Source organism: Glycine soja, chromosome 12 (genome assembly GCF_004193775.1).
Source record: "Glycine soja cultivar W05 chromosome 12, ASM419377v2, whole genome shotgun sequence".
NCBI lineage: Eukaryota > Viridiplantae > Streptophyta > Magnoliopsida > Fabales > Fabaceae > Glycine > Glycine soja.
In genome coordinates, this window is record NC_041013.1 from 43808858 (window position 1) to 43950971 (window position 142114).

The 142114-nt window shown below is 31.2% G+C and overlaps 17 protein-coding genes across 28 annotated transcripts; 14 read left to right on the forward strand and 3 right to left on the reverse strand.

Moving 5' to 3' along the window:
* The first annotated feature begins 4845 nt into the window (after positions 1 to 4845).
* LOC114380362 (alpha,alpha-trehalose-phosphate synthase [UDP-forming] 1-like) lies at positions 4846 to 26932 on the forward strand. Of its 5 annotated transcripts, XM_028339366.1 has the most exons (19): positions 4847 to 5089; positions 14852 to 14970; positions 15363 to 15813; positions 16016 to 16113; positions 16226 to 16614; positions 17619 to 17733; positions 17924 to 18025; positions 19840 to 19990; positions 20376 to 20464; positions 21087 to 21135; positions 22152 to 22252; positions 23020 to 23207; positions 23655 to 23772; positions 24967 to 25134; positions 25208 to 25330; positions 25412 to 25499; positions 25581 to 25711; positions 25813 to 25911; positions 26423 to 26932. In XM_028339366.1, the coding sequence occupies exons 3-19, from the start codon at positions 15408 to 15410 to the stop codon at positions 26753 to 26755; spliced, it is 2748 nt and encodes a 915-aa protein (XP_028195167.1). In that variant the 5' UTR covers positions 4847 to 5089; positions 14852 to 14970; positions 15363 to 15407; the 3' UTR covers positions 26756 to 26932. The 5 variants fall into 5 exon arrangements, with proteins under 5 accessions (XP_028195170.1, XP_028195167.1, XP_028195166.1 ...); XM_028339369.1 differs by lacking the exon at positions 14852 to 14970 and having other exon boundaries at positions 4846 to 5089; positions 22152 to 22192; XM_028339365.1 differs by lacking the exon at positions 14852 to 14970.
* A 1448-nt stretch (positions 26933 to 28380) lies between these two features.
* Positions 28381 to 32019, reverse strand: LOC114378000 (trifunctional UDP-glucose 4,6-dehydratase/UDP-4-keto-6-deoxy-D-glucose 3,5-epimerase/UDP-4-keto-L-rhamnose-reductase RHM1-like). Of its 2 annotated transcripts, none has more exons than XM_028336498.1 (3): positions 31867 to 32019; positions 29384 to 30958; positions 28381 to 29292 (listed from the first exon to the last, which is right to left on the reverse strand). In XM_028336498.1, the coding sequence occupies exons 2-3, from the start codon at positions 30944 to 30946 to the stop codon at positions 28846 to 28848; spliced, it is 2010 nt and encodes a 669-aa protein (XP_028192299.1). In that variant the 5' UTR covers positions 30947 to 30958; positions 31867 to 32019; the 3' UTR covers positions 28381 to 28845. The 2 variants fall into 2 exon arrangements, with proteins under 2 accessions (XP_028192299.1, XP_028192300.1); XM_028336499.1 differs by having other exon boundaries at positions 29384 to 30955; positions 31867 to 31994.
* An 11467-nt stretch (positions 32020 to 43486) lies between these two features.
* Positions 43487 to 46897, forward strand: LOC114380580 (bidirectional sugar transporter SWEET2-like). Of its 2 annotated transcripts, XR_003659766.1 has the most exons (8): positions 43525 to 43780; positions 43885 to 43921; positions 44003 to 44219; positions 44328 to 44486; positions 44582 to 44701; positions 44824 to 44961; positions 45232 to 45446; positions 46236 to 46897. XR_003659766.1 is itself a non-coding variant. In XM_028339703.1 (7 exons), the coding sequence occupies exons 1-6, from the start codon at positions 43720 to 43722 to the stop codon at positions 44935 to 44937; spliced, it is 708 nt and encodes a 235-aa protein (XP_028195504.1). In that variant the 5' UTR covers positions 43487 to 43719; the 3' UTR covers positions 44938 to 44961; positions 46236 to 46897. The 2 variants fall into 2 exon arrangements, 1 of the variants encoding a protein (XP_028195504.1); XM_028339703.1 differs by lacking the exon at positions 45232 to 45446 and having other exon boundaries at positions 43487 to 43780.
* Positions 46898 to 50041: 3144 nt separating this feature from the next.
* Positions 50042 to 55457, forward strand: LOC114377995 (probable sodium/metabolite cotransporter BASS1, chloroplastic). Its single transcript, XM_028336488.1, has 7 exons — positions 50042 to 50598; positions 52109 to 52202; positions 52287 to 52320; positions 52417 to 52471; positions 53966 to 54049; positions 54139 to 54426; positions 54997 to 55457. Exons 1-7 carry the CDS (start codon positions 50086 to 50088, stop codon positions 55141 to 55143), a joined length of 1215 nt encoding a protein of 404 aa, XP_028192289.1. The 5' UTR covers positions 50042 to 50085; the 3' UTR covers positions 55144 to 55457.
* Positions 55458 to 59138: 3681 nt separating this feature from the next.
* Positions 59139 to 60048, forward strand: LOC114378632 (miraculin-like). Its single transcript, XM_028337280.1, has one exon. The coding sequence runs from the start codon at positions 59273 to 59275 to the stop codon at positions 59861 to 59863; it is 591 nt and encodes a 196-aa protein (XP_028193081.1). The 5' UTR covers positions 59139 to 59272; the 3' UTR covers positions 59864 to 60048.
* Positions 60049 to 63794: 3746 nt separating this feature from the next.
* Positions 63795 to 64696, forward strand: LOC114378636 (alpha-amylase/subtilisin inhibitor-like). The gene has a single exon (XM_028337281.1). The coding sequence runs from the start codon at positions 63884 to 63886 to the stop codon at positions 64478 to 64480; it is 597 nt and encodes a 198-aa protein (XP_028193082.1). The 5' UTR covers positions 63795 to 63883; the 3' UTR covers positions 64481 to 64696.
* A 2055-nt stretch (positions 64697 to 66751) lies between these two features.
* On the forward strand, positions 66752 to 67677 carry LOC114379053. Its single transcript, XM_028337606.1, has 3 exons — positions 66752 to 66983; positions 67184 to 67253; positions 67349 to 67677. The coding sequence occupies exons 1-3, from the start codon at positions 66752 to 66754 to the stop codon at positions 67434 to 67436; spliced, it is 390 nt and encodes a 129-aa protein (XP_028193407.1). The 3' UTR covers positions 67437 to 67677.
* Positions 67678 to 70583: 2906 nt separating this feature from the next.
* LOC114378229 (nuclear pore complex protein NUP98A-like) lies at positions 70584 to 78328 on the forward strand. The gene is made up of 11 exons (XM_028336784.1): positions 70584 to 70960; positions 71167 to 71448; positions 71710 to 72348; positions 72463 to 72687; positions 72797 to 73395; positions 74407 to 74494; positions 74600 to 74660; positions 75810 to 75951; positions 76078 to 76194; positions 76300 to 76474; positions 77316 to 78328. Exons 1-11 carry the CDS (start codon positions 70945 to 70947, stop codon positions 77993 to 77995), a joined length of 3024 nt encoding a protein of 1007 aa, XP_028192585.1. The 5' UTR covers positions 70584 to 70944; the 3' UTR covers positions 77996 to 78328.
* A 2680-nt stretch (positions 78329 to 81008) lies between these two features.
* On the forward strand, positions 81009 to 84743 carry LOC114378231 (protein SRG1-like). The gene is made up of 4 exons (XM_028336786.1): positions 81009 to 81459; positions 81999 to 82246; positions 82592 to 82916; positions 84313 to 84743. Exons 1-4 carry the CDS (start codon positions 81199 to 81201, stop codon positions 84553 to 84555), a joined length of 1077 nt encoding a protein of 358 aa, XP_028192587.1. The 5' UTR covers positions 81009 to 81198; the 3' UTR covers positions 84556 to 84743.
* A 4459-nt stretch (positions 84744 to 89202) lies between these two features.
* Positions 89203 to 92941, forward strand: LOC114379534 (protein SRG1-like). The gene is made up of 4 exons (XM_028338216.1): positions 89203 to 89584; positions 90059 to 90306; positions 90411 to 90735; positions 92481 to 92941. Exons 1-4 carry the CDS (start codon positions 89321 to 89323, stop codon positions 92721 to 92723), a joined length of 1080 nt encoding a protein of 359 aa, XP_028194017.1. The 5' UTR covers positions 89203 to 89320; the 3' UTR covers positions 92724 to 92941.
* A 3315-nt stretch (positions 92942 to 96256) lies between these two features.
* Positions 96257 to 97591, forward strand: LOC114379054 (aspartic proteinase CDR1-like). Its single transcript, XM_028337607.1, has one exon. The coding sequence runs from the start codon at positions 96257 to 96259 to the stop codon at positions 97589 to 97591; it is 1335 nt and encodes a 444-aa protein (XP_028193408.1).
* A 2899-nt stretch (positions 97592 to 100490) lies between these two features.
* LOC114380528 (chaperone protein dnaJ 10-like) lies at positions 100491 to 107372 on the reverse strand. Its single transcript, XM_028339629.1, has 10 exons — positions 107202 to 107372; positions 106948 to 107066; positions 106321 to 106380; positions 106010 to 106092; positions 104385 to 104550; positions 104150 to 104279; positions 102426 to 102584; positions 102150 to 102322; positions 100935 to 101015; positions 100491 to 100780 (listed from the first exon to the last, which is right to left on the reverse strand). Exons 2-10 carry the CDS (start codon positions 107032 to 107034, stop codon positions 100700 to 100702), a joined length of 1020 nt encoding a protein of 339 aa, XP_028195430.1. The 5' UTR covers positions 107035 to 107066; positions 107202 to 107372; the 3' UTR covers positions 100491 to 100699.
* A 4503-nt stretch (positions 107373 to 111875) lies between these two features.
* LOC114379419 (protein CASPARIAN STRIP INTEGRITY FACTOR 1-like) lies at positions 111876 to 113847 on the forward strand. 2 transcript variants are annotated; one of them, XM_028338069.1, is made up of 3 exons: positions 111876 to 112117; positions 112583 to 112650; positions 113434 to 113847. In XM_028338069.1, the coding sequence occupies exons 1-3, from the start codon at positions 112036 to 112038 to the stop codon at positions 113572 to 113574; spliced, it is 291 nt and encodes a 96-aa protein (XP_028193870.1). In that variant the 5' UTR covers positions 111876 to 112035; the 3' UTR covers positions 113575 to 113847. The 2 variants fall into 2 exon arrangements, with proteins under 2 accessions (XP_028193870.1, XP_028193871.1); XM_028338070.1 differs by having other exon boundaries at positions 111880 to 112117; positions 112592 to 112650.
* A 2772-nt stretch (positions 113848 to 116619) lies between these two features.
* On the forward strand, positions 116620 to 122024 carry LOC114380075. Of its 4 annotated transcripts, none has more exons than XM_028338998.1 (5): positions 116620 to 116823; positions 117972 to 118386; positions 119779 to 119825; positions 119929 to 120880; positions 121550 to 122024. In XM_028338998.1, the coding sequence occupies exons 2-4, from the start codon at positions 118065 to 118067 to the stop codon at positions 120856 to 120858; spliced, it is 1299 nt and encodes a 432-aa protein (XP_028194799.1). In that variant the 5' UTR covers positions 116620 to 116823; positions 117972 to 118064; the 3' UTR covers positions 120859 to 120880; positions 121550 to 122024. The 4 variants fall into 4 exon arrangements, with proteins under 4 accessions (XP_028194799.1, XP_028194800.1, XP_028194797.1 ...); XM_028338999.1 differs by having other exon boundaries at positions 119779 to 119810; positions 121553 to 122011; XM_028338996.1 differs by having other exon boundaries at positions 116621 to 116823; positions 121553 to 122011.
* A 3386-nt stretch (positions 122025 to 125410) lies between these two features.
* LOC114377913 (late embryogenesis abundant protein-like) lies at positions 125411 to 126977 on the forward strand. Its single transcript, XM_028336389.1, has 2 exons — positions 125411 to 125637; positions 126540 to 126977. The coding sequence occupies exons 1-2, from the start codon at positions 125446 to 125448 to the stop codon at positions 126753 to 126755; spliced, it is 408 nt and encodes a 135-aa protein (XP_028192190.1). The 5' UTR covers positions 125411 to 125445; the 3' UTR covers positions 126756 to 126977.
* Positions 126978 to 128781: 1804 nt separating this feature from the next.
* On the forward strand, positions 128782 to 132014 carry LOC114379213 (probable receptor-like protein kinase At4g39110). The gene has a single exon (XM_028337818.1). The coding sequence runs from the start codon at positions 128919 to 128921 to the stop codon at positions 131568 to 131570; it is 2652 nt and encodes an 883-aa protein (XP_028193619.1). The 5' UTR covers positions 128782 to 128918; the 3' UTR covers positions 131571 to 132014.
* A 2482-nt stretch (positions 132015 to 134496) lies between these two features.
* LOC114379941 (SUMO-activating enzyme subunit 2-like) lies at positions 134497 to 140723 on the reverse strand. 2 transcript variants are annotated; one of them, XM_028338783.1, is made up of 11 exons: positions 140405 to 140723; positions 140226 to 140315; positions 138904 to 138987; positions 138605 to 138823; positions 137825 to 137926; positions 137093 to 137548; positions 136729 to 136958; positions 135799 to 135892; positions 135528 to 135707; positions 135360 to 135457; positions 134497 to 135152 (listed from the first exon to the last, which is right to left on the reverse strand). In XM_028338783.1, the coding sequence occupies exons 1-11, from the start codon at positions 140432 to 140434 to the stop codon at positions 134825 to 134827; spliced, it is 1911 nt and encodes a 636-aa protein (XP_028194584.1). In that variant the 5' UTR covers positions 140435 to 140723; the 3' UTR covers positions 134497 to 134824. The 2 variants fall into 2 exon arrangements, with proteins under 2 accessions (XP_028194584.1, XP_028194585.1); XM_028338784.1 differs by lacking the exons at positions 140226 to 140315; positions 140405 to 140723 and adding an exon at positions 139236 to 139609.
* Positions 140724 to 142114: the final 1391 nt, after the last annotated feature.

The following is a 142114-nucleotide window of genomic DNA, read 5'->3' on the forward strand; positions in this document are numbered from 1 at the left end:
TGTTTTTATCATTCTCTCACAGTCACAACGATGTTTCATCTAATTGCCTCATTATTTATTGTTGCTAAACTATTTTGAAAGCAATACATCGTTAATTTCTTGAGTAGGATTTACCAAAATTATCAATTCTCATTTCTTTGTAATGTAAAATTGTCAAAAATAATAGCTAATCAAATTTATCTATAAAAAACAATAGTTATATACTCAAATATACATATTAAAAAAAACAAGGGGCAAAACTCCCCAGTTCTTCATGTGTATCCATCCGTTACATATGCATTTCCATATAAGAGTAATAATCAAGTGATTCAATATATATAAGCTGATGCTGCTGTAATGCTGTTGAAGTTAAAGTTGAATTTTTTAGATAATATTGAAATTCGATTCTTAATAAAAAAAAATAATTATCAGTTAGATTTTATTTATTTTTTGATGGATTTTTTTTCTTAGGATGAACTGAATGATTAGAAAAAAAAGAAAACATCGTTGGATAGTTCCTAAAATAGCGGCAAGAATGTAAGAGCTTTTGGAACCGCGTCTTGCGCTATTGACATGTGTTACAGCATAAACAACTTATACATCTAATGCATCCACAATGTGGGTTTTAAGATGAGATTTATTAGGACCTATTTTAATTGTGATTTGTCTGATTGTGCAGCATTCGTAAATTGAGTTATTAATAATCAGTTAGTTGTTAGTTATTGACTTTCAAAAAGTTGCATTTGTGCCAAAATTTTCATATTTATTAGACCTCAATTGGGCTAATGAAAATAACTGAGATGTTGATCCAGAAGAGGAAAATTTTAATTACAGAGAATGAAACGGTGGTTGTAAACCAACTTTATTTTATCACATTAATTTTCATTCTCTATACACATACAAATTTGGTGCTTATTAATATCTCACCCCCTCTGGTAAGTGGAATCTTTATAAAAAACACATAACTCAAGATCCATTCCCATTCTTCCATCTAGAGCAATGCCCTACGAGGCTACGAGGCATCCCAAGGCACACCATAAAGGATGCTGAAGTTGTAAAGCAAAAGAATATGTCCTAAACAAATTGTACATAGCTCCATCTTAGGAATTTCCAATGGATGAGTTCTGGTATTTTTTGTTTTTTTGCCGTTCTTTAACACACTAAACAAACTAGTAGCTAGTCAGCAGACTAGAGAGAAAGAGAATAAATTGAGTGGAGGAAAGTGCTTTTTTGAAAGAATAGTAAGTAATACGCGACATCCTATGCTTTAAATGTTTTATTAGCACATTAATATTTTTTCTTTTTCTTTTTTGGACACTTTATAAAAAAAAATTCTACAAGTAGGTTTAGATAAGTTATTCAAAACATGGTTAGACACTAAATGTAGATACCTTTGGTGGATAGAAATTAAAATTTCATAACATTTTTATAAAGGTGTTTGAATCATAAAAGTCACATAAAAATACCAATAGAAAAAATATAAACTAAACCTAATAGCATTTGCGAAGAGGTAGAAAGTGTAGTATCTCATTTTTCATAAAATAAATTAAAAGTGTTTTATTTAAAAATAAATAAAGTTTTAGAAAAATAATGAGATTTTTATAATTAAATAAATATGGAGAAATAATTTTATTAATTAAAATAATATTTTTAAGGTAAATAAAATAAATGTAATTTTAGAAAATAAAATTTTTTTATATTTATTCATTTGATAGGAAGAAAATAAAATCCATTTTTATAAAATAATAAAAAAATAAAGTAAATAATAGGTTCAGATTACCATAACTATAAATATAAACATATTAGGTCAGTTCTTATATTAAGATATGTTTATATGCTGTCTCTTTCTCTCAAATTCGTTTTTCCTTATTTTTCTCCCAAAATCCTCACTTTTTCTCGTATACACTCAAATCTGTCTCAACAAAATTATGATCTCAAACTCATTAACCATTGGATCATCATGAAATTTGGACACCACTTTCAAAACTCATTTTCGCACAGTCTCGGTGTTGGGATTTGAAAATAATATTTGCAAAGAGAAAAAACCCTCACACAAATAGTGAAATTGAAACTCCAATCCTTTTTTCTTCTCTCTAATGCTTAGAAACCCTAACTAGAGGAAAAACTTGAGAAATCTTTGGAAACCGCTAGAGATGTCATTATCACTTCTGGACTACACATGTGACCCGCTTAGAAGTAAGGAATAAATTATTCACAGTTAGGAAGTAGTGAAAACATGTGTAAGGGTCCTTCGAGAATCAATTGAGATGGGTTTTTGGGTGTTTCTGAAATTTTGATTCTGTCTTTACAACTATAATTGTGAATTATATATGTTTGGCGGACCAATTGATGTTTTGATGTGAAATTATTATGAAATTGATGTGTTCTTATGTTGAGTGTGAACCATAGAAATTGGGTCTTTTTTTAATTAGTATGAATTGATTAAATTAAGTAAAGAAAGATTTACCCTAAGAGGGACTCAGATATTGATTTTGTATTTTTCCCCTTTTCGTGCTTTTTAGGGGCTTTTTTATATATAGTTTGGAATTAATATTATAATTTGGAATTAGAATAGGCTAATAGAATAACATTCTCAATTATTGTTTTAGTTTTAATATTTAGTATGACTTTATATATTATTTCATATTGTTATTCTTTAAAATTGGTCAAAGTCTATTTAACTATAAAGTTCTTTAAAAGTTTTAGTATAATTTTGTTTGATTATATTTCACTTGGTAAATTCATGATTAGAATATTTGTGTGTTTAGCTATTTATATATTGGGTGTTTATATATGTAATACTATTTGTATATTATGAATTGAGATTGAGTATAAGTAACAAGTTAAGCATGTGTTAATTTGTGAGATACACATGAACATGTGATTTTGAATTGTGTCATTGGGAGGTGTTAAATTATGGACATGAAATATGATTATGAATAAGTGTGTGATTAATACTTGATGTAATATTACTTGTGTTTTGAGTTGTGAATTATACGATAATCCTACTGATGTTTATCTTGAGAAAAGTGTTTATGCACGAGGTGTTAAAAGGAAAGGGTAGGATTCCAAGTTAAGAACCTGAGGTGTTAAAAGGAAAGTATACGGTTCCAAGTTAAGAATCTGAAGTGTTAAATTGTAGCATATTGTGTTAAACATGTTTTGAAAATAAATGTGATGTCATGGGTATTCTATAATTCATAAGCAGTATTTGGATGCAAAAGTTATTTTAGGGGTTGGATCTGAATTATAAAGGTGAAGTCTTAACGAATTCTTTGGAGTCTAGATCTTGGGGGTAAATACACTCGGTTTGAGCGCTCCTTTAAACCTATGTTGATCTCATATGGTTAGAGCATTATCGCAAAACAGAGTGACCCTGACTGACCACCTTATGTTTCACTTAGTGAGAGTAGCCTGACATATCCATTGTGTGGTGTGTCTTGTTATGTACTCCTAGGCATCCCAACATTTTTTTCACTAACATGGTACCACATTGCATATAATATTGAATCTTAATGTATCTGTTACATAATGTCTATGTAATTATCATTGTAGCTTGTTACGTGATGGTAGATAATGAATTGTGTGAGTGTGAGATGTTGTGTTGTACTAGAGATGTGTTGTTCTGAACACGTGATTAATGTGAAAGTGTGAAATGTGATTTGTAAAATTGTAATTAAATCCTTGGGGACAAGTGATGTTATGCAATGAGTGATAAAATGATGTGAATTGTGCGAAGTTGAGCTTGTTATACTTATATTATATGTATATATGTATTTTCGTTTATTTCTACTTGTTTAAGAAAGTGATAACCCACTTTCTATGTGTTGTTTATGTTTCGATCCTATGATAATTTCGAGCCTTGTGTTCATGGGAGCAAATGGCTAGGTAGATTGCTTTAAGAAACCTTATACTAGAGGACATTAAGACACAATGCTCTCATAGGATGTGACATTAGGACATGTGTTTCTATTTTAATTACATGATATTCCGAACATGTTACTTTACTTTATTTTATTTTGGTGTTTAACTTGAGTTCTTTTGTAAACTTGAACGAACTTGTTTTGAGTCGAAAATGTTTTTGATTGATTTTAGTTGATAACAATGAAAGGAATGTGAATCTTTTATCTGCGTAAACTCTTTTATGCTTAGAAAATAAAATTTCATTTTATGTAATTTCGTATTTTCATATATTTTATTATATAAATATGTATATTAGAATAGAAGATGTCACAGAAATAAATTTCAATCTATATATCATTTGTTAGGTCATTTTTTCAATTTATCGCATCACATTATCCACGTGTTTAAATACACACATCAACCAAATTTCAATCCACATCATCTATAAGTTCATTTTTACATATTTTGAAAATTGAGACACAAAAGTTTAAGAAGTCAATGCATTAAAAATATACATGACAAGAAGATTATATTACTTATTATATTTATACTTTTCTCTTGTCTTTCTATCAACCATTTTATTTTAAACCACAAATCACAACCATAGATTTATGTTAAATAATTTATAACTATTATAATGACAATTACCCATTTAATATACACATTTATTATTTTCAATTTACCCTCAATTGTTTTTTTCATTACTACCTATTCAAAACAAAGCAAAAAAAAAAAATCACTCTCAAATGTAAACAATATATTTAACTGTTCAACTATCATAAGAAACTCCATTACTTTGTAAAAAGTGAGACACGAAGCGACTCATTTGCCCCTTGTAATAATAATATTATTATTGTTATGATTAAGAAAAAGGAAATTTAAACTTTTAAAAAACAAAAAAAAGCAGAACAAATTCCCTCCAAGTGATTGGGCAGGAACAAAGCAGGGGTTACTCTACTCCCCCCAACCCATCTCTGCCCCCGTCAAAAGGAATGCGTTCGTGACGATGCATAAATGTCTGCTACTAAATGTGCACTCTCTCTCTCCTTTTCTATATAAGTCCTTCCGTTTCTCTCTTCCTCTTTTAGAAGAAACCTCAAAACACAAACCTCTCATCTTTCTCTCTCTACCCGCAAATTGCTGAACCTCTCCCGTCCTCACTCCAACGCACAAGCATTCGTACTTTCTAGAACTTCGCGTCATTCAGGTCAGATTTCTCGCACACTCCCTCTCTCGCAGTATATATATCTCTGTTTGTGTAATATTATTGCTCGGTCTTTGAATCGGAGAGTAAGATCCGTCCAAGAGCTAGACATTGTTTCGTTTCTTAATTTTATGGCTCTAGTTTTTTTGTGATGATTTTGTTTTGGTTTTCTGTTTGACTTGAATGAATTATGAACGGGCTATAGAAGTTTCTGTTCGGTTGCTGTGAAAATTTGAGGAAAATCGAAAACGAAAACGACCTCGTTTGTTTGCTGTATCTCTGTTTTTTTTTTTTTTTTTTTGCATGCGTTATTCAGTTTGATTTTCTCGGTTCATTGAAACGCAATTTTCATGCTCTGAGCTAGAAAATTCTAGGTTTCCTTTTTAATTCCGTGAATTTAACTTCTCCCCTGCGTCAGTATCAGTTCCAGAAACGCAATATATTCGAATGGAAACGTGAATTCTGCGATTAGAAACATCGTTGACGCGTTATTTAAGCTTCTGCGAAGTGAAGGATGAAAAATCCAGAACTCAGTTAATTGTGAAATTTCGTCGAAATTGTGTCAACACGAGCTTCTCCAGGTAGATATTTTGGTAGATATTGGAAGGAGTACCAAAAAATGACGTCATGTAGCGGGTTCGTGGTCCCCTAGGGTGTTTGTGAGTTTGCTTCTTTGGCCTCAGAGCGTTCGTATCCGGGAAAATTCGGCCACTTAATCCTCAAAATGCCCTTTGCTACCTTTTCTCAGTTTACTCTGTGAAGCTTGTTTCCAAAGCGTGTTTTGGCTGTCCTGTGGAGGATGGAATGGGAACTTGGAAAGAGAAAAAAAGAAAGCAAACACCGTATTATTATGATGCTGAGGATATTAAGTTAAAAAAGATGATGGCTCTTGTAATTTCTTCTGTAGATCGAGCAGCACATGTGACTCACTCAGGGCACCCATGTGGTGGAGTTTGTGGATGCCAGGAATGATGGACCCTGAAAAAGTTCTAGTAGGTTTCTTCCGTTTTCTATTTAAGATATATACATTAGTTAGAAGTAGTTTCTCTCGAGGTTCAATTCCCTGCCTGGTCAAATCATATGTGACCATGCATAATCTGCCAGTCTATTGTTTGTTTGGATTTCCGTAGAAATGTTTCAAAAGTATGTTTAAAAAAACTAAAATCAGTTTCCAGTGAATGTTTAATTATCTTCAAATATATGTTTGAGAATAATTTTTTGTCTGAAAATTATGCTTTGAAGAACTAAGATTTAGAATACTTTTGCAAATTTAAGTTTAACTCAAATTTAAGCTTGCAAACTTGAATTTAAACATGCACTTAGCAGTAGTAAGATTTTAAGTTGTGATAGCAGTTTCCTCTCTAAGATATTTACGAAAAATTGCAAACAAATGCTCTTGATACAGTAACAATTGTTGTGGTTGCGTGAAAAACCCTTGACATTACGGTCAAAATTACAGCTGCGGCCCCTTTTAAAACCCTGGTTAGTAGCTTAATGGTTTTAATACAGTAATTCAGCTTCATCCTAGTCATTTGAGGCTAAAGTCTAGTAATATAAGAATTATGATTCAACTTAGATGATTACGGTTAGGATGAGATCAGTCATGCCAGTGTAAATGGTCACACTTAGATATGGATTAATTCTGCAAGGCCTCTGGATTTTAGTTCAATCCGCTTCAGGTTAAATTACTATAGGGGAGATGGTACGTAGAGATGAACTGTTCCGTTTTATTTTGCCTTCCACCGGGCTAAGTTTTCGTTATTATGCTCTGTTGACCTTTCTTTGCCAACGGTACCAAAAAGGCTGTTCCGTTTTGAATTCTTATTCGCTTTGATAGGACATGATGGTGAACCATACTGCTGGAGAGAATAAAAATCTTGAGTCAATTATCTATGGATCTTTTAGATCTGTGCTGAGAGCAGAGACACGAGCAAGTTGACTGCCACTGGGTCAGAAGAAAAAAGTATAACTGATGAATTAATGTACTAGTATGAATTATCTCTTGGTTCAGGAGCTACAGGGTGAGGGATAGCACTATAGCCTGTAGACTCATGAAAAGGACATGAGCTGGGTGTAACAATCAAGAGTATTTTCATACAACTTTTTTTAGGCTAGTAGTATTTTTGTTCTCCTCACTTTTTTCATTTTTGTCCTCCAATTTATTTTTTTCTCATTATTTTCTTCTCCTGTTAACTAATATTTAATGAAATACTAACGTGATATTCTCTCCACTGTCACATTAGTATTTCTATTAAATATTGAATGTAAATTTAACCAATGACAAAAAAAATTAAATATTAAATAGTGAAAGGATTAAATTTGAGGGAAAAAAAAAGAAAGAAAGAGACGAACTTTGTAAAATTGAGAAAATAGGGCAAAATACGAACTTAAGTTTTTTTAATATAAATAAGAGAAATAAAAGTAAAAGAAAAACGTGAAATAAAATGTGCCATTTGATAGAAAACCATAAAGAAAAAAAATTAAATTGTATAATTTTATCATATGAATAATCTTTATGTACAATTGTGCACCAGACGTATGTTTTTACATACACGTATTTAAAACTATTTTTCAAATATATTTTACATATTTCATACCGGGTATGATTCTCCCAATATTATCTATTTATTTATTAATATTTAAAACGATTTTTCATATTTTTTCTCATCAAAAGGTCACGCTTAGTTTTTTTTTGTTTATTTTAATTACTAATTATATTTTTGTTTATTATTTAGTATTTTAAGAGTTTAATACAGAAATCTTTTGGTAAAACATTTTATAAAAAATGAAAAGCATTAAGGAATCAAATAGAAAATTTATGAATTTTAAGGGATAAAATTTATGAATTTTAAGAGATAAAACTTAAACTTATTAGTAATAATTTCATTTCTGCATTTGAGTTTACAAAGTTTTATTCTATAAATACCTTTCTCACAAAAGACATAAAAAGGATGATTTATATGATTTTTATTACTTTATTTTAAATAATAAATGAGAAAAGTATATATTTTAACATTCATTATCTGCGTCTTATTAAAACTGGGACAGAGTTAAAGTGTGATATTTTTATGTATAATGATAGCACTAGCTAGTAGTATTAATAGTAAAATTAATAAATAAATAATTTTTTAAAAGAGAATGCCAATTTCTCTTTTATTATCATTGTATTCATGTGAATCATTTGAGCATTGAATGCTAAAGAAAATAACTGAAAGACATGATAATATAATAAGTGATATGTTCTTGTAATGAGTTAAATGTGTTATTTGTTGGGTTATTATTATCTTGTTATCCTTAGTTAGCTTCCTTATTTACTGTACATCTTATATAAATAAAGTTGAAAAAATATAAATAAACAAACTTCCACTTACTCTTTCATCTTGAGGTATTTATCCTCCCCGGTATTAAACAATTCCAGTAAGATAGATACATAAAAGAGTGAAGTCTGTTAAAAAAAAATTAATCATTTCACTCATCTGCATGCATCTCTCTCTCATTTGAACTCTCCTGTATCGGAAAGGATCTATTTTCTTCATCTCATCTCTACACATTTTTTTTTTTATTTCTCTTACTTTTTTCCATTGCATTACTTATCACTTCTAACTTCTCTTTTAGTTTTATTTCTCTCTTCTTTCCATTTCAATCCACGCTAAATATGACAGACATTTATCACAATTCATGACTCAGTGAGGTTACAAGATAAAGGAATTTTTAACTAGAGTTTTGACTTTGGAATACCCTGAATGATATAAACAACCCATTGACATTTTCTTCCTCTCTCTTCTTCTATTGAGATAGTGCCTTTTTTTTAGTGTACCTCTATTGTGAGTTGTCTGCTAACCATGAATATTTTTCTTTTTCTTTTCAAAAAATAGGAAAGGAAGAACTTTCCCTTTCTTGGTCATCATACGTGCAACTTTCTGCGTTCCACAGTTGCGCTAAAAACTGTCATTTAAACTCAGATGCTTCGATTAATTATTGTCAGCATGTTCTTAAGGAAGTCAAGTAAACTTTTCCCGAGGATGCAGTCGCATAACTCTTTCGTCAGCTCATTCTTTCTCATTCATTGACCGAGGGAAGCTTAGTTCCTGAAATTCTCTTGAAAAACAGCTGTACCTTAGCTTAGTTGGGTTATTATCCAGAATATATTTACGGAATTAAAACGGTTTTTCCATCCTGAAATGTCCTTTCCAGTTTCCACGACAAAAGTGTACTTGTGTTCAGCTTGTTAAAGTTCTTTTACGGTTCCTAGCAAAAAAAAGGGTTTTTCATTTTTACTAGAAAGATATACCCTATTGTTCGGGTCATCACACATCCTTTCTATAATTGGGATACATATAAACATATTAGTAGTTATGCTTTTGTTATTTTGTTTGAAAGTGAGAATGTTACAGTTGCTAGAGGGTATTTATACAAGGATATATACTGATTTTAATTTATGTGTAGGCGGGTTAGAGGTCTATTCAACATTGTGTTTTACACATTCTGATTCGAAGCCTGTATATCACTTTGGAAAAATCTAATAAAGGTTCACCCTATTTTGAGGTGAATCGAAGTTCATGGGAAAGAGAGTAAATAGGAAGAAAAAAGAAAAAATAAAGAGAGATGAAATGATAGATATAATAAATAATGTGACAAAAAAGATAATAAAAATAAGATGGATGAGAGGAAAACATCCTCTCTGAAATTGTCATTGGATGAAATTCTAACCCTTTAATAAATTTTAGTAGTATAATATATTTTTATTATAAAGTAGAGATTTAAAAGAATTGACAGATTTTAACACTTGAGAATCTCAAATTAATTTGTTTTTCCACTTTAGAGAATTTTTATAGCAAGGGTACTTTAATTGTTTGGTTGATCATCATTCAATGAGAGGTGCATCCAAACACACTTATATCCGACCATCAAACTTGTCGTCCCAGGAATTACTAGTAACCTAGTATGTGTTGCCCATTAGCCCCATATTAGATTGTCAAGATAATGATTTCACTGGGTACGTGATGAGATCTTCGGCCATGCTGTCTACAGGTCTTTTTTGTATGCGGCCATAAAATTTGTGGTGCCTACCCTGCCTGCATATATCTATGACAAATCTATGGTTTATTGGAATTCCCTGGTCACCATGTATAGCTTTTACGGGTGGCCATTCCTTTTAAAAGTTGGATTTCACGTATCTGGCTAGGGCAATATAATAATGCGAACTCTCATTGCCTTCATCAAGGAGAGAAAAAAAAAATAGAAACGCTGCAAATCTTTCTGTTAATTATTCTACTTTTGTAGTTTTTCCCTGGACCAGTGGACCTTTTCGTCCATTTAGTCACATGCAATATGTCTTTGTGTTTTTTGGTTACATGATATTATCGTGGTTTTTTTGCTATAACATATTATCAGGGTTGTGCTTTGATATTTTTTGGTTGTGTGGTATACTCGGGATAGTTGATATACGCGGGGGGTGGGGGGGGATATATATGTTTTGCACTTTTTTGACTTCTTATAGTTTCTGTACAGCTTGTACAGATAAGTTGTAAATTTTTTCCTTTATGATTAATGTAAGTTCTACTTTGCCTTTTAAAGAAAATTATCGTGGTTTTCGTGTTCCTTATTATTATCTTATAGAATTCTAATTTATTTCTCTTGGTGTAGTATAGTTCTAATATTTTCACTGGCTCGGTATAAGAAAAGGTTGCATTAAGTATAAAAACTAATCAAATTATCATTTCGCGGTCGGTTTCACTATATTATGATGAATAGTGGTTGAGTCTTCCCCTGGAAAAAGAAAATACAAGTTACTGGAGGTTCTTCCTTTCTGGAACATGCCCACTTTTTGTTATATATCCATGCATTTTTAATAATAATATATCTGATTTGATATGACTATATATAATTCACTTTTTATTTATCTGAATACAATTAATTCATACTTTTATAATAAAAACTACAAACTTAAAATTAAAAGTGCATGCTGGTAACTATTTATTGGTCGTTGAAGTCCCCGTTATGCTTGTCACATCTTCCTGATCTTATCGTGTGTCTACCCTCAGATAATTCTTGTTGGTGTTGGATTTAAATCATCAACACTTCATATCGCAATTTCTACCCATCAATAAAAAGCTGACATGTGTGCAATGATGACATGAATTTTTACTTCAATTCACAGACTATCCCTAGTAAATCCCTAATGCAAATTGCATGAGAAAAAAAAAAAAACAGAAACTGACAGTGCACTCACTATCTTTCGGTTATGTTAATCTTCATCGTCTTCTTCACTCTCTGTCGCGCGGCTTCTGGGGGCTTCTTCTCCGACAACACCACGGCAGCAAAAGAAATTGACGGCACACGTCTTCCTCGTCTTGTTCACTCTACCGCGTGCTTCTTCTCCGGCAACACCACGGTGGCATGGTGAGGGTTCTTCTCTGGAACGTCCCCTTCTCCAGCGAGTGGTTGTTGTGTTTCTTGGTTTTCTTTCTTCGAAAAGAACTCCAACCTTCCCCTGCGTCCTTCTCTGCTGGCAACCCCACAGCGGCACGACACTCCTCCGATCTTCTTAGGAGCATCCCATTTCTTCGACTGCCGCTCTGCAGAGATGTCATGCCAGACAACGTCATATGCTTCACTAATTCAAAGACCCTTCTCTGAAGATCAATTATTGGAAGCTTTTTAGCTTTAGGTTCATGTTGTTGTGAATTAATGAAGTTAATGGAACTTGGGTGATTGTTTGTTTTACTGTTAGTGTGATAAGATGCATAATAATACTATGAAATAACCTTAGTGTAGGGAAGGCTACCACTGTAGGAGCTGAAACTGGAGATTGCTGTGTGAATATTAGTAACATTAGTAATTTTGCAAGGTGATGGTTTGGTAGTCGCACTGGGTTCATTTTGGGTGTGTTTAATAAGAACAAAAAAATAGGTAACAAATAGAGGGAATGTGAATAGGAAAGATAAAAATAGGTGAATAATAATAGGTAAAAAATAAAATGAATTTTGATGAGTTTGGTTTAAGAAAAATAGAAAAGAAATATGAAAGATAGAAATACAAAAGAGAAAAAAAAATCCTTTGTTAATAGATTTTTTAAAGTAATGATCTAATGTGAAAATCGATTATGCTTTTTTAAAATTGATTTTTATATGTGTGTGGCAATTTTAAATCACTTGTAAATCTACTATTTCAAACAACAAAGAACGTCATAAATATGCAATTTATGCCGGTTTTGATCCCAAAGAAAATAATAAAATTTGCTATGTGTCATCCATTGTCCATTATTATGCAGTTGAATAATCAGTACACCTTTTTATATTTCTCTCCACCTATTTTCATACAACCAATCTCACTTTTTTAATTTTACTTTTTTCTTCTCTCTCTTCCCTATTTTCTCACAATTTTTACTTTACCAAACAAAACATTTATAAAATATACCAACATAAAGTGAACATTGATTTTTTTTCTTTCTAGAATTTTTCTGGTATATAATAATTACATTGAAGTTTGTATCTTATGCATGCTATACCCCAATCCTCACCATTAGGCCTACCTAGTGGATATCTTTAATTTAATTTATATGTTTTTAAAAGTGTAAATTTTTTAAACAATTATTTTATAATACATGTATTTTGCGTAACAAATTTATTAATTTTTATAATAATTATTTTAAAGGCATCTTAAATATGATTTTTAATTAGTTAATAATATAAAAATATTTATATAATAATAAATGTCAATTAAGCTTTTTTTCCTACTTAATGGAGAGCAAGTTTGTTTAATAGGCCAATCAAATTTTATTGCACCGTCACAGTGTAAATAAAAAAAATTATTAATATTTTAACGAAGAATTATTACCGAATTTTCTTTTTCATTTCATTCTCATCTCATTTTCTCTATTTTTTTTTTCTTTTTCTGTGACATCATTTATTACATTGACACTTTCTCTCTTTACCGTTTTTTCTTTTCTTCGTGTCTCTCTTCCCACTACCTCAATCAATCCCAAATATCCCATTTTGGGGTAGATGATAATCAATACCCTATCTTAATCATCATCTATAGCTAAGAAAAATCATGCTATTTTCTTTTACAGATAAGGAAAATGATTTTACTCTTCTGAAAATGAAGATACTGTATTTTAAAAAATAAAGTGTAATAATAATTAACTACCAAAAAAGGTACAATAAAATTATTAATTAAAAAATTAATACTTAAAATTGTCATTAATATTACTTCCAATTGTGGGTGTATTTTTTTTCTTTTGAGTGCATCTCTAACTTAAAAAAGGATATGAAAAAGGCCAGCATTTTTTCACGCGAAGTAATCTATCCATTCTTTTTAGAGGGAATAGGCAATTTAGTCCCTAAAATTATACCCATTTTGCATATTACTCCCTAACTTAATATTAAATTCAAAATAGTCTCTATCTTTACATAAGTGTTACAAAATAGTCTTTCTGTTAAATTTTAAAATAACGCCATTAGTAAGGTCAATTTTAGTGTCATGTGGACTATCCAATGTGGCACTAAAGGATGACGTGACATGACACATGGATGTGTCTCTTAAAAGATGTCACGTCATTTGATGATAACAAAACAAATAAATAGACAATTTAGTCCCCGACTTTGTACCCCTATTGCATATTAGTCCCTAACTTAATGAAAAATTTAAAATAATCCTTATCTTTTGCATAAATGTTGCAAAATAATCCCTAACTTAAAATATGTCAGAAATCATGCTTAAAGTGTCTATACATTGCAAAGGTTGTGCCTAACACAATTTCTGACAGTGCAGATTTCTCTTTGGATTTCTTGTCATCTTTTGATTCCTCTGATTTTTTCTCTTCTTCTTTCTTTTCTTCTTCATTTGCTTTTTTCTCCTCCACTTTGTTTTCCTCTGGTTTTTTCTCTTCCTATTCAAAACACAAAAAAAAAAAATCAGAACCCGAAATGATACATTGAAGAAAAAAAAAAGAGGAAAAGAGAATGGTTATGCAGACCTCGTCCATTGGTGTTGACGACTACAAAGATAAGGTTATTGTTATGGATTTTTGGTTCTTTTTATTTGTGCAAGTGTGTATGGGTTCTTTTTGGTATATATGCCTCAATTGGTTCAGAACCATCAAATTTGAAGAAGCCACTCATTCTATCATCATCAAATGACGTGACACTAAAATTGACCTCACTAACAACATTACTTTAAAATTTAACGGAAGGACTATTTTGCAATACTTATGCAAAAGATATGGACTATTTTGAATTTTTCATTAAGTTAGGGACTAATATGCAACAGGGGTACAAAGTTAGGGACTAAATTGCCTATTTACTCGTTTTGTTATCATCAAATGACGTTGCATCTTTTAAGGGACACGTCCGCGTGTCGTACCACGTCATCCTTTAGTACCACGTTGAATAGTTCACGTGGCACTAAAATTAACCTCACTAACGACGTTACTTTAAAATTTAATGGAAGGACTATTTTGCAACACTTATACAAAGATAGAGACTATCTTGAATTTAATATTAAGTTAGGAACTAATATGTAAAATGAGACTAAATTGTCTATTCACTCTTTTTTTAAGGGAAATATTTTCTTTCTGTTTGGTGAGTAATTTATTTACTACTTTTCTGAGTAAAATATTTTTTTCTGTTTTCAACACAATCTTGGGTGTCACCTGCATGGCAGTGAGGCTATATGTGCCTTATAAAGCTTACACGAGGATTCTACCACCTTCTCTTTATTTCTTCTCTCACTTTGTTATTTCTTTACTATTTGATTCTGCAGATTGCCCACTTACTGCGTGCCCACATTGTCTGACTTATAAGCCCTTTGCCCCTAACCCAGCTGGAAATTGACAAACTAAGTCAGAAGCGTCCTTAGCTGGCCCTTTTGAACTTGCTCCTGTAATTTTCACTATTCTATTAAGTCTTCGCATCAGATGAACAGCCCTTACTTCTCGAGTTTTTCTATATACTACCTTTGCTCTGCTTTGTTTGTATTCAATTTCCATTAATGTAACAACCTCAGACACGCTGGTAATTCCCATTTGCATATATAAACTAATGAATGTGAAAATGATTTCCTACTCAACTGCCCACCCTGTTGACCCCTTCTTGTTGCCTTCTGTAATTTCGTGGATTCTGTTTTCTCCTTTGTTGTCTATATTTCATTTTAATTTTCAGTAATTAGAAAATTTTCTTTCTGGCAACGACACACTTGTTTTGCTGTCTTTCACTGATGTTATACTTTTATTAGAGGTTGAATAGGGGATGATTTGTGATTTTGATATTTGCAGGGGAGGAAGTTTGGCTACTTACTACGATATTGATTCTCAACACCAATGGTTGGATTCCAGAGTGACCATATGCCTGGGAACAAGTGCAATGGTAATTCTAATAGTTTTCCGGTTCCGGATCGTCATGAACGACTTATGAGAGGAAGAGAGCTAAGAAAAAGCAGCAGGGCATCTCCTGATAGTAATAGTATTAGTAATGTGGGTAGTGAAATTTTTGAGCATGACCTGCGCTTAAGAGAAGATAATAACTCTGCTGCTCCCATTGTTGAACGATACCTGGAAGGAGTGGCAGCAGCTGCAGCAGCAGCTCGGGGAGAAAGGAAAGATGGGAGACCTTTCAGACAACGGCTTTTGGTGGTGGCCAACAGGCTGCCAGTCTCAGCAATTAGGAAAGGCGAGGATTCGTGGTCTTTGGAGATAAGTGCTGGTGGCCTGGTCAGCGCTCTCTTAGGTATGTGGCCATATAGTACTTATTCTGTGTCTTTACCGTTTTAGTTTTATCATTTTCAGGGTAAACTGTATCTGCTCCGAAATTTACATATGATTTAAACTGTAATTGGATTTTGAAAGTATACAATTGTTACATTTTTGGGATGAACTTGGCCCACTAATTTACAAAGAATTATCTAACACCACAAGTTCTTTAAACAAAGGTGTGAAGGAGTTTGAGGCGAGATGGATAGGTTGGGCTGGTGTCAATGTGCCAGATGAGATTGGACAAAAGGCACTTACAAAAGCTTTGGCTGAAAAGGTACTTTAGTTTTTCCATTTCAATGTTAGAAGTAACTTTTGCATTTACCTTTGTGCTGTTTCATCACTAGATTTTACTTTTTTTTTTCTCTTGCTTGTTACCTGTGTTGCAGAGGTGTATCCCAGTATTTCTTGATGAAGAGATTGTGCATCAATATTACAATGGCTATTGCAATAACATTCTGTGGCCCCTTTTTCATTACCTTGGACTTCCACAAGAAGACCGCCTTGCTACCACACGGAGTTTCCAATCTCAGTTTGAAGCATATCAGAAAGCAAATCAAATGTTTGCTGATGTTGTAAATAAGCACTATGAAGAGGGTGATGTTGTTTGGTGCCATGATTACCATCTTATGTTTCTTCCACAATGCTTAAAGAATTATAACCACAAAATGAAAGTTGGCTGGTTTCTGCATACCCCATTTCCATCTTCTGAAATTCACAGGACATTGCCATCTCGCTCAGAACTCTTGCATGCTGTTCTTGCAGCTGATTTGGTTGGGTAAATTGCAGTTTGCTCCTTTATTTAAGAATATATTTTTTTATTCCTCTAATTTTGTTACTTAAAAGAATGAGTTTGATATGGCCATGCAGCATGCTTTTGCAGTAAGATTGTTTCATGTAGCCCCTTGATGATTTTGGCATGGGGAATTGTGCATAAAACTCCTAGAGTGTATGGCTATATGCTTATTTGGCAATAAGTAAGAATTTTTACCTATGCTGAATTCGCTGTTGGGACAAGATAAACCCCTAGTTATGCATATGAGGTGGCAGTCAACCACCTAACTCTAGCATTTATTTAGGAGACCAAACTACAATTGATAGAAAATCAAGTTCCTCTGAACCGAAGAGATGCTAACGCTAGGACCACACTACGTCTTGTTCATCCTATATATTTTTCAAGAAGGGAGATTTACTCTTCTTTTGACTGCTTTTCGCATGCATCTTCAGTAACCTTCCCGAGTAATGAGTATACTTCATATAATAGAATTTCATGTAAGCTAACTTTTTAAAACAGTTTATGCTTACTCAATCATCTCCAGTCAGTTTTTATAAAAATTGAAACATGAACTTCCATGAGCCATGGAGATATTATGAAGTCGTACAGCATTGGTTCATTATTAATTTCCTTTCTGACTAATCAATGGGGGGATAAACCTAATAACTGCAGTTGAAATGTTGGTAGGTTCCTTTTTGAGGTCAAACCGGTGGTTAGAGGTATGCAAAACATGTGATTTGAAACAGTTTGATGGGGTCTGGTTTGATTTTAAACTAGTTGATGTGAAAGTATACTGCCTCAATAACCGTGTTGAAATGACAGTATACTGCCTCTATGACTCTGCAGATTCTAATATTTTCAGTTTAGTTTGACACTCCTCTCATTTCTTAGGCTCTAAACTTTGTGATTCCTTTTATGCTAGATGTTGTATTTTCCAGTTTAATCATTTTCTTTTTCTTATGTTGCCATTGCTGCTGACTTGGATAAGTGTAATTTTTGTTGAGTAGTTTTCACACGTACGATTATGCACGGCATTTTGTCAGTGCATGTACACGCATTCTTGGACTTGAGGGCACACCTGAAGGGGTTGAGAATCAGGGGAAGCTGACTCGAGTTGCAGCAGTATGTCCTAAAGAAATTAATCTTTAATGCTCATGCTTCATATGTAAATTCAAAATTAGTTATTGAAATTTTTACAACAAACTTTCATATAACAGTCTGATTGGAACTATTCTTCTCTATATTTAACCAATTAACATGATGAGCTTAAAATTACAACTATTTATTTACTTCTTTTACCCCTGTATGTCAGTTTCCAATAGGTATAGACTCAGAACGATTCATACGTGCACTTGACCTTCCTCAAGTCAAGGATCACATCAAAAAATTACAAGAGAGATTTAATGGAAGAAAGGTGCATCTTTTGCTTTGCATTAACTGCTTCTTTTGGTTATACTTATATCTTATATTGTATTCTACATCTAGGTCCTATTAATTGAGATTGTCTCTTAATTTATAATTTTTCTTTTATAAATTACAGATTATACGTAGTAATGAAAACTTGGGAGAAATTACATACTATAAAGAATTATAGATATGGAATTAGATGATTTTCACCGGAGTAAATTGTTATCATTTGAAACAAATTAGATAGAAAGGAGACAGAGAAAGCACTCTAGGGGGTAACTATTGCCAGCCAGTGGCCACAAAGAACCATCATCCTTATAATTTATTTTTATAGAATCATGGGAAATGCAACATGACCTCAGTCCTTTTGCTATACACATAATTATTCATCATTAGTTACCCCCATTATTCAACTTATGGGTCCCTCTAGATAGATTTTGCTTAATTAGTTTTGGGGTCTAATTTCTGAAATATCTACAGTTTTAATTTATTGGTTGTTATAGCCAATTTTTACCTGTTAGAATCTCCATTTGCTAGATTTGCAATGACTTGTGTTTTCCTCATGTTAATATAACTAAAACCCAGCCTTATTTCAATCAATAGGGGAGGTTGGATACAATGATGGATTCAAGGGAGGGCAATCATTGGCCCTAGCCTCCACTTACTCCATTGGGTTTATATAAAATTACTTAAGATATATGAGTTTGAAATAAGAACAACTATGCTGAGAGAAATTTTTTTTATATAGGCTTTGTATATACAAGTTTGAGTTCACATACACAATGAAAGGGCATATTTAATTGCTTCTCACACTTCCAACAAAGATGTATTACATACTCCCACTTTTCTTTTTAACATTGTCATTCAAACAAATTTAGTATAAAATAAACAAATACACTTTACTATTTGTATTATCATCATTTTCTACAGATTATCTTACTAATTTAAAGGGAAAAAATATACAAATTCTTTAATTTTTTATTTTTTAAACATTAATTAATGTTGTAATAAAAATTTAAATTATTTGTGTTGTATTAAAAAAAACTTAATAAAGATATTTGTATGTGTGTGTGTGTGTATTGTTTTGCATAATTGGTCCTTCCCTTCAACATCTCTTGGATCCATCCCTGGTTGGATACATGCATCAATGATGCCATCATTCTTTATCATGAACCAAAATTTTAGAAAAAACAAAGCATTCACATCAAGGTCTTGTTTAATGGTTTCTTGTAAAGTTCTCTTCAGTCTCACTCTACCCTTTTCAGTCAGACTATCTTCCATTCCAATTTTCTCATAGGACCCTCTATATCTGTTGGTCTTCTCAATCTTCAGATGACCAAATCACTTGCATTCTTTTAACAGAAATGATTTAGGAGCAAACAGTTAGGCGTAACAAACTTATGCTTCTTGTGTCTTTCCTCTTTGTTAAAAACAAAATCTCATTTCTTATTACCAAATGAAGAGGGCTAAAATTATTGGGAGGTACCCTATCGTTTCTTAATCATATCCTTCTGCCATTTGTTTCTGTAGAAAGCTATCAGCATCAATCTGTGGCAACTATTTTCCATGCTATCACGTGTGGTATTAATAAGGATGCATGTTCTTTTTTTCTTTATTATTTTAAAAATTTTATTTATAAAAAATATGTTGCATTCTTCCAGTAATTGGGCATTAATATAGGAGTGACTTTGTTATAAGATTGTATCTGTTTGGCATGACATGTCATGACATTCCCTTTTGGCCCGCCCTAAGAGCCAAGTGTTACTTTAATTTGGTTCTATACAATTTGACTAGCACTTAACCTTTTTCCTGGTTTGACAGGTAATGTTAGGTGTTGATCGCCTTGATATGATTAAAGGAATCCCTCAAAAAATTCTAGCATTTGAAAAATTTTTGGAAGAAAATCCTGGTTGGCATGATAAAGTTGTTCTGCTTCAAATTGCCGTGCCGACAAGAACAGATGTTCCTGAGTGTATGCTACTTATATTCTTTCTTTTTTTTCTTGTTCCATCTTTAGGATAGTAAGGAAAATAGGCTCTATATATATATATATATATATATATATATATATATATATATATATATATATATATTCCTGTTGTTTCAAGAATTGGAAGATCAATTTTCTGTTTATATGAAAGGAAAATCTATTAGGTAGAGATGCAACAGTGGTTTTATATTCCTGACAGTTTGGGACAGTTTTCCGGTGGGAATATGCTTAACTGGTGCTGTGACCAACTTTACAAAAAATATTAAGCAGTTTATAAGGATGCCCAACATCCGAAGAATAATTTTATATCTTCAGCAGCCATCACTTGCCCATAATTTTTTCTTTTTTATTTCTTGCATATTTACAGATCAAAAGCTTACTAGCCAGGTCCATGAAATTGTTGGTCGCATCAATGGCAGATTTGGAACACTGACTGCTGTTCCCATACATCACCTGGTGCGTTCTTAAGACCGTGATCATCTGATGATCGATTATATCATTGCTGATACGCTGCCACATACAATTCAATATTTATCTTTTCTGTGTATAGAAAAGGTCCCCGGTGAGACCCGATTTTTGTGATACCTCACCCAAGAATAAGAATAATCTGCGTTGATACCATACAGAGTTTGTATAGAAACTATGTCTTGGATGATCACACAAAGTCTTTATATACAATGAGCAAATAGGATCAGTATTGATTACATAGGATCAATTTAATAATGAGAGTAATAAGGAATAAATCCCTAATTGATATCTAATGATAAATAAGATAATATTATGTAAAATTACAGTAACACAATACTATAGTTAGATAAGTAGTAGATAGTAATAAATAAAATTACAATACTTAGATAGAAATACAATTTACTGAGTAACACAATAAATAACTTATCTAAAATTACAGTTTTTGTTGTTGTATATATATATATATATATATATATATATATATATATATATATAGAGAGAGAGAGAGAGAGAGAGAGAGAGAGAAATTTTAATGTTAACCATGAACTTGACTTGTTAATTATTAATCACATTACAATGCTACAGCTTAATGAATTTGCTATGATTGCAGGATCGCTCTCTTGATTTTCATGCACTGTGTGCTTTGTATGCTATTACCGGTACACTTTTATTGCTTTTATATTTCTTTACCCCTTTAACAAAGTCCAGTGAGTAGCTTTTGATGTCAATTTGCCATTAATCAATAGTTAGCATGTGTGGAGATAGCTTCATACATGTGTGAATAGTCTTCATGTGCTCTGTACAATTTGTTAATGCATACTTATTCATCTAAAATGGAATGTTCTTGTTTCAGTGTTCTTTTGGACATGATTATTAATGTGATATGTAGGATATCACCTTTCCTCTTAAGCACTTCGTTGCAAATGTTATTTACATTTCTTTGCCTTTTTCCCCCTACATGTATGAAGTGTTAGAAACTGCTTTATGATGCTTCATTTGTGAATGGTTGCACTAGCACCTATATCATGGCTTGTACATATGTCTTCTAAAATTTTATTGCCTATGTGAAGCATCTCTAATATTCTACTTGCTTGATCACAGCCTGAATGCATTTTTTAATTAATTATGTTCTTTTCTGAGTTGTGTTGTTTTCTCTTCACTTATTGACATATAGTTTTGCTCATTTCGTTATGTAAATTTTATAAAATTTTAGTAATTTCTGGTGTTTTATGCCCTTTTTGCTAACTGAAAAAGTGGTTTATGGAAACAACCATCAAAGAGAAATATAACAAAATGGAAGCTATCTTCCTTACAAACTCAAGTCCCACATACACCACATTTACAACCAAAAATATGCTTCAACTGTTTCACTGGCCACTAGTAATTTTTTATTTGTGTATACACCCTGTAGATAAATATAAGAACTTTTTTAACATTGTGTGAAATGTAGCTAGGTTTAAAATATTATATTTTAGGACAATATATTGAGAAAAGATGAACGTATGCCAAATATGTCTAGAGCACTGCCCTAAGATTATTAAACCCTAATTAATTACAAATTTCCCTGAATTCTCAATTGTTGTTGAAGGATTAAGTTTGTTTGTTGATGATATTCATTTATTTTATTGTAAGTTTTCTGCTAATGACGTGTACATTCTCCCTGTTTCTTACCCAGATGTAGCACTTGTCACATCTTTGAGGGATGGAATGAATCTTGTAAGTTACGAATTTGTGGCCTGTCAAGATAAAAAGAAAGGGGTTCTCATTCTCAGTGAAGTAATTACTGAAACTTTATAGTGTATTTGTCTACTTTTAATTTCTCAAATCAGGCTATGCTAATGTTGAATAATTAAGAAAGAAAAGATTCAAAAGCTAGTAGTTGGAACTTTCCTCCTACAGTCTGTCTTTCTGTCGTCATCGTACCTGTGATAAATTGAGTAATTGACCAAAAGTTCATGAATTCGGTGCCCGAAACAACCCTCCCTTCTTATAAACATATGCCCTGTTGTTTCTGAGGCAGTGGTGGTTTTACATACCAGTAGTTGTTTTATTGGACTCTGGTGATTAGTTTGGTTATGAAGTATTTACTTAGGAGGCTACTTAGTTAATACTTTCTAACCCAACATAAATTGATTGGAGTGTGTAAGCACATGTAATATTGTTCAAAATGGGACGGTACTGCTTATAACTGAACCTGTTAATATAATTCTCTTGGCTGAACAAAAAAAAATAACCCTTCTTATAGTCATATTAGTATTCTCAAAATCTTGTACGTATTAGTATCTCTGAACTTATCTTAAACTTTTAACCATTTAAAGTAATATGTACAAATTATATACAATGTTTCATCTCTTTATTCCTGTCAATGTTATAGAGCTCTATTTGTAGAAGGCTCTCTCAATGCCTCTAATCTATGGTTTATTCAACGTAGCTTTTGCATATTTCTTCCTTTTAACTAGATATCTATATTCAGCTGGATGATTCTCAATTGCTTTAAATAGACAAGTATCCTCTTGATCTAACATTTGGGATTCTTCTTGTAGTTTGCTGGTGCTGCACAGTCACTTGGTGCTGGGGCTATTCTTGTTAACCCTTGGAACATCACAGAAGTTGCTACTGCAATTTCCAAGGCTCTGAATATGCCATCGGCAGAACGCGAGAAGAGACATAAGCATAACTATGAACATGTAAAAACTCACACTGCTCAGGAATGGGCAGAAACTTTTGTAAGGTATACATTTACATAGTAGTATTCCTGATATCTGGTCTTATACATCAGAACTTTTTGATTTATAATGAGGGTGATGTATCTTATTACATCCCGTTTATTTCATATATAATGATTCAAAATTTTGTCTTCCCTGTCTTTGAACCATCCTGGAGTTGTTTTTTTTTATAAAAAAAAACATTACTGGAAGTTATTTGCTTGATTTGCCTAATTAATTATATTTATCACTTTGATTGTATCTTAAGACTTCTGCTGGTTGGGGAAAATCTATAAAACAATGTAGATAGAATTATACTAAAATATGATGGTTATTTACTTGTGATGCTGTAATTTTAGGAATAGTAGAAAGACGTGCAGATACCTGATTATGATTATGAACAAAAATGTTATTAAGAAGTAGATATCCTGCTTGTATTTTTAAGATAGATCCTTATCTTTTCATATTTGCAGTGAACTAAATGATACTGTTGTCGAGGCACAGATAAGGACAAATCAAGTTCCACCACGGCTCCCAACAGAGACTGCAGTTGAATGTTATTTGCAGTCAAATAATCGGTTGCTTATTTTGGTATGCTGTCTTATCATGAAGCTTATGACTTCTTTGAATACTGATCTTTAAGGAACCCTTTTAAACCTTTATGTTTTCTCCAAGTATTTTAGTACTTGTCTGAATGTTCCCTACTAGCTACTTTAGAAAGACAGAAAAACACTAATTTGTTTTATAGATGGTCTCAGATGACAGATCTGTTGAAAGTGAAACAGACTCAGTTCTTATATGAAAACTAAGAAGGTTGTAATGGAGGCTAGATCAGAAGTGTATTACTGGAATGAGTCATCCGTTGAAAGGGGGAAAAATTATACGTAAATTAAGCCATTTTCTCCTGAAATCCAACAAACTGCATGTTCTTCCTCTGTCTTTTGAACCAAAGCAACTCAAAGTATTGAATAAAATGACCAAATATTATAAAAAAAAAAAAAAAACATGTTAAATGACGCAGTCATGGCGGAATGGTGTGGCAGATTTTTTTTTACAATTGCCATAGGCTATTTGTGAAAGGAGGCTCGCTTTGGTGGCACCATAGGCTGCAATGGCATGTTATATGGCAGAATTTTGGCCTTCTGCCATATTCTTACATCCACCATTGATAACACTGATAAAAAATAACTCCATTGTAAAATGTGGATAAATTTAACTTGAAGATGACAAGTTATCAGACATGGAACAGTTCTATCTCCTCAGGAAAATCTAATGGGGAAATTTGCAAGAACCTGACAAGTTTTTTTTCTTGACCTTCCCGATTCTTATTGTCTGAAAATTCTTAATAGACTTGGCACAATGTGTGGTTGTTTGTATAAGACGAAACAAGATGCCTAATGAGTGAAGATAACGGTTGTAGAATCTCAGTACAAGAAGTTGTGAACAAATGCAACTCCATTCTAAGATGTAAAAGTACTTGTGAATGAATCTCATATTAAGTGTTTCTGAAAGACTGGTGGACCATGGGATCTATATTATCAAAATATTGTGTCATGTTAAGTGTGTGTTTATGCAGATATTTTTAGACTTCATCAGAGTAATGAATCTAATTCCAAAGTTGTTTCCATTATTTTGCAAACCCCTGAATAAAAACTTTTCCATTCAAATACTTCAATATATTTATTATTTATAATTTTTCAATGTTTCACTAATATTAAATCATGAACTGTATCATTTGTCATAATTTTTAACATTTCCCCTTCACATTTGTGATACACACTGCAGGGTTTCAATGGAACCTTAACTGAGCCAATTGAGAGAGAAGGTGATCGGTTTAAAGAAAGGGAACTCACAGTGCATCCAGAGCTGAAACAGCCCTTGGCCGAACTTTGCAGTGACCCAAAGACCACAGTTGTTGTGCTTAGTGGAAGTTGTAGAACAGTTCTAGATGAAGTAATTCTTAGTACATTTATTACTTCCTTCTTTTTGAACTACTTGATCCTATTTTAACCTATCCCTATTACAGAACTTTAAAGAATATGACATCTGGCTGGCAGCAGAGAATGGGATGTTTCTAAACCCTTCAAAGGGAGAATGGATGACAACAATGCCTGAGCAACTGAATATGGAATGGGTTGACAGTGTGAAGGTGCTTATTTGATGTTTCAATTGTTTTTATTGCCTTTCTCCTTCACAATATTGACTTACATCGATGATCCTATGCTTGCAGCATGTTTTTGATTACTTCACGGACAGAACACCTCGATCGTATTTTGAAGAAAGGGAAGCTTCACTTGTTTGGAGTTACAGACATGCAGGTGCTTGGGTTGTGTTTAGGGAGACTATTTTTTGTTTTGCCTGCAGTCTTTCCAGTTACTGATCCTGTCACCATGATATAGATGTTGAGTTCGGAAGACTGCAAGCAAGGGACATGCTGCAGCATCTCTGGACAGGTCCAATTTCTAATGCATCTGTTGAAGTTGTTCAAGGGAGCCGATCTGTTGAGGTGCGAGCTGCTAATGTTACAAAGGTAATTGTCTTTTTAATAATTGATTTTTCTCAGTTCTGTTTTCACCTGCAAAATTTTCATAAGTGATTTAAAATATATACACTTATCTTTTATTTAATCAGGGAGCAGCTATTGACCGCATTCTAGGTGAGATAGTCCACAGTAAATCCATGACAACACCAATTGATTACGTTCTGTGTATAGGACATTTTCTGACAAAGGTGAATTAAATTTCATTTTGAGATTTGTTGCTGTATTGTGACTTTCTTCTATTATCTTGTTTGTCTGTTGAGAAGTTGTGTTTGTTTTAATGGTCTTTCGAGCATGCTTTCAAGTGCGACAATTGTTAATTGTAATTTGTTTCCGTAGCAAGCAAGACTGACTAGCATATGATTTAACTTCTACCTCAGTAAGCCTTAATAATTGCCTTATACTGCACAAACTAGTGATAAAATGGAAAAAGTGGAAGCTTTAAAATTTGGTGAAGACTTAATGTTAAAATTCAAACAACCTTTCCTAAAGTACGAAAGCAGAGAGTATTAAAAACTTGCCACCAATTTGCTAATTAGGCTTCACTTGAGATTGTAACGTATGAAATAACAGCAAGATCCTAGAGACGTAAAGCAAAGTGGTTAAGTCAAATTTATACTTTTGATGCTTATAGTCCAGATGTTTTTCAAGGAGTATTATTGATCAATGTTTGGTTCTGGAATTTAACACTATATGTTGCAGCAGGATGAAGATATATACGCGTTTTTTGAGCCAGAGCTACCACGAAGCAAGGTAACAGAAGGAGTCAAGTTTCCTGTTGAGAGGGTATCGTCATCCCAAAATAAGGGACAACGGCCTGTGTCAAACTCTGAGAAGAAAACAAATAATCATGTCTGCCGCCTGCCACGGCGGCCGGCTCCTGAAAAGATCTCTTGGAATGTGCTTGACCTCAAGAAGGAGAATTACTTCTCGTGCGCTGTTGGACGAACACAGACCAATGCTCGGTATACGCTTGCTTCACCAGATGAAGTTGTTGCATTTCTCAAGGAACTCCATACTTTGTCTCAGAGCTAAGATTACGTGCTTTTGCACCTTAGGATACTTACCCAGCTTCAGAATTCGGTATATACTAGCAATCATACTTCATAATTCATATGCCAACATTGCAAGTTAAAGAAAGTTGGTAATTTTAGTCTTCACGATATTTCTTGTACAAGATGGCGCCTCATTTAGCTAAATTTGCTTTTATTCTACCGGGCTTATTATTGTCACTAGGGGTGTAAGTGTCTCCTGTGTTGAGTTGAGTTAATCTAGTGTATTTTTTAATCTAATCTAATTAAACTTAATTAGATTAAATGGTTTGTTATCTAGTTGAACCATTAAAATAATGTTACATCTTTAAATCTTAAGAAAAAAAATTAAAAAAATCTTCAAACTTAAAAATAGTAAAAATATTTTTTTATAGAATAATAAAGATATTTTTAAATTAGTATTCATAAAATATTGTATATTTATTTTATAAATAGAAAAAAATATATGCTTATAATATCTTTCATAAAATAATATTATTATCTTGAAATAAATAAATTCAAATAATGTATAATCTTAAAATAAATAATTTATTATATTGAGAATAAATTGTGCTTCGTTTAAGGTTTTTATATTAGTAATTTAATTATATGTGAATTAAATTGGAACTTGATCGGATTTATAATTTTAAATTTGTCATCCAATTCGATTTGACTTTAATCAAGTCTATCAAATTAAAATCAATTTAATCTGAATTATAAAAATCTAATTATATTGAATTGGACGAATTTGAATGTTGTGTCTAATTTTCTTAGGCTCCTAATTCTCACACCGATAATGTTAAGTTAGCATCCTAACCTTCTTAGAATTTTTTCTTTGACTATACCTTTGACGGTTACGGAGGAAAAAACACAAAGAAAAAAAAGGTTTTTTTAATTATTTTTAACACTAATTAAATTATTATATAAATTATTATTTTAAAATTTAAATTACATAAATTATGATATAATTTATTCTTTTTAATAGTAATAAAGTTAATTATGATACAATTTATATTTTTAATAGAAATTAAATCAATTATGATATAAATTATTTTTTATAGCATAATAATTAATTATTAAAAACATAATTAGTATTATAATTAACTCAATTACCATTAAAAAAGATAACTTGTATTGATATTAATTCAATTTCAATTAAAAATAATAAAGTTTATGATTAATCGATTACTATTAATAAAAAACTATCATATATTTAAGAAAACCATAAAAAAATATGCATAATGAGGTATACTATTCATGTTTTAAAGTTAAATCTCTAAAATAATAACTGCATTAAAGTTGTTGTTTTTTCAAATCCTCCATCTTATTGTTATCCAATAATATCTATTAAAAAATACCCCATCACATCTTCTGATAATGCGATTGTTAAGATAATTACACTTGTTAAATGATAATAATGTACCACCTCAGATTTTCACATGTCACGTAACTAGGCACAAAGTCCTTAATCATGACATTATCCCCCTAGCTCATGTCTCTGTCTATTTCTCTTCACAAGACCTTGTCGTGTATTAATTTTACTTGGTTCATTCCCAATCTAATTTCTTTCTGTAACGTCATACTTTGTATTTTCCTCCAACACTAATTTTTTACTCAAACAGGAGGAAGTTAAATGAATATCTCAGTAGCACCATCCATTTCACTGCATATTGTACAATGCAAATACGATAAAAGTATAACTGAATACCCCACAAAAAGGATATAATATATGAGCAATAAAAAGAATACATGCCTTCCAGGATGCAAAAGCTTTTAGGTAACAAGACCCTATTTTCTAAGGCTGCTCTTAACAGAGGACGCTACAAACTAGAATAAAGCTACAGAAATGTTAACTTAGGAACCATATCTGGCCCAATTATTATACTTGTCACCCTCTAAACACAGTAACATGATGGAACTATGCTGAAACTGGAATCACTTGTAGCTATGAGAACAAGAACTACATGGCTAGCTTTTCTAGTAAGGTTCTTATCAAAACCCAACGAAATAACAATGAAATAAAGAGTGATCTATGTAGCCCGCAACAAAAATGCATAATCTTTGATTTCTAAAACATGAAACCGCTCAATACTTTTAAGCAGTTTTCTTGTTTGGCTCAAAGACATACTTGATCAGTGATTCCTTGATGGAAAGAAGCTCAGGGAACTCGTTCTTCAGTTTGGATGCATCCATCTCATTGTTGCTCCGTGGAGCAATTATCACCTTGGCTTGCTCTTCAAGATTGAAGTTAGTCCACTTGAAGCTTGGATCAATGTAATCCCTGTACATCTCGAGAATCTCATTGTGGCTCACGGCCCCAGGATTTGTGAAGTTCCAGATGCCCCTCAAGTTTCGCTTTGCCATCTCAATTGAAATCGGCAGAAGTTCATCCAAAATGGTCATGCTGTTTGGAATGTTGACTACTTTGTTATAACGAGAAATCTTGGTGATGAAATTGCGCGGATTGCTCAAGTCAGATGAAATTGGCATGCGAACCCTGAGGGTGCACACATTGTCATATTCTTTCAAGAGCTCTTCGACCTGAAAAAAAAAAATAACATCCAAATTATAAGATATAATTATAATCATAATGGAAAGGGAATAAAGTAAAATAACATGTAAGTAAGCTTACCATAGCCTTAGTTTTGGAATAGAAAGAACCAATGAAGTTGGGCTTGTCTTCCTCCTTAAAGCCAATGCCAGAACCCTCTGGATGAGCTTCGTCATACTCAAATATGCACCCAGTAGCATAATTTATCATCAAGATTCCATGCTCTCTGCTGACATCAGCCAATGTTAAAGTCCCAGCAACGTTGGTGCGAATGGTTTCTGTCTTGTGAGATTCACACCAATCGACATTGGGTCTGCCAGTTACTCCTGCTGCATTAAAAATGTGTGTTGGCTTCACATTCTGAATATCAGCCACAAGTGATGATCGGTCCTCTAGGCGTCCTTTTCCATATTCGTAGGGAATTTCTTGTTTTTCACACAACTTCCCCAGCAAACCCCCAATCCAACCTGTTCTGCCGTAGAGCAAGAACTTGAGAGCAGGTTTCTGTGAGGAGTTAACATTCTTGGATGTCGGAACCACCATTCGAGTATTAGTTGAGACATATGATGGAGGTTTTTCTTCGTCAGATCCATCAAAATGTCTCTCCAGTCCACCGGGCATCATCAGCATCCTTGGATGGGGAAGCAATGCACCACTGACATCACCCCACCAATCAGGATTGTTGATATACCAGTCCATGGTTTTCTTCAAGCCCTCTTCCCAAGTGGTCCTCTCAGACCAACCCAAGATTTTCAGCTTTTCATCATCAAGAAAGTATCTCTGGTCATTAAATGGTCTGTTCTCCACAAATTTTATACTAGTCTCTGGGTCCATCTTAAAAAGCCTGCATATATCTTTGGCAACATCAATAACCCTCCTTTCCTTCTTAGTACCAATATTGTAAACATGCCCGACCTCTCCCTTGTGAAGGATAACTTCAAAAGCCTCTGCAACATCTTCACAATACAAATAACTCCTCACATTAGAACCATCCCCGTGGATTGGAAGAGGCTTGCCTTGCATGGCCAGGAGAATGAACTTTGGAATTAACTTCTCAGGAAACTGATTGGGCCCATAAACATTGTTTCCTCGTGTTGTGATCACAGGTAACCCATATGACCTTCCATATGCCATCACAAGCATTTCTGCCCCAGCTTTTGTTGCAGAGTATGGATTTGTTGGGAGTAACTGAGAAGCCTCGTGGTTTCCAACAACAGCATCCTCATCTGTCTCTCCATAGACCTCATCAGTGCTCACATGGATGAACCTCTTGATCTGGCCAGTTACCTTGCAGGCTTCTAATAGGACATGAGTACCATATATGTTGTTCTTGGTGAACTCAAAGCTGTTACCAAACGAGTTGTCAACATGGGTTTGAGCAGCAAAGTGCATTATTGTGTCAATGGACTCGGTGATGAGAAGGTAGTTGACAAGGTCAGCACTTCCAATATCCCCCTTCACAAACTTGAAGTTGGGAGATGATTTTGAAGGAATGAGATTCTTCAGATTCGAGCAATAATCAAGTTTGTCAAGAACAACAATTTTGTACTGGGGATAATTCCGGATAAGACGGTTCGCAACATGAGATGCGATGAATCCAGCAGCTCCAGTAATGAGGATATTTTTGGGCGTATGCGTAGCCATGTCAAGCAACTTCTACAATAAAATAAAGGAAAGCCCCAATATTGTCACAATCACCCAAAAATAAATAAAAAATCCATTTTTTACCAAATAATTGCATCCAAATAAAATAAAACAACACAGCATACCACAACAATTGTTCATCTTATCATAAACAGAAAAGGCCATTTCTATATTAAAGGTAAGCCAACTTCCGCATAAGACAGTATAACATGAGGAAATCAAGCAACTATGACAGAGGCTTGGGATAGGATGCAGCATTGCAGGAGGTGATAATTTGAAACCTCCCTGCTTTGTGTGCACGATTAAATAAATCATGAGGAAATTCTCCATCTGCATGTAAATGATCCACAAACTATAGCTATATATTTTCTTGATCCAGTTAGTTAAGATGAAAAATGTAAAAAAGAAAAAAAAAACAATCCATTATACATCATTCTGCAGTGATTACATCAACATCCAGGAAAAACAAACAAGGGCATATCTATCTACATTAGTTAGAAAACACAAGCAAACAAACAAATAAATAAATAATGTCTTAAAAGAGATAAATGAAAAAAATAAAAACAATGACTCAGATTCCACAAAAACAATACGAATTGCAATGAATTTTGTACAGAACCAATTACCCTAGCTTCAGAATCACAAATCCAGAACAGATCTGATTATGTCACAAGCTTCGGCAGAAACGATCACGTGGATCAAGGCACAATACAATCACCAAACAAAAATATTCACACAATCATCACAGATCCAACAGAAAGGAGCAACACCCAGATCACAAAAACCACCCATTAGTCCAAATTTCAAAACTTTCCACAACAAAATTAAGAAACACCAAATGGGGTAGCACCCAGATCATCATCCACAAACAGATATAGAAACGGAGAAAAACAGAGGAATGAGAGTAGAAAATAACTTACGAATTGGCAAGCGATGAAGCGAAGAAGAAGGAGAAAACACGAAGACAAGAAAGAGAAATTTTTCAGACACAGAAGAAATGGAAAATGGTAGTTCTCAGATTTAGATTTGGACTCTACACACTTTCTCTGTATATATATAGACGCGGTTTTTATGCATGAATTATTTGATCAACTCTGAGTTCGAGAAAGCTAAGGGGAGCCACAGGATCATATCAAGTGACGAAAATACCCTCCCAAATTTACGTGGGGCCCATTCTTCATTTAATTTTTTAATTAAATTTCCATGTTTCTCACGTGATTGTGACACACCGTAATTTCTTTTTGTTTGGAGAAAGAAAAAGTTGAACAATTTATTGGTTATTAATTGAAAATAGTTCTCCATCGATTTCAATTTTAAGGAATTAGCTGACGGTCTCCCTCTGACTACTTGACTGGTGGTTGGAATAAGTTAAGGAATATAAATATGTCTAATTTTTAAAAGTAAATGGTAACTAATATTTTAGTACATTATTTAAGAAATTAAAAAAAATTATTGGAATGTATAAAATTATATTATTTATGATTTTTTTATATTTTCTCATGATTTTAACAATAAATATTAGAATTAATTATAAATTTGGTCCCTAAATTATTTTAAATAGTTTAATTTAGTCTCTAAATTTTGAAAATATTTAATTTGATCCTTAATCTTTTAGAAATGAATAAATTTGATTCACAAATTTTTAAAAGTTTCAATTTGATCCTTTAAGTTTTTAAAAATAAATCAATTTGATCTCTAAATTATTTTAAATGATTTAATTTAGTTCTCAAGTTCTTGTAATTTTGAGAACCAAATTTGATTCATTCTAAAAAACTTGAATACCAAATAATTTTTTAAAAAAATTTCATGACCAAATTGATTTATTTATAAGAACATAAGGATTAAATTAAACATTTTAAAAATTTAAAGACTAAATTGAACCATTTAAAATAATTTGAGAATCAAATTGATAATTAAATCTAAATATTTTTTCCTTTTAATTTCTTAACCAATATCTTAAAAGCACCCATTAGTCCGATCCATTTTTTAAATTCAAGATTTTTCGTAACATTTAAATTTGCATTGTTTATATGATATATATGTCCTTTTCAAGGTTTGAGTTAATTATTTTACATTTTTTAATTTATTTTTCTACAATATTATTTTTTAGTTATTGAAAAAGGTTTATTTAAATAAATTGACAAATTTATTTTTAAAAAAATTGCTAGATATGAATCTTTATTATAAGTTAATAAAATTAAAACCTTAAATAGAAAATATATAATTTTAAAAAATCATATTGATTTTCTTAATTGTTTATCCATTTTAATGTATCTACTTTTATCTATACTTCTAAATTAAAATTCTATATTTTTAGAAGAAATTTTAAATAATTAAAAATAATTTTATATCATAATTTAAATTATTCATTTGTAACTAATAATTATTATTATTATATCATTTGTTGTGCATATTTCATTGGACAATTTTACTCTTAAATCACTTTTTAAATTTTAAAATTTTCTTGTAACTTAGATTAACTTTCCACTACTTTTATATTATTTGTTTCTTTATTCTGTTATTTTCTATTAACTATCTTTAATTTTTATTATTATTATTTAAAAACTTTAGAGAGGCAAAGAGTTCCTCTTTTCCCCTAGTTATAAATAAATAAAATATAATCTATATATTCAAAGTTACTTATTTATTATGATTTTTAATCATAATATAACATATGTTAAAAACTATTTATTTATTTATTATGAATTTCAATTGTATAAAATACGAACTTATCATAAATACTAAGTTTTTTTATAAAATATTTAAAAATTATTATAAGAAATGCAGCATTACTCATATTTAAATATCTTAAATAATTAACAAAAATGATAGGCTGGTCTTCTTAAAATGTAGCATTATCTTAACTAAAATATTTTTATATTTTATCTTTTCTCTTTTGAAGTTGCATTTAGCATATTATTTCCACAATTACATCAAAAAATTGCCTTTCAACTATCACTAATGCTCTTTTTGGTTGTAAGGAAAGAAATAGAAGGGATGAAAATAGAAGAAAATAGAAATAGAATAAAAATAAAATAGGATATTGGGTTACTTAATTTAAGAGAAATATATGAGAAATAAAATAATAAAATTATAAAACCCTATATACCCTTATCAATATGTATGTCTTTTAATCATATTTGAGTCAATTTTTTTTATTAAAAAAAAGATAAAATAGAAAGACATAAATGTAAATGCACATTTTCACCTTTATCAATGATAATCTTTTTGAATAGTGGACTCACCTCTCTCTATATATATCCTTATTAATATGTGTGTATTTTTATCAAATATAGGTTAATTTTATTGATAAAAAAGATAAAAGAAGAATATAAATATAGATTTTCTCCTTTATCAAAGATAATCTTTTCAAATGTGAGATTCACCTTCACTCAAATTAAATCTCCCATAAATAAATTCCACCAAACTACTTAACAAAAAGTGATCGTTACTTGCACTCCAAACCCCAAAATTGACCCTGAGAAATACAATGTAAATTAAATTTCAATAGGTTTATCAAAAAGCTTATTAATAGTTTAAAAAATTATTACAATTTAAATTGTTTATTATAAATATAAAATATAATTTAAATATTATAAATATTTATTTATTACAAATTTTGATTAAATAAAAAAAATACTTATCCTATGAAATGCACATGCTAAAATTTTTAACAATATATTAGAGAACACTTCTTTTTTTATCTCCATATTCTGTCTAGACTTTTTACCCGCTAATTATTCTCGAAAGTCGAAACTACTACTAAAACTATCCATTACTTTCTCTCATTTTTCTGTCTGACCTCTATTTTCTCGTTTTTATTTTATGAAAAATATAGAGATCTACGATTTTCTTTGTTACTAAATACTTTAGCATGTTTATGGTTAAGAAATAAAAATATCAAATACATACATAGATAAAAATATAAAACAAAAATAAATTGAGATGATTTAGAAACAAATGTCTTAGACTTAGTTAGTTGTGAGGTAACGTGGCACCAAAGGAGAGAAGAGACAACATTGAAATTGTAAATTAGAGTGTGAAAAAAAAGTAAGAATCTCACTTTCAAATATGTAGATCAAGATTTTTAATAGTATAAAATTCTCTTAAAAATAGTATAAAATTAGATTTCAAATAGTAATTTATAGTATTGGAGTGTGATAGAATGAGATGAAGACCATGTGAAACGTTGCTGTGGCAGCATCTCATTGGTCCACCGACAGATTGAATGAATTGTACAATAACTGGATTTCGTGCTTGCATACTCCATCAGATGTTATTTATGTTTCAACTTCTTTTTATCGAAAACAAAAACACTTTTTTTATCCTTATTCTTTTTGTCTGATTTTTGAATTAGCATTTCGCAATGACAATGTTAATTCAATTAGTTAATTCATGAGAATGTGAGATATAATTATAAATTATGAATATAAAATTTTGATGTTAATTTCATAATTATATTTTCAAGACACATTGTCAATGTTAAAAGTATTTATTAACTTTTTAGCATCAATAGTTTGAAGCATTTTAGATGAATGTTTAAATAAATAAAAGTAAAAAAGGTTTTTCTGGTTAATGTTAATCTTTAAGACTATTTTTAAATAGCTAAAATAAAAATATTTTATTAAAAGCGTATATTCCAATATTTAATATTTTTTAGGATTAATTAAATTTTTTCTCTCAACTTTTTTTCAAATTCTAATATTTAGTCCTAAAAAATTTGATATTTTTAGTTTTTCATTCATTTTTCGTCAACATTTTAAATTTTTAAATTTTTTTTACCCATTTTTAATTCCATATTTATGCTCAAAATTTGTCTTTGATATGAAATAAATGAAAAACTAAAAATGAATAATTTTTTTATAAAGACTACAAATTATAATATAAAATTAATGAAATACTAAAAATTGTTAAAAAAATTAAGAGATTAAAAATTGAAATCTAAAAATGTTGATGGATTAAAAGCTCAATTAGCCTTTTTAAAATTATTTAACATTAATCTTAAGTCTTGATGTTAACAAAATTATAAAAAATATTTAATTTTCATTTGATGCTTATTAACCAATACTTTTATCCCATAATTCGACACGGACTACTGAGTGCTGTTTAGTTTAGTATTTTACCTTCTCCAAAGTTTTTTTTTTTTTTTCAGAAGTTACCTTCTCCAAATTGAATCTTATAAATTTACATCAAGTTGATGAGGTTATGTTATGTAATCATCATATATTTTTTTTTTGGAAAATGTTAGTTCTTTAAATAAATTTTAATATTTTAAAGGATTAGTCTTTTATTTGCGTATGAAAATATCTTAGATTTTTTAAAAAACAAACACAATGAGTTGTAAGCTGGCTATGAGTCTGTGACTAATTCTGTAATTCATGTTAACGTGAGTGATAAGAATTCTCATGCACCTCTTAAAAATAAGTTAGAATTGAAATGGAAGAAACCTAGTTGAGAGATATTTAGATAATTAGAAGAGATTAGATCCTACACTCAATAAGGAGACGCTCTTAACAAAAACAAACAAAAGTGTGCAAGCTGTGGGTCTGTAGTAGCATTAATTAAGACTGATGCAAAATTTATTTTGCCCTAAAATAGAGTTACTTCCTTAACTGAATTTGGAAACGGACCCATCATCTATGGAAAGACAACTTCCCAGTACGAAATTAGGTACAATTTGTGGTTCAAATTCGCCCAACTTGTTCGATTTTGTTCAACATTTATAATTTGCACAGTTTTTTTTTTATATATAAAAATATTTCCAAACTGAGTGGTCTGTTTAAATAAGAAATGAAATTGAAACAAAACAAATAAGATAGATGAAAATATTTTGTTTGAATATGAATTTTTAAGTTACCATAGCATTGATTTACTGATTTGTTGGTAGTTTGAATGTAAATAGAAATAGAAAGAAAAAAAAATGTAAACATATTTTTTCGCTTTAAAAAAGTAAATTTAACTCTAAAAAATCAAAACTTTTTACCTCACTACTTTTTAACAAAATTATTATTATTAATGTATTTCTTTATGTTATAAAAAATATTTGATTTTTAATTACTTAAAATAAATATGAAAAAAAAAAACACCACAAACCACCATTTCTCTCCCTCCATTTCAAGTCTCTTGGACTGGAAAATCATTTTGGTGAGAACTACAAATTATTATTTCATTCCTATCATCACTTCTTCCAATCCATCCAAATAGCTAGGGAAAATACATTATTTCTTTTTCATTTCTCTCTTAATTGCATCCTATTTCATCACAGCCAAGTTAGAAGAGTATTTTCATTTGAAAAAAAAGATTATTAAAATGTTTTAATGAGTTAAGTATTGGTCACAGATTAAAAATGGAGTCTCAATTAAGATATTTAAGAAACTTAATTATCCGTTAAGTATGTCAGGTTTTAGTTCAATTGCACACTTTTGCTAGTTTAAGACTTTAACGTCGTATGCAACTTTAATTTTACTTATAAACAATATATTTAATTCAATTATTGATAAATTGTATTTGAATATATTTTAGACCTATAACCGAGTAGAAGTGAAACTAAAAGGAATATTCAATTGATTTAATTATGTTTTATAAACAATAATTCTATTATATATTTAAAAAATTAATTAAGGGGCACTAGCTAGTAAAGTATATATTAAGGCCCTAATAAATAATTGTATTACTAACACACACGTGTGTATGTGTGTCAATATAATAAGATTAGGATCTCTTCCTCTTCTTCTTTTTCATAGAAATTAAGCAATTGTCTCTAAGGTTTGCAATCATGTGTATCAAGACACATATTTATAAAGTGAAGAGATTATGAAGAAAGTGAAGAGAAAACTAACTCTCTTTATTTTTTTTATTTTTTTTACAGGAAGAACTCACATCATTTCATTATTTATACTTTATCCAAACATAAACATTATAATGATTTCATTCATCATGATTCCAATTATAAGTTATACTACTATTCAACTACATTTTACAACAAAATAAATATTTTAGAGTCTGTCAAATTATTATACTCAACCAATATTCTATTAAACTTAGAAATATAAATTATAGAAAAGAAAATATTCAACTCAAAGTGACATTTAAACTAGAGCATAAAGAAGACATATTAAAATCTCACAAAGTATTGATAGATAACTTGGAGAATTCCTTTGAACTAAGTTTGAGTTGCGTAAATCATATAATGAATTTTTCCAAGTTTTGGTTTATCTGTTGAAATGGATGCTTTCCCTTTGACTAACATTAGGTAGATTTATCTATTGATGGTAACAAAATTTTTTTGGGTCTAAATATATTTTCTACATTAATTCTAGCAATAAATATAATTTTTATTTGTAGAAAACTTATAATTAAATATTAGTTGTGGATTCTTTTCTAGTAAACCAACAATGTTCTACTTTCAACATGAAGATACGAACTAAGTTAAAATTTCAATTCAATTACCTTCAATCAAGACTTTAATTAATGAAAAGATTCAATATTTAATTTTTGTCTAACTGCCCTTGAGCTTATTGAGTTATATGTTATGCTGATCAAATCTAATGACGAGATCATGACTTGTTAGCGTCAACCAAAGCCACAACATAGCACCGATGACCTATCTATAGCCTTTTTGCTTGTCGGATAGTCATTGATATGGTTGTTTCGTGAAGTAGATAAAGCAACAATCTAGATTCGTCATAAAATATCAACGATCCATATAACATCGATCTAGTTCACATGTCAATCAATAATTACAGTATCAAACATCAAACATTTATTTATTTTTATCAAATATCTTTTAAGAATCAAATTTTAAAAAAGAACCTAAAAGAATCATATTTTTATTATGTATAACATGACGAAATCATAATTTTGTTTTGAATAACATAACATAATCATAATTTTATTGTTTATTGTTTGGGTGAAAAAAATAGTCTAGCAAACTCATGGTTCCCTTGTATATGTTGCAATTGTGAGGGTGAGAATAACAACTCCTAAAATACAAAGACAAAACTCGTTTTTATTGATTTAGTAAAGAGAAAACCATTAACAAACTTGGTGGCCCAATGTGCACTTATTCATCCTACTTTAATTCAAATATTTTACCTTTTTTCATCTTCTTTTACTTTCACACATCTTTCATTCCTTTAAACTAAACACAAGCTTAGTATTTTGGTTCTGAAGTGTGCGTGACATACTCTTCTTGTACCCACAGCAAGGTCACACTATCTCTGGCCGCTCCTGTATTAGTGAATTTTTTTGTCCGTGTAACGATGACCTACTTTGACAGCTTCTTTTCAAAGAATTCAAAATTTGGTTAGCAGAATCTCTTTGACTAAGAAATTTTCAAAATAGTTCATGGCTACTTATGGAACAATAGTTGATAATTCCTTAAAATGAAGTTATCGATAGTCCAAAGGGTAAAATGCAGTTAAATTTCACATTTCCCTGCATGTTCAATTTCAATATTCTCTCTCTTTTTTTTTACACTGTTCAATCATACTATTAGCCTGTGAAAACAAAGACGAATTTCTCTTGGAACCAAGATAGATGAAGATGATTTGTCTAAAATACATTGATATTGTTCATGGCTTGTTTGCCACATACTACATTATTTCATCATGCATACAATGCAAATAGGATTTAGCCTCGACATTAGTATAGTGGTCTTGAATAGAGGTTGAGTAAGCATGTTATTTCTCTTCTGAATATAAATGGATTTTTATCCTTTCTATATGTCAGAGAACTATGAAGTCGACATATGAAAAGTCTATATAAGCCAGAGAAATTGATTCCAATTGGTTTGAATATTTTGGACCATACACCTCTCATGCTTGATATAGATTTTACCCAGTCCACACTTTCCTATTGGGCCATGCTTCAACAATCAACAGTTTATGCCTGCAATACATGTAATTGGTCATCATCTTGCAACGAATTTTTTGAATGGCTTATTTTCAAAGAATTCAAGCAGGAAATGTAATTTATAATGAAAGGATCTAAACGATCAGCGGAAACTAAAAGAGACATGATCAACCTCCAGCCATTGCTATTGTTGTTATGAACGTTCATGGGGGTGACGGTTTTACTCCACGGCAACTTGCGGTTTTACTCCACAACAATTTCATAATTGATTGTAGTTTCAAACTCTTACTCACTCGTATTTGATGGTGTTAGTATATAAAATGAGGAATGAATTCGGTGACCTATCAGGTCAGCAGCACAGGCCTTATATAGAGGAGCTCTGACCATCATCAACAAACTCAAGTGTGCAGATATGGGAGATAATTGTGAGATAATGGTTACAGTAGCTTTTAGATATTAGAGTTAAACCTGGATCACAAAAACATTTTTTTCCACATGATAACAAAATATCCTAACTAAATATTCAGATAACAAACCACATATGCTTTTCCCGAAGACATGGGATACTCACAAATCGTGAAAAAACTAACAGTAAAGTCTCTTTTGTTAAACATTGTGCTGGCAAAAGAAACGTTTATTACTGGATATAAACCTTTTTAAATAAATTGAAATTATGGGAGTTGCTCGCCTCATACTCCAATTAATAGCAGAAGTTTTAATTTAATTTAGAGAGGTTATTAAAGCCTACTTTTGATTATGTTTTATTACTATTTTTTTAGAGGGTGTTTTATTACTATTTGTGCTTATATATATTGCTCCTTAATCGTGACATTATGTGTATGGTTTTGGTGATTATTGGTTTGTCCTGTTTCTTGTAGGAAAAGATGCCTCTGGGGCTCATTTTAGGAATAGGAGGGGATCCTCTGCATCATTTCCTTGTCCAATGAGCAAATGACATTGATCCATATCATTTGTCACTACTCACTGTCAAGCATTAGAGCATGTTCCCAAGTTCCTTAGAATTAGTATTCATTTCGTTCAGGGTAGTTTGATGTATTGAGGATAGTAGTAGTGATATGACATTTATTGTTGTTTTGTGCTTCTTTACTCTTTCTTTCCTTGTCCTTTCATTTGGTCACCTTAATACTGTAACATTTATCATATTGTGACAATGATGCTGTTTAAAGTCCATAGGATACAATTTTACAAATGTAATGTTTTCATGAATTGAGGGTAAAAATGTCTCTGTTGTAAGTACAGAGGACTACCTGGTGTATGTTATTTCAATAGTTTTGATAGGTATTTTAATGCCCATGGTATTCTTGTGCTTGAAGATTCTAGGAGAGATACAACTGGTGAACATGTATCCTATTTATTGCAGCAACATAGAATGAAACATTGACTAGCCTATGATAATGGTTAGACTGGAATCATTTTTAAAGGTAAAAGCATTTTCCCTCATATATTATCACATGTAAGTTCTTTTGTTTAAACTTTAGGTAATTGAATTCCAAATTCAATGTCCACTTGGGAGATTGTTATTGCAAAAAACATCTGGCCAAGCATGATTTCCAAGTTTAATGTACACGTTTGTGCTTCATTAAAGATTGATCCTTGTGTATTTTATAGTATTACCTAACTGCACACTTAATGGTTATGTAGTTCAAGTGCGCTTGATAGTATAGGGTGATTTTAAATTTGCCTTTTTATTTGGTTCATTATGCACAGGCAAAACCAAATACACAGAAAATAGGTAAAACTAAAGCAGGGCAACTTTATAACATTAATATCTGAAAATATCTTTTCTTTATGGATTAGCATGGACTTTCTTTTTGTGCTATCTTATTTCTTTGAAGTTAAATGAGGAATGAATTCTAAATTTTCATGCAGGTTTAATTAAATATTTATCATGCAGGTTCATGTTCAAGGATACACGATACTCATAACTAATGAGAAACGTGATATAAACTCAAAAGTTGCGTGGCATCTTGAACTCCAATCCCTTATTTAATTTTGAAAATTAGTGGTGTGCCATATTGAATAAAGTCGGTGACAATTATAAAATTAACATTTTTTGTCTTTTTTTTTTTTTTTCAAGTTCCATCCGGTCACAACACACAATGTTGCGACAAGCATGTTCTTAATTGGAAAAGAAAGAACTAATAATATTTAATTAGAAGAACAGGGGCTTTACTGTGAAACAGAAACACGACCTTGCTTAAGTCTTTTGTATTTAATTTAAAATACTATGACCAGTTTTTTATTTAGTACTTCAAGATATTAATTTTTAACTTTCAGCAGGATTTTTCAAAATAAAAAAAAAATTCAGCAGAAGATATCTTAGATTCATCCAAAGAATAAATAATAAAAAGATAATGATAAGTTTCAGAGTTTTTGCCTAAAAAAGATAAGTTTGAGAGTTTTGGATTAACTGAACTTTTAAAATTAAATGAAAAAAAATATGAAGCTATGCTGTACGTCTATCCTCTCGAGAAATTTAGTGGTGGAAGCAACCATCCCGAAATTACGTGTTAACTCTTGAAATGAATTTTATGAAAAAGCGTAAACACAACACTTTGGTCCGCGCTTAGAGTAATTTAGAATTTTCTTTAAATTAATGTCACCTTTTACCATGTCAAAGAATACCTTTAGAATCAACAATTTTTGGAAACTTGCTCCGAAATAACAGTTTTTTTTAATGAAAAATAAATATTTTATATGTTATCATTATTCCTTTTACATGTTATCAAGCATATGAATCAATTGTTGAAAGTTATTTTAGTTTAATTAAAGATTTTGACCTCTCAAATTTAAATTTTGGATATACCTATATTAAATGCTTAAAGAATTTTTTTTCTAATTTATAGTAATCATATTTAATTCGAATAAAATCTCATGTTAGAGATTGAATTGTCTCTTGGTTGAGTGCATGATCTCTCTAAGTCTCCTATGAAATCTAAAACTTAATGACAACCTTCCTCAATTTGATAACTACTCCAATTAAATAAATTTGTTTGTAATTTAGGTTTTATAGATTAATCTTTTGGATAGGTCTCTAATGACAAACTGTAGCATATGATAATATTAGGCTATTTCTCCATGGGAGTCCATTCTACCACTTTTTTTATATAACAAAGTATTTTTTGTATTTTTTAAAATAAAAAATTACATTGACATCACCTATAATGTTTTGAAATTGTACACATATTTTTTGTCTTCTTTGTTAACAAATGTAAAAAAAAAAAACACATAAAAGAAGTATAAGTACAAAGAAGGAAAACACATAAAAAGAAAATAATGTAAAAAGAAGTAAAAGAAAGAAAAAGGGAGGGAAAAAATTGCTAAATAAATGATACGTGACACAGGAGGGGATTTCTTTTCCTATAGTAGATAGATAGATTATAAGTTTTAAATTCATAAAAACACTAAAATTAAATAAAATATAGTTATAAAAATAAATAAAAAAAACATTCATATTTTCAAGAGAAATATGTTAATTCAGTTGGAAAGTGAGTAGATTGACGAGGGTGCCCTTCGTCCTAATCCTAACAGCTCAGCTCTGTTCCAAACACACGCCGCTCTCATAAAATTCAACAACTTCCACTCTAACGTGTGGACGTACTCAAATTCCAAATGCAAATTGGTTTCTTTTTCGTGGCTCCAAAGTCATTTTATTTTATTTGTGAACTCCTTTGCTACAACCCCTTATAAACATATACATACATTATATATAATATATGAGGTTAGCATAAATCATATTTTGATTTTAAAGGGAGAGAAAAAAGGGGAACTTGGTGGGAGAGAGCACAGACCACAGGGGCATGTCTCAAAATTTGTTGCAAAGTGTATAGTTGAGGGTTTGGTACTTTGGTTTCATTTAGTTAAATTTGTTTGTGTCTGGAATTGCCGCTTGTTTGAAAATGTCTCTCTTTGCTGCATTTTCCATTTGTAAAGTTGCCAAGGATGCAGCTGGAGTTGCAGGTATTTTCTCTTTGATAATTTTGGTAAACCAAAAAAGAAAATGACCCACTTTTCTTCGTTGATTAATTAATCACATTTCACTGTGTTAATTTACTTATTTTCAGGAAATGTGTTTGCTTTTGGGTTGTTTGTGTCTCCCATGTAAGTTTCATTAAGGATTTTTGAAGATTTTGTTGTTTATTTGTGTTCATTGTGTAACTCTTTTTCTGTTTTGAATTCTAGACCCACATTTAGGAGGATTATCAGAAATGGGTCAACAGAGATGTTCTCAGGGTTGCCATATATTTATTCCCTTCTGAACTGCTTGATCTGCATGTGGTATGGCACACCTCTGATATCTGCTGATAATTTGTTGGTTACAACTGTTAATTCAATTGGAGCAGTCTTTCAGTTTGTGTACACAATCATCTTCCTGATGTATGCTGAGAAAGCAAAGAAGGTTAAATTTCTGATACTAATGGAATTTAGAAGGTTATTTTTGTTATATGATAAAGGCCAAAGTTCAGTGATTAGTCCCTAACATGTATTTTAAACTGCCATTGGATAGGTGAGAATGGTTGGATTATTGCTGGCAGTTCTTGGCATGTTTGCAATCGTATTGGTTGGGAGCTTGCAGATAGATGACGTTATAATGCGTCGGTTCTTTGTGGGGTTCTTGAGCTGCGCGTCTCTCATTTCAATGTTTGCCTCTCCATTGTTTATAATTGTGAGTGTTATTTCCTTCATATCCATCTATAATGTGATTGTGAGCATTACCTTTTAGGGGTGAATTTACTTACATTACCCACTATATTTTTTCAGAAATTGGTCATTCAGACAAAGAGTGTTGAATTCATGCCGTTTTATCTCTCACTTTCCACCTTCCTAATGAGCACCTCTTTCTTACTTTATGGATTATTCAACGATGATGCTTTTATTTATGTAAGGTTCCTTCCAACTCCTTTATGTATTTATCTTGAAATGCCCATTTTAGTTTGAAATGTTCATTTTGGTGGCTTATATTTGCATTATAACATGTACCTACATCTTTGCTTGATTTGTAGGTGCCAAATGGGATAGGAACCATTTTGGGAATGATACAGTTGATATTATACTTCTACTTCGAGAGTAAATCTAGAGAGAGCTCCAGAGAACCTCTGATAGTATCATATGCATGATGAGTTCTGCTGAAAAGGCTGAAGGTAAAAGCAAATATGTAATATCTCTGAAGATTTCTGGTCTTTTCCATAGGCATTCTTCTATGAGAATCCATGCTCAATGTATGAGATAATTTTCTTACTGAATCAATTTATGGATTTTATAAATAAAGTGTTTCAATTCCAAATAAGAAAAGCAATGATGCAGCATATTTCTTTTGGTGTTCAGTAAATCAGAGTTTATGATTGGTTCCCTCCCATGGATGATCTTTTTAGTTTCATTTATGTGGTTGCCTTTTGTCTACTTGTTACTAGGTAAGAAAAGACGCTTTTCAGTGGATAAAATCCTTGCAACCAGAGCGTGATGTTAATTTCTTCCTTGATCCCAAATAGCTGAAACCATGCTCCTAGTGCCATCAAAATTATTTTAACTTCATATTGCAGATATTCAGTCTCTTCTGGTACCAATGCACTCAATATTTTGCCCACCAACATCGGTTTTCTGAACAATAGATCATTTAAGCATAATAGTAAGTTTAGTCTCAATTGAGAAAAACTAAAACAGTCGTTTTCTTTCCATTTTAAACCATTAATTAAAACCTACCTCAGGTATAAGGAGAGGTTAATAATCACATATAGTTAAAACCTTTTCCATTGTGCATATGTGGGGACGGGTTCAGTAGTTGGTCGTAAGTCTGACAGGCAACCCCTGAAGATGTTGGCCTTCTGGCCATCTGTTCTACAGCAGCCTGATTGTGACTTGTTAAGTAAAGAGTATTGTTGAGCTTGGTATCTACTATCTAAGTTGATGATCTATAATTTATAGTTGAATTGCATGTGAGCTAGAATTATCCAGTTAAAATTATGTGACTGAAGGGAGCCCACATAGAATAATAGTTTTAATTTGTATGGATATGCTAGTTGACTTGAAGCAAAATCCATGTTGTATGTGTTTCCATATTTTCGAGCTGGCCTAAAAACTTGTATGTTCTTTACTTTTCTCTTTGCTGCTTAACTTTTTCTGGTTTTGACGCCATCTGTAAGCTGTATTTACTATTTTGTAATAAAATGTCATTTAATGTAATAGAAAAAGAGAAGGAAAGGTTCATCCAGTGTAGAATTATTACCATTGAACTGGAAATATGTTGTCATAGAGCAAGGACAAACCTGCAATTTTGTAAATCAACATTGCATGTAACATCTCAATGTCTATCTGTTAATGCTAATAACAAAAGGCAAACTTCATTAACATAAGTACTAGAGTAAATCTGAGAGTAGTAGTTCTTACAGTGACATCTTCTTGTTTCTGCACAAAACAGAATCAGAGTCAGGAACGACCTTTTGCTGCTGGTTGCTGGCTGAGACTGGAGTTGGCAACATCTGTCAATTTATAGGAGGAATTACTGTTGCATCCTTGAGAGTGACCAGAAGTTGTGATAGTGAATAACTTGAAATTGTTTATATCATAGTTACCAGATATATGGTACGAGTACTGGTATGCGGTACTTGTAGGTACAGATGGTCAATTTTTACATTATTATTACAAGACTTTCTTTAAAGAGAACCCGGTATGCAGTTCTTAGTACGGTGAATTCAGTACACAATATGCAGGGTTAACTATGATCTGTATATGAATGAAAGCCTTGAGGAGGTGAACCATGCTTCGAAATGGGACTATTTCAAGAAAGGCAGGCACATTGCACATTGCTTCTCTTGCAGTGAAGTCATTTCCAAGTTATTAGATGTTGAGAGACAAATATGTACACATTATTTGAGTGATATATATTATTTGTTATAGTCTGATGTTCCGTCTTAAATTCTTGATCCTCATTTCTCTATGTTGATCACCAAATAGATACTGAGTCATTGTCTCCCTTTGTCATTAGCTGCTTTATTTAATGCCGTAGATAGGAAGAGTCAATTTATATGCAAAAATGAATTTCGCTATACTATTTGAGTGCCAAGGTGGTTCTTGATTACTTATTTCATGTCATCTCCAACCCAATCCTTTTTTTTTACACATTAAATGACTCTTATCATTTCATCATACTTGTTATTACTTTTTATAATTTAATCAACTTTTCTTTTCAACTCTACAACTTTTTTTTTTATAAAAAAAATACTAAATAAGTCTCACAAGTGACTCCACATCCCTAAATTTAATGAACATTATTTTTTATTATATCATATTTATCTTAATTATGTAACAATAAAATTATAAAAAAATTAAGAAATTCAGTTGTACTTTTATATATAAAAGAAAATTAAATTAACACAATACATAGAGGGTTTTTTTATCAATTAATTATTACACGACTAAGGCTGATTATAATCTGAGATGTTATTATTATTATTATTATTATTATTATTATGTCTCCAAGTTTAACGTAATATAAATAAGTAAAAATAAATATTTATTATAAATTTAACAAAAAAAATAATGTTACTTTTTATGATAAATTATTGCTTTTATGTACTCTTCCTAACACGTGTACAATAATTAATACATAATTAAAAAAAATGAAAATAGAACATTTAAGAATGAAATATTTAAAATGCCTCAGTTACAACAATAAATGTAAATGAACTATTTAAAAACTTAATACATATTAAATTATAAAATACCCATCAAAAGCTACATATTCTTATCAGTTCTTAAATATTCTATTTTTATCATATTTAACACTATTAAATTATATTTATTTCTTTTTTTATTTTTTATCCTTTTCTTGATACACATAGTAAAAACGTTTAAAAAAAAGTAAAGGATAAAAAAAATTAAATAACTTAAACGATAAAAAAATAAAAAACATTTTCATTTCCAGTTTGCATTGCTGTCTGTTGTCTTCTTTCTCTGTGGGTTGTAGAAAAAACAGAGATTGGAGAAAATGAAAACATCAATTGCGTTCTCTCCTCGTATGTACGTATATGGAGGAGTTGTCAACTTGTCATAGTGCATTCACACTCACACACTAACTTTATTCCGACAACCAACTCTGTTCCAAAAACCATTACCCTCAAACTCAACCATTTTACTTTAACTCTAACTCTAACCAAATCAACTTCTAGGATCACACTCAGATGCAATTCTCAACCTCAACCACTCCTAAGCCTTTGCCCATCAAAATCACCAAGAATCCGCGGTTCCAATGTCGCAACAATAACCAAAATAATCCATACATAAAATAAATTCATTCAAACTAGACCCATAACATTAGAGCAATAAAGTTACAACCCATCCTCACTCAAAAGAGATTCTTCCCAATCCTTCACCCTTGGAATCAAAGGATGAGAGGAAATCAACAAACACTATTGCATTCTGGTCATGAGAGAGAGGTTCCACCGAAGGTATGATGACTCACCTCCTAAGTGGAGGTGTAGAAGAAGAGTGTTAAGAGTAGTATTAGATGGTTAGAGAATAGCTGTTTGGATACAAGGTTAATTAGAAGTCTTTTTGAGAATTTTTCTGCTGAAAAAGCTTTATATTTCAAGTAGAAAAACTATCAAAAACACTTCTGACTTGTATCTAACCAGTTCTTAAGAGATAAGCTCTTTATAAAGAGCACTCACCTACTTTCATTGTATCTTTTATCATTTCAATGTTTTATATGGATCACCTCTCTCTTATTCTTTGAGTTGTATATATGATGTGTGGCCACATACCCATCAGGATAAAGAGAAAGACACTAGTGTTGATGGTGGTATAGACTCATAAGTTATGATAAACAAACAATAGGGAATCTAAACCTTGGGTTTGCTCTAATGAGTTCGAAATTCCAAAAGTCACCTCACACCTTTTAGTTGTTGAGTTTGAATGCGCCTACCCACTACAGTCTTTGATAGTATATATATCCAGATCGAGGTAGTGAGCGTCCATATAAAGGGTACACTACATGCATAGATACATAACAACACGTAAACAAAGGAGTAGGACAATAATTCATACAAGAAAACACATCCTTTTACCTACAAAACTGATTTTTGACTATGAATGTAAGAGGACGTAAATACTCACAATGTTCCTAAATGAGTGTAGTTGAATGAGGGCTACAGGTCAAACGAAATTTGGTGAGGAGGGGATTGCCATGGGTTGGTAGCATACAACATGCAACTTACGTACAAAATGAGAGATTTTTTAGGCAGGGAGGCCACTTGTACTAGTCCTGTGCGATGGAGAGAGAGTGATTTTTCTAAGTAGAGTTCTTTGGAGGTGTGGTGTTGGTCTCGACTGCTTATGGTGGTGCCATGTATGTAATTTTTCATTTCAATTCTTGGATTTTTTTTTTTATCTCATTCTGTCTCTTTCTCACGAAAAATTATTAGATGATTGAAGATTAATACATCAATTGCGATTCCAACCAACAATCATATAACTCATGACCTAAGAAATATGTTTTCTAACTAGAGGTTAGCAGGCCACATATGACATGATTATTGGTGAGGATCACGACTGATATACTAATCCTAGATCACCTAATAATTTATCTTTCTCACTATTAATATATGTTATCTCAAGTTACTTGTTTCTCCCTCTCGCTTTGCAACTAAAATTTCCGATTTGTCATTTTCTCTTTCTTGCTGGCTACTGCGTTTCATTGTGTACTAAGAGGGACACACTATCAAAACACCAAATTATTTTTTGGGGCAAACAATCAGTTTGGTTCTGTAATTTATTGTCACTTAGGTTACTAAAAATATTAAAAAGATTTTTAAAAGTATAGTTTATCTATCACTTTAGTTTTAGCATTAAAAGACTTTAGTTTTAGCATTAAAAGACTTTAGTTTAAGTTAATTTTTGTGTGTTTCGATAACAATTGACGATGCACATACACATGAAAAACACATGACAATTCAGTCAATACACGACAGCTAATAATATATAGGTGAATGATAAATGATAATTCAGTTACTCATTTTGTTTTTGACTATTAAATTGTATTTATGTCATTTTATTTTTATTTTTTATACACATGCCTTAAAAATACTTAAAAGAAAAGTCAAAAGAGAGAACAAACATTATATCTCTTTAAATTATAAAAGAAAAACATTTTAATTTTCCTATATATATATATTCATAGTTGGTCTGTAGTATGTAGTGTTTCTTTCTTTGTGGATTGTGGAACAATATATATATAGAGAGAGAGAGAGAGAGAGAGAAAGATAGAGAGAATGCAGTTATCAATTGCATGCAGTCATCATGTACATGGACTTGCCCCAGTGCACTCACACACCAACCTTGCCCAAACAACCATTCCACTCAAACGTGCCTTCTCTGTTTTGACTCAAACCAAATCAAATTCTAGGATCACACTCACATGCAATTCCCAACCTCAACCACTGCTAAACCTTTGCACACCAAAACCACCAACAAGAATCTTCAGTTCCAACGTTCGGTGTGGCATTTCTTCCAACATGTATGGTGGAAACGAGGTTAGGAGTGTCCGAGAGTGGCTTGTGCTGGCTGGTGAGTTTCTCTCAATGGCATTTCCATTGTGGGTCTCAATTGGGTGCGTATTGGGGTTGATGAAACCAAATTGCTTCAATTGGGTCACTCCCAAAGTGACAATTAGGGGCCTCAACATCATCATGCTTGGAATGGGTATGACCTTAACTCTTGATGATCTTCGTGGGGCTCTTGCCATGCCTAAGCAAGTTCTCTATGGTTTTGTACTTCAGTATTCGGTTAGTATTTTTAACACTGGTGGTAATTTTCAATTTCTACCGTTTATTTTATTGTCCCTTTGAGTCCTTGACTTGTTTGGAAATTTTATTTTCAAAGAAGCAACACATGAAGATTTTTTACATGGTCTGCATGAAATTCATGCACAGCCACATCATATGAAATCGTTTGATGCAATCATTTTATTTTATTTCTTATTTTGATTTTAAAATCTAATTCAATTTATTAAAAAATGAAAAAAGAAATATCTAATATCAAATTACATTATATTTTATAAGATGAATGCTCACCCGTTTAGATCCAAAATAAAAGAAAAAATATTTTTATAGAGATTAGTATTAGTGCATTTCCAAAATACTCATTTTGTATCAAATAATTTTCAATAATTTTTTTTTATTTAAATTCCTTAACAATACTCATTTTATATATACTTCTTTCGGATTCAATTATAAGGAAGAACAAAATAAAAAAAATTATAAATTTAAATATAAACAAAATTTAACTATTATTACTCTATTTAATGTTATATATTTTCAAAAATATCCTTCAATTAATTAATTGAGATTCCATCTTTAATAAATCTTTATATTTTTTATTTCAAGTTTTAATGGATGATACTTAAGATTATTTTAAATGTGATTAGTAAAATCAATTGATATTATTTAAATTACTTAATTAACGTAACAATTAGTTCATTTTATTTATATGTGTGTTGGGATAAAGTAATTCACAAAATATTTTAAATATAAATTCAAATTGTAAGTTGGAAATAATTTTAAAAAATTCTCAAAGAACAAAAGCATTAAATAGATTATAAATTCATACTTCATATAAAGTCTCAGGCAGATAACTATGTAACTAATTATTTAAATATCTTGAATACACAATATAATTTTTTTGATTTGAATTAAATGGTTTTTTTAATATAGAAACCAAAATTAGATTCAATTCAATAAAATACATCAAAATAGTTTAATTCAATTGATTGAGAATGATGTGTAAGTTATTGTAAAATTTTAATATTGTTTCCGATTCCTATGAATTAAAAAAATTAATAAAAATATGTATTTTTTTCAATTATGAATTTTTGGCTTCAATTATTTCCGTTTGCATTAAATTGAATTGGTTCATGAACCGCCTAAATTGAATTGCTTGTTGAATCGCCTAAATTGACTCTAAATTCGTCCTCAAATTAAAGTACATATTATATACTGTAACTAAGAACATTGTTTATAAATCTTAATATTATTAACTTTTTCAGTCAAAAATAAATAAATCATAATATTACTAAAAAATTAATCAAAATAATATTGAAAAGAAAGTATCATTATATCTACAATACAAGCTATATAAAAAATCTAGTTATTTGTAAGAAAAAAAACATAATGAAACCAAAAAGTATTTACTCGTATACCAAATAGGTATTTAGTTAGCCTTTTTAGTTCCAGACAGTTTGTCTTGATGAGGTATCCTTGTTTTGTTTGTGTTGTGTAAATTGCTGACAAATTTCAGGTGATGCCACTGTCTGGATTTCTCATAAGCACACTCTTAAATATTGCACCACATTTTGCAGCAGGTTTAATATTAATTGGGTGCAGTCCAGGAGGTATGAATTTTAATTTTGTGGTTCTTAGTTTTCTTATAATTCTATCCATCATATTCAAAATGGTCGATCTTTGTTTGGTTGCAGGCACAGCTAGTAACATTATAACATATCTTTCACGGTATACTCTCAGTTATATATAATTCCAATTAATTAATGTTTTACTTTGTTTGATCATTGATGACCAAGTGATCTAATGACCCTTTTGTTTTGCTAGTGGAAATGTGGCGCTATCTGTAATAATGACAACTGCAAGTACCCTAACTGCCACGGTTGGTATAGCTATAATTTGAGTCTTAATCTTTGGTTTCCATTTTTGACGAGCAATTAATTAATTCATGACAAGATCGACGTGGGTAGGCAATAGTACAATGATACAATCAATTAGTAATGGTTTCAGTTCCATGCATCTGCCCACGTTTGAACTTGGGCAGGCAAATTAATTATCTCCATCGCAGCCCTTTTGGCCATCCCTCTCTGGTTTTGAAGACTAGCATAAGACATGTCTTGTTTGATTTATTACAAACAGTACAGAGTGTATTAATGATTCTTAGTTTAATTGTATACTTTTGTCTCTAAAAGTAAAAATATGAAAATCTTTTAGTATTGGTTCTTAATTATAAAAACTTTATTCGTTTTTAATTTCTGAAAACTACAAAAGTGCTGTGTGTCTTTGGTGTTCGGTAAAAGACTTAAAAAACATATTGTTTCTATTAATTGTAAAGATTAATAATAAATTATTTTATATAGGAATTAATAAGAATAACAGTTTTTATCTTAAATAAAAAATATATTTAAGTCAATATTTTTTTCTTACTCTTCATTCTTGGACAAATAAGGATATTACAATAATTAAACTGAACTAATTATCAACAGAAATATCTATTTTATGTACGATACATACATGCAACGAATTGACTTCTCAGGCACCACATGAAATCGTCTATTATTAGCTATTTATCTTTATCTATCTATCACAATGATCCGCAAAGATGATATAAAAATTCATCGTAAGACATTCTAATCTTTTTTTCTTTTTTCTTTTTTACCCAAAATATTTTCTTGCCTTAATTAAGAGGGCTACACGACATCGGGAAAGTAATTAAATATAATTGGAGACTCATAATTGGTGTTGTTAGAATCGGATTAAAAATTGACTTTGCAAAGGAATAGTATATAACCGATTAAACTAGTTAAAAACGGGACAAATAGGGCAAAATTGAATTGAATAGGTTCACCGGAATTTTTTATTTGTAAATTAAAAAACCTTCTACTATAATTATTAATATAATTTAAGTTCAATATTATAATAATTGATATATAGTTTATCAATTATATTTATTTAGTTTTTAAATGTAATTGCTATTGTATATTGTTGTGTTATTGAAGTTAAATGTTAAGACATATTTAATTTAGTTTCATGTTTAATTTTGAATATTATACATCATGCGTTATTATAACTTCTATAAGTAAAATTTAATTTTTAATATAATGAAGTTATAAAATTATCTATTTTTATTTAATTAAAAATTAAAATAATATTATTTAATTATTACTCTTGCAACTGCGATTGAATTATAGACCCTTAATCTTCTTTTTTCTTTTACGAAATAGACCATTTAACTTTGAACAATGGTCTTCACTAATTCAATCAGTAGTTAGATTTTAACATATAATTCTTGCTCAAAAGCATGCATATATGGTTACGTTGTTTTTTATGAAGGAATGGTGTTTAAATTTTTTTTTTTGAAAACTTCACATTTCAGATCATGACTCCTTTTCTGACAGCAACACTTGCTGGTAAATATGTAGCAGTGGACGCGTCTGGCTTATTGATTTCAACACTGCAAGTAAGCTTTCCTTCTTAAATTAATGCATGTTTGTCTCTGTTACTAATTTGTTCTAATTGTTACTCCCTCACTTCATTATCTCTCAACAGGTTGTGCTTTTTCCTGTGTTGGCTGGTGCATTTCTGAACCAGTTTTTCAAACCTTTTGTTAAACTTGTCTCTCCATTGATGCCACCCATTGCAGTAACAACTGTGGCAATTTTGTGTGGAAACTCTATTGCCCAGAGTTCTTCAGCAATCCTTGTGTGTGGTGGACAAGTGATTTTAGCTACCTTTCTTCTCCATGCTTCTGGGTTTTTCTTTGGTTACATATTTGGAAGATTGCTTGGGTTAGATGTGTCATCATCGCGAACCATATCCACTCAGGTTGGCATGAAGGTAAATTAAGTTGTTAGTTCCTTTGAATAACATATGAAATTAATTTTGGTGTCAACATGTATCAATGCATGAAAATGTACATGGTTGTAGAGAGTACGTACGTAATGATTCAAAACAATTTTTATGAAAATTAATTTTCCTCAACTCTAAGAAAAATAGTCACTTAGTGTATTTTATAAGTATTTTTGGTATTATTTTTTTTATCAAAATTGAAATTTTATTTAAGTAAGCATTACAAATTATCAAAGTAATTAACTATTAATTTTTTGAATAGGTAATTAGCTATTATTTTAAAGAGTAGTATAAAATTAAAGACCTTAAGATATTATAAACGAATTTTGTCGTTTTTAAGGGTATGTCTATAGGCATCAATTAAAAATAGAAAAAAATATATTAAAAACATTTATTATATTAATTAAGTAAACAAATTTTTAAAGATGTAAGAATATTTAACGCTATAAATTTATTTTATAATTGCATTACTAAGCATAGGCAACTTGCTACAGTTCATTTGTGATAATTGGTCCAATTCCAAATCAAATTTACCAGTGATTCCATGTCATTTTGTAGAACTCAGTTCTCGGGATTGTTCTGGCTACAAAGCACTTTGGAGATCCCCTAACTGCCGTACCTGGTGCTGTTTCAATTGTGTTTCAGTCAATTATTGGTAGTATCCTTGCAGGAATATGGAGAGATTCTATGCCTGTGTTTAATTAAAGAGTGAAAATATCTATAATCTACCTGGATTAGCTTTTGCTAATAATTAACCAGAAAGGAAAATGATGGGCAGAAATTAGCCATATATATGCCACTTAGACATTTATATATCGAAATAAAGAGAGAAGTATAACCATGAGGGATGATATGATGCGATAAAAAAATAGAGATATTAATTATCAGTGTTATCAAGTGTTTGTAGTAGCGGAGATATTCACTATCATTATTCAACCAGAAAATGTATCGTGATATTTTGTAATTTATAATTTATATATTATTATCAATAATATTACATCTGGTTGCTATTATTTACATCAGACATAATTATATTTTTTGTGATGATTTTGATTTTCATGATTTTAGTTGCTAAACTTTTGTCTTAATAATTTTTTGTTTATTTATTAACTTAACATTTAATATTTAACAAAAATATTAAAGTAAGTATAGAGTATTAACATGGGTACGTTGCCATATAGAAGCATGGTGTTGTACCGGCCATGAGATTACACGAATGCAGATAAGCAATAAAACCATTGTACTAGCTAGTTCATTTAGTATAATATGACAAAATTGTTATATGTATACATGCTTCGAATTTACATTAGTTATATGAGAGAATCGATGTTAATAAATGTGTACAGTGATATTTTTTGTAAAAAACAAACAAAACTCGTTAATTAACATCAGTTATTAGATAACTGATGTTATTAGTCATATTTAACATTGGTTGTCTCTCATAACCGATGTTGCGTCATTGTTTTCTATCCTTTGATTTCTTCAGGCCAAATCTCATGCTTTCGTTTTCTTTCCTTTCTCTATCGCGCCATTCTCTCTTTTCTCTCTCAGCATCCCTACCGAGATCAACAGTTGTTGGCTTTGCTGCGTGATCGACACCGACACCAATAGGTTCCGCGACGTCAACAAATCTCGAACGTGTGGAAGACGGACAAGAAGCAGTGAAAGGGTCCTCCTTGGTCAGTGGCTTGGTTTGAGCCCTAACCCTAACCTCATACGTGGGCCAGGGGAAAAAAAGGTTTGCAATAGTACTTACTAAAGTCAGTCAAAAATAATTCCTACCAAAATTGACAGAAAATAATCTTAAGAGAGGAATAGAAACTGATAACTTAGATCTTTGATTATCTATTGGGTTTATGAGTTAAGTTAAATCTTGATTATTTATTGTCTTTCCATCTCAAATTATTGGTATCTTCATCATTCTCTAATCATAGAATAACATGCGAATATTTTTTTATAATTTTGCAATACAAATTTAATAGTATATATGTTTAAATATGTTTTTTCTATTTAAATATAGTCTATTTTGATTTTATTATCTAAATTATTTTTTCTAATTTTACTACCCAAAATATTTTTATGTTTAATTTTAATACTGTCATTAATTAATAAGTGATGTTATGACATTTTATGTTATTACTTAATTAATGATGTGACACTTTATTTATTTTTACATTATCATCATTTAACTGACATTAATGGTAATATGTTACAATTTACATTAAAAAAATTAGGTATTAAAATAAAATAAAAAAGTAAAGTTTAGATACTAAAATGAAAATGGGCATTAGAAGTAAGAAAAAAATATTAAAGGATGACATATATAGTCGTTTAATATTTTCTTGTTACAAGTTTAATATTAAAAATACTCACATGTTGACATTTGATTAAAATAATATATTCAAATACTTTAGTAATTAAAAAATCGTATTTGTTTTTGTTGACCCATATGCTCTCTTACATATCAACTGAAATTTGGGCAAATTGTTTTTTGGTTATTTGTAAGAATTAAAATCGAGGCATTACAAAAATACATATATTACACAAGAAATATCAATTAAGTAATTCAATTTCAAATTTAGAATATGATCTAATTATGTGGCTCAAAATGAAGTACTACGTAGCTCTTATTTTGTACATCATCATGACTGCTAGTCCGCAAAATTCCAAATTGGCCTTGTGTGCACGGCTATGTATTGACAATTTCTGCCTACTCTAATTTCTAATTTGGCTTTACATTTAATTCAAAGCTCTGATGCACTGTCAGCAATCAGCACACGTCTGGTTTTAGATTTGAATACCCAATTAAGTATACGCTTTGTGGGGAATGCATGCATCCAGAAAGACAGAATTCAAACGACATTATCAAAATGTTTCAAAAAGATAATGCATTATATATATTATATACATAGGATAACATCAAAGATATCATTTATCAAACTTACTAAAATGATATTATCAATAAAATTTTATAAAAAAACCAATTGATCAATTCAATTATTAAAATTTTAGTTTTCATAAAGCAAATTAAGTTAACATAATTTTACATAATTAAAAAATTACTCCCATCATTCCAAACTAATTGTGGTACGTCCTAATTATATTATTTTATATAGAAAGAAAAATAATAAATAAATAAAAGAATAATAATTTTACAAAATTAATCTTATATCAGTATTAATTTATTTATAAATTTTGTTGTCTATCATTAATATTATAAGAAATATAAGTGTAAAAAATAATTAATATTACAATAAAATGAGTAAAAATAATTAACTCGATCATCACTCACTTTATTCCAACATATGATATATTATTTAATATGTAATGAATAGTTATCATTTAATTGCATTAAAAAAAATTATCATATGATTATATTTCATTTGTTCCATGATAATTGTTGTATAAGAAGAAAAAAAATCATAAATAATTTTAATTTTAATTTTTTAATGTAATATTAATTATTTTTTATTTATATTTCTTATAATATTAATGGTTGATAATAAAATTTATAAATAAATTAATAATGATTGGAGGTTAATTTTATAAAATTATTATTTTTTCTATCTTTACTATTTTTTCTTTATATGTATAAAATAACTTAACACAGTAATTATTTTAAAACAGTATCTCAATAAATATTTAAGTAATGTAAAATTCCATACGCATAATCATGACGATAATATCAAATGATTTAGCGGTTATACGTAGGGATATTGAATTTATTTGGGTGAGGGGATATATTATATGGAGTTTTGTATCTTTCTCTCTACTTGTACACCACTTGCGTGATATAGCTGGTATAAAATTCTTTTGCATGATATACTCTGGAAGAGTAATGATAAGTTTTAAATGTAATTAAATTTTGGATTGATATTAATAATCGACTAAAAGATTAAAATTTATAAAAGTATCTCGGAGTATTATAAGAGAATCATATATCTTAATTAGGCCGGTTAAAAAAAATTCCTTTGCCTATAAATAAAACAAAACTTTACTAACACCGGTTGTTAGTCCAATTGACACATACACATTAAATTTTAGAATATCTTTAGAATCATTAAATATAAGAATTTATTTACTAAACTTTAATTTACTCGAAAAAATATAAAATCTTATATTTGAAATTTATTAAATATGTAGTTGAATTTGTTTTGTTTTATTATATTGACTATATTTCATAAGGGTGAAATGGTTAATCTATATACTTAAATGTAAAACTCAACCAATGATCTAGACATAACAATTAAATCCATATCTATGAATACTCATCCGATTTCAACCCAACTTAATTTGATTGGAAAAAAAATCATTTTAACTAAATCGAGTTTGAATGTATATTTTTCCCAGTTTAATTGCAACGATGAGAAGAGTAAAACCTACCCTCAACTCGTTGCATTGTCCTGCCTAATCAGTTTCTCCCAAATCCTACCTAACTTGATAAAATAATGAAATGCTCGAGAGAAAACACATGCACCTTATATTTTAACCTCCCAAACACGACATTTGACTTCCAATTTTCTAATAAAATCATGTCTCATTCAAACACTTCAAACACACTAGTCGTTTCATCCTCGAGAGAAATTTTGCCGGTACAAGAAATGCTTTTGGATAAGTCATCTTAGACTTTAATTTATTCATTAATACCCTACACTGTTATCTCCTAGGCATGCCACCATACCATATCCAATAAATACCTAGCCATTTCTAAAAAGAAAAACACACATTTCCATAAGGCAGAAATCCTTTCTATGTTGCTTAAGAAGTTACCTACTTATAGCAAGAGAATCTAGCTCTATTGGTTGTGTAAGGTAAAAAAAAAAAACGCATAACCATGTCAACCAAATTGATTGAAACAAGCCTTAGCCTTATGGTATGGCTTGTAATTGCAACATCAGCAATAGCACAATCTGATAACCCCCCAGTTCTTGACACAGAAGGCCACCCTCTTGAGCCTGGCAGAGATTACTACATCACACCAGCGGTAACAGACATTGGAGGCCGTGCCACTATAGTAGACAACGGCACATGCCCTTTATTTGTAGGTCAAGAGAACACTTTTGTAGAAGAGAGCTTTGCCGTTTTCTTCACCCCTTTTGCAAAGGAAGATGATGTTGTGAAGGTGAATAGGGACTTTCAGGTGGCATTCTCAGCTGCAACGTTATGCTTGCAGGGCACAGGGTGGACTTTGGGTGAAAGGGACACTGAGAGTGGAAGGAGGCTCATTGTTGTAGGAGGTGTTGGTAGTTACTTTAGGATTTCGGAGACACAAGTTAAAGGTGTTTATAATATTGGTTGGTGTCCTATTGATGTGTGCCCCTTCTGTAAGTTTGACTGTGGCATTGTTGGTGGCTTGCGTGAGAATAAGAAGATTTTCTTGGCCTTGGATGGTAATGTGCTCCCAGTTGTGTTTGAGAGAGCATAATAAATGTGTATCTTCAATTAATTTGTGTTTGTGTTGTGTGCTTGAAATTTCTTTTCCTGTAATGTTGGCTAATAATTGGAGCTACCGTATGTCGATGTATAAGACCAAGGAAAGATATACATGTCTCTTTTTTATTTTATTAATTTATGGAATAAAGGTACAAACTAAGTTGTTGTATTCATGTATAATTTCTATGATTTAAAAACTCACTGCACTTGTGTGTAAATTCATCATTTGCAAAACATAGGTGTGAAAATGAAAGTTGATTTCTAGGATCATCTTACGAAAGATGAATAATGTGAAAATTCTAAAGTTTACCAGATACTTTAGGATCCCACTCAGAGATTAGAAATATTTAACTACTGCAGTTACAACACATCAACACGTAAACAATATTTTTAAAAACAAATTTGCTTGTGTGCATCAATTACACGAATATTTCTTAATTTAAATAAAATAATAAATATTTTATTATATTAAATAGAACTAATTTGCTATTACTATGTTCTTTAAAATATTATAGGAAGTGATAGACTTAGAATACATACAAAGCAACAATCAATTTAATAATGTTCTTTAAACATGTAAGACAAAATTGATTGCAGCAAAATAAATGAAATAAGGGAAAAGAGAATGTAAATACAGTTTTATACGGGTTCGGCAAATTCCGTACCTACGTCCAGTACTCAAACAATCTATTTGAGATTTTTCACTCCTTTGTAAAAATCTGTTTACAAAGTCTGAACCACACATGGACAACCCATCCCTTATGTTCAGCATTCCTTACAACTTAAAGGACTCTCAATTCCTTAATCAATCTCTTTGAATGAGAAGAAAGAAAGAAGAATTTTCTCTTGAAGAGAAGGATATTACAATTGAAGTTCATGGAGAAACTCTTAATGAATTTCCAAGTGTTTGTCCAAGAGTTTCTTTTGAGAGAACATTTGGCAATGAAGTTCTCTTGGAATATCTCTCTCATTTTCTTTTGAGAGGATAAGACATTTTGAACAAGCAAAACTCTCTCTTTGAATTTCGTGCCCAAGTCACTTATTTATAGACTTTTGATGGTCATTCACAAATTCAATCAAAGGATGTGATTGTAGGCAGATTTTCTAAAAACTCTTCACTGATAATCGATTACAATGTTTATGTAATCAATTACACAGTTATAATTTGAAGGGTCATGACTTTTGAATTTGACTTTCCAATGTTTCGTTGCTGGTAATCAATTACAGACATATGATAATTAATTACATGTTCAAAATTCAAATTCAAAACCTTTTTCAACAGCTCTTTTTCATTCTTCCCTTCTGGTAATCGATTACACTTCCTGGTAATCGATTATCAGAGCCTTGCATGACTTTGAAACCCTTTGTTTAGAGGTAAGGCTTGGTCTTTAGTGAATCTTGAAACAATGTTTTGTTTGTTGAAGCAATCTTGAATTAATCTTGAAGCAAATGCTTATCCTTTGGAACGGTCTTGTCTTGTTTGATTCTTTTTTGACATCATCAAAATTCATGTATTCATACATTCACATTTTCTCCCTTTTTGATGATGACAATCAAGTGATTTTTTTTCGACATCATCAAAACAATACATGATCCACACCATGATTGTCCCTATCATCACCAAGACACCAATTCATCAATTGCCACCACCATTGCCGCAATTAACTATCATTGTCGTTGTTGTCGTCATCACCGTTGCTGTCATCACCACCGCCACAATCATCAATCATCATCCCATTGTTTTCAACTGCCACCACCTTTAATTCGCAGTCATAACTATCATCACCTCTACTACTATGATCGTCTTGTCGTCGCTACCATCACCGTCAGTGGTGGTGGCGACGACGACGGTCATAGCAATAAAGGTGATGGTGGTCATGATGATAATGATGGATTGATGATAGTTGAAATATTTTAAAAAAATGATTTGTTTGATGAATATTTTAGAGATTGGATGATTATATTATATTTTAATATGAATTTGTAAATATTTTAATCTCAACTGTCTATTATTTCTTATATAATCTAATGATTGTTATTAATTATTCTTTCCAACATAACAAATTGTTCTCACAGAAGTCATATCTTTTATATATATATTTTTAGCATAAAATTTATAGAACTAGACATTTGTGAATGGTCTAATAACAACCCTAATGAGTGACACTACATACCTATATAACAATATTTGTCGAGATAGGCTTTGATTAGTGGTGACCTTGAGTACGGTCATGATGGACAACTGATTAGGGTCTCATTTTTAGAAGGGCACAAAAAAACTAGTCTATATAAATATTAAAATTATATAATTTTTTATCATAAGAAATAAAATAATTAGGAATGAGGCAACTCATGAAATTAGAAATTGAGTTTTTTAGTAGCTATGATTATTTGGTTTGAGTTGTAGTTGTCTGTTGCAAATGAAATTAGCAAAAGTTTGGAAACAAAAGAGACATGCCGTATTGATGTGGCTATAAAACAAGTAAAAGGTTTGATTAAGTACTTGGAAAAATATAGAGAATCTGGTTTTTCACATACTATTACTAGTGCCAAAAAAATTGCAAATGAAATGGATATTGAATGCGTGTTTGTTCAAAAACATGGAATTCGTAGGAAAAAAACACTGATAAAGATCTCTTTGAATGCACACAATCAAACATTGAGTATGTTGAAGAGTCTTTTAGGATCTATTATTTTTTATATATTGTAGATCAAGCAGTTGGCTTAATTAAAAGAAAATTTGAGCATTATAACACATGTGAGGAGACTTTTGGATTTTTGTTTAGTATTAAAAGACTTGAATCATTCTCTAATCAGGACTTGAAATTATGTTGTAAACATCTTGAAACTCATCTAAAACATTATAGTTCATATGATCTTGATGGTAAAATTTTATCTGAAGAATTTATAAAAGTCATTACATAAGTTTTAACAATTCAATCAAGATCAAGTTTTATGATATTTAATTCTTTGAAGACATTGAGTTGTTTTCCTAATGCATGTGTAACCTATAGAATAATATTAATCATTCTTATTATTGTTGCTAAAAGAAATTTTTTAAAATTAAAATTGTTAAAATCCTATTTGCCATCTATTATGTCATAAGCTAGATTAAATAGTCATGTTTTGATTTCTATTGAAAATAACTTTTTAAACTAAAGAATCTTGATTATGAAAGAATTATTGATTATTTTGCAACAAAGATGCAAGAAGAAAAATATTCAAATGATTACAAGGGTCTCATTTTCTTAGTTTGCTGGAGACACAAAAAATCTTAGGTTTGACATTGAATTTGATATCATCTTAATTAGAAATATTACTAACATACTCACTAAGATATTCTTTTGAATACGTTCTTTTTGGTTGATTAAAATTTCTTAAAAATTATAAAAAAAAATTATAGACCTCACATTTTATTTAATAATTATTTTTCATAATTTTATAATTTTTAATAAATTTAAACAATCCCAGAGTGTGTTAAGAGGAAAGTATAAGAAAACATGTTGCTAGTATTTGTCAATTAGTTAATGTGTGATTTCCAAGACACATTGCTCCTCCTACCAAACTTCTGAAGCGTGAATAACTTTAGATTTGTTGATTCAATTTGATTTTTTGGGTTTTTTTCCACCGTCCTACCGAAAAGAGTAAACCCTACCCTCGACACGCTGCATTGGTAGCATTGCCATACCTAAACTTGGAAATCATGAAATGCTTGAAAATTTTAAAAACAAATCATTTATTATATTTTATAGCCTTCCAAACACGTCATCTGACTTCCAATCTACAAATGAATTTTTCCGGTAGAAGCAATGCTTTTGGATAAGTCATCTTAGACTTTTTATTCATCAATCCAACAACACTTTATCATCTATCTCCAAGACATGCCACGTACTCCATACGATACCCTATAAATACCTCCCCATTGCCAAAACACAAAACACACAGCAACACACATTGTTAAAAGTTTCTTTATTTCAAGTGAAGTTAGTTAGTTATATTTATATACAAAATCATGTCAATGAGATCAATTGGTACAAGCCTTAGCCTTATGCTATGGCTTGTAATTGCAACATCAGCATTAGCAAAATCTGATAACCCCCCAGTCCTAGACACACAAGGCAACCCTCTTGAGCCTGGCAAAGATTACTACATCAAACCTGCCATAACCGACGTTGGAGGCCGCGCCACTTTGTTAAGCAGAAACAACCCATGCCCTCTATATGTAGGTCAAGAGAATTCTGATGCAGCAGAGGGCTTACCCCTTTTCTTCACCCCTTTTGCAGAAGAAGATGATGTTGTGAAGGTGAATAGGGACTTCAAGGTGACATTCTCAGCTGCCTCAATATGTGTGCAGGGAACAAATTGGAATTTGGCTGAGAAGGATAGTGAGAGTGGAAGGAGGCTCATTGCTGCATCAGGCAGGGATGATTACTTTAGAATTACTGAGACACCAATCAAAGGTTCATATTATATAGGTTGGTGTCCTACAGATGTATGCCCCTTTTGTAGGTTTGACTGTGGCATTGTTGGTGGTTTGCGTGAGAATGGGAAGATTTTGTTGGCCTTGGATGGTAATGTGCTCCCAGTTGTGTTTGAGAAAGCATACTAATATGTGTAGCTTCAATTTTGTGTTTGAAATTTCTGTTCTTGTAATATTGTAACAGTTGTGAAATGATTGGAGCTACTTGGTAGGACCAAAGAAAGATAGCATGTCTATTTTCTTTTTCTTAATTTATAGAATAAAGCTCGAAATTGTTGTGTAATTTATAGGATAAAGTTATATATGTTGTATTTATTATATAGAATTTTATGATTTCAAAACTCACGTCTAAACTCATCATTTGCAAAAACATAGGTGTGAAAGCAAAAGTCTCTAGTCACGAGTATATGAGTATATTTGTTTGTCTGTATTTTCATTTTATGTTTTTATTTCTTATTTTTAATTTTTAAAATTATTTTCATTTTTAAAAGATTAAAATTTTGAAAATATGTTTAATTTGATTTCTTATTTTCTATTTTTAAGAAATAAAAATACTGAAAATTTATGATATATTAACTTCTCTTATCTTCTTATATTTTTAGATTTATTTAAAATTATATTTATCACGTTTTCATCTTATCCAAAATGGGTTCTTGTTTTCATTTGAAAATAATGAAAATGAAATTTTATTGTTTTCATTTTCTGGTTCGGTTGAAAAAATATTTTTAGTAAAATTGTTTTAAAAAATCTAACCAAACCCATTTTCTTTCCTGGTTTCTTTTATATGGGCAAGTTTCACAATTCACAAAGTTTCTTGTTAGAAACATAGTAGCAAAATTAATTATGTGAAAGTTTCACAAATTAGGTTTCTATTTTATTTGAGAAACAAAAAGCATAGTAGCAAAATACTTTCTCTTGCCCATAATTTAATACACCTTGGAGAGTATTTGCGAAATAGTTTATTTCTTTTGTTTTTCTTTTCAATTCCTTGAGTTTTGGTGTCTGGAAAGACTTGTTTACAAAAAAACTTGAAATTGAAGTGTATAAAAATAGTCTCTTTTTTAGCCTTAGACTATTTTATCATTTCTTAATTTTTAAATTCACCGTCTGTAAAGTTTTCAAAAGATTTTGTCATTTTAAACAAAGAATAGAAAATACAATTCAACCTCCGTTTTCAAGAAAATTTTTAAAAAATGTTTTTTTTAAAATAAGTTAATTAAATATGTAAACATAAATTATTTATAAATATAATTTATTAAAAACTTAAGATAATATTAAAATAATTTTTTAGCAAAATTTTATTATTTCTATCATTACTATTCAATATATTTTACAGTTTTAATTAACTGTGTACTGTGTTGGCGTCGTCGCAAAAAGAATTCGTGTGAGAGATGATGGTAAAGTTGATCATGAAATTGGTTAGTTCTTCTTTGTTAAGTCTTTAGTGGTATGGCATGCATATAATATATTGATTACATCATAGATGAATGGCCCAAATACGATCTTCCTTAGATTCTGGTGGCAAACAAGAGGCACAAAAATGTTGCTACAACTAAATAAAATCTAGATACATTACTTTGTGTGGATCCAGTAATCGATTTATATCATTGCCTTGTAGGTAGAGCAAAGGCAGAACTTGTCGCACAAAAAAGACAAAAAAAATAAAATAAAAAGAGGTAGAAAGAAATTAATGGTAGACGTATATTTTGGCAAGTTAATGCGGTACTCTCAATTATCCAAGCAAATCAATATACAAGCTACAAAGCTAGACACTTGCGAGAAGGAAACAAATACATATTGTGATATTGTAATACAACTAATCAAATTAATATAAAAGCAACCAAGGAATTGATGAAATAGTTTATTTAATGAAATAATTTATATTCGATTCTTATCCTATATAATTTGTATTTACCAACAATAATCGTACATAATAAATAAAATTAGTCTCTGGATTGATTAAAAGACATTCATAATCTTTGTAAAAAAAAAATTAATATACAAACTACATGTTTAGAGACTTATTATGAAGACTTAAAATTAAAATAAATAAATTATATGATATATATATATATATAATTTATTTCTTATATTTTCAAAAATAAAGAAAATATTATTACATTACCGTGGAAAATGAATTAATAAAAAAATCCATTAATAAATTATGCCTTATTTTAAATTTTAATCAAAGATTACTAATTTTGTAAAATAAATGAAATCTACTTTAGCCATCATTACTTCAAAAGAAATTAATTTCTCAACGTACTAATTAAAATACCTTTCCTAATTCTACACACAAAAAAAAAGAAAAAATGAAAAATCATTTTGTTACCGCATGCAAGACACGTCACGGTCAAGGGTGCGTGTTTTTTTCACTTGTGTTGGCGCCAAACGTTGTCCATGTATAGTTTTATGTCCAAACAAAAGGACACTGAGGATGAAGTGTTTTGGTTTATCCATTCATTCATTTCCGCATATTTCAGTTTTGTGCCAAACCTTACCACTCTTCTTCTTCTCTCACCATATTTTCACCAATTCCATATTCATTCACTGCACCTTGGGGCTAAAATCCATAGCCACAACTTCCCTTTTGCTTCTTTCATTCATTTCTACAGCCATCAAACTCAATCATGTAAGTTCTGGCCTCCTAATGTTAATGCATTCATTAGTTTCTCTCATTGTAATTTTATGTTACTGATTATTCTGTGAATGTAATAATTATCATCACTACTTTTCACTGAAACTGTGATAATCGATTAGCACAAGTGATAATCTGTTTCTGACAAATTTGAGTCTCTATGTTCAATTTGGTTTTCAATGTGTTGTTTTCAGACTTTATGGAAGCTGTAGAGGCAAAATCTTCATCTGGGTATGGAAAGCCGCCATGGGTATTTAGAGGCAGGCAAGTGTAACAAATCTTCTATATATAGTTACTATTATTTCTCTCTGAGGATGGGGATTTAACTAATTAACTGGTTCTGTTTCTGGGTTTATCAGTGCCTGGTATCAACTCGATCTTGTGAAGGCAGAGAAAGCTCGAGCTTACATTCCAAAAGAATTCAAATTGGTTGAAGCTTTTGGGTAGGTGCTTCAACATATCCTATGGTGTCTTTTATTGAAAGTCGCTTTAGAAGGGTCACTAGAAAAATGAGAATATATTTTATCACTGATTAGTTTTCCAATTGCCCCTGAGATTAGTTTGTGCAGTTAGAAGACCAAGTGATTTTCTGCTTATTTATTTCCAAGTTTAATCATACTCTCTTGCCTTCAAGAAGAAACAATTCATCTTTTATATATAATGTGTGAAAAATATTTGGTTGGAATTATTTCAAAAATTCAATTTTCTTTTCAAACTCATTTTGTGTTTAGTATTTGATGACTTGTAAGTTTCAACACTTTGATAGGATATGCAGACTATTTCATTCACTAATAAAATATTTTCAAATCTAAGATGAAAGAATTCCATTCATGAGACGGGTACAATTGATTAATCAATTGTAACTAATTGAAACATATTAAGAACCAAGAATAAGACGGTAAAAGATGAAGGGTTGAGAAAAGTGTATAACGATTTTTATAATGATTCAATCACAACCTATACATATGTGTTAGGTAAAAAAATATTTATATTTTGAAGAATCAAAACCCTTAATTATTTTTATAAGATTTAAACAAATAGAAAAATTAAAACTTGTGTCTTATGCGCTATCAGAACATGTTTTGCATCTCATGTTTCAAACGGGAGTAAGATGAAATCATGATCTGATACGACATTAGAGTTGTCATTTAATACTTCACTCAATACTCTCTGAGATATGTTTTGTAGAGACATTCTCCCTGTTGAATCTTATGAAAAATAAATGAAGTCAAATTTTAAAGTTCCTTAATCGCCATCAAAAGAAGAGTTTTGCTGCATAGGTCTGTTCTGACACAAAAGGAAGTGATTTCTTAATATAGTGTTCATTGCGCCAGCGACAAAAAGTGATTTTCAAGCATGAAGAAGTTCGTGCATTTAATGTCCAAAAAACCAATTTCTTTAGATGCAAGCTTAAAAGATAAAATATGTCCATTTAGAGACAAAAAATACTTGATTGAAGGAAACATATAAATACTAGAAGCTTTGAAGACATGAAACGTGAAAAAATGGATCACTCATTATTCAAATTCTTTTTGTAACAAGCTCTTTCCGTACATTCTTGTAAAGTTTAAAAAAGCTCTCAAAATACTTTGTTCATCTTGAGAGAAAAGATTAAGTGCTAAATTTTTTTATTCATCTATAAGACGATAGAGTGTTAGTTATTGTGCAATCAAATCAACAAATCTTTTGATTTGTATTAGAGCCGATAATGGCTTAATAGGACAAAAAAATACTAGTTGTAACAAATTTGGAGTAAAACTTGAGTTAAGAAGTCATAGACGATAGTAACTTATTGAAGTTAGTGGAACTTGATAATTTGTCAAGAATTAAACGTAGTCTCGATGGTTGAGACAAATCAATATAAATTTCTTGCATTTTATTTTTAATTGACTTGGAGTTTGAATTTGATCGTTGGGTTTGAAAAACTTTATTTGTTAAACATGAAATAAAAATTGTGCTTGTCAAGACATTTTAGTTAGTTTCTAACTTTTTTACTAGCTGAAAACTTATTTGCTTATTTGATAAACAAGTTTTTTTAATAGTTCTAATGCTTTTTAACACTATTTGAATTAACATTTTTAAAAATATTAGATTCTAGTTTCTAGTTTTGTATATTTTCTTTTCTTTTATTTTTAATATATTTATCAAAAAAAATTATTATCCTTTTTAAACAAATCATGATTTTATTATTTTTTTTATCATTTTACATGTTTTTATCACTTCAATAGTTTATTTTATTAAATATTTATAATTTAATAAACTAAATTTTCAATTTTTAACTACGAATTTTTAGTTATAGTTAATTTTTCACTTTTGAACTAATTTTCTAAAACAATCAACAATTTGTTACAATTGTAGAAACTCAAGTTATATAGAAATTTATTGTAGGCTAAAGAAAAAAAATTCAATATTTAAACCTTATTCGATTGAAGAATATACTAACTATATTAGTAGAAACATCGGAGGAGGAATATGATAAAGAATCTTCCTCTCAATCTCTAACCAAATCGAACATGAAAATAGAATATGATAAAGAATCTTCCTCTCAATCTCTAACCAAATCGAACATGAAAATATTTCTTTCTTAATGATGAGTCATCTCATGAAATCAATGTCTTAAAAAAATAGGATCATTTGTTTGAAACAATCAACTCAATAAATGATCCTCAAGAAAAGAAAACATATTTAGAAAAACTAAATTATTAGAGGAAAAACCTCCCAAAACAAAAAGATTATAAATATACTATCACTCATTTAAAAAAACATATAGGGAATTATACTAAAGTAATGATTTAAAAATTAAGAAATTATTAAATAATGATCAGATTATATATATTTTGAGGAGAAAAAGTACGATAAAAAATTATCAATTTCTTAAAAAGAAGTGCTTTATTTTATTATATTAAAATGAATAAATTATATCATATTAAACCTTTTTAATGTGCTCCAAAAAAGAATTTCTAACAAATACAGGGTCACTTTAAAAAATAAAAATAAAAACCAAGCAATTTCTATTTTAAAAAATGAACATTAATTAATAATAGTTTATCAAAAGCTGACGCGACTGGAGAATAAAAAACAAAAATGTCCCTCCAGTAGCCTTTGTTGTTAACTTGTTATATCAAATAATACCTTGTTTTGTTTATCTGCTGAAATTTTAAGCTACGCGTCGTTTACATTTATATGCAGACATTATGTCACCTTACAAAAAATTAATCGAAAACCAAGCAACTTCTATTTTTTTAAAATGAACACTAGTAATTAATTAATATATCAAAAGCTGCCTCAATTGGAAAAAAAAATTTCTCCAATAACCTAAATAAAACCAGGCAACTTCTATTTTTTAAAAATGAACATTAATCATTAATTAATATATCAAAAGCTGATTCAACTGGGGAAAAAAATATCCCTCCTATAATCTTTGTTGCCATATAAGATAAAACCTTACTAATAATACAAAAACCTTGTTTATTTATCTGCTGAATTTTTAAGCTACGCGTCGTTTATATTTATATTTAAATAAATAAATATAAATATAAAATTGTTATAGTTTTTGTTATATATAAGACTGGACCCATTTAGGTGCAGGCCCAACACCGTTCTCATCCAAAAATACTCCGTTTCACCAAAAAAGAAAAAGAAAAACCCTTCTTAGCTTAGCTTAGCTTAGCTTCATCTTCTCCGATCAACAGTCACCTCCTCTCCTCCTTATTTTGCGTCGCCTCGCCGGAAAGACAGAAAACAGAGAGAGAGAGAGAGATTCGTGTAAATTAGGGTTTCTTTCGCCAAAGAGAGGCTTCAAACCTGACCTCTTTTTTCTTATCTTTTTTCCCTTTCGCAGAGCGAGCGACTCGCGAAAAGAAGATCCTGCTCCTGATCTAGTTCGCAAAATCGTAGAATCATTCGAATTTGCGATTCAGATCTCCATTTTTTACTACCTTGCTTCTCAGGAAGGATGTTCGGTTCAAACCGTAAGTTTTGCCTCCTCTTCTGTTCTATTATGCTGTGCGTGCATTGATTAGCTTTATTGTGGGTTCATTTGTTGAATTTGGAGAATGACTGTTTTATCATTTAGTAGTATTGTTATTATTCTTTGTTGTTTTTGTTATTATTGAGTGTGTATGAGGGTGAGGATTTTGATTCTTGGATTGATAAATGGAAATTATTCTGTCAACAGCTTTTGGGCAGTCATCGTCGAGCCCTTTCGGCTCTCAATCGGTTTTTGGACAGACCAATTCGAGTAGCAATCCTTTTGCTCCTAAGCCGTTTGGTAGTACAGCTCCATTTGGTTCGCAAACCGGTGGTTCCATATTTGGAGGTACGTCCACTGGGGTGTTTGGAACAGCTCAACCGGCTTCTCCGTTCGGTGCTTCATCTTCACCGGCTTTCGGTAGTTCACAACCCGCTTTTGGGTCATCTTCAACTCCTGCTTTTGGTAGTTCATCGTCATCGTTTGGTGGTATGTGTGCATGGAATGGAATGGAATCCATTTTTCATTTCATTTACTGCTAGTTGTTTCTCTAGTTTATTCATTAGATTGTCTTTGCTTTTCTCTTTGAACACTGAAAATTACACAGCTTAACAACTGATTTATTGAATTCCTGAGTTCTATACATCTATGGTGACCATTAGTATTGTTTGACATGCTTTCTTCCTCTTTTCATTATGTTATCTGACAGTTTTGTGATTAAATCTGAGAATTGATTCTCTTGCTTTCTAGGATCGTCGGTTTTTGGTCAGAAGCCTGCCTTTGGAGGCTTTGGATCTACTCCTACTCAAACAAGTCCATTTGGTGCCGCTCAGCCATCACAACCAGCTTTTGGAAGCAGCATATTTGGTTCCTCAACGCCTTTTGGTGCATCATCTCAGCCAGCATTTGGTGCGACGAGCACTCCGGCATTTGGTGCTACGAGCACCCCTGCATTTGGTGCAACGAGCACCCCTGCATTTGGTGCAACAAGCACCCCTGCATTTGGTGCAACTAGCACCCCTGCTTTTGGTGCTACAAGCAGTCCTGCATTCGGTGCAACTAGCACCCCTGCATTTGGTTCAACCTCAAGTCCAACTTTTGGTAGCGCAGGGAGTGCATTTGGGGTGTCAAGTACTCCTGTATTTGGTAGTGGGGGGGCATTTGGGGCTTCAAGTAACCCTATGTTTGGTTCATCAAGTACATCTGCGTTTGGCACTTCAAGCAGTCCATTTGGGGCCTCTAGTACTCCTGCTTTTGGGGCCTCTAGTACCCCAGCATTTAGTTTTGGATCCACTCCTCAAGCTTTTGGTCAATCGTCTTCTGCATTTGGTAACAGCAGCCCATTTGGGAGTACAGCCTCACCCTTTGGAGGTCAAAGTTCAGCGTTTGGTGAGTTCAAGAACCATTAGAATTTTGACTTTGATATTCTATTTTCAAGATACAAGGAACTTCAGTATCTTTTGCAAATGTAGTTGAACATCATCTTTACATTTTCTCTTGCAGGATCCCAAACTCCGACATCAACTTTTGGAAATACTGGTGGGCAGTCAGGTTTTGGAGGTCAACAACGGGGTGGAAGTAGAGTAGCTAGTTACACAGCAACAACTGAAGCAGATAGTGGTACCTCTGGACAGACTGCAAAATTGGAGTCCATATCTGCCATGCCTATTTACAAAGACAAAAGTCACGAGGAACTAAGATGGGAGGACTATCAATTGGGAGATAAAGGTTTTTATTTATTTATTTATTATAAATTATAAATAATTCGATAATTCTTCATCTTCTGGCTTTCATTGTGGTATGATGATCTTAACTTTATTATATAATTCAAATTTAGGTGGACCACTTCCCTCTGCGCTGTCAACCGGATTGACAGGCTTTGGTTCGTCTACGACACCGACAAATGCCTTTTCTCCTTCACCAGTGTTTGGTCAATCATCAGCCAATCCTTTCTCTAGCACAACACCTAATTCTAACCCTTTTGCGCCAAAGAGTTCACCTTTTTCTTCTGGATTTGGAACTTCGGCTACTCCTGCATTCAGTTCATCAGCTTTTGGTTCTTCAACATCAGCAGCAGCACCTTCTCTTTTTGGCTCAACCCCATCTCCATTTGGAGCCAACTCTTCTTCAACACCCAGCTTTGGGCAATCTCCATCCCTGTTTAATACTGCTCCTACTCAGGCTACATCTTCACCATTTGGCAATAGCATTTTTGGCAACACACTGTCATCCCCATTATTTAGTTCTGCAGCCCCTACAGGTGGACAGACAGCTTCTGCTTTTGGACAGAATACATCCCCCTTTGGACAGACTACTACACCTTCTTTCAGTCAACCAAGTTTGTTCAATTCACCTTCTTCTGGGCTTGTTGGAAGTATTTTCTCATCAAGTGCACCACTCACTTCTAATAATCTTACAGGTTTTGGTCAAACAGCGGTACGTAGTTTCATTTGAATTTGATGTTTTTTGCATACTATACTTTCAAATCACTATTTGTTTGAGCCAAGATAAATTGGAGCCATATTTGAGCTTTATACTTTACAAACTTATCGAACATTATGTAAGTATTCTATAAAAATGCATATAGATATTTGCAGGGTTGGCAATATAGATGAGTAGTACAACAACAACAATAATAAAGACTTATCTCATTAAGCAGGGTTGGCAATATAGATCGGTCAACTCAATTGTGCTCCATTAAAAAATAAAATTTCAGTAAAAGGGTAAAACCATCTCTAAACCAGTGGTTGTACGAAATATGACTATACTATTTAAACATGAAACAAGTTATTTGCAACCTTAGCAATTCCAATGTCGTTCATCTTAGATATAAAATCATACTTGTGTGTCACTACCCAACAGCTTGTGCTTTTGTGAGGATTAAACCTTGATAAGGTATTAAAGTCTCTATGATCAAGATTTTAGGAGCTTAATCTCGAGTTACTCCATTCTTCTGATTAAAATTAAGTTTCAGCACAATTGGGTGTGTGGTTCAAACTTTCTTGCTATAGGGCATGCGTTAGATATAAAACCATTCAAGGTCTCTACCTAGCAGCCAGAGAGCATTTGGGAGAGTTGGTTGTTGGAATTTTTTATATACTGCAATACTCAAACAAACTTCAGTTGCGAGGATATTTCAACTTGATTGATTTACACCTGTAGATCTGGCATAGAGCATTGTTTATTTCATTACGGGGAGCACATTGCACCTTTGAATTTATTTGTGTTATTGATATGAGAACTTACAGGGAAAAATTGAAGATCCTTTAAAATAACTAATTTACTTTTGGATATTTGTGCTCAAACTTAGCATCTTTTTGTCCATTTTCAAGTTTCCTTTGTCTTATATATGCATGTATAGTGGATTTCCCCTGTGAGATAATAAACGCTCAAGTTTGTACTGCATTTTGACTTTCTAATACTTTTGTTTGACTTTTATAACTGCAGCCGTCCATTTCAACACCTTTTCAATCTGCACAACCTGCTCAGTCGAGTGGTGCTTTTGGCTTTGGCAACTTTGGCCAGACACAACCTGGTCAGTTCAATATATTATATAATGCTTATACTATTTGTTTTGTTTCATGCAATGATTGAAGGATTAATATTTTGAATGACTATTTTATTGTATGGTCTTAAATAGTTGGTGCAAGCAGCTTCGGTGGCACTCCAGGAATGTTTGGTCAGAATAATTTTGGACTTGTGTAAGTTACAATTATTTTTAAGTCTTGCATTTAGCTCAAATTGTTTTTACAATTTACCTTTTGGGAGTGACCAAGGGACTGTGACTTTTAACACACGAAGTCCCCACATCATTAATATGATACAGGTATTTATGTGACATGGATACAGGAAATTCTTAAATATTCAAGATATGATATATAACCTAAATACAAAGACATGAATTTAAGAAAAATACTTAACATAAATCATAGTAGGCAATCATGAGAAGTAACGGATACTCGTTTGATAGAAGTCTTGGCTCTATATAAATGTTTACTATTTACTATAGCTTTAAGTTCACAAAGGAAAAAATGGAGTTGTATGTAATTTTAGTCCTATTGAAAGTATAGGAGCTTTATTCCAAACATCAGACAATAAAAGAAAAAATTGGAGGATACTCCTTGGATGTGTATCTGTTATTTGAGCTGAGTTGTGTATTTGTTTTAATATGTTTTTGTTTTTAAAGGCTAAATGACCATTTTAGTCTTTTATCTTATTTATTTTGTTCACTTTAGCCCTTTATCTTTTAAAAGTTCACTTTGATCCTTTATCTTATTTAAAAGGTTCAAAATTGTTCTTCAACTATTTAAATATATTCAATTTTGTCCTTTAATACTCATATAAAGGACCATTTTGAATATATTTAAATAGTTGAAGGACCATTTTGAACCTTTTGAATAAGATGAGGCACCAAAGTTAACTTTTTAAAGGATAAAGGATAATTTTAAACCTTTTAAATAAGATAGAGGACCAAATTGAACTTTTTAAAAGATACAGAATCATTTTGATAAAAATAAATAAAGGAGTAAAATGGTCAGTTTAGCCTTTTTAAAATGAGTTTGGATATTATTCTATAATAAATGTCTCATTTACTATAGCTCTAAGGATACAAAGGAAAGGATAGAGTTGTATGCAATTTTAATCCTATTGAAAGTATGGGAGCTGTATCTCAAACATCAGTCAATAAAGAAAAATTTTGGAGGATACTCTTGGGATATGATTCTAGGAGTATCATACATGTACTGTTATTGGAGCCGAGTTGTGTATTTGTGTTAATATGTATTTTTTTAAATGAGATTGGAGATTGTATTTGTTTTTTTAATTATTTTGGATTTTTTTTTGTTTGACAGGTCTTCTACCCCCCTGAGTTCTGTGGCTGTACAAGCAGTTCCGAATACAAATCCATTTGGAACACTTCCTGCATTGCCTCAGATGTCAATTGGTCGAGTTGGAACTACTCCTTCAATTCAATATGGAATCTCTAGCATGCCTGTAAATGCTCTTTCTTGGTTTTAACTTTTGATTTTGTTGATTTTTATTTTGTCCATCCAAACAACAAACTATCATCAATGTTTGAGTAGTTTGAGTTTCAATAAAGCAAATGACTCCTCATTTCAGGCCCTAGACAAACCTGCTCCTGTTAGAATATCGTCTTTATTGACATCTCGGCATCTCTCACAACGACGAATAAGGCTTCCTGTCAGGAAATATCATTCTAAGAATGATGGTCCAAAGGCGAGTATTTGTAGCTCTATTTTTAATCTAGGTTTCTGGCTAGTTTGGGCATGATCCTTCATGGAGCTAAATCTGGTATGCCTTAACTACTGTGTTCTCTTGCAGGTTGCATTCTTTAGTGATGATGAGGATACTCCAACAACACCCAAGGCTGATGCTCTGTTCATTCCTAGGGAAAATCCAAGGGCGTTGATAATTTGTCCCGTGGAGCAGTGGCCAGGAAAGGCTTCTGAGAAGGCATCAACATTTAAGGATAGATCCATCCCAGTGAATGAGAATGGTAAAATCTTTTTATTGATTGTATGTAGTGTTCTGTCCTACTCCTACTCGAGTTGTAGGAATAGAGTATTCATTCAGTATGTTGGTTAATGTATGTCTTCCAAAGATGTGTTCCAGTGTTTGCTATGATGGAATAGAATAGAGTATTCAAATTGTTTTTGAAAACCTCCTGGATGAGTAGTGTCTAAATCCTACAACTGTAGTTAGAAGTACTTTCATAAATTACTTTATATGCATGCACATGTGCATGTTTATATGCATGCACATGTGTATGTATATTCAAAAGCTACTCATAGCCTTTCTTTTTTTAATGAACTTATCTAATTATCTTAATTTTTTAGATATATTTTTTAATTAAAAAAAACCTTTTACCATAAAATGTGCTGACAAACATGCCTTTTTTTCCCTTTTAAATGCCATGTTCAGGAAATATCTCTAAAGATGCATCTGTAACACCTGATAAAACACTTCACAGGATAAATATAAAGAGAATACGTGCTCCTTATGAATTTCGAGTATTTAGCTTAGTCATAAAAGATAGATTTAGTTTATTGATCTTCTCTAACACCTGATAGAAACACTTCACAGGATAAATATAAAGAGAGTACGTGCTCCTTATGAATTTCGAGTATTTAGTTTAGTCATAAAAGATAGATTTAGTTTATTGATCTTCTCTATAATGTTATTTTGCATTGATTGGACTTTGGTTGTTGTGCTGTTAATGGTAATGCAAGTATTATCCAATCATTGTGATTAAACTAATTTATAAATGATGGATCATTAAAATGCCCCCTCACTACTCCCACTAATTCCCGTGCCATAATTTCTGTGAATAATTCCAGAGAGTGCTGTAGAAAATGGTTTTGTCAAGGAGCAAGCTCAGCCTATATCGACAAAGCCAACATCCAATGGGAGCAATGAAGATCATTCTCCACAAAAGGCGGACGTGTACAAGACACTCAGAGGTCACAGAGCTGGTGAGGCTGCCATTGTATATGAACATGGAGCTGACGTTGAGGCACTAATGCCAAAACTGCGGCGATCTGATTACTACACACTGCCTCGGATACATGAACTGGCAGCCAAAGAAAGAGCTGAACCTGGATTCTGCAGTCATGTTAAGGACTTCGTGGTTGGAAGGCAAGGTTATGGCAGCATCAGATTCTTGGGTGAGACGGACATACGAGGGCTCGATCTCGAGTCCCTCATTCAGTTTAACAACCGGGAGGTGATTGTATACATGGATGATTCAAAGAAACCCCCTGTGGGACAAGGGCTGAATAAGCCTGCTGAGGTTACACTACTCAACATAAAATGTTTCGACAAAAAAACTGGACATCAGTATACAGAAGGGCCAAAGATCGAGAAATACAAGGAGATGCTCAAGAGAAAGACTGAGGACCAAGGTGCTGAATTTGTATCATATGATCCCACTAAAGGAGAGTGGAAGATCAGGGTCAGCCATTTCAGCATCTACAAGCTGGTAGAAGATGAAAACAGTCGGATAAATGATGGCAACTAAGGGTTGGTCCGTTTGATTCGATACGGTGGATGACCACAGTAGATTTGATAGTTTCAGAACCAATGTTCTGCTTTAAAGTTTATTTTGTTTTTTTCCCTGTAAATTGTCACTGTATTGTGTGGATATAGCTTGGGCCAATGTTGTTGATGTGCTTATCTTGCTTTGGGGATATTTACGGTTGGGGATGTTCAAATATGGGTTTCCTAGGATCATTTTTTACGTAAATTTTGATTCGCATAGCTGTTATGGTTATTTTCAACTTTTATTTTTGTGAATTATGATGTTTTGTATGACACTTTTTATTTCAATAAGTTGATTTAGAGTTCAGTAAAACTGTGTTTGCTTTGCTTAAGTATTTGGAATTTCTTTCCAGAATGTAATATCAGAATTGAATTTAACATTTCGAATGAACTACAAATAAAATAACATGTTTTGTGTATTTAGTAAATTATATAATGCATTTATAAAGCTCTTGTTATAAAAAAAGCAGGAATAATATCTTATAAAACTATTTCCCAACATAGGGTATTGAAGTTAACATAAAAGCTTTTTAAGTTTAATTTATCTCTTTTCATGATTACTAATGACTGATTTTGAGCTGTATTGTCGGTCATCAATTGTTAAAAATGTATATAATAAAGATTGTATTATCGGTCTTCAAATGTTAAAATGTATATAATAAAGATTATAAATGAAGTTGAAAAGTGATTATATATTTTTTATCCATAAAAAATCAAAGATAATATCATAAATTTACATAAATTTATAATACTTATGCATTCTTTTTCTCCAATTTAGTTATATCTCATTGGTAGTTCTAAAGCCATTGTATGAATATTTAAAATATATTTTTTAATTATTAAATTGCTAATATGACTTTCAAAATTAGTTATTGGTAATCTTAGCGGTTGTGAAAAAGAGAAAAGTATTTTAAGAATGCTTTTTTCATAATTATGCATTTTTTTATAAATTATTTAAAAGTTTTAAAATGAATTTTTAATTATTTAAATATATCCTCAAAATGTTATCCTATCTTATTTGAAAGTTCACTTTTATGAACTAAAAGTATCCTTGTGGAGAAACATTTTTGCTCAAGTTAGGTATGATGAGATAAAATTCTGTTTTTAAAACCATATACTCGAGGACTCAAAATCATGATCATTTATTAAGTTTGAATAAGTTTGTGTTAATTAATCCACATGTTTGATGATTGTATATCTATACTAATAAACTCATTTACATTAAAATATAGGTAATACATATTAATCTTTTAGTGGTTGTTTAGTTGTGAAGAAAGAAGATAAGAGAATAGATGAAAAGAGAAAAAGAAGAGATATAAATAAGAAATAGAGTAAAAATGGTGGTGATTTAATGGAAGAGAAATATAATAAAAAAAGAAATTGAATTAAAGTGATTTGATAAGTAAAAAAATAAGAGAAGAAAAATTAATATTAAATAGTATATTATTATTTATTTTTATTATAAACATTATTTTATTATTATTTATTTTTATTTTAATAATATTATATTAGAAAACGTGAAAAAGAGAGCAGTAATAGCAAGTCCAAGCAACAAAATGGAACAAGATGCCAATTTATGCTCAAATCTTCCTCAATCTTCTCAAATTAGAGGGGATAATGTTAACTATGGAACCCACCAGATTTTTAGAAAATTTTCATCCTCTTATGCGCAACCAAACCACGCATGTTTCCCAAAATCATCGGAAATCGTCTCCAATCCTAGCCTCTTCTCTCCTCTTCATTGGTACCAAACCACCCCTAAGAGAGAGAGAGAGGTGTAATTTTAAAAAATAAAAATAAAAAATGGATAATAATTACTTTTTTTTTAAAGAAAGATAGTATAATTTGTTTTCTCTCTCTTTTTAAAAAAACTCAGAAACTTTTATATCCGTAAGATTCTTAAGTGAGTGATGGAACAATATCTTACTTTTTGTCGTAAATCTTTTTAAATAATCTGTCTTGAATTTTCTTAAGAAAATTGTACGAAAAGTTAAAGTTTATGCCACTATTAGTAGTTAAGAAAAAGGAGGTATGTACAATCTCAATCTATTTTCTTTTTATATACCATAGATAGATTTGCTTTTCTTTATTTATTTTTTTCCATTTGATTGCAGGAAGAATTTTCATATTACATTAGTCTCTTTGGTCTAAGAGAGTATATTACATTAGCTTCAATGACAGGAGAAGAGAATCCAGCGACATTTTTGTTGGTGCAAGGATTTTCTTTGGTCTAAGAGAATTTTCTTTATTTATCCTTCACCCCCTTTCTGTTTCATTTTATGGGTCAAGGGCGTGTAAGCCATAAGAAAAGTATGATGGCGAACACGATAAATATGATAAAGAATCTAAAAGTGATGGCACTAGAATTATTGACCACCTAAACCTTGAATACATCCAAATATAATACCTCATGAATTTCACCCAACTCTCAGCATTAAAAAATGTGCAAGGAAGTCATTGATTTTTTTATTGATGAAAGTGAGTTCCAAGTATTCATTAAGATTACGATTAGGATAGGTCTTAAGAACGTTTACAAGAATAAATTAATTATTGACAAAATTTTTATATCAACATTGAAAATTAAATAGAAATATTAGTATATTTGTTATCAATCCAACCAATCTTTTTGTTGGTGCAAGGAAGTGGTTGATGAAGATATAGAGACTATACTAGTAGCCTACTTTCACAAATCACTGCATTGTTGTCGCATATGCTGCTCAAATACGCATGCCATCTTACTAACACTTGATGTTTAACAATTTAAATATCAATGAGTGAATGGAAAAAAAATTACATATTGACAAAAACTAAATCTACAAAGTGATCGTGGAAATCCGATCTAACAAATTTGACTTTTCACTATTGAGCCGACAATTTGGTTTCATTTTTTAATTACAGCATACAATTGTCAAATTTAAGACCCCACTTTGACTCAAGATCATGCCCACCAATTCCTTAACATAATTGTGCTCAAAATATTCCAAATCAGTCTGCCCAAAAGTCCTCACAAACCACTATCAAACCATTACATATGTATCAATCGTGCTAAAGTGAGATAACTTTGGGTCTGTATTTAATCATTTTCGGGATTTATGGGGGGTAGGTGTGGGGAGAACAAGAACAAGACCTGAGTTGTTAAACTTTTTTATTTTGAGAAAAAAAAACATTGGACATAGTAAAGCCATGGAAGAGATCACCAAGAACCTATCAGGGACTTCTCTTTTGGTACCATCAGTTCAAGAATTGGCTAAAGAAAAGATATCTAATGTTCCACAAAGATACATTCAACCTCAACATGAAGAAGACATTGTGATCCTCTCTGAAGAAGCTAATAGTAGCCTTGAGATTCCAGTTATTGACATGCAGAGCTTGCTTTCTGAAGAATCTGGGAGCTCAGAATTGGATAAACTTCACCTTGCTTGCAAAGAATGGGGATTCTTCCAGGTCTCTTTTTTTCTCTTTATCCTTCAATTCCTTTATAGCTGTAAGTCTGTAACACATCTTTCTGTTTGATTCTGGACTCTAGAAATTGTAGATACATGATAGAAATCAGTCGAATCACTTCAAAGCTAAAATTATATATGTATTAGAGAAAATTTAAATATAATTTCTTGAGTACTTTTCGTATTGTTCTCTACTCAGAATTGAAGTTTAATATAAGTAGTTTTCACAATAAAGCTTTGTACTTTGTATTATATAATAGCATAGGTTATCCAAATAAAACTCTGATTCTGATAAGAGAACAATATCAAAAATACTTAAGGAACTGCATTTAACTTCTGTCCATATAAAAAACTTCGTACCCCATTGCCCAGAGGCTCTTCGCTATGCGAAGGTATGGGGGAGGGATGTTGTACGCAGCCTTACACTTGCATATGCAAAGAGGCTGTTTCCGGATTCGAACCCATGTCCATATGTATATACTAAATTCAAATTTTGGAATTATGAATTGATTTATTACTTAAATGTTAATTCCCTTGTAGCTGATAAACCATGGTGTTAGCTCATCCTTGGTGGAGAAAGTAAAGTTGGAGATTCAGGATTTCTTCAAGCTTCCAATGTCAGAGAAGAAAAAGTTTTGGCAGAGTCCACAGCATATGGAGGGTTTTGGACAAGCATTTGTTGTGAGTGAAGACCAAAAACTTGATTGGGCTGACCTTTTCTTTATGACTACTCTTCCAAAACATTTAAGAATACCCCACTTATTTCCACAGCTCCCTCTTCCTTTCAGGTTCTCTTCCCCTCTCTCTACGAATACATGTTTTGTTAAGATAAATTTCTTTGTAAGTACTAATAGGATAAGAAAATAAGAAATAAAATTAAAATTAATTTCTTTTACAAGTTAAAATTAACTTATGTATGAGATAATTTGTAAAAATTATCTTATATTAGTTCATTTAAAAGTTGATTTTTAACTTATACATAAACTAATTTTAGTTCATGAGAAACTGATTTTATTTTTTCTTCATATTTTCTTTTGAATAACTACTTATAGAAAAATTTATCAAAACATGATCATACTCATATTTCAAAGAGCTTGCATGCCAAGCTAGAGTCACTGCTCTTTGTAATGCAGGGACGCCTTAGAAATTTACTCACAGGAACTTAAAAAACTAGCCATGGTTGTTGTTGAACAAATGGGAAAAGCTCTGAAGATGGAAGAAACAGAAATGAGAGAGTTTTTTGAAGATGGTATGCAGTCTATGAGGATGAACTATTACCCACCATGTCCTCAACCAGAGAAGGTAATTGGCCTCACACCCCATTCAGATGGAGTTGGTCTCACTATCCTCTTACAAGTCACTGAAGTAGAAGGGCTCCAGATAACAAAAGATGGCATGTGGGTTCCTATCAAACCCTTGCCTAATGCTTTCATTATAAACATTGGGGACATGCTCGAGGTAATAATATATTTAGAGTTAAATGATTATCCACTATAAATCAATCATAAATTAGTGTTAACATCACTTTTAAAATAATTATTATAAAAATTAACAAATTTAATATATACATGATAAGAAAGTAAAACGGATCCGCCTATTAGTCTGTTATGAATTTGGAGTGGGATGGAGAATCCAACCTATCAACTCATCGTGACCCGTTCTACCTAATCTGTTAACCTGTTATAATTTTTTTATGAAAATGTAAATACTAGTAGATGTTTAGGGTTTGAGTTGTTATTTTGTATTTTTTTTAAGTTTATAGTATTGTTCAAAAATCAAAATACATATTTGTTATTGTTTTTATATTATTTCATAAATTTAATTTCTATAATACTTATAGGAAAATTTATATTAAAATTAAATTTAGAAAAAAAATTAATATACTTTATGTTTTAAAACTAAATTTGTTTCTTTTAGAAAAAAATAAATTTATTCATTCGGGTTAATTTTATGAAATAAAGTATTTTTATTTTATTTTTGATGGACCGGTCCACCAATCTATCCTTAAGGCAGGCAGACCAAAAATTTTAGTCCACCATTAGAAGGCGGACCAATCCACCCCGGTCCATTTTTAGTGAACTAATGACAACCAATACTGACATGATTAATTTGCTTTGTCACCCCTACACCATGATTTATGATTGAATAATAATATAAAAAGATTTTTTACACTGTAAATATATAACCTATTTTCTCATATATTTACTTATATTCCATTCACATCTCTCATCTCAGATTTATAATGTCGTTTAAGAAATTTCCTGAAAATTCATTAATATAATTGAGTATGTTGAGTAAGTGGCTTTAATTTAGTTAAAAGAACACATAACTATTGCTCAGAACTAATAAGAAGCAACCAGCCGTTTGACATGGTCATGGTGGTTGCTCAATCAATATAGTAGATGTCACCAATTAGATGAAATTTATTAGTTTTCGCCTCCAAATTCTGGCTTACCTAAGACAATCCAGTGCTTTAATTAATATTTTAAAATTGTAATTTTGTTTAAAATTAAATATAAATAAGAGGACTTTGTTAGCGTGAATCAATAAGCAACGTATACATTTGTTTATTTTTAGAAAAAATACATTAACAAGTTGTACCTTGGATATATTATCTTAAAATATATTTGAAATTTAACTTGGTAACATACCTCACCTATAAGATAAGGGTGTAAGTTTACAAATCTCCCTGTATATAATTTAGATTGATTCTAGCTGCTGGTGTCACATGAATTAAACTATGATCATACGAAGAACATGCAAAATCAGTAGATAAATTAAACTTGATCCAAGTTAACTCGTGACCCCTGGTTGATTTTGGTTTTGTTTGCATTGTTTTACTTTTACATGGCAGATTATAAGTAATGGAATATACCGAAGTGTTGAGCATCGTGCAATGGTGAACTCTGCAAAAGAAAGGATTTCAATTGCAACATTCCACACATCAAAACATGATGGGGTGATAGGTCCTGCAACAAGCTTGATCACTGAAAAAACACCAGCACGGTTCAAAAGAATCGAATTAAAGGAGTTTTTGAAGAACCTATTTGCTCGTAAACTTGATGGAAAGTCTTACCTAGACACCTTGAGAATATAGCATAACTTAATTTTGAAGTGATTAAATTCAGTACTGCTGTATTATAAATCCTTGTAACTGGATTATATAAATTATTTAAAATTAAGTTATTCTATATTCTCAGGGTGTTGCCCAAGTGCACCCCTTGATAATTTGCTATTATCCTTGTAATTGGATTATATAAATTATTTAAATTCTCCATAGTCTAATACGTATCCTACTATATATGATCAAAATATGTAGGTTAGATGAATTTATTTCCAATTACAATAGTTTATGTAATGACCTGAGCGAATGCGTATCATAATTAATTAGAAATCATCTTAAATGTAATTTTTAAAATAATTATTATAAAATTAATAATTATTATAAAAAATTTCATAAAAAGTTATAAAGTATTTATATTATCAGTGCATTCTAATTAAGTTTTTAATAATCTCATTTTCATTTATATTTTAATCTACTTATCATGATTTATTTGGTGGAATATCAAATTTATTATTATTTTTCAATATATTTTAATAAAATTGTGCTTTGTGTGCGTTTTATATATTACATAGCTTTCTATATTTTTATTTAAGTTTGAATATATTTTTTTTGTCTGAATAAATTTTTGCTTTTAGTTTTAATATACACATATATATATATATATATATATATATATATATATATATTATTTTTTTCTGTGATTCCAATAATCACTACAAGAAACATGCATTATACTATTATAGTATTCACAACGTCGAGTCGATCTCATACCCTCACTACTAACGTACGTTAACTTAAAGCGATGCTAATGATCCCTGAAGAAGCTCATAGTACTCTTGAGATTCCAGTTATTGACATGCACAGGTTGCTTTCGGTAGAATCTGGTACTTCAGAATTGGAAAAGCTTCACCAATCACCATGCTTGCAAGGAATGGGGATTCTTCCAGGTCTCTTTTATTTCTTTATCATTCAAATTAATTCTTAAATGTATAATACACATCTTAATTTCTGTTGGCTTCTGGATTCCAGACTTTAGATGCATCTAAAAAGGGAAATAAGAGAGTTATTTGAAGATGGGATACAACTGATGAGGATGAACTATTATTATCCACCATGCCCTGAACCAGAGAAGGTTATTGGCCTCACTCCCCATTCAGATGGAATTGGACTCGCTATTCTCCTACAATCCAATGAAGTTGAAGGTCTTCAGATAAGGAAAGATGGAGTGGCGGACCTACGTTGGCTTCAAGGAGATGCAGTTGTACCCTCATTTTTTAAAATTTATTAAATTTATAAATAAAATTTATATTTTTATATTTTATTTTATCTATATTTATATAATTGAATTCATTAATTTTATTTTTTATAATTTATTTTCACTGACTTAAGATTTTGGATTTGTCATGGTGGAGTGTGTGAAAGAGTTTACAGAGAATCTGATTGAGTGAATCTATAAAATTGATTTAGGATTTTCTTAAATTTTTTTTTAACTTTTTTCTATTAAGTTATTGTAACTTATGGAAATGTATTTTAATAATTTATGATTAAATGTATAATACAAATTTTCATTTAATGGAATCTTATTGAACAAGTATTCACTTAAATTATTTATTTAAATGCACTATTACAAAGTAAAAGAAATTAAAGTTTTGCAAAACTGATAATCATTAAAACCTAGCCTAACTGATCATTTTTTTCTCTTTTAACCGATCCATCATATTTTGTTTGTCGATTACGATTGCATTTGAATAATCTTTTTGAAAATTGTTGTATATTTATTGTTCTGTTTAATCAGAACTTGCTTTAGAAATTATTAAAAAAAATTCCGCAAAGGTTTTAGCTTTTTATTATATAAATTATCTAGTCATTTAAAAGTTTCAAGACATTTTTAATTAAAAATATTTTTACTTTATAAAAACACATGCAAACTAACAAAGAGTAGTAGACATGAGTTGTCGCGCTTTAACTAATAGTTTTGATTTTGACTCTAAAAATACAGTTTAACCAATGATTTCAAATATAAGTTCACATCAATGACATCAAAATAAATTTATTATTCATAATAATTATTCAAACTCAAATAAAACTATCTCTAGCCAAAAGATACATGTTATCTTGTAAAAAAGTCTAAACATATATTATTTCACCTTAACATTAATTTTATAAAAATAATTTTGTCAAATAGTATCCGAACACACATTTATGAATAGTTATAAATATATACTAGTCAAATAGTATCCGAACACAATAGAGATTTAAAGGTTGATATTCAGTCGTAACATGGTTTAAAATTTTGAAAAATTGACAACTAATTGGTGACCATTTTATAAATTGGCCCAACAATTTATTCTACTTCGGTCTGTCACTGAGTAGCGATTGAATTTATTTCAGTCACTAGTTAAAGAAAACATTTTTGTTGTTTAGCAATTGATGAGTGATTAAGTTCAAATAAATCACCGGTGTAACACTAATTATTAATAATGATCCACTAAGATTAAAATGTAACATTGATGATTGATTATGACCTAATAAGATTATTAAGTGTAATACTAATAATTGATTAAGACCTAATAATGTCTAATAAAATAAAATTGTAACACTAATAATTGATTAAGACTTAATAATATCCAAATATAATTGATCAAATCTTAATAAAACTTATGTGAAACACTTATGATTGACTAATGTCTAATAAATATCAATAAAATTCATGTGTAACACTTATGATCTTCAAGTGTCCAAAAATGTTGTCAGGCGGACACTTGGTTTCGTTAGGCTTAAGCATTTAAGTAACGAGGTGCAGAAACCTCTTAGATATAGCCATCCCCATTGACAATGATGTACTTTTCGGTATAGTTTTGTGCTTTTATACTGTAAGCAAAGAGTTCTACTTTCGTTAGGTAAGCCTTAATCATCTAACTTTTATCAATTTCAACACCTTGAATGATTCTTGTTAATTAGTTGTTGTCCATTTTTATTGTTCAAAAAGCTTTTGTGATATTTTATGTTGAAAGTTGAAACATAAAGTTTTAAATAGTAAGATGAGTAATCACTCTGTCAGCTTTTATCATTATCCCTATTCCTCACGTTTGCCCCGATCGGTAGGATTAGGAACATCAAGACTTTGATGCAAAATTTTATTTCATCTGAGTAGGGTGAGTCGGAATTTTTGTTTCTTAGTATTATTCAAATGTTGGTTGCCCTCTATACTAGCCACCATAAGCCAAATGTAAAAAACAGTTGATGCATATTGTCGAGAATATATAGCCCATTTCTAAAAGGATTTTGCAGTTAATTGTTCTAACCTAATTACGAAATACAATACTGTTTCATCTAATCCACCAGTGTCTCTAGACTTTAATTTGAGCTCGTAACTTTCTTTTCCCAATATCTTTTTTATCAAGGATATATTCATACTCAAAAGTTACTAAAAATCATGGAGACGTAGAGTTTATTGAATCAAATTTTATTTCTTTCAATATTTTATTTTTCATATACATGGTCTAGAATTCAACTTCAAACAATATACTTAAAAGAATCCAATTATGTACGCCATTTGTGTTGGACCTTTTGAGTCTCTTATTATCTTATAAGATACCAAAACAGACTAATTTTTAATGGCTAATTTTTACTCAAATAGCAAAATCCAACTTATGTTTTTAGCTTATATTTAGTTAACCAATAAGTTGTAGGTTTGTGATATTGAATTGGTGAACACTAATGTCATGAGTAAAAAAAACTTATATTTAATGGGTTCAATTTTAATTGTGTACTCATGCAATAACTCTCAATTTCATTTTAAAAAATAATTTTTAATAGTTAAATAATCATAGTAATAATTGCTTATATATTTTTTTAAGGTAATAGTTGATTATATAAGTAACTTTTATAAACCCATTTGTTCTTATGGTAATTTCAAAGTGCTTAACTTTAAGATCCTACTTAAGCAATTTCATGGCATGATCTAATATCACTATGTTAAAAACTTAGTGACCCCATCATATATAATTATGAGAGCAATTTTTTTATTAAAAATTATTTTCTTATAAAAAAATTATTTTATCGTGGCATGTGTGAGTTGTTTTAATCCCATGGTATTTGAGTTCGACATTTATGAATAAAAAAAATTTCTATTTTCTTTTCTTTGTAGAAATGTTGTGTGATGTTTATTCTATTAAAAAATTTATTTCATGTTAGTAACTTGTTTATAGAAATAAATATCACACAAAAGACACATATAAATAACAAGTCAAGGAAACAATTTTATTTTAAGAGACTAGAAATAAGTATTACTCATTTTATAACTATTAAAAATATTTTTAATGTAAAAAATAGTATTTCAATAAAAATAACATTGCTACATTTTTTTACCTACTAGGATTGACAAGTGGTAAAGGTTTGGATAGATATACAAAATTTTAAGTTCATATATTCACAGTCACTGTTGTAAAAAAATAAAAAGACAAACAATTCATATATATGTATATATGTGTGTCTAAATTAATAAATATGTTGACATTGTAAAAGACTTTCAATTATATTATTTAACCGTAGATGGTTATATTTAATAAAAAATTATTTTTATAATAATTATAAAATATTAGAAATGTTTTCAACCTTTCATGTGAATAGCTCTTATGATAATATTGTCTTATAATTATAACATACCGCCAGGGTACATTAAAAAGAAAAAAACTTTTCTTGGAGAGCGTGGAAAGAAGACTCTTTTTATTCGTTATTACATTGAGAAGAACATCAGAGGACATTAGACCCCCAGTGTTCTAGCTAGCCAAAGGCCATGGAAGAGATCAACACGAAACCATTGGCCACTTCTCTTCTGGTGCCATCAGTGCAAGAGTTGGCTAAACAGAATTTCTCTAGCGTTCCACAAAGATACATTCAACATCAACATGAAGACATGGTGCTCATCTGTGAAGAAACTAATAGTACGAGTAGCCTTGAGATTCCAGTTATTGACATGCACAACTTGCTTTCTATAGAAGCTGAGAATTCAGAATTGGACAAGCTTCACCTTGCTTGCAAAGAATGGGGATTCTTCCAGGTGGATCTCTTTAATTTTCTCCTTTTATCCTTCAATTACTTTTTAAACGTGGGTTTGTAATTGTACACATGCACTAACGTTTATTTATACATTTAATTGTTTGATCATGTGATTTTTCTTTTTTATAATTATTTTTTTAATGTAAAATATGTGTTTAAAATTTTTATTTGAGATTAAATAGAATGATGGAAATATATCACCATTATTGGTCCAAATCAACAAAACAAAGAAATACCAAGAAAGTCTAGCTTGTGCATGACTTGTTATATATAAACTCCCTAGTATAGGTGTTTTTTTTATTCCTACGAATAAAAAAAATCAACAAAGAAATATGCAAGAGTGACATTTTGTTTAGAGCATCACCAAAACACATTACTAAAAGTTAGCTATAAATAAGGCATTGAAATTAGATAATTCTGGTCAATATATTCTTCAAATCATAAGTTGATTTGAGTTTTAATATCTATTTTGTAGCTTATAAACCATGGAGTAAGCCCTTCCTTGCTGAAGAAACTGAAGTTGGAGATTCAGGACTTCTTCAACCTTCCAATGTCAGAGAAGAAAAAGTTTTGGCAGACTCCACAACATATTGAGGGATTTGGACAAGCATATGTAGTGAGTGAAGACCAGAAACTTGATTGGGGCGATATGTTCTATATGACAACCCTTCCAACTCACTCGAGAATTCCCCACTTATTTCCACAACTCCCTCTTCCTTTCAGGTTCTATTTCTATATATATGTGTGTGGCCACACACGTGTGAGTGTGTTTATATCATTATATTCATACTTGCATGCATGCTTACTCATTGCTCTTTGTCACGCAGAGACACTCTAGAGCTTTACTCATGCAACATGAAAAATATAGCCATGGCTATTATTGGCCAGATGGGAAAAGCTTTGAAGATAGAAGAAATGGAAATAAGAGAATTATTTGAAGATGAGATACAAAAGATGAGGATGAACTATTACCCTCCGTGTCCACAACCAGAGAAGGTTATTGGCCTCACAAACCATTCAGATGGAGTAGGTCTCACTATCCTCCTACATGTCAACGAAGTAGAAGGGCTCCAGATAAAGAAAGATGGTGTGTGGGTTCCTATTAAGCCCCTACCTAATGCCTTCGTTGTCAACATTGGAGAAATACTTGAGGTAAGATAACCATTCATCTACCTATAATTAATTAGAAAAGAGGCTATCTACTCGCCATGTAAAAAAAGTTTTGAATTCCGCTCAACATTTATTATAATAACTTATCATACTATATAAATAAATTTATTTATTGACTTTTAACATTTTAAGAGTAAAGATATTTATGAGTCGAATTTGATTATCTTCCATCCAATCAAAATTTGATAAGTTGAATTAGATTTGTGTATTTTTTTAGATCCGACCAAACCAATCTGATGATTGAATCGGGTTGGATTAATGGGTTTAAATATTTTATAAAACAAAATTAGAATAATAATTTATTTTTATTTAAAATTTTATAAGTATATAATGATCAAATACACTTAAAAAAAGATAAAAATCTGTAATAATATTTAACAAATAGAATTAATTATTTGAATGCTCCTATAATATTTTATTTTAGATCAATGTTATTAAATGGCTGCGATATGGCTACCATGACGAAATGGCATGACGATTTTTTTGCCAACCACCACAAGCATTTTGTGAAGGGAGGCCCGCTATTGAGACACCGTAGGCTGCAATAGCATGTCCATATGGTGGAATTCTGGCCTTCCGGCTTGTTTCATATTTTATCATCTCTCATTGATAACTTTGTTTTAGATAGAAATAAAATATTCTACTAGTTTGAGCTAATATAAACAAAATCAAGATAAAGATAAAAACAACAATCTTAAAAAGAAAAAAAATCATGAATGGTATGGATTGAATCAGATTTTATCTAATAATTTTAATATTTTAATAAATTATATGAACTAAAAATTAATGTTTTTTTATTTAATTATTAATTTATATATAATAATAAATTTAATTATATAGTTTGAGTTGGATTTAGTAAAAAAAATGAGACTCGTCACCCAACCTATTTATGATTGAATTTTAATTAGATTAGATCATATTTAACCTAAATACTTAAAAAATTCAATTCAATATATATAATTGGGTCGGATTAAATCACGTATCCCCTATTTAAACATCATAACAATAATAATTTTTAATTGATTGTATAAAAGTATTTTATATTAACAATGCATAACTACTAAATTTATAAATAAATTCAAGTCATGAAATTCCACTTACATGATTAAAAGCAGCATGTTGTATAAAATAGCTACAATTGAATTAGTCATGAACAAACATTAAATGTTAGAGTTAAACTCATGCTTAGGACTGCTAAAAAATAATTGAATTGAACTGGTGTCAAATTGAACTAAATTGCGCTAAAAAATTGAATTGCTGTCAATAAAAAAATGAATTGAAATGATTAGTTTTTTACTTCGGTTTTTAAAAATTGAATCGCTTCTAAAATATGAGATTGAAAAATGTGAAAAAATAAGCTTCAAAATTAAATGTTTATTGAGAACAATTTGAATAGTTCGAAGCAATTTGGGACAGTTCTGGACAACTCGATTTAGTTTAGTTCGCCCCAACCGATACGCATTTTAGTTCAGTTTGCCGAATCGCTGTTCAATTTTATAGCCATTAAATTCAGTCAATCTATATTGCTCACTCCTACTCATGGTTACACAATTGAATAGAACAGTACATCATGATATATGACTATAAGAAAATTCAAAGTCTGAGGGAAAAAATAATTTTGAACATATAGTTTTGGTATTGATGATGATATTTTGCATTTTTCTGTTTTCTTTATGCTGTTTAACATCACATGACATGTTCGTTTTCATGTTTTATGTGGGAATCAGATTGTAACCAATGGGATATACCAAAGTATTGAGCACAGAGCAACAGTGAACTCTGAAATAGAAAGGCTTTCAATTGCAACATTCCACAGCCCTGAACTAGATGTGGTGGTAGGTCCTGTGGCTAGCTTAATCACTGAACAAACACCAGCACGGTTCAAAAGAATTAAAATGGAGGACTACTTCAGGGGTCGATTTGCTCGTAAACTTGATGGAAAGTGTTACTTAGATACCATAAGAATTTAATAGAGCATTGCAATCGAAGATTTGAAGTTGATAGAAACTAGCCATTGGTTTTACGGTACTGTCATGAATGGATCGATCGCCTTATATTTTTCTAACATGTTTTTATCTTCAAGATTTATTTTATGTAATAATTAAAATGTCATGAATGGATCTCAGCCACTTATTATTGTTGCAAATATGCCAATAACAGCTACAACCGTGGAGTGCTTATTTCTTAATTTTTAGGAGTTCGTTTTTTTGCTGTTTTAGATTTCAGATTAGAAGTTATGATTTTCTTTTTAAATTTAAACTTATGCTGTTATGCCTACAAATAACAGATGTATCAGGTATGCTTGGTGTTCTTTATTTAGAGTTGCTTCAATAAAATAATATATACTTGTCTGCACATTACTTTTTCTTTCTCTCATAAACCCCAAAAACAACAATTATAAAACTACACGATGGAAAAAGATATTTGTCTTTCAAAAATAACAAATTATTGAAGTAGACCCCATATATGAAAAAAGGTGGTCTCTGGACCTAACCCATTTGCTAGATGACTTCACTCTTGGATTTCAGATTTTTTTCACTTTTTGGACTGATGTTATCTTACTCTCAGCATCAATGAACCATGGTATGTACCCAAAAAAAAAAAAAACGAACCATGCTATTTTTTTCCTCGGTTTTCTTCTTTTACTTTCTTTTAAATTTGCCTTAAACCTTAAACTTCCTATAGTAAAAGTAAAACTCCTTGAGAAAAAGAAGAGAAATGATAGACAGAGACTTTTGTATATGAAATACTCACTTAATATTTATTATTGTATGATAGATCAAAGTACTTCCCACATCAATTCAAATTTGAACAGATGCCTATAATCGCTACATCGATTAATTTTATAATCCGACGTAAAAAGTTAATTTTTTTAAAAGGCGCGTCACCACGTTAATTTCTAAATCGACTGGTACAGAAAAATCAGACGTTAAAAGATACTTTTGTAATAGTACATACGTATTTATCTTCCAACAGTACTTGTAGTTCAAGTGTGGGATAGATATTTTGCTTGTTATTAACTTTGGATCGCAGACTTCTCATAATTATTAAAACTGCATAATTTGGACTGCTACCAGTTATTGGCTCGAGGTGTGTTTCAGGCAAACTAAGACCATGGAAAAGTTCTTCAACCCATCAGGGACTTCACTTTTGGTACCATCAGTTCAAGAGTTGGCTACAAGAAATTTGTCCACTGTTCCACAAAGATACATTCAGCATCAACATGAAGACATGGTGCTCCTCTCTGAAGAAGCTAATAGTAGTCTTGAGATATTCCAGTTATTGACATGCAGAGCTTGCTTTCTGCAGAATCTGGGACTTCAGAATTGGCTAAGCTTCACCTTGCTTGCAAGGAATGGGGATTCTTCCAGGTGGGTCTCTTTAATTTCTTCTTTTTATCCTTCTATTTCTTTGTAACACATGACTCTGTTTGCATTAGTTGCCAGACAATGTGATTTTTCATTTTCATAAAATTGCTATTTACTATTTTTATTTAGTTATATGCTATTATTGGTCTTACTGAACAAAGAAATATATATACTAACAATTAATGCCAAGGATAATCCAACTGAAAAAGTTTTCCAGAGTGACATGACACTGATAGTTTGGACTTTGGAGTATCATCCAAAAACCTCAATAAAAGCCTTAGCTATATTTTTTCGTTCACTTTCTGGACTCTAAAATTTTGTTACAAATAAGGAAATCAGTTAATTTCAATATTTTTAAAATCAGAACAATAATAAAAGAAGTGAAGGTATTAATTCATAGTTTATTGGTTCAACATATTAAAATGTAGTAATTAAATTAATATTTTAATATTATATAATATTTTGAGTAATAAAATAATATAATATTATTAAACGTAAGATTTAAAAATTAAAATTGTAAATTACTTTAAAAACTATATTTTATATATTATAAAATAAAAAGTTAATAATTGACAAAATAATATATTCTTATGTGTAATATTTAAATATGTATTTTTATTTATCTTAAAAGTATTTTAGATTAAATTAAAAATAAAAAATATGAATTTTGAAAAGAATTCAAAATGATTTCTATACAAAATATTTTCTATTAATTGTTTACCAGTTCTCACCTATTCTAAGAATAATCAATTTTTAGAATCAAGAGGATCACTTGCTAGACCTTAGACCAATCGAACTGACCAATTTTGTATGATTTTAAAACAAGTTGATATATTCTCAATTTGAATATTAAGTTCATTAAAATTTTAATATAAACTTATTACAATTTTAATTTCTTTTTGTAGCTAATAAACCATGGAGTAAGCTCAGCCTTGCTAGACAAAGTAAAGTTGAAGACTCAAGACTTCTTCAACCTTGCTAGACAAAGTAAGCTCAGCCTTGCTAGATTCATATGTACATTAATATGCAAAACTATAAAATATTCTTGTGGTTGAAATTAATCAATGTTTCCATTTTAAATTTGTTTGACAGACTGATTATAAACATTGGCTAGCTGCACAAAATGGGTTGCCTCCTGTGGAAGAGTGGAGGGAAAATCTCTTACAATATTGCTTTAGAAAATTAATTGAATTCCCTGACAAATACAAAGACCAATGGGACGATGCTTATTGGGATGCCATAATTCAAACTACATCTGCTTCCCAAAATCAAAGATAATGTTTAGTTTCTTCTACCACATAAAAAATAAAGGATGTAGCCTTAAATTACTCAATGTTTAGTTTCATCTACCATATAGTTATTTAATGTATTTTTGTACAAATATCATTCTTACTATGTAAAACATTTAAGTGGATTTCAAATTGGTTCAAATGGTCAAATAATTATTATTGACATTTCTAATCAGCTTATTGTGTGCGAATTTATCTATTTCAAGTATATATTGCCAGCTGTCATAATTCTCCATTATTGACAGTGTCTGGGGTTTTCAAATGCAAATGTGAGAATGACGCCTAAGAAAAATAAAATAAAAGGGAAGCATTTTTATATAGTCAGGTGAGATAAAAATCTTTGTGAAATTGGTCTAGAGATTGACAATTGAAACTTTCCTATTTGAGATTATTCTCATTTGGATATACTATTATTGTCAAATTTTCAAAATGCAGTGGGAGTTTTTACTCTAGGTTTGATTCAATCATTTTTTTTTGAAAGGAGGTTTGATTCAATCATATATGTATATAATTGCATATTAATTATAACAGCCAATAATTCTGAATTGCGTTCATTTGTTATTAAATTACTTATAATGAATGAATTAAATTTGACCGGGTGAATTCAAATTTGACAAAACATTAGCGTTAATTGAGAAATATCATAATCAAATTTGGTAATGAAACAATGACCAATTACTACATTTCAGGCCACTCATTCACTTCTATCATTGCAAAATCTTTGCCTCCATATAGTTCCACAAACACTAGAATCTTATAAAAAGCCACTAAGAATGCACTAGCAATTACAATTCTAAATAATCTGAGAGGTTGTTAATTTATACACCTTTGTTGCCAATCTTAGTGATGGCAAAGATGCCACATTCTTCATCTCTTGCTATTGTTTTACTGTGTCTTTACATTAACATCTCTTTCTTGAATGCCCTTGACGGTGGTGGCTTTAGTGTGGAAATAATCCACCGTGACTCGTCAAGATCACCATATTATCGTCCCACAGAAACTCAATTCCAACGAGTTGCTAATGCATTGCGTCGTTCCATCAACCGTGCCAATCATTTCAACAAACCTAATTTAGTTGCCTCCACAAACACAGCAGAGTCCACTGTAATAGCAAGTCAAGGTGAATACCTAATGAGCTATTCAGTTGGAACCCCACCATTCCAAATCTTGGGTATTGTTGACACGGGTAGTGACATTATCTGGCTGCAATGCCAACCCTGTGAAGACTGTTACGACCAAACCACTCCAATATTCGATCCTTCACAATCCAAAACCTACAAAACCCTACCTTGCTCTTCTAATATCTGTCAATCAGTGCAAAGTGCTGCATCTTGCTCTTCCAACAATGATGAGTGTGAATACACTATTACATATGGTGATAATTCACACTCACAAGGCGATCTTAGCGTGGAAACCCTAACTTTAGGGTCCACCGATGGTTCTTCTGTCCAATTTCCTAAAACCGTGATAGGATGCGGACACAACAATAAAGGAACCTTTCAACGGGAAGGTTCCGGCATAGTTGGCCTTGGAGGAGGACCCGTATCTCTTATATCTCAATTGAGTTCTTCAATAGGTGGAAAATTTTCCTATTGTTTGGCACCGTTGTTTTCACAATCTAACTCGTCTAGCAAACTCAATTTTGGAGATGAAGCTGTGGTTTCGGGGCGTGGCACTGTCTCAACCCCTATAGTCCCAAAAAATGGACTAGGGTTTTACTTCCTAACCTTGGAAGCATTCAGTGTTGGAGATAATAGAATAGAGTTTGGAAGCTCTTCCTTTGAATCTAGTGGCGGAGAGGGAAACATCATAATTGACTCAGGTACAACACTCACTATTTTGCCAGAAGATGATTACTTAAATTTGGAATCAGCAGTAGCAGATGCAATTGAATTAGAGCGTGTTGAGGATCCAAGTAAATTTTTGAGGCTATGCTACCGAACTACATCATCTGATGAACTAAATGTACCAGTGATCACAGCACATTTTAAAGGAGCAGATGTTGAGTTGAATCCTATCAGCACCTTTATTGAGGTGGATGAGGGAGTAGTATGTTTTGCTTTCCGTTCAAGTAAAATTGGTCCCATCTTTGGGAACTTGGCACAACTAAACCTCTTGGTTGGCTATGATCTTGTAAAGCAAACAGTCTCCTTTAAGCCCACAGATTGTACCCAGGAGTGATCCGTTGTTGTTTGTTTTTCTTGGGTTGAATAATATGAGACAACGTTTCCCACATTATCATTTTCATTATATTATTCTCTCAATAAAAGGATTGGTTTTTTCTCTTACAATTATATTGCGTTTCTTTGATTATTTGCTAATAAACTATATATAGGTGAATTGTTATTTATTATATTCTATTATATACAAACATAATTGATGACTTATTAATTGCTAATAATTAAATATAATAGAAAATAATAAAAGATTAATTTGAATTAGTAAATTTGATTCAAATTTTGAATATTAATTGCTCGTTAAATTTATAAAAAAAAAAACTCTATCATTATAGGCATTGGATGATTTTTCAAATAATTAGGCTCGAGACATGCATTTTGTTTCTATGTGCCACTTAATTTGCATTTCGTTTTCTTATGTTACTGAATTTATTTAATTTAATTCCTGACATTTGAAAACCTATTAAACTATTATATTTAATAGGATTATATTTGTCTCTTCGTGTATTATTCCCATTGCGAGTTTGATAAGGAACGTTTAACTCAGCTGTGGACGGCTGGAAATTTTCTACAACATCCTCAACAAAGAGTGCAGGAGCTTGCTGAACAATACTTCTCAATGAATGCTTTGTAAAACCTTTAATTTAATATTGTAAAATCTCATTTTTGTAGTAGTGATTTTATCTGCATTATTATGTTGACTCTTGTGCATGTGTTGGTATATCATTTAAAGAAGAACATCGATATACATTTATTATTGTTTGAATGTATTGTATGTATGTATAACATGTGTTTTATGTCTCAAAAATAAAATTTTATTATGTAGTATCAATTCCTAACTTAATGAATTTTCATGTTTCGCATATCAATTTGGGCTTAACTTCTCTTATTAGAATCAGCAAGTCCAATTTCACCTTGATGATTTGGATCTTGATTTTGTTATATTGGAAGAGAAGTTTACTACTATTAATGATGTTGGTAACACCAAAGGAAAAACTCATTATAAAATTTGAAAAAAATCTAGCAGACTCAATCTAATGTTCATGAGAATGATTGTCGCAAATAACATTAACTCAACTATCCCCAAGACCAAAAATACTAAAGAATTTATGAGATTAGTGGAAGAGTACTCTCAAATAATTGATAGATCTCTTGTTGGGATATTAATGAGTACGCTAACCACGATGAAATTTGATGGCTCATGTACTATGCATGAGCATGTCATTGAGATGACAAATATTGTAATAAGGTTTAAGACCTTGGAAATGACTATGAATAAGAACTTCCTTGTGTAGTTTATTCTTAACTCATTAGTATGATACTTTTCAAATGAGTTATAATATCATTAAAGACAAATGGAATGCACGAGTTACATAGTATGTTTCAAGAGGAAACGAGATTTAAGAATCAAAGAAGTCATTTAGTAAGCCACTAAGGAAACCAAAGAGTTTGAAAGAAATTTATGAAAAAACATGATAAGGGAAAATGGTCATCAAAGATCAATTAGGCATTGCAAATCTAGAAGAAAACATCAAAGAGCAATAATATATTGCCACTTCTGTGGAAAAATTGAACATTTCTAGTAGGATTTTCCAAAACGTGAGATTTAGTTCAAAAAGAAAGATGAGCTTAATCCATATGTATGTTTTAAGTCAAATTTAACTAAAGTTTCCTATAATACATAGCAAATTGATTTTGGATGTACGACATTTCTAATATGGTGTAGAGATTTCTTACCATCCAAATCATAAGTCCAAATGAGAAGTTCATCTTCATGGAAAGTTCTTACTATATACTCTTTTAAGTTTGGTAATGGATGTTCAGAACAAAAAATGAAATGACATTTCGCAACTCAAAGAAATTAATTATTTTTATAAAATTACTATATTATAAATTTTATGTCATTACTAAAAAAAAATTGACATGGTACAAATTATTGCACAACAAATAATGAGTTTCACAGGTGTGAATTTGACTCTTTCAAAGTAAATAAGGATAAGATAAATTATCTCAATGATAGAAAATTAATAATTAGTATTTCAACTCATTTATAATTTATATATATGTACACATAATATCAACAATCAAGATTACTTATTTTCTATGAATCCTAGATACGAGATACAACACGGATACAAAAATATGATAATTTTTTAAAAAAAAATTAAGGATACGATACATCTTGATACACTATTAAAAAATATTAAAAAAAATTATACATGAATGCAAATATGCAGATTTCTATCACTCAAATTTTATCTAATGCTTATCAGTTATCACTAATCTTAAAAAGAAATTGTGAAACAGGTGTAGACCTCTTTTCAAGCAACACAACTACACAATAATAATAACATAACACAGCATTATAAAAGAAAACAGAACATGCAGAACCATGAACATAGAAATGCAAAGACGCGAAAAGCCAAAAATACACAATAGAAACACCAAAAAAGGGCAAAAATAGAAACCACATCAAAAAGGACACCTCACTTGAATGGAAAACACCCAAAGAATGCGACCTCGCCAGACAGCACCAGCAAAGGTTGAGAGAAGAGATACCTCATCGGAAAATGCGTAGACAATGATGACCTCTCCAGAAAAGGGGAGAAAAGAGAAGTTGTCCATCGTCGTGCTAGGAGAAGTCAGTCATGTGAAGGATTTTTGGGTGGCCAGGGAAGCAATTTGCATGAAAGACTGAAGAGACTAAACTTTTAACCTTTTCTAGCTATAAAATATTAAAATTTATAAAACTTTTAAAAAATCAGAAAATGGCTCAAGCCGTATTGGAGCAATATCCCTTCAACGTATGTTGACCATTTTAGTGTATCGGGGCTTCCTGGCTTATTTTGCACTCTAAAATAAGTTGTTCACTTCGGTGGAACTAGATCTCATATGTGTAGATATGGTAAAAAGAGTAAAATGAGATCAATTATCACTAGATGATAATAATTAAGTACAAACGCGTGTAATTATGGCAGGTTAGTCCAAGTGAAATTACATACAATGCCTACTAACAGCACTGTAAGAAACAATGTTCAGAATCCACTGAGAGCCAGAAGGTCATAAGAATACTACTCAATACATAACCATATCAGACAAACTGAACAGATGACTATGATGAGGAAGCAGCATCTGGTGTTTTGCCACTTTCTCTGCGTAGGCTGTTTTCTCTGTTATAAGCAATCTTAGCACCCTGGGAAGCAAAATGAAATATTCTTTATTACATGTTAACAAAATGTCTCAGTTTATTGGTGCAATCATAAATATCAGTATGATGCACCAACATCAGAAATAAAAAATTTATTTGAAACATAGTGTTTGATGCACTAACATAAGAAATCACTTACTTGAAAGATAGTTCCTAACTTTTTCAATGCTTTGGCCCGAGACTTCAGAACATCTTTGGAGGCACTAGGATCTTTAAGAACCTGAGAAAAATAACAAAGACATTTTCTTAAAACTTGTAATGTGATTAATTGATATTTCAGTATAAATGTTATACTTTTCACCGTTTTATTGCATTCAGTTCAACATGTGGAGAGATCATGGTCCACCTATAGCTTTCCGAGGTAAAAGATAATTATATTTTTGGCCCTTTATTTAGACTAATGTGCCAGTTTTGTCGCTCAATAATTTTTTACTCAAATTAAATTACTCAGTTTTCTAATTTTTCCAATTAAGTGCTTCCATCACTTTTCCTTTACATAAAACTCTCAAATCCTTATTTTATACTCAAATAATTACATGTTTGAGATGACTTTGAAATAGAAAATAATCTATATAAGGTTTAGAAGTCGATAATTTGATGAAATGCAGAAGAATTTACAGGATGTGAGGTTACGATTTCAAAGAGCAAAAAAATGAGATTTTTTTTATAAAATTTTTAGATGAAATATAATGTTTTGATTGGTGGAATTTGATTGAATGTGGGTTAAAAATAGTTTAAGGGGTTTAGTTTACGGATGCTTTGAGAAAAAAATGTGAATTCAAGATAGGAAAAAAAAGAAACAATAGGGGATGATTCTAGCAATTTAAAAAAATAAGACCCCTGAAATTTGGTAAAATTACATAAATATCCCTTGCTTTTTCTACTTCTGCACTAACCTCTTTAATTGTTTGAAAAACATTATACCATGGTCCCCTATAAGGGAGGTTAATGTACACGTTACAAAAGCAGGGGTGTTTGTGTAATTTCCTGAAATCTTAGGGATAGTTAGTGGAATTAACTTAAAAGAATTGACTGTCATAATTAAAGATTAGGGGATAAAATTCAAGCAAAAAAAAATTAGGGGGAAGAAAATTGCACATAGGCCATAATAGAGGGGCAAAAAAGTATAATGAAGCCTAAAAGATACTAGCACTATGATCTAAGTTGTTTCTAGAATTGAGGGTTAAAAAGATGAGGTAAAAAGCTAGAAATTGAAGTTTCTTCCAAGTAGGCAAAAAACTGCATATTAACAAATGTCATGCACAGCAGGTAAGTAGGGGGAAATACTTTTATTTCTGAGTTATCAGCGAAGACTGTTATTTTTAAACGATAGAAAGTAAATACTGCAACTTACAGTTTGGCAAACATGTGACAGAGTTGATTCAATATCAATCACATTGATTTGCCATAGAGAATTAATCATGGCATCCTTCTTATCTTCAATAGCTTTGACTATGCTTTCTTCTTTGTTTTCTCCTTGATTTAGCTTCTTGAGTTCTTCTTGTATTTGAATTAGGGAGACAGCTCCTACAGAAATAGATAAATTCCATTAGAAAATCCAAAATTTGGGAAATGTCCATATCCTTTCAACTGGTAGACAACACAAATATAACAATAAATATTCTACAACCTGAGGCTGCTGTTACTTGTGATTTTATACAGTGTCCTTTGCCTCGCACCCACTCTGCCAAAAAGGGAACGTTCATATACCGTATATCCTTCCCAAGTTCTCTTGCAGCTTTTCGTGTGTAGATGTAACCAATTGTATGTAGCATGGCTTCTCCAAAAGCTGAAAATAATGTCAGAAATGAGTTAAGAAAATTCAAGGGAAAGAAAAGAACTAGGAGTGAACAAACATAGTGTTCCTACATGAATTTTACAATAGCCCTGTCATCCTTTTAATTTGCAGCATGCTGATATTTTCATCATTTGCCCTAAAGATTGTTGTTAGAGATTAAAACTGATAAGATGAAGATGAAGTGATAAAGATATGAAATTCAAGTGTTTGAAGTACATGGTGGAGACTCTATAATATAGAGAAATGGATCCTCTCATGTTGAAAATTGTCATGTGAAAAATGTTTTGTGGCGCAGTTGTTAGTTACAACCTAAATTCCAATTCTATCTCTTACTCATTTTACTCAAGGTAGTATAGTTGTATGAGGCGAAACAATTTATTTAAGAGATAAAAATTCAGTTGTCTACAATTTCAATAAGGGTACTTGTCATTTCATGAAAATAACAATGGTACGTTGAGAAAAAAATTTAAATCCCATTCCATGGAGTATATGGAATCATAACCCCACATCATTGGAATGAGAAATTCTAAGAGTAATAATGCTCAAGATTCAATCTAAATTTTATAAGAATTTCAAAACGGGGAGAGACTTGAACCTCCCGAAAGTCCAGGAGTGTTCATTTCATTGTCTTTGCCTTGTTCTTGATTCAGAAACCACATTGGGGCCAGGACTGAGAATTAGGGTTCTGAACGAAACTTATTCCTTCAACGCTTAATCTGAACCAATTTCTATCAAGGGGGAGAACAAAACCATTTAAGTACTTCCCTAAGCAAGCATCTCATACAATTTGAATTGGGGCTTGAACACCCCATAATACCCAAGACCCTATCAATTGAGTTTAGTACTCTAAGAGTACATAAGAATCTAGCCTCAATGGGATTTCACGCTCCATTTAAGATTCTATAGAATGAGGCCTAGATTAATATGTCTTTTCTTACTAACAAGCATAGGATCACTCATTCGACAGTATAAGCATGGAATAAAATCATCATTCAAGCATAAATGTTGAACAACTAGTACAAGCTCAACATAACATTTAACATAGTAAGAATCCTAATAATCCAACTACAGAAAGCCAGGACTATCACAGACTCAGATTTGGTAGCATGATATGCTTACAAATTAGACAGTATTCAGACATTTTCCTTCGGTGGGAAATAATGTAAAAACATAATAAAGCATTCTGCAAGATTCTAAACTACAAAAGAATGAACATATGTGTTTTAGTTTCTTTGAATAATACCATTTATATTTCATAACTGAAGAAACATAATTTGAACCTCTAAAGCAAATTTCTGTTATACAAAACCACAACTATATATTACTTCAATAAACCAGGTTAATTTATTGCAAGCCCTTTCTATATTAAAACCTCAAATAGTACTAAAAAAAGTTCTCAATTGATGGCCAGCTCTAGAATGCATGCTGGCATACATAGACAATAAATTGACATTCTTGATAAAGAAAAGTTTCAGTTATTGAAACTTCTAAGTTCTAGAGTCACTATCACTAGATAATACATTATTAAAATTACATGATAAACAGAGGGAATTTACCAGCTTTAGAAAGACTACGTGCTTCTGATTTTGCCCATGCTGTAAATTCATCTTCTCGACCATCAACAAATGGTTGCAGGCGATCTTTCAGAAATGTTGAAAGCTTTTGCTCCCTTTCCTTCTGCCAAGCCTACGGTTAAATAACAAGGAAACAGCTTCAGCTACCAACATACCAGGGGGAGCCATACAAAGGATTTGGGAAAACTGTCATAAAGAACTAGAAGAAACTGAATACTTTCATCTTTTCTTGAATTCTCTGCCTCAAAACTTCAGGATCCTGTGAGTCTTCCTCAATTTCTATAGATGCTAAAGAAGCCAGTGCAAGTTGTCCAATATATTCTTCAAAAAATTCACTTCCAAAAATCATTCCAAATACAGTTGTAGGGTCCATCATGGAATCTCTGAATAAAAAAAAAAAGAAATCAGTGTATTCTGCAGGTTTTCTTAATCCATGAAAACATTCTGTTACATTAGATTCATCTTGAAACATCTAAATATAATAAGCTGATTTCTCTTAAATAAACAAACCTTAATTGGGTTGATTGATTGATACTAATTTTGGGAGTTATTATGTTATATATTAATTTTAGGGATTTAATTTTACTTTTTAGGTTTCTTGTAAATTAGCTAGGATTGTTCGTCTTTCCTTATTAAGATAATATATAGAATCAATCTGGATATTATGGTACCAGTCTTGAAATCATGGGATGGAGATACTGTCCTCTTGTATATATTCTGTCTTTCTAATTCCACCATATAAACACACCATTGTGCCTCATGGCGGGCTTCCCTTCACAAATTGCCTATGGCAGTTGACAAAAAATCAGCCATGCCATTCCGCCATGGCAGGCACCATGGCTGCTATTTGACAACACTGATACATAACAGAGAAGTTCATTCTCTCATCCATCAAATAAAATGATTTTTAGCAGCAGCTAGTAAGATTCTATGTGTGTTAGGTCTCCACTGTAATTTTCATACCTCAACATAGTGGAAAATACTCACAGGACTGGCACACTTAGGTCAAATTATAGATTTTTAATAGCAACAGCTCTGCAGCTCTAATTCTTGCTTGGTTTGATTAATTTTGAGAGGAATATTTTTTTTCGTCAAAAGCTTACTCAGTAAAATTTTGATTGTAAGATATTTTGTCAAAATAAGCTAATCCAAATACATACTAAATATCATCAAGTAGTTTCATTAAGATAGTTTCATTAGACCTGCTTTCTAACTTGCAACAAAAAGAAACAACCAATGAGGTTGGCAAGTACTACTAGGAATATAACAAAGACCATGCAAGGAAGCTTCCTATGCTCGATCATGCGGGGAATGAGATATCAGATAGACGAAAAAGGTAAGTCTGTGAATTTTGGAGAGTGAAATTCCGATAAGTTGAGTATAAGAGAGGAGTGGAGATAAAGGGGGGCAACAAAAGATTGAGTGTAGTTTTGGCCTTCCTTTTGGGTAGTGAGGAAGCAAGCCCCTCTAAGTGCCTATAGTGTCTCTCTCCTTTTCCTCTTGTTATTTCTTTTACTTCAGTTTACAGTAGCTCTTAACCCATTTTCTGGACTAGAATCACACTAATATTTGATCAGATTCAGAAACATACAGAGTATATTCACTGAATAATACATATTTTTAGTTCCAGTCTCAATCTGTAATAACTAAATATAGTGACAAGAAAAGGAAAAGTCAATGAAAGAGATTAAACAATTAGATCTGAAATTGCTTTCTGATAACGACCTACATGAGTTATCTTTGAATAGCAAAGACAGCACTTCACCATTTGATGGAGCATGAATTTCTTGCAAGCAATTATTAGCTAATTACTTTCAGTCATGTAAGATGGCATAAACTTACTGTGGTACTCCCTCCTTTCCATGCTCATCATATGCCGCACGCTTCCCAGGATCACTTAAAACCTGGTAAGCCTCACCAAGTTTCTGGTAAAGATACCAGGATACCAGATTTAGAAAAACATTTTGAGAAAAATAAAGCAAACTGAATGGAGGGAGGGATCCAAATGTATAAACTCTCCTATTTTTTATACTGTCAAACATCTAACAGTAAGAACTAAGAAGGATGTAAATAACTTTGTTAATGAAATCTAGTAATATTTTATTATTGCTTAGTCTTATGAAGCCAACAAAACTCGGCATCTTAGTGCTTACCTGAAAGTTTTCTGCGGCCTTAGGATCCTCAGGATTTTTATCGGGGTGAACAATTCTAGCCTGCAAAGAGAACAGAGAGAGAGAGGTTAATAGTCATTTAGGTGACACAAAGGAGGAACTGTCAAGTTTAAGATTCAGTCAGGAAAAATAAAGAAAGTAAAATACCAGCATTAATGTAGTCTTCTAAATATCCAATCTAAAAATAAGCAGAAGAGAGCCATTATTCCTTTTACTCTCTCCTACAAGTCACCCTATATAATTTTTAGCGTCACCAATTATGTTGTCTGGTGAGCATATTTGGAGGCAGAATAAAATCACTAAACAACTTCAGGAGTTCACTCTTTCGGGCTTATTACTCCAGATTTGAAAAAAAAAATCAAAATATAAAGTATTAAAATAACCAAAGCAGCTGAGTTATCTGAATTGTGTAGCACCAATCACAGAATGGATACAAATTCAAATAACAAAGAAGCTGAATTATGAAACTACCTAATTGTTTCCAAAACATACGGTGTATAATCAAATTCAATATTCCACCAGATCCGATAACACAATAACATCCTCAAATCTGAGTTTCTGGTTGCAGAAATCAGAAAAGTGAAGGGCATTGATTTCATTATTTATTACCTTGACATAATAAGCTTTCTTGATCTCTGCAGCAGATGCATCATAATTGACACCTAATATGTCATAATACGCAGTGTCCTTCACCATTGCTTGTGACTTTCAAACAACAATTCACACCTCTATAATTAAGCAAATTGAGCAAATCCCAAAGGGAGCACAAAAGAAAAAAACTAGTTAGATGCATGGAATAGAAAGCACTTAAGAGAGTGAAAAAAATCGTGAAAGAGTTTGCTGACACAGATTATGGAACCTACCCAGAAAGCGAAAATCGAAAAAGTTTCCAACTTGAAACTGAAAGAGAGTTAACAATTCGAAGGAATCTCAGAAATCGGGTGGATCCGTGCGAGGGAGGAAACAGGTCGTTTTCAAGAGACCATGTAGTTGATGATAATGTTTTCTGTTTTCTGTTTTTTATCTTACATGTGATGTGATGTGGTCATGTGCGTTGTAAACTCTAATAGTAAATGACACGGTGACGGTGATGGAAGGAAATTAAGATCCCTTGCGTTTCAATCTCAACCTTCACTAAATTTAATGTATTAAAAAATATCAAGACTAAGGTGGACCAGCTTCTCAAGTGATTTGTGATTGTGATGAACCAATTTTATTAACTGTTGGATTTACTTTATCCATACAAATACAATGACATTTTACACCTATCACATTGGATTTTTTTTCCTCTTCAATTTTTTCTCTCTCCACCTTTCATTATTAACACTGTTTACTCCTCCATGTCTCCCTCTTCACCATTCTACCTTACCGTCATGGTTTTGTGACCACTACCACCATTACCTACATATTTTTACAAGTACATTCTTATCCACCGACTTTCTTGTCAAGATCAATTGGATTTTTTTAAAAAGATTTAACTTATCTTAAATTTAAATACTTTTTGTAATTTTCAAATGTGAAATAATAAAAGAATTCAATTATTTTATAATTCTACTCTCAAAAAATATATTTTATCTATATATTTAATAAAATAGTTTTAAAATTATAATATAAATATTAATTAATAAAATGTTTATATCATCACCAAAAATTATCCAACACGTAGACAATCAATTCCAATCATTTAAATCACATTATAAAAAATTTAAAACATAAAAAGTTCAAGACACATTTAAATCACTCAAAAACATGTTAAAAATCATACTTTTTCTCTCATATTGTCATGAAATTGATACCTAAGGTTGGGGGATGGTAATCCCACTTTTTCCTATGATTCAAGACACATTTCAAACACTTTCAAGGCACTAAAAAACATTGATTTTCCCTGCCATGTAATACAGTTCTCAAATATACTCAAATCATGTAAAAAAAAAAATAACGCTTTTGGGTAACTAATTACTTTGAGATATTTACCTAAATTAAAGAGATCATATCCCTAATTTAAAAATGCTAACCAATCAATCGTTATACATATTCTATTGATCCAAAGTGCGAAATACTTTTTACGTGTCACCATTGAATTTCTCCGACTACCGTTTACTTTTGGGGCAATAAAACGATCACTGTTAAAAATGATTAACAACACCACACTAAGATATATACAAAAAAAAAAAAATCCCATTTGAAGCAAAGAACTAAAACAAGTTGAATCATGCTGGATGAATGGTAATGAAGCACTCCACCAGGTTACTGATCCATTGGATAAAATGATTGACAGCAATAAAAGGGAAAATCAAAACTAGAAAAGATTTGAAGGTTCTGAGTGCCGCATATAGTGATACCAAAGTGCACTCCTAACAATATCTAAACTCTTTTGTACAAGATCAATGTCGAAATTTGATTTTCTCTTAAGTAGATGATGTGGAATATGCACTTGAAGAGTATTTGATTTACAGATAAAAAAAAGAAGAGGATTCGATTTATAAGACAGCGCTTGTACTATTATAAATGGATAAATGGATGGTTTATAATGATGAGTACCGATTTCTTGACTTAAATAATTTATTTTCATAAGTTCGTATTCCTAAATTTTAAAAGTATTTTCTCTTTTCTCTTTTCTCTTAAAGAACTATTTTCTGTTTAATTTATTATTACTTAATAAAATAGAATACTCATTAATGAAAACATTAATTTCTCTTTAATTTTTTTTATTTATTATTTTTCACTTAAATGTTTAAAAATACCTATGCAATATAATAGAAACTTCCTACATAATTAATAATCTTTTAAATTCAATAGACAGAATAAAAATATCATTTTTCTGTATTAAAATCTCAGATAAATAAAGATTTAATTACATCCTAGTTAAGTTGTTATAACTAATTCATATTCCATCCCATCTAGGGTTTCCATCACACAGTACTTGTCCAAATTTAGGTAATGTGTTCTTCCAGTTAGTCCTTCTGAGTTGACCAATTATTAATCTATAAGAGAGGTGGAGAAGAATCTTCTTAGAAGATAATGCTTGACTTAATTAGGGGAGCTCATTAACGTGCTAAAACCACTTTAAGAAAAGAGGTAGAAAAGACAAGAGTATTTAAAATACTACATTGCTCATCTTTATTCTCCACCAATGCCCTTTCATTGTTATTTGGTGCATTGTCGTTGTGGTTAAGGATAATTGGAAGCGCTACAATTTAGAATACTATTTAATGCTAACCTAATATCACTTTTTGTGTTCACAAACTTTGGATTGATGTCCTTCTAGTCCCTACGCGCGCATGCTTTCTAACTTTCCATTTCATCCCCTTTTAAAATTTGAGCTTATATAAAACATTGCCTACTGGATGAGATCAAATTCATAATGCCAAATACATTATGATTAATATCGATCATGTCAATCATCAATCGGCTTATTGACTACTAGTAATATTCTTTTTCAGACAGGCGTCATAAGTTAATTTTAAGACAGGACTAATGAGATTTAGTATGTAGAAGTTATTAGCTAAATTAAGTGTTTTTGGGTCATGTGATTTTCTGTTAAAATCTGAAGTTCCTGTGTATTGATTGTTCCCAAATAGTTGTGTGTAAATAAATAGTTTGGGTGTGCTTAGCAAATTAAACCTAACTTATAAGTTACCTAAAGCATATAAGATATAAGTTAACTCATAATATTAAGCTATAAGTTAGCTGTAACTTATAATTAAGATATAAATGAAGAATTGGAAAGCTAAAACCTTCGAAGTGATTGGTTCAATTGAAAGTATTGAATAATATTTGGTGATATTAGCTAAAACATCACACACACACATATATCACTTTTATTGAATTTATTTTTAATAACATCATCTTAAAAATTAGGACAATTTTTAAATTTTATATATCATAAAAAAATGATGAAGATTTGATGATTTTGTTTAATTTTCTCCAAGTATAGGAATCTAAAATAAAACAATTTTGAAAATAAAAAAATGGTAAAAAAAAAGGATTTCAAGTTATTAACTAGCCAGTGAGGATACAAACAGAAAAAAAAAGTTAAGAACTTGTGAGTTGTAAGTTAATTGATGTAACTTACGAAAATTATAGTTAAAAACTAGCTTTCATGCTAAACAAGTTTATTTTTTTGTTAAACTAACTTATAAACTCATATAATGATTCAGCAAACACATTCTTTAGTTATTATTACTTTCTTCGGTTTCAAATATCCAGAGAAAAAATAATTAACACTAACTAAGAAAGTTAGTTGATGGCGTTAAATTATATTAATTTCAACCAAAAACTAATTATTTTTTCAAGTTATATACTCTTCATTGAAACTTAGTATTAGAAATAAAATAGAATCATTAGAACTAAAATTTCAATTAAATAAAACATATTTTAAAAATAATAACATTAAATGAGGCAAATTTAATTAAGATTTTTTTGTTTGAAACTAAGGAAAAAAATGACATTTTTCTTATATTTAAGATGAGAGGGAGTATTTTTTATGAGCTGGAGTAATCCTTATATATAATTTCATAAAGAAAATTGTGTTGGCTTGTAAAAATAGTATTCTTTTTCAATCATATATGGATTTTTAATTGTCTTTTATGAAGTACTTTTAAGTCTAGAAAAAGAGCTTAATTAATTTTTATGATTGTTAATATAAAAATTTCTATACCGTCAATAAATACAAAATCATACTACTATACATGTGATTTATAACAACATTTTTTTATCTAACATTTGATAAAAAAAATGTTATTAAAAATCTTTAACAATATTTGAAAAATATCATCAAATTATTAACAAATATTACTAATATACTTTTGTAATATTTTATGAGCGTATAGTCCATGTTGTTAAAAAAAAAAATTGTGATATTTTTAAGTTTTAATTTAACAACATTGATTATATACAACATTTAATAAAATATCACAAAAACATATTAATAACGTTTGTTCATAATTTGATAACATTTTTTTAATATTACCAAAGGCTTTTAACAACATTCTATTAAGTATTTCACAAAAGAAAATTAAGATTACATATGTAGTAGTGTCATGGTAGATATAACTTTTAAAATAATTATTATAAAAATTAATAGACTTATTATATGTAATAATTTGTGAATAAATAATAATATAAATTTCTTTTATATCGTTAGTGTAAAACTCGAAGCAAATAGGGCAAAAATATAGTCTGAAATAAAAGTTTGGTACGCTAGAAAATTTGATTTGTTGTAAAGCTTATGGGTACAATTAAAAAAAATCTTTTTTTAATAATATTGAAATTGTATTTCCATGTTTCTTTTAAACTATTTTAAGTTCAAAGGAGGGGGTCAAAGTATAGTGACAAGTAAAAGTTTGGTACGCTAGAAAATTTGATTGTTTGTATAGGAGTCTATAATAATTTCCACTAAAGTCTAATTTCAACTATTATTCTAATTAATATATGTCACTCCACTAACTTCTTAGACTTAGTGCCCACAACAAAAGCAAAGTGGTCTGCATACACCTTTTCTTTTCTGTTTGAATATTTATTTACTAAAGGGGTGCAAACGCTGTTTCTAAGAAAATAAAACTGTCAACTTCAGTTTTTTCTTCGAAAGGCTTCCTCTGTGGGGAAATTTATTGTTCCTTGCAATATAGTTAGGAAACACCACCATAGTTTTTGTGCACTTAAACGTAGAAATATCAAGTTGTTGCACAAATCATTATGGGTACTCTCAGGCTTCTCAAGAAGTTCACCCTCCTCTTTCTCCTCATATCTGGATCACTTTTATCAACTTCTTTTGCAGGTGGGTCTTTTTAGGTCTTCTAGGTCCAGCCTTTGGTCACTCATCACGTGTTGTCAGAGATAGCATGGCTAAAAATAAAATAATTTGGGTGCAAATATGAACACAAATCGATATATAAATAGTTTCCCAGTGTTTCGTATTATACTAAGTTTAATATCATCAATAACAATGATATTGTTTGGCTCATGTTAACTTTGATATGTGGAAATTAAATTAACTTAATGTGTATCTATCAGAGATTCAGAGGTTTGGGGTTGTGATTCTGTATCTTCTTTTACTTCAAGTCTCTAAGACTAAGTGCATGGCATGTGATTAACTGGACACAACTTTATTCTTTGAAATTTAATTTTTCATTATTATTATATTATGTATACTGCATTCACACACACATATAATATGAAAACTATAAGCTTTTAAATTGTTAGATGACATTAACAAAAAAGTTTACCTTGGTTTGTGTTCAAGAATATGCAGGTAGAGTACGATCCAACTCTTTCAAGAACTTGGCAAAAGATGTGAATGCAATCGAAGAGGTATGCATGCATGACCAAGTAATCGTGATATATTTATTTAGTTTCATACTTTCCTTTAAGCATTTCCTCGATTAGTTTTGTTCACATATATGAACCAGTTTTCAAGAACAAAGTTACCCCTTCTGATCCTCATGCACCCCTCTTCAAAAGCATATATTAATTTAACTTAGTAAAAAATCATGTTGTTTTTTGATCTAACTACACTGTACACCCCCTCCTCTCTCTCTCTCTCTTGAAACCTTGTAGTTGTACCAAACAAAATGGTGCAGAACTCATGAACTACCTATCTATTACCTCCCTATTTGAAAGATCTCATGAAACAGCATGTCCTTTGATAATTTCCCTCTTCTTTTTCTTCTTAGTTATTTAATGTTCTTTGTTATTTTTCTTATGTGTGTATGTTTGTGTGTGTGTGCGTGGAGCGTATTAGATGATCAAGAACATGAAAAAAACTGTAATTAATCTTCATTATATGATCATGCATATAGCTAGATAGAATAAACAGTATATACACCACTAATAATGGAATTTTTTTTTACCATAACATCTGACTATAAATCATATAAATTTATTTATTTATACAATAATTATCTTAAAAATCATAATATAATGTATAAAAGTTAAACTCAAATAATTAAATTAATTATTTTTTCTCACATTCACATCATCAAAATGGAAAGATGTTTTTTTTTTTTTTTTCATTTTTCATTTCTTTAGCATCTCCACATATTTGGTACGGTGTTTACACGCAGCTGCTATATTCATGCTTTGTCAATTTGCTAGGGAACACCAAGGAAGCCACTGAATAAGGAGGAAGTAAGAACCATCCACGAGAGGCTTCTTAGGGCTAACACAAAAGATTATGGACGATATGATCCTTCCCCATCTCTTTCAAAGCCTCCTTTCAAGCTCATACCCAATTAACGTAACGATCACTATGTGAAGCTGGGAAATTGGTATTGGCATAAAGTATCATAAATAATCGGCTGGTTATCTTAATCTTGTAATATAGTATGTTAAATATAGAAAAAGAAATATGGGCCGGGCCACGTTTGGAACCCTTAGTAGCATAATTATATAGATATTAGAAGATGTACGTGTGTTTTACATATTACTAGTTCAAGTTTTGTTGTATAAGTCCATATACATATATACTTGGTATTGTCTTAGATATATATGATCCTGATCATCAGAGTACAGCTATGAATAAAGTAATTAATGAGATAACGTATATATTATATTTTATTTTGGGCCACCATTAGGGTGGTGCAAAATATATATCAATTTTGATAATAATTAATTTTTGTTAAATATTTTGTCAATCATTTTTTAATAGTCTTTATTCTTAATTATATTTTTTCATTCAAGACAAACAAACTAAACTTTGACTCAAGAAATTTAAACTTAGTTCTACTTAAACTAATGAAGTACTGTTGTTTTTCTTTTTCTTTGTTTATAACTTTGTTTCCTAAACAGTAAATATAAGAAAACAGAAGCATTAGTTAAAAAAAATCTAACTTATTATTAGAAATTAGTTTAGAAATTCTAAATGAAAGTGCATTAATAACATTTTTAATTGTGAAAATTTTTCGCTTTTAATTCAAAGTCATTGGTTGATATTTGTTTAACATATAAACAATTTATATTGATACCTCTTGTGATTTATGAAAATGTACAACCTCTTTCTCATATATTCTTTTTTTAACCATTAAGTCAATCTAATAGCATTTATGTTCTACTGCACCTGTGACTTTTAACAATATTTTTTCATCTAATACTTAGTAAAAATATTGTCAAAAACTTTTAGCAACTTTTGAAAAAACAAATCGTCAAATATATATGAATAAATGTTATTAATATGTTTTTGTGACATTTGGTGAAATGTTGTGTATAGCCCATGAGGGCGAGCCCTGGTGCAGCGGTAAAGTTGTGCCTTGGTAATTTGTTGGTCATGGGTTCGAATCCGGAAACAGCCTCTTTGCATATGCAAGGGTAAGGCTGCGTACAACATCCCTCCCCCATACCTTCGCATAGCGAAGAACCTCTGGGCAATAGGGTACGAAGTTTTTGTTGTGTATAGCCCATATCACTAAAAGTTTTAACAACATTTGTCAAATTTTAGGAACATGGATAATAGTTTGTGATTTGAATGAGCTAGACTTGTTGGATGAGCAAGGAAATTTGGATGAGGAAAGCTTAAAAAAGAAGACAACAATTGTAAGAAGATTTTTGGAGAGACAAAATTTAATGAGTCATTGCTAATTGAAAAGATTAGAGTAAGATGGGTAAAAAAAGGAGATTGCATACCTACATTCGATCATAAATTGGAGGAGAAGAAAAAATGTGTTAAAGGGATTGCATGTAGAGGGGGAATGGGTGGAGGATCCGGGTAGGGTGAAAAAGAAGGCTAAAAGATACTTTGGAAATAGATTCATGGAAGAAGAATATGATAAGCCAAAATTTGATGGATCCAATCAAAACAACTTTATGCTTCAAGAAGATTTTGAGGAGGAAGAAGTCAAGATGGCCATTTGGGATTGTGAAAGTTCTAAGTGTCCCAAAACTTTCATTTCTTATTCATGAAGGAGTTTTGGGGATGTTGAAGGAAGACCTTTGACTCTTGAAGGAATTTTCCTGAAAATGGTGTGCTTCTTAGAGGTATCAATTCTTCTTTTATAGCTCTCATTGTCAAATGTGATAATCCTCAAAGTTTAGGCCAATTTAGACCTATTTTATTGATAAGGTTGTATGTACAAAATTTTGGTAAAATTATTAGCTAATAGAATGAGAAAGGTATTAGAAAAGGTGATTGATAATTGTTAAAGTATTTTTCTTGATGGGAGACAACTTTTACATAGTGTACTTGTACCTAATGAGGTGGTGGAAGATGTCAAAAGAAGGAAAAGGTCTAAAAAAATAATTACACGTATTTTCATAAACAAATTATTAAGAGTTTTAATTAGATTAATATAAATTTAGTCATTTTGTTGAAAAGTGTGATGTAGCAAGGGTAGATAGTTATACTCATCTTGCATACTTATTTCCAAACAACAATTAAACTTGAATTTTTTAAGATTTGAGATATAGAACTTATGTACCCACCATTTCACTTATAGTTTGTTTTAAGTATCTAAGTTTCATCAACAACAATTCATCCCATATATACTAAAAAGGTCAAAAAAGCCTTTTGGAAAGCAATTTCATCACTTTGACATGCCATTTAAAGTTAAAAATATAAGAATGAATACTTGAAAAGATATCCCATCAACTCAGACTCCTCCTAGGTCAGTTTAGTGGATTGAAGTCAAAATCTTTCCAAAATAACACAACTAACTCCTTTTAATATATATAGAGAGAGAGAGGGTGAATAGTTTCCAAACACCAAAATCACATCACACACCATCATCTCATCAATAATTCATTTACATCTCAATGATAGTACATTTACCTCATCAAAACATAATTATTGCAACAAAGACAATCACCTTAACATAATATAAACACCTAAAAAACGTAATTACCGTATAAATAAACATTATTTGCATAAAATATTTTAAAAATCACTTAAATAATAAAAAGTAGAACCATTATTTTTAAAATTGGTCTAATTAGTTTAACCGAGAATCGATTTGAGGACTGACGTGCTAACTGCAACAAAATTGAAGCAATTTAGAATCAATGGTAAGTGGTTGAACTAGTCAAGAACAAGTGAGAATTGATAAAAAAAAAAATGGTACATCAAACCTTTTTGAACTAGCCTTTTTATTTTTTATATTTATCTAATCTTTAATTAATTTTTTATATTTTTCCAATTTAACAAATAATATTTTAAAAATAAATAAAAGTACATATTTTAAAAAAATAGAACCATTATTTTGAAAATAAAAAATAAAATAATACCGAAAAGTAGTTCAATCTACCGTGGCATAATAATAATGAAATAAAACTCTGAGAAAGTAAACGACGTAATCACCTAACGCCGTTACATGCAACGGCAACCCTAAGAAAAGGCAAAGTCAGTGACGCAGCCCCTCGAACGCCGCCGCTCCCATTCCTCTTCTTCTCTTCCTTTCTCTTCACTCCTTAGTCCATATAGTCCTTCCTTCCTCTCCTTCTCTCTCTAGAAATTCCATTTCAAAGAGATGCTCCTATCTGCATCTTGCTCCCGTTAATGTAATCGCTCTCTCATATTCTCTCCCTCTCTCTTTCTCTTCGAAACATTCATTATATATATGGCATCAATTTTTTATTATTTCTTCTAATTAATACATTATTTGTTGTTAGTGTTATTGCAATTTGGTGTTTTTTGAGCTTTGAATGTGAATTCTTGTTTTTATATTTACGGTATTATTTTGTTTAATTAATGCAATATTTGTTTTTATATTTTTTTAGTTTTGACTGTGAATTATTAATTTATATATATAATTTAAATATTGTATTATTTTTATTATTTAATATAATTAATGCGATAATTGTTGTAACCGTTATGGGAATTTGGTGTTTTTTGAGTTTTGACTGTGAATTCAAGGTTTTCTGCATTGATTTCGGATCGTTCTGACTTTTTGAGTGTGTGGGAGTGAGTGTTGAGCTGTTGTTTTTTCTATATTTGGGGTGTTTGATTGGATCGTATACGGAACTCTATTTTATTTTATTGTTTTTTAATTGTTTATGTTTGGTTCATGCTGTTTTGTGTTCTTAGGGGAGTTTTCTTTTTCTGGTGATTTGAGGTTGGTAACACCATTAAGTAAGGTGAGTGTGGTGTTACGTAGACACTGTTATGTTATGTCTGTGCTGAATGAACTCTTTTGTATGGTGTTAATTCCACTACTAATGCTATGTTTGATTTTGATTGCTTTTATAGTTATTTTATAAGTTAGAGTCGGTTTGGCTTAAGATTTGGATGAAACATTTGGTATGAGTTTCTTTTTTACAGATTTTGATGACAAAATACAGGGTTTCCTTTTGCCGGAGTTTTCACCAGATTTTTTGCTGGAGTTTTTGCCATTATATACAGATTACAGAAAAATAACATATTTCAGAAAAAGGAAGTTATGAGGATTTTGGATCATTAGATGAACTATTTACTAATATCTCTGCAATTATTTTCCTCGACTTTTTTGTCCATATCTTTTGTTACTGTGCTCTTTTTTATTTTATCTTGACTTTCTGTCCAGTATTTCAATTTGGAATTATGTTTTACTCAAAGCAAGAACACTGGTTGAGTGACGATTGTGATTTCCTTTTTTTTCGGATTATTTGTTTGACTGTCACCTTATGGATCATTGCAATTGGTGATACAGTTTTTTCTTCTGTTGTTATAGGGATAGAGCTGTGTTCTCCAGTCCTGGTTGATGAGGGTGCTATTGGTGTGGTTTTGTTGATGTAAGAAGCTGAATATTGTTGTCTACATCAGAATGGGTGCTGTTTGTTGTGTTGCTGCCAAAGATAAAACCATACAAAGTGCATCACCCAGTGAAATCTTGCATCGGAATATTCGACATTCTCCGACATGGAACTTCCGGTGGGATCATCGAGGGCGTGTGGCTGGTGAAGATACTGCTGTAACTTGGTTTTCTAACGATATTAGTGGGAATAATGGATTGGAGAATAAAAATGAATCCTCATATGTATCAGAGGATGGAGGCCCGTTGCAGAATTATCAAATTGAAAGGAATAGATTGCAAAAATCTCCAATCTCTGAAGGAACTGCTAGAAATGTGATAAATTCATCTTCTGGTAATTTTCATCAAATCAACTCTCTGGTTTTAATCATAATTCATGCACCCACTTGAGTTGGAGTTTTTATTAGTCATTTCATTCTCTCACCATTTATTATTTGATGAGGTAAATGGGAACCCTATTAAATAGAAGGTAGCTTAATCACACAAATCCCAAGTCTATGTGGAAGATAAAAAATAGTCATTGCTGTACATTAAAGTTGAAAACATGGTGATGTATTCTCACTTATGTTTCTTTCTCATAAACTGCCAGACACAAGAAAATATTGAGAATTAACACTAAATATGGTTAAAATGTTAATTCCATAAACAGAACAGATTTAGCTTTTTATACCATACCATCACACAAACAAATGTAGAGGATTTAGATTAACCATTTTTGACATGATAGGACAATAAAATAAAATAAAATAAATGAACAGTTAGTAGTAGGAAACTTCACAGCATAAATCAATGTTGGTTATACGACTGTTACTATGCACAAAACAAAGCAAAAATGATTGGAAAATGAAGATGGTGAGTTGTAAAGCATCATTCAATTTATTTAGAAATGGAGAACTTTTAATTTGGGTTGTTGGCGTGTGACAGTTTCTCAGTTAGTAGAAGAAGCATATACTGAAACATGCTTGAGAACAATTTAAATTCAGCTTGTGTGATTAGGATACCAGTTTTTGAGAGTCTGTACTATATAAGTTAGATTGTCCTTTTTCCTTTTTCAGAGACAGGTGTTGTAGGTGACAGTTAGCAGAAGAGCATAAAATGAAATATGAATGAGAGCAATATATTTTTTTTTTATGAACTGAATGAGAGCAATTTAGTTTCATGCATTGTGATTAAGTTATCAGATTTTCTTAGACAGACTTAATTTCATGTGGGATGGTCTTTCTTGTTGCCAAAAGGATGTGTTGCACACTTGATATGGCCGAGGATGAAAAGCATAGACTTATCTCTTTGTTCGAATAGATTATGATTTTTTTGACTGATTGTTGATGTTTGATAATCTAATACATGTGTTTGTGTAAATTGTGCACAAATGGATAGGTTAATAAATTTCTATCTTGTTCATCACAGTCCACTGTCCAGTACATGGTTAACATAATGGAACAGAAAATTTTGTAAGCCACGATCATGAAAAATTCCCTCTTACACAGCCGTGGATTAAGAAAATATTCTGTAGTGGAACCTTTTTTGAAATAAAAATAAAAAGCTTGTGGACACTTGTGTCTACATGAGGCTAGGCTATAACTATGTACTGTTAAGATGGTTTATTTGGGTTGCTCCTGCCCTAAAAAATATGTTGTAACCCTGTTTTAATTAGTCCATTGGTAAATTATTATTTGCTCAACTGGATGATTTATAGATCTGACATGTTTGGTTATGTTTATCTCAGATCAAACTATTTCAAGGAATGTCTCCATAAAGGTGAGCATAGAACAGGTGAGGTTGTAATAATAAAGGAATCTGTTGTTACTTTATGTTTTTATTAGTAGTTTATATCTGGTTTCTTTGACACACTTCCTACTTGTGAATCACTCTGTAGGTGAAGGAATTGGCTGAATCATCAACTTTATCATGTCCATATCCCGCAAAACTTCCACATTCATTGCCTTCTACTTCTTTGTCAGTATCTCCTCTGCAATCCCAAAGTCACCCACTTCCATCCAGCTCAACACCATCAAGGTGGCCCTGCCATTCCCCAGGACTGCAATTATCACGGCAAGTTTCTGATAGCCTAATATTGGGATTTAAGACACCTAGCAACTTTTATGTATCTGAAGAGAGGCCAGTGTTTCCTTCATGGAGCAATGAATCTGGTACACATTCCCAGGGTGGATCTTCGGATAATTGGTTTAGGCCTGGCTTTTCTGAGCTGACAAACACTTCCCTAAAAGAAAGTTGGTCATTTGACAGTGAGTCGTTTGGTTTTAATTGTGAAAGGCCGGTTAGATCCAGTAGTCGGTTTTCAAATTCTCCAGTTGATTTGCAAACATGTGGTGTTTGCTCAAAACTTTTAACTGAGAAATCTTCTTGGGGAACCCAAAAGATAATTGCAAGTAATGACCTTTCTGTAGTTTCTGTCCTTATCTGTGGACACGTTTATCATGCTGAATGCTTGGAGAGTTTGACATCTGAAGTCAACAAGTATGATCCATCTTGCCCAGTTTGCACTTTTGGTGAGAAATATACACTTAAGTTGTCTGAAAAAGCTCTGAAAGCTGAAATGGATTTGAAAGCTAAAAATAAGAAATCAAGTGATATTGATGATTCTGTTTTATACGAACATTTTAGAGAAAAAGGGCATCATGGTAAAGGTCCTAGAATCAATTCTTGTTCCAGTGGGAGAAAATCTAATGGGAAACCTTTTCTGAGGAGGCACTTCTCATTTGGCTCAAGGAGTACCAAATCCATGCTGGATAATCAGCCAACCCGGAAGAAGGGCTTCTTTTGGGCAAAATCTCACAAGGAATAAGCTTCTTTGAGGTAGTTGACTGGTAAGGTCCATTTTCTTCATTCTCCAGTAATCCAGTTTATCAATAGCATTCGTCTTCATTGGTTTCTAATTCTAATTGATTTATATTTAAAACTCAGACTTTCTTCTATTAATTTGTCCTACGTGGGAAAAGTAGGAGTATGTGATTCAAGAATGGTTTGGCTCCAATTTATATCTACAAGTTTTATCTTTTCACCCTTTATATTGGATGTGCGATTTTGCATAGGATGAGAAACTTTACCTCTTTCATTTTAGTTATTTTATGTCGGACTAGCATAGGTTAGAGAAAGATGTCAATACTGTATATTTAGTTTCATACTTTTTGTATATGTTACAAAACAATTTAAATTATGTTAAAAACATTTTTCAATATTCTTTTCTATGATTTTATTTATTTATATGAAAATATTTATATATTTTCTCCTGATTTTATTTATATGTATAAATATGTATATTTATATTACATTTTTTTTCACATATATGTATTACCAAACCATGTTCCCTTTGCTGGTTATATTGCTGATTTGGTTTTCGAAATGGTTTACATCCAGATTTGTTTGGATTTGATTTCTTGGTACAATGCAACAAAATTTAACTCCAAATTTCAAATGTTTGAAAAATTGAGCCGTTATTTTGGACTTAATTTTCGTTTGTTTTTCCTTCTTTAAAGCAGGTTCCGTTGTTGAACTTCTCTGCAACCTCAGATAAAATGACTGAGGAAAGGGCAAGATGTCATCAAGCTTTGATTTATGATCTGTATACACTGGTACATGATTTCTAAAGGTTTAGAAGCTGGAATTACTCTGTAAAGAAGAGAAGTGAAAAGATACAGAAGATGAATATAGGAAGACAAAGATAGTCTTTAGAGACCAAGGGTTTTGTTATTTTGTACAGATTGATTTAGTTTATTGCATTTGGATATAATTCATTCATATATCCAAAAGATGTTCTGTTGTCCCTTGTTCTACAGATATGTAATGTAGTATAAGTGCCATAAGCCCTAGGGAGTTTCTGGTGTTGGGCTATGGTCTTCACAGATTGTTAGGCAATACCAATAGTTTGATTGACACAAATTTGTTGATAAGCAATGATAAATGAACATCTATCACTTAAAACATTCTATTAATGTCTATCATTTCTTTCTACTTGATTCTTCTTTTTAGTATATCAGATTACTTATGCTTATTACATCTGTTTAGACTGGTTGGGATGTATTAATTTATGTCCATGTCTAGCTCAAGATTTTGATATGGTCAATTTTGGTGAGAACTCATCCCGATCTGATCAAGACTCGATAACATCTCATCTCATCATTTCTCTATATTTTTATCTCAACATTTGTTATACACCCATCATTTTTCATAGTTGTTTTTTTAGTGAAAAAAATAGTTTAACAAGAACCTTATGTCAAATCAATGCTTTTGCCTTTCTGGTCGTGTTGGTAGCAAGATTAAATAATAAGCTTTTATAAACATGGTTGCACGCATCCCCTTTTTGTTGCTTGTTGACTGCACGTTGAATCACATCACAAAAAATCTTAAAAAGTAAAAAAATACACGTACACTCATGTTACTCGTGATTATAAAGACTTGCGTGTACGTTTCAATTAGTGTTTTGTTTATCAGAATGTTAATCAGTATTTTAAGGATATTTTATAAAAAAAATTTGTTCTTTTATAAAAAAAAAAGTTAATATTTTTTTAAAAATTTTAACCCATACCTTAAGAATATTAGCTAATAATTTATAATCTCCATTAACTTCTGTTAATATGCCCTCATGAATCATGACTTGACATCACTTAGAGATAGCATTTATTAATAAATCCTCCTTACTAATAATTATTGGGCCATATAAAATGAATATGTTGACTCACACGAAGATGATTCATCGTATCTTTTACGTATAGAATTTTAAAGTCTGACTTGCTATCACATGGTAAGAGTCATTCATTAAATAGCCATAGTTACATGATTTTACATCGAGGAAGGAGGGCAACAAAATTCATTTTTCTTTTCAACTTCCCTCCTTTCCTAATAAATAGATGTTTAAGATTAGTATACAATCATTAAAAAAATATTAATTGATATATTTTTATATTAAAATACTCATTAATTGATATATTTTGTGGGTACACAGTAAGTAAAAAAATATTTAATTACATACAAGTATGAGTATTTATTAATATATTAATAATTTGTGTGACCTTATAGGTGATTTAGATGATCAAATTTAGAAAATTAATCTTCATGAAAGTTATATCCCTGAATGTTAGCTAGCAATAACTTTGATCTCACTAAAAAATATTGTGTATAATGCTAAAAATGATCAAATTTGTGAACAAATATTAAGTTGTCGATAATAAGTAAAAGTTTAATATAGATTGTAATTTTAGGCATAATATGCTTCAAATTAGGTTTTGGGGTAAACATAAAAGTTGTAGATAATCTTCTTAGCTTTCAAAGAGACAAAAATCAACTTCATTGAGTCAATATAACTTTAATTATCATGTTTATATGTCATTAAGGTCAAAGAAACATAATAGGAAATGAAGAAGTTAGTAACCCAAAACTTTTGAGATGTTTTGATAATCTTAAACATGAAGTGAAAAGTTGTTATGATGGTAGAGTGATGCATATTTATAATGATTTGATTGGTCTATGATCTTATTGTTGAGAATATTATATTAATGATGAAATAATTATTTTTTTGGTGAATTGATGATGAGATAATTATGTTAATTGATGAATGTCTTGAGTTGTGTTGGCTGATTTCTTGATGAAGATATGAATATTGTTTGATGAGGTGAATATGTTAATGTTGATAAGATGATGATAATGGATCATAATCTTGCCTTATAACCATCCATATGTGTTGGAAGGATTAGTTGTGATCTTTTTAGGAAGGTTTTAACTCCGCCTCTCTAAAGCGACTTGAGGTCTCACCTAGTGAGATATCTCACTATATTTCCAAGTATCACCTGTATGTTTTAACTTTGAATGACGTGTTGGAGTGTTGAGAATTACTTCTCATGAGGTTTAGTGATTCTTTTAGTACATATGAGATAGATTTTTGTTGATGGTGAAACTTGGATCCTTGAGATATCAAAGCCTCAAGGAATCTAAGTGTAGTTGTAGGTTGTGAGTAGGCACATACGTTGTGGGTGTTTGATGGGCCCTCAACCTAGTGTTGGATGTTTTCGTGGTGACAAACACCAAAGGGGCTTATAAAATATATGAGTAGACGAACTTGTAGAGAGATTAAGGTTAATGCATACTTTACCGAGGTAAGCCACTATTCACATTCATATTTTTTATTAAACCACAAATCCTCGAGATTGAATCCGAGTCTTCGTTAATGGTAAAAAAAGTGACTATGTTAAGGGATGCACTTGTGTTAATTGTTCATGTGGAGAAAATCTTCATGGAATCAAGTTTGTCTTTGATGTCAATGATTTATGGATTGAAGATGAAGTTGATTTTGATGGTTGAATCATGATATTAATGATTCATGGACTGATGATGACAATGATGTATAATAATTGAATCTTGATATGATAATTGATGAACTGATAATTATTATGAGATGTTTTGTTATGTGAATTCTAAGAATTATGCTTTATATATAATTTTCAAATGTTATGTTTTATACATGATGATATTTGATTATGTTTTAATTATTAAATTTTATGTTATTTCAATATACTTATTTTTTATAACTTTATTCTTGTGTGTGACACACATGATTGCGTATGTGATAACTCGAACTTCATGTTTGTAGAAGCTGATTGTGTGTGTTTCATATATTTATCCATTATAGTAAAATATGTCATATATTTATATCTGCATTTAATAACATGATAACATTTGATATTTTTATTTTTAAATTGAAAATTAATAGTTTAATGTTAATATTTTTAAAAATGACAACACAAGTTGATTTTAATGGAACCAATTTTTCAATGCATTTTATGACACTCCTCCATTTCTCTTTCTTTCTTTCACCTGTTCACCTAAAATATTGGGTGAATGAGTATATTGAAAATTTTATCACGTATCATTAAATTAACTAATAAAAAAAATTTAATTTAAAAGAGATTTTATTTAATAAAATAAAAATGTTTAAATTAAAAATTAAATTGAAACCAAAAATTTATATAAGTGACAAAAAATTACATTAATATTTTAGCCAAACAGAATAATATGTTACGAAATATGTTCATACCGACATGTGTTTATAATTCAGACGAATTTGAAAAATAACTTTTAAAATATAGTATTATATGTTCTTAATTCAGCAAAAACGTCATAAATCACCTCATTATTGGCCGAACGAGGTGACACATGGCTTGAATTCTCTCACACAGTTACAAGTGTCAATAAGTCTCTCTATGCATTATTCTTAAGGCACGTGTATAGCTGCATGCAAGTCTCCGGCCACCGCCCAGGGAAGACTTAATTAGGTATATTTCTTAATGAAAGAGAATTAAATTAAACTGGTCCAACATGCTATATATATATATATATATAATAAGGTCATGCAATAATATAACTTAACCTAAGTTTGAAGATGGCACAAGTTGAACTTCGTGACGAGCATGGGAACCCAGTTGAACTAACAGATGCATATGGGAATCCGGTTTGGTTAACGGACGAGAAAGGCAACCCGGTGCACCTCACGGCTGTGGCAACCAATGCACACAAATCTATGCTTCAGAATGACACCCCACAAGAGCTTCCTCACTCCAAGAGTTCAAGCTCGGTATGTATCCTCATTGTTACTTAATTAATTATTCTTTTCATTAATTATAACACTTTTAGTCACTATTTATTAGAGACATAATATCAGTACAAGTTGTAAAGTATTTTTTTTTTGAATATTTAATGCACTTATATCTAAGTTTTTAATTTAAAATTATTAATTAACTTTAATAATCTTAATTACCCCAATTGGTGGACATGTTTCTACTAATTTTGTTTCATCTATATATCAACACTAGGGGCGTTTGTGTTTGATTTTTCTAAAAAGTGAAGTCTTTGATTTTCCCAATTATTTATCATGCAAGTGTGATTCAAAACTTAAATATGATTTCTCTAAAAGAAACTTAAAAATGATGTAATCCAATCTAAAGTTTCAAATTTAGTTTACCTCAACATTTTTTTTCTATTCAATAAAAAAATACTTTTGTTTAGTTTTATATTTATTCAGTTTCGGTGTCTTAGGTTTTAAAATTTTTCACAAGTTAAGAAATTTAATACTGCGTCATGTATATTAAATGTTTTTTTAACATCGTATAATATGATTTATATTTTATATTTCTAATAAATCATTACAACATTTAAAAATAGCTAAAGAAGATATAATTAAAAGATAGTGTTATCATCAATTTTTAATATGAAATGAATTATCTGGTTAACATATTTGATTAACTTATAAAGTAATTAATTTATTAAATTCAAATGTTTCGACAAAAAAATTTATTTCTCAAACTTATAGTTATTTAGATATAAGAGCCTTAAAAAATGCACACGATTTGCTTTACTATGTTCTTTTCTAGTCTAAACGCCACAATTGCATTATACATATACACAAAATAGAATTTAACAGTATGTAGCTTAAATGATGTATATATCTTACTCGGTTTTGGTTCAATTGATATATAGTCTGAGGATGAAGGGCATGGAGAGAGGATCAGGAAGGGACTGAAGGATAACATAGAAGAAAAGTTACCAGCTGGAGAAGGAGTAGTGAAGGAGAATAAACACACCACAATTGCTGCTTCTACTTCTACAACAGATACTAGTGATGCTAATCACCACCCAACCACTGAGCATGAGAAGAAGAGTATCATAGACAAGATTAAAGAAAAATTCCAATAAATCAGCAGTGAATATTAATATATATTCACGAATTGAAGCTTTGTTTATTTGTTATGTTTTTTTGTATGTCATGGCATAGTTGGTTTTTGAGAGTTTCGAGCATGTATATATATATCAATAAGAGAAACGTTATTCTCACAAAATTTTCAAGAAACACCTTTCTCAATAGAGTAAAAAGAAAGAAATGTAAGATATATGAGTTTAATTTCGCTGTATGATCAATAAGAATTTTATACTGATATATAATAAAAAAATATCTGTTATTATAAATCTTAAGATAGTTATGATATAAATTTATCATAGTTATTTTCGTAATTGAACAACTCTAAAAACTGTAGATTATCAATGAAAATATTAATTTATTTAGAAAGATATATAAAGAGAAAAAAAAAACTTACTAGAAAGGAAGTATTGTTGGAATAGTATTATCTTATAATTGTAATCAATATTAATTTTTGTTGTTAGAATACATGCATACATCACTATGTCATTATATATATATATATATATATATATATATATATATATATATATATATATATATATATATATATATATATATATATATATAGGATCTTCTCCAAGAAAAACTCTCAGCATTAAATCCAATTAACTATAGATCTCCAACAAAATTTCCGGCATAAAAGCCGATTAATGTTATGAATTTTGTGTCAAAATCTCCATATTATTCGCCATAAAAATTTCATCAAAATTAATTGAAATCGGTAACGGATTTTGGCAATGAATTTTGCTTCCTCATCATTTTTTTTAAACGGATTAGAATCAAATTAATTCCTGTTTCAATTTCATTTATTCAGAATACTATATTATGAAGTTTTTATTCAAGTTCATCATTGGTTTTCTAGCTATACGTTTCAAAGTAACCTATCATTGCTTTGATTTGCGTTAAATGGTTTGTCAAATCTGTCAAACAGTTTACAAATCATGATTAACCCGTACATATTAAAATCAAATATAAATACTAAAATTAAAAACTTTGTAGTTCATATAGTAAATCAAAATGACTTATTTTACATGTAAAAAATATATTTAAATCTTTGAAAAATGTAATGTAGATATTATTTTAATAAACAGATTTTTAATATTGGTTGTAGTTAAAATTGATCTAGAAAATGATTCTGTACATTGGTTATACTTTAGTGAGAATGTATTAATGTAAAAAGAAAATTTTTCTTTGTCAAGTTAGTCAAATTAGTTATAAAATGTTAGAGGTTTTATATTGATTCTGGAGCTGATATAGAAATAATCTACTTTGGTATATATTTATTGACTCTGCGGTATTTCTCCTAAAATTGATTTAGAAAGAAAAAAATTATTGATGTAATTTTTTTTTCTATAGTAGTACACACTAATGCTCCAGGGCACAAAAAAGATGGAGAGAGAGGTAACATATTTTTACATCAGGAGATTAGTCTCATGATTTTTTGCTATGAAAATATTTTGTTTCCAGCTAAAAAAATGTCTACTATTAAATAAGCTATGAACAAATGTGAAATTTGATATATATAATGATGGTGTTTGATTTAATTTAAGAGTAGTTAGTGGTACATTAATCACTTATAATTTTATACATCTTATAAAAATCTTTTATTTTTTATTTCTCTTTTTTTATCACATTATAAATCTGCTTATATTTTTTTCTTCTCTGGGTGTTGAATAACATGCATATTGGATATGCAACAAACATTTTCCTTAATTTAACTAACCCCGGATACTAAAAACAGGCTTTTCTATTACTGTTATTATAATTGTTGATGATGATGTACCAAATGACAATAGAGAAGTTTAGTTATCTTTGTGAATACCTATGGCATTGAGAATCAGAACATGCTCCAAAATTTAGTGCAACAATCGTTGACTAGTTCAAACCAACCGTTTGTTTTGTTCTGCTTTGGCAAACGCTAAATAAAGACAAAACAACATGCAACGTACGAGAATTGTCCAAAGCCACAATGCTCCCTCCACATTCTGTGGCTGATTATAGGTAACTCAAAGTGTCATCCCTTCAAAGATTGAAGCTGTTAGAGAGAGAGAAATCCCTTATAGGGATCCAAGGACACCCCATTTCAGGCTTTTCTTTGTTACTACTCTTTCATTCTAAATTAAATTGAAAACTCCTCCTCATCCTCACCCCCAGGAGGTATGGGGAAGATAGAAAAAAACAAAAACACCTTATTGACATCACCTTTTCTATCATCCTTCAAGTCATCATCATCATCATCTTCTTCTTCTTCTTCTTTGATGATGGCTACCCTCCTGGTCATTCTCTTGGCCTTGTTTTCTCCTTCACTAGGCCTTCCCTTAGCATCTTTCCAACCAAAAGACAATTTCCTCATTGATTGTGGTGCTGAAAACACAGTGACTCTCCCTGATGGAAGACAATTCAAATCAGACCCTCAAGCCAGATCCTTCTTGCAAGCCAATGATGAGTACAAAGTCTCAGCAAATGATGTGAATTTCCCTTCACCTATATACTCAAATGCAAGGATCTTCATTCAGGAAGCTAAGTACTCCTTCCATTTGGTTCAACCGGGTTTCCATTGGATTCGGCTTTATTTCTACCCCATCAAGAACAACATCTTTGATCTCCAGAAGGCAAGTTTTTCTGTCTACACAGATACCTATGTGCTACTCCACAGCTTCAATGTCAACAATACTGACAAGCCAATCTTCAAGGAGTACCTCATCAATGCAACCGAGCCTCAATTCACCATGTCCTTCATTCCCCTCAAGAACTCAGCTGCATTCATCAATGCCATTGAGGTTGTCTCAGCTCCTGATAACCTGATCTTCGACACCGGGGCCGGCCTTTTCCCCGTTGGCGAGTTCAGTGGCCTCACAACTTACGGCTTCCAGCCTGTTTACAGGGTCAACAATGGAGGGCCTCTCATCACCTCATCAAATGACACCCTTGGAAGGACTTGGGAAACTGATGAACCTTACCTCACAAACAAGAACTTGGCCAAGAGTGCTTCGGTGGCCACCTCCGCGGTTAAGTTCCCACAAGACAATCCTTCAATTTCTCCCATGATTGCACCACAAACTGTGTATGCCTCTGCCACTGAGATGGGTGATGCTGGTGTGAATCAGCCAAATTTCAATGTGTCATGGAAATTTGATGTGGACACCTCTTTTAGCTACCTTGTTAGGCTTCACTTCTGTGACATTGTTAGCAAAGGGCTCAATGAACTCTACTTTAATGTTTATGTTAATGGGAAAGTGGCAATCAATAACTTGGATTTATCAGCCATCACTGGTGCCTTGTCAACCCCATATTACAAAGACATTGTGGTGAATGCAACATTGATGTCTGAGGGGCTAACAGTTCAGGTTGGTCCAGCAAATGCTGATGGTGGAAATGCCAATGCCATTGTGAATGGCATAGAGGTCTTGAAGATGAGCAGCTCTGTGAACAGTTTGGATGGAGAATTTGGTGTTGATGGAAGAAGTGTTAATGGTTCTAACCGCGGCACGGTGGCAGCCGTTGGATTTGCCATGATGTTTGGAGCCTTTGTGGGTCTTGGTGCTATGGTGATCAAGTGGCACAAGAGGCCTCAGGACTGGCAAAAGAGGAACAGCTTCTCCTCATGGTTGCTTCCTCTGCACGCTGGTGACACAAGCTTCATGAGCAAGAACTCAATGGGAAAGAGCAACTTCTTCTCCTCGTCGATGGGATTAGGCCGGTACTTCTCCTTCGCGGAACTTCAGGAAGCAACCAAGAACTTTGACTCCAAGAACATCATTGGTGTTGGTGGATTTGGCAATGTGTATTTGGGTGTGATTGATGAGGGGACTCAAGTGGCAGTCAAGAGAGGAAACCCTCAATCAGAACAAGGCATCACAGAGTTCCAAACTGAAATTCAAATGCTGTCTAAGCTCAGGCACAGGCACTTGGTGTCCTTGATTGGATACTGTGATGAGAATGATGAGATGATCCTGGTTTATGAGTACATGCCTAATGGCCACTTCAGAGACCATCTTTATGGAAAGAACTTACCTGCTCTCTCATGGAAGCAAAGACTAGATATCTGTATTGGATCAGCTCGCGGTCTTCACTACCTTCACACCGGCACAGCTCAAGGCATCATTCACCGCGATGTCAAGACCACCAACATCTTGCTTGATGAGAATTTCACAGCCAAGGTTTCTGATTTTGGTCTTTCAAAGGATGCACCAATGGGGCAGGGTCATGTTAGCACTGCTGTGAAGGGTAGCTTTGGTTACCTTGACCCTGAGTACTTCAGGAGGCAGCAACTGACTGAAAAGTCTGATGTGTACTCATTTGGGGTGGTTCTGCTTGAGGCACTCTGTGCAAGACCAGCCATCAACCCTCAGTTGCCCCGCGAACAAGTAAACTTGGCTGATTGGGCGATGCAATGGAAGAGGAAGGGCCTTCTTGACAAGATCATTGACCCTCTCCTAGTTGGTTGCATCAATCCTGAATCCATGAAGAAGTTTGCTGAGGCTGCTGAGAAGTGTTTGGCAGATCATGGTGTGGATAGGCCTTCAATGGGAGATGTTTTGTGGAACTTGGAGTATGCTTTGCAGCTTCAAGAGGCCTTCACACAAGGAAAGGCTGAGGATGAGACTAAGTCATCATCAGCAGTCCCTACTGCAGCTGTTCCTACTTCACCTGCCCCACCAACACCTCCCATTTCTTCTGATGACCGCCCGGCTCCGGCTGCGCCTGCTCGTCCGGAAGTGAATAATAATACTTCATCGGATGTGCATTCCATTGATGACCATTCTGGAACTGCAATGTTTGCTCAGTTTAGCAATCTCAATGGCAGGTGAAGGCCTAATTTGGTTTCATGAATGGAGCAACCATCACCTGGACAGCTACAAATTTGATCATGTCTAGGAAGATGTTATAGTAGCTTTCTGAAGGCTTGGACCAAAAATTTCCTGTGTAATGGTGTGATACTGTATGCTGTTTCTCTTCTAGATACTCTTGTCTTTCTGTATTGTGTTGGGGTACTATTTTGCATGATAGCAAAAAGAAAAGGTGTCAAAATATGTAATGTGATTAAGTTGTTGGTTTGTAAGTATACATGCATTCAACAGTACCATTAATCACATATGGTATTATATTAATGAATTGTTGTATATTGTTATGTAATTTTTAGGGGGGGTAATTGTAGAAGCAAGTTCAAAGAAACTGACTACCGCCAGGTAGTGAATTTGACTTGTAATCGACCAATATATTAGCAAGTGTTTTCTTGTCCTCTTAAAAAAAAATTCCCTTCTCTTTTTCTCATTTGGCTACCTGAGATTTTTAATGTCATAGTGCCTCCTGCAGGAGACTGAAAAAAAAAATTCACCAGGGATGCATATGAACCAGATTGAACTCAATGTTCACTGACGCATTTAAAAACTAAAACTAGCATTTTTAGTCTTGTTTTGTTAATGTGAAAGGCAAGATTGTTAAATTAACCAATCGTCCTTTTATAATTTTCATATCTTAAAAGTGAAAATGCAGGGTTTTTTTTTTTATGAAAGCATCCCTTAGAAACATCAAACCAGTGGTGAAAGTCAGAAACTCTTCTTGAATAAATAAATCCCTAATAAACAAGTAATGATGATAAAACAGTGTCATCCCTAAAACATTTTCTATAAAAAAAAATAAACAAGTAAATAAATAGCCCAAAGACAACATAATAACTGAATCTGGCAATAAAAATAGAACTATATTTTCCTACCTTGTAATGATCCAAATGGAGATAATATGTTTCTACTCCCCCAACTCTGCATATTTAACACATTTAGCTTCAACAAGATATGTTCTCATAAGATTATTCTGATATTGAATTCAATCAGGCTTCGCTTGCAACAAATTATATGACCAGTGTTGCAGTGTTTTATGTAGTTAAACTATTTTACAAATGATAAATGCAAGTCCTTCTTTGTTTTAAACTAATTCTGAATCTCTGATAGTTGATCCGCTAAATATTTTGACTCAAAAGAGGAGGGTCATATGACAACTACTGTTATTTGTTATGTAAATTTATTGTCATTGTCAAAATTATGATGATATGAAGCATAATCTCTAAGAAGAAATGACTTCTTTTTTTTTATCTAGTCTCACTACTAAATGAGCAGAACCAACAATTATTTCATCAAACCTCGAAGTACATCGATTTTCTTTGTTAGAAAACCCGTTAGTGGAGGACCATCCAAATCATTATCCATAAAGTTATGCTTAAATTACTATATTGGTTGACGAACTTTTTTGAAAAATCAAATAGGTCACTGTAGTTTAAATTTTATAATTGATATTTTGTGTGTGTATAATGACAGTGACATGAATAGAACCTAAATATTTATGTATCTACCTAATATTCCTTTACTACCAGGCCGACCATAATGGGCTATAATTTTATCAAAACATTTTTTGGGTGTTGCTAGGTGCACCTAGCATTATTGCTGGTGCACCAGCACTTAAGGTGAAATGACGAAAATACCCTTGATCCGTAAGCCATTTAAGTTGATCTATAAAAGCCTTACAGATCAAGTTGATTCGTAAGACTTCTACGGATCAAGTTGATCCGTATTGTTCCGTAAAAGACTTACGAATCAAGTTGGTTCGTATCAACCTTACGAATTAACTTGATCTGTACGATTTATGGACCACCCTCACACATCCATCACAAATACAAAAAAAACGTACGGACAATTTTGATATTTTAATAAAATGCTGGGTGCACCAGCAATAATGCTGGGTGCACCTAGCAACACCCACATTTTTTTAGGTCCCTCAGACCACCTATATTTAGTGTCTTATGGATCCATAAAATTTTAAAAAAGAAACATTTATAAGAGTCATCACAAATTTGAACCTAATAGAACCCAAAAAGTATACACGTTAAAGGAGATGGAGAGGTTGTTATCAAATTACTAAAATGAGGATTGGAGAGATAAATGGGCACAGGTTTACAAAATTTCCCTCCTATAAATAGTAGCATATTGAATGATTGATGAGAGGAAGTGTAAATAAGGATGTTAAGGACCACTCTATTATACCATTAACGGTAAGTGAAGATTTCAGAGGTTCAAAATCCATAATTATAAGATCCAAAATCATGTCATTCTTTGCTCGGCTGCTACCTCTCTCTCTCTCTCTCTCTCTCTCTCTCTCTCTCTCTCACACACACACACACACACACACACACTATATCCAACATGAGTTCATTTGGGACCAACTTTCCACATAAAAGCATTCAATTAAAATCATAGCTTATTATTTAAAAAAAAAATGCTTCTTTTCTCTTTTTTATTGTGGCTGTGGCGCATCAATCCTTCCTATTCTTCTACCTTTCTCACGAATCTCACCAATATCCAGGTTTACTGTGGTGAATTAAGATCAATAAAGAAAATTGTATGACAAGGTAACTGCTCAACCTTTCTCTATCCATGCAGAATGACACCCACTTTGCATATCAAGTATTATTTTGGTTACTTTGAAAGGGGCAAAAAAATTAGTAAAGCGTTATGACTTCATGCTGTTTCAGACTTACAATTCATTTGAGCCATATTGATTGGTATACAAAGACACTTTCACATCTATGATGTCCTTGCTCCCTTAGTTCACCCTTTACCTCTGATTTCCTTACTATCAGACAGATTTGTATTGAATCTTTCACACATTGCACTCATCAAGCCACTTAATATTGCCATGTCTCAATCAAAAGGTGTCCTTCTAAGAATTCATGACAGATTCACCTGATGAAAGATAAATACATTCCAAAGCTAGAATATAGTTTTTACATGACAATCATTGAATAGGATACCAATTTGCAAAACTTCTGTTCACTAAGTAAAGTGTGAGCAAGTTAATTTGTGAGGTCAGTGATCCTCTCTGTCAGGCATCAGCGAGAATAATACATGTTGCAGTTACTGAGAAAGGCACAAGGAAGAAAAACAGTATCTATGTCAAGCAAAAGACTAACAACATTCCTAACAACTATGGCCAAAAGAATCGCCAAACCCCCCCTCCTATCAATACAAAATTAGGATGCAAGAATTCATCCTGATTTTAGTTCATCAATAGACTATGACAATCTTCTCTTTTTAACGCTGTTTAAATCCCCATCAAGCATGACAAGATCATCCTCATCGTCAATTACTTCCAATTGCTTCTGATTCTTTGCTTCAGCTGCACTATTTGAAATATCAGATTCGTCGGGAAGTTTTCGTTTCTTCAAGGTTGAAACTATAGTTATCTCATCATCCTTTTCAGATTCCACAGCTGTTATTAATGCATCAGAGGTGCTTGCACCATTTCCAACAGATTTGTCTTTGTTTTCTGCTGCTGACACTGGTTGAGTCCATCCTGAGAGAACCATCCCATCAGGTTCTTTCTCTTCATCAAACTCCTCTCTGAAAATCAGAGAAGAAACAAAGTAGTTTAAAAAAAAAATCGGATTCATGGGGATGGGAACAAAAAACTATCTTAATGCAACATGTGAGAGGGAAGATAAAGAAAAAAAAAGAAACACTATAAACTTATTAAGTTCTTCTAGCATAATAGTATTTGATTCAAGGAATTTTTTCACAGAATACAAAAAATACGAGTTGAGGAAAAACCTGTGCTTGATGTTAATATTGCAAACGAATTCCTGCTGCATATCCTCTACTGTAAGCATTGTGCCACCAGTTACTGGGGAAGGAAGCTCAGCCAGAGCCTAAAAATGCCGGGAAACAAGCTATAAATAAAATGCTATGCCCTTTTCAAACCAAAGACAACAAACATACCTTTTCAAGGTTGGCCTCATAAATAGCAATCATGTCATCCTCAACATCACCAGCTTCATAAAGCAGGTTTGAAGCACACATAATAAGAGGAAGGTTCATCCCAAGCTTTGCCTTGACAATTTTTTCGACCAAGTCTTTCAACTTTGAACGATTGGTGTTTATTTCAAGGGATAAAGGTGTCTGTTTTGCACATATATGAACATATCGAGTGTGAGCATGTTTGTAACAATGACTTTAGGCAATATATGCAACAAGGGGAGATTTGGCAGACCTCAGAACAAACATAACAAGATTTGTTAGGTTCAAATGGCTCCACTGGCATAAGCAGCATGTTTCTTGCAGGATGCTCCAGACAATATGTCATTCTATGAGATGTCCAGATAAGAATAGAAAAACATTAAAAGAAAAGTAAATTTAACGCTGACTTATAAACTACAGAGTAGTACACAAATAAAGATTCCTTAAAGAATAAATGAGCACCAAGGAAAGAACAGGAAGGATAAGACAACCTCCCAATAGAATATACAACAAATAAAAGGTAAGATAAAAAAAAAAAAAAAAAACTGGTCAGAAACAAAAGAGCTCTGCAATATAGGGACAAATTTTCCCTTAAAGATCCATGCATTTTGCTCCAGCAAAAAAACTGACAAAGAAAGCACTGCTAAGGGCTTCTTTGTTTGAGTTTTTTTTTTAAGAAAGTGCTTGCTTAAAAGCTATGTTGTAGGAAAATTATAGTAATTGTGTATTTTTTGAAAAAACACAAAAACCTTTTAAAAGCAACAAAGGTGTTGCACTTTTCTCATAATCTAAAAATAATTGCTCTGCTCTGCAAAAAAAATCTTAAAAAAAATGTTATCAAATCAACTTTCTTTTAAGCTTAAATAAAAAAGTCCCAAGTAACCTACAATTATAATTTTACTTGGTTGTAATTTACTATACTGCTTTTAACTTGACACGAATGATAATTATCAAGCATTTTTTAAAAAAAAAGTGAACAGGGTGTAAGCTCTGATTTAGCACCAGATCATGATTATACTATGAATTATGTTTTACCCTGCCAAAAATTGTCAGAGGAAAGTAGGAAGCATTTCCCCCAAGGCATCTTGGTTAAAATTTAACAATGCTTCTTAACGAAACCACTTCCTCGTCACTAAAACCAATCCAAAATAAAGAATACACAGGAGGAGAAATCACATCGTACCTATAATTTTTAATGTCATTTTTCAGCACTTTGATTGCTTCAATGACAATCAACCCAGCAATCACAGCATTTGTAGTCGCAACAGCATGCACAATATTACCAGCAATACCTTTAGCTTCAAAAAGGTTTTGGAGAGGGATGCCAAATGAAGCAGCCCTTATGTTTGCAGCTGCAGTAACAAATTCTACAGCCAACTGATCATCTTTATCAAAGCTTAGATTGCCAATCTCCTGCTCAAAGATGCATTCAAAAAATAAATAAATAAATAACACAAAAAAGAAAATTCATAATTTAGTATCCAGATGAAGATATGAAGATAATATTACAATATGATCACTACATCAAAGTAAGAATCGTAACAGACCTTTTCCCTTTTTGTAAAAAAAAGTCTAAATGCTTCAAGAAATATTCTAGAATTTTCTTTGAGACTCCAAATATCCTGTGGGTTCTTCATGCCCAAGGATGCCATGGCGGAAACTGATAATTCATCAGATTCATATTTTTTCTCCAAATTTCCATTTTGTTGAGCCGGTTCATCGGACAGGATATCCTTGCTGTATATAGGTTTTGGCCTATTACGATTTTTCCATGTCTCTTCATTAGACAAAGCTAATTCAATGTTATACCCAAAAACATGATCAAAAATTTTCCTTCCATATTGATCAATGTCTTCATCTTTCCTACGTTCAAATACATCCTCTACATTTTTGGACGAGCTGGCAGCATCACTTGATCGAACATTTAAATCATTGTCTTGATTCTTGTCCCCAAATAGCTTGGCAAAAAGTAAGTCCTTAGCCCAGACAATACAATGAACAAACTGCCATAAAATAAGGAGATGAAAGTTTAGAACTCATTAAACAAAAGACTGAAGCAAATATCAAAACTCATACATCAAATTGATGATCATTTGATAATGTGAAAGGCAAATAGCTTGAGTCTATCAACTTTATCCATTTTCCTAAAATATAACTAATATAACAGCCTTCAATATTGTGTTAAAAGGTATCTACCTAGTAGCATCCATCAAGATATAACAACGCATCATACAATATCCCATTCAATGAAAATCCAAATAATCATGAACCTACAATACCTTCGATGGGGTACTTGTGATTGTACAGACAGGATATGTCTTGGGGGCTGGTTTAGGTTGACACTCATAGCACTCTGTTCTTCCCTTGACATGCACAGTTACCTGCTTTCAATTAAAACTAAATCACAAATATGATTGAAAAACTACAACTTAATATTTAGTAATAATTAATCATGAAATCACATATTAAGTTGAAATAATGTGGAACCAGCAAATATATTGAAAGTTAGTAATAAAAAATGTCACATGCATGTTTTCTGCCACAAAAATCCGTAAACGGAGGGGTTACAGCAAAAGAAACAGCAAATATGAAATCTCAGACCTCAACCTCAAATATCCACACCAACATAAATCTATATTTTTTAAGAAGTTTATCAATTTATTTTCAGAGTGCATGGTCAGAACTGAAAATTAGGATGAAGGAGTATTCACTTAATTTTAGTGGATAATCACTGGACAGGGGACAAAATTTAAAAATTTAGCTGATAACTAAATTTAGAAGCTTGGAAACATGATTCATGAAACATGTTACTTTCCTAATCAGAAGACTCCTTATCAAGGCATGTGACATAAAATTAGATGCTAGTCACTGACAATAACCAACTTTCTATGGACAACCAGTTAATCAATAATTAAATTAAAAAAGATACACTTAATTATATAAAAATAACCATCAAACAGGAACAAGTACCATTTTAGAATCTACAGAATACTGCTCTAAAACTTTCCATTTAAAATGCATATCACTTACTAAGAAGCCAATAAATGCAATTGAATTACCTGTCCAAGGAACCCAGTAGTTCCACTTTCAACCAAAGGAACATTAGCTGCCAAGCACAAGCGATTCACATGCCGGCGTGCATCTAGATTGTCAAGTCCATTTAGAACAACATTAAATTGCTTAAAGAAGTCCACATTGAATTCAGGATCTTTGACATTTGCATGGTATGGTGTAATGTTTATGTGGGGCCTAAATTTTAACACAGCATCCCTAGCAACCTGGTTGAAGACTTCATCAGATTGATGGAAAACTGAAACCTATACCAGTAACAACAATAACCATAACAGTTAAAACTTACTTTAGCCTTTGATTGCCCAACATGGAATTGTCGAAATAAAAATTGTCTGTTCAGGTTACTGACTTCTATGGTGTCCATGTCAATCTGCACAATGGAAATAAATGAAGCATATTAATGTGTTAAAGCATATCCATAGCTTAAAACATACAGATAGTTCAAGAGATAGTTTATAAAATGGCTAGCAAGCATGCACACACGGAAGAAGAATTCATAGTAGTCGGTTGACTGATTGCTGGCAGTATGACTACCAACTCACAATCTAAATACACAAGCGGACAAGCCTTATAAAGAAATTCATGATAAATAATAAGTCACAGTCTACACAAAATCACCTTCAACCTAGGAGTGTTATCAATTGCTGATCGCAGAAAATAGTGGAAAGCCAATAATCCACCATATCATATAGGGGATGGTGCTCCGCTAGATATATCGCAGCACCTCTATTGCAGCCGCAATGGCTGCTATTAAAAAGTGCTCCACTAGATATATTAGATCAAGATACAAATATAAATATGCGACACAGATCCTTGTTCAGAACATGTATGGCACAAGGACACGGCACTCTTACAATTCCATTTAGTAGAAACTAGCAAGATACACGTTCTGGGTACAACATCCCCCAGCAGATCTGCCATTTCAATAACCTATCACCCTCAGCAATGAGTAGCAATCATCACCATCCACACCACAAACCCCGTTTAATTAAAATTCAGTTCTCAAAGATCTTATTAACCATAACTGTAGTACTAAAACTCAAGATCCCCAAATAAATCCCAAGATCCACAAGCCCCCCACGCCCCCTACGCCCACCCCACTAACAAACACCCTACTTCCATCATCACGGACTTCGATTAGCACAAAAGCAATTGAAGCCAACAGACTATAAGCACCAACATGGCTCCCCCTACAGGCTACACTCCATTCTTCCCCAGATACAGTTCATACCAAAGCATAAAAACTGCTCAAACCTCACCACAAAAAACACCATAACAAAAACATCGAAATTTCAAACCAAAACCAAAAGGGCAACGAATCAAACTACCAATTCAACCCTCGCTAAAGCCAAAACAAGAACAAATCAAATTTCAACGCCATATTCCACCACTCCAAGACCCCAAAAACAGTTACCACAGCACAAACGACACTCACTCCTCACTCTCACAAACACCTCCTATGTCACCAAACACACACAGCTCGAAGCTTTATCAAGACTCTCAAAACCCTAACAAAAAACCCAAAAACTCAAATCCAAAAAAAAAAAACCCAAAAACCCTTGAGAGAAAAAAAAACTTGGAAAGACCCGAATAGAGAAGAGAACTAACGATGTGAATGTCAGGGAAACCGGAGAGAGCGAGGGTCTTGAGAAGCTCGCAGCCAATTCCGCCAGCGCCAACCATAAGCACCTTGGCATCCTGAAAATTTTCCAAAATGACAACACCACTGAAGCGAAAAACGACAAAGAGAAAAAAAAAAAAAGGTTGTGTTGTGTGGGTTATGTTACCTTAATAACGGAGGGAGAAGAATAAGCCATTGGAAGTGAGAGTGTGAGAGAAAGAAAGGGTGAAGAAGAAGAAGAAGAAGAAGAAGAATCGTTGAAAAATCAAACGAAAGAGGAGAGAGGAAGACGATGGTGTTTTTATGTTTAAAAATGAATGAAAAAGGGGAAAGTGGTGGGTGCCGGGAATCGAACCATTGACGTGAGGGAAGTCGCAGAATCTAAAAGCGACAAACCCCAAAATGAAGTCATTTTTTGCAAAACTAAATTCTATACATAAAAACAAACACTCTGCATGGAAACGCCGACACTACTATTGCCTCGGCTACCGGAGAAGGATGCTAACAGGTAAGGTTTGACTAATAGGGAAGAAATATTTTAAGAATTAATCAAATTATAAAGTTATATAATATTTTAATTATTTATCACATAAAATAGTTATTAGTTAAGAGTAATAAGATTATTGTCTCTCTTATCAAAAAACATTTGTGAAAAATTAGTTAAAATATATTCTCAAGAAACCTTCCTTTCTTTTTTGAAAATGATACTTTTAAAATAGGTTAAAAAAATAGAGTGGAAATAAAATAGTTAAGTTTTAAAATGACTCTTACACCCTTCTAATATGAAAAGTTTATAGGAGTAAAAAGGACTTGAGGAATTTCAATTGACACATTGATACAGCAGTGCGTGGTATCCACCTGATTGAGAGTTAATTCTCTCATGTTTTTTGCTGTAAGAACTAAGAAGTGTGTCTCCATCATTTTATTTCAATAGTCAAAACCGAACAAAGCCTAAAGTTAGGTGGGTGTTTTAATTTGATTGTTTTCTTGTTTTTATTTTTATAAAACAGAAAACGGTGATGAAAATGTGTTTGATTAGATTTTAAGAACATTTTTAATAAAAATGAAAATAGAAAATAATCAGAAGATGAAAACAATACATTTTCATCTTCAGCATACCTGTACCCTTGTACTATTTATTTCCATATTTGCAATTTAAAAAAATAATACTGTGATATTTCTATTACCATCTTTAATTATTTATCATATTAATTAATTTAATAAAAGTACTATGATGTTTTTATTGATGTAAAACTTTTTTTTAACTTTAAAAAGTCAAATTCTCACCTCTCTTGTAAATATTTTTGTGAGAAACATCATAAAGAAAAACATTTCAAGAATCACTATTTTTTAGTTGTGTTATATATATATATTTTTTTAAAAAAAGCAAATGAAAAACACAAGCATTTCCGGTACTACCATACTTTCAAGAATTTTAAAAGAATGTTTCATAACCTGTCAAAGTATCAAAACTTTATAAAAATACTTTGAGATCTCACCAGAAACTAAAAATACTCCGATGGTTACCAAAAAATAAAAGGACTAACATTAATCTACATTAACCAATAAAATTTATTAGTGTACAATATATAATTTTTCAATAATTCTAAACCTTTCTCTTCATAATCATTATACTTTATTTTATAAGCCAGATACTAATACATCTTACATTTTTAAGAGATTAAATATATTTACGTATGTATTTAATATTTTCTTTATAAGATAATACAATAATTTGTAAAATAATAAATCATTATTCATAGTCTTTTGGGTAGTTAATGGTCAGTTATTAAAAAGTCATGTAACTTAGGAAAAATATTAAATACTCGGAAGAAAAACTATTAAATGCTTATTCTTTTATTAGTAACATTAAATG

Excerpts from the sequence above, each read along its gene's own strand:
- LOC114380362 (XM_028339366.1), top strand. The coding sequence starts at position 15,408 with ATGGTTGGATTCCAGAGTGACCATATGCCTGGGAACAAGTGCAATGGT. Across the intron at positions 25,135-25,207 it reads GTAGAACAGTTCTAGATGAA|AACTTTAAAGAATATGACAT; the intron begins GTAATTCTTAGT and ends TCCCTATTACAG. Across the intron at positions 25,712-25,812 it reads GAGCTGCTAATGTTACAAAG|GGAGCAGCTATTGACCGCAT; the intron begins GTAATTGTCTTT and ends TTATTTAATCAG.
- LOC114378229 (XM_028336784.1), top strand. Across the intron at positions 72,688-72,796 it reads CTATCAATTGGGAGATAAAG|GTGGACCACTTCCCTCTGCG; the intron begins GTTTTTATTTAT and ends ATTCAAATTTAG. Across the intron at positions 73,396-74,406 it reads CAGGTTTTGGTCAAACAGCG|CCGTCCATTTCAACACCTTT; the intron begins GTACGTAGTTTC and ends TTATAACTGCAG.
- LOC114378636 (XM_028337281.1), top strand. The coding sequence starts at position 63,884 with ATGTCAATGAGATCAATTGGTACAAGCCTTAGCCTTATGCTATGGCTT.
- LOC114378632 (XM_028337280.1), top strand. The coding sequence starts at position 59,273 with ATGTCAACCAAATTGATTGAAACAAGCCTTAGCCTTATGGTATGGCTT.
- LOC114379941 (XM_028338783.1), bottom strand. The coding sequence starts at position 140,434 with ATGGCTTATTCTTCTCCCTCCGTTATTAAG. Across the intron at positions 138,824-138,903 it reads TTGGGCAATCAAAGGCTAAA|GTTGCTAGGGATGCTGTGTT; the intron begins GTAAGTTTTAAC and ends GTCTTCAACCAG. Across the intron at positions 135,708-135,798 it reads CTTGTTATGTTTGTTCTGAG|ACACCTTTATCCCTTGAAAT; the intron begins GTCTGCCAAATC and ends TGTGCAAAACAG.
- LOC114377995 (XM_028336488.1), top strand. The coding sequence starts at position 50,086 with ATGCAGTTATCAATTGCATGCAGTCATCATGTACATGGACTTGCCCCA. Across the intron at positions 50,599-52,108 it reads GTTTTGTACTTCAGTATTCG|GTGATGCCACTGTCTGGATT; the intron begins GTTAGTATTTTT and ends GACAAATTTCAG. Across the intron at positions 52,472-53,965 it reads CAAGTACCCTAACTGCCACG|ATCATGACTCCTTTTCTGAC; the intron begins GTTGGTATAGCT and ends TTCACATTTCAG.
- LOC114379053 (XM_028337606.1), top strand. The coding sequence starts at position 66,752 with ATGTATAGTTTTATGTCCAAACAAAAGGACACTGAGGATGAAGTGTTT. Across the intron at positions 66,984-67,183 it reads CAGCCATCAAACTCAATCAT|ACTTTATGGAAGCTGTAGAG; the intron begins GTAAGTTCTGGC and ends TGTTGTTTTCAG. Across the intron at positions 67,254-67,348 it reads CCATGGGTATTTAGAGGCAG|TGCCTGGTATCAACTCGATC; the intron begins GCAAGTGTAACA and ends TGGGTTTATCAG.
- LOC114377913 (XM_028336389.1), top strand. The coding sequence starts at position 125,446 with ATGGCACAAGTTGAACTTCGTGACGAGCATGGGAACCCAGTTGAACTA. Across the intron at positions 125,638-126,539 it reads ACTCCAAGAGTTCAAGCTCG|TCTGAGGATGAAGGGCATGG; the intron begins GTATGTATCCTC and ends ATTGATATATAG.
- LOC114379213 (XM_028337818.1), top strand. The coding sequence starts at position 128,919 with ATGGGGAAGATAGAAAAAAACAAAAACACCTTATTGACATCACCTTTT.
- LOC114379054 (XM_028337607.1), top strand. The coding sequence starts at position 96,257 with ATGGCAAAGATGCCACATTCTTCATCTCTTGCTATTGTTTTACTGTGT.
- LOC114378231 (XM_028336786.1), top strand. The coding sequence starts at position 81,199 with ATGGAAGAGATCACCAAGAACCTATCAGGGACTTCTCTTTTGGTACCA. Across the intron at positions 81,460-81,998 it reads AAGAATGGGGATTCTTCCAG|CTGATAAACCATGGTGTTAG; the intron begins GTCTCTTTTTTT and ends ATTCCCTTGTAG. Across the intron at positions 82,917-84,312 it reads ACATTGGGGACATGCTCGAG|ATTATAAGTAATGGAATATA; the intron begins GTAATAATATAT and ends TTTACATGGCAG.
- LOC114380528 (XM_028339629.1), bottom strand. The coding sequence starts at position 107,034 with ATGGTGAAGGACACTGCGTATTATGACATATTAGGTGTCAATTATGAT. Across the intron at positions 102,585-104,149 it reads ACGTAGTCTTTCTAAAGCTG|CTTTTGGAGAAGCCATGCTA; the intron begins GTAAATTCCCTC and ends CATTATTTTCAG. Across the intron at positions 101,016-102,149 it reads TGTCACATGTTTGCCAAACT|GTTCTTAAAGATCCTAGTGC; the intron begins GTAAGTTGCAGT and ends TATTTTTCTCAG.
- LOC114379534 (XM_028338216.1), top strand. The coding sequence starts at position 89,321 with ATGGAAGAGATCAACACGAAACCATTGGCCACTTCTCTTCTGGTGCCA. Across the intron at positions 89,585-90,058 it reads AAGAATGGGGATTCTTCCAG|CTTATAAACCATGGAGTAAG; the intron begins GTGGATCTCTTT and ends TCTATTTTGTAG. Across the intron at positions 90,736-92,480 it reads ACATTGGAGAAATACTTGAG|ATTGTAACCAATGGGATATA; the intron begins GTAAGATAACCA and ends TGTGGGAATCAG.
- LOC114380075 (XM_028338998.1), top strand. The coding sequence starts at position 118,065 with ATGGGTGCTGTTTGTTGTGTTGCTGCCAAAGATAAAACCATACAAAGT. Across the intron at positions 118,387-119,778 it reads TGTGATAAATTCATCTTCTG|ATCAAACTATTTCAAGGAAT; the intron begins GTAATTTTCATC and ends TGTTTATCTCAG. Across the intron at positions 119,826-119,928 it reads TAAAGGTGAGCATAGAACAG|GTGAAGGAATTGGCTGAATC; the intron begins GTGAGGTTGTAA and ends ATCACTCTGTAG.
- LOC114379419 (XM_028338069.1), top strand. The coding sequence starts at position 112,036 with ATGGGTACTCTCAGGCTTCTCAAGAAGTTCACCCTCCTCTTTCTCCTC. Across the intron at positions 112,118-112,582 it reads TTTATCAACTTCTTTTGCAG|AATATGCAGGTAGAGTACGA; the intron begins GTGGGTCTTTTT and ends TTTGTGTTCAAG. Across the intron at positions 112,651-113,433 it reads ATGTGAATGCAATCGAAGAG|GGAACACCAAGGAAGCCACT; the intron begins GTATGCATGCAT and ends TCAATTTGCTAG.
- LOC114380580 (XM_028339703.1), top strand. The coding sequence starts at position 43,720 with ATGTCTCTCTTTGCTGCATTTTCCATTTGTAAAGTTGCCAAGGATGCA. Across the intron at positions 43,781-43,884 it reads GGATGCAGCTGGAGTTGCAG|GAAATGTGTTTGCTTTTGGG; the intron begins GTATTTTCTCTT and ends ACTTATTTTCAG. Across the intron at positions 44,220-44,327 it reads ATGCTGAGAAAGCAAAGAAG|GTGAGAATGGTTGGATTATT; the intron begins GTTAAATTTCTG and ends GCCATTGGATAG.
- LOC114378000 (XM_028336498.1), bottom strand. The coding sequence starts at position 30,946 with ATGGCTACGCATACGCCCAAAAATATCCTCATTACTGGAGCTGCTGGA. Across the intron at positions 29,293-29,383 it reads ATTCCAAAACTAAGGCTATG|GTCGAAGAGCTCTTGAAAGA; the intron begins GTAAGCTTACTT and ends TTTTTTTTTCAG.